This window comes from Pezoporus wallicus, unplaced genomic scaffold (genome assembly GCF_028554395.1).
Source record: "Pezoporus wallicus isolate ANWC-B61680 ecotype Strahan unplaced genomic scaffold, APGP_CSIRO_Pwel_v1 contig_8673, whole genome shotgun sequence".
Lineage (NCBI taxonomy): Eukaryota > Metazoa > Chordata > Aves > Psittaciformes > Psittacidae > Pezoporus > Pezoporus wallicus.
The window spans coordinates 314-142,199 of NW_026637196.1; the positions used below are offsets into that span (position 1 = coordinate 314).

The 141,886-nt window shown below is 42.8% G+C and overlaps 7 protein-coding genes and 1 non-coding gene across 11 annotated transcripts; 6 read left to right on the top strand and 2 right to left on the bottom strand.

Moving 5' to 3' along the window:
* Positions 1-10,274: 10,274 nt before the first annotated feature.
* Positions 10,275-21,993, bottom strand: PSMA3 (proteasome 20S subunit alpha 3). Its single transcript, XM_057403911.1, has 11 exons — positions 21,892-21,993; positions 20,708-20,790; positions 19,560-19,683; positions 18,641-18,742; positions 18,449-18,522; positions 17,788-17,860; positions 16,837-16,902; positions 13,601-13,647; positions 11,201-11,268; positions 10,996-11,060; positions 10,275-10,459 (listed from the first exon to the last, which is right to left on the bottom strand). Exons 1-11 carry the CDS (start codon positions 21,910-21,912, stop codon positions 10,415-10,417), a joined length of 768 nt encoding a protein of 255 aa, XP_057259894.1. The 5' UTR covers positions 21,913-21,993; the 3' UTR covers positions 10,275-10,414.
* Positions 21,994-22,110: 117 nt separating this feature from the next.
* Positions 22,111-22,183, top strand: TRNAK-CUU (transfer RNA lysine (anticodon CUU)). Its single transcript has one exon. It is a non-coding gene; the product is annotated as a tRNA-Lys (tRNA).
* Positions 22,184-25,891: 3,708 nt separating this feature from the next.
* Positions 25,892-36,626, top strand: ACTR10 (actin related protein 10). Its single transcript, XM_057403904.1, has 13 exons — positions 25,892-26,019; positions 28,637-28,709; positions 29,245-29,327; positions 29,883-29,991; positions 30,928-31,035; positions 31,393-31,460; positions 31,737-31,816; positions 32,204-32,239; positions 32,734-32,813; positions 32,904-32,977; positions 33,416-33,497; positions 34,660-34,861; positions 36,035-36,626. Exons 1-13 carry the CDS (start codon positions 25,943-25,945, stop codon positions 36,214-36,216), a joined length of 1,254 nt encoding a protein of 417 aa, XP_057259887.1. The 5' UTR covers positions 25,892-25,942; the 3' UTR covers positions 36,217-36,626.
* A 3,155-nt stretch (positions 36,627-39,781) lies between these two features.
* On the top strand, positions 39,782-54,429 carry LOC130596361 (inositol 1,4,5-trisphosphate receptor-interacting protein-like 1). The gene is given in 5 exon segments (XM_057403879.1): positions 39,782-40,033; positions 41,495-41,674; positions 52,269-52,946; positions 53,957-54,229; positions 54,232-54,429. Coding segments are annotated over 5 exon segments (1,581 nt in total).
* Positions 54,430-58,961: 4,532 nt separating this feature from the next.
* Positions 58,962-67,898, top strand: LOC130596373 (acyl-coenzyme A thioesterase 1-like). The gene is given in 7 exon segments (XM_057403902.1): positions 58,962-59,051; positions 59,054-59,555; positions 65,317-65,374; positions 65,376-65,497; positions 65,500-65,516; positions 66,993-67,213; positions 67,215-67,898. Coding segments are annotated over 7 exon segments (1,386 nt in total). The 3' UTR covers positions 67,591-67,898.
* Positions 67,899-69,150: 1,252 nt separating this feature from the next.
* LOC130596374 (acyl-coenzyme A thioesterase 5-like) lies at positions 69,151-75,086 on the top strand. The gene is made up of 3 exons (XM_057403903.1): positions 69,151-69,862; positions 72,677-72,879; positions 74,236-75,086. Exons 1-3 carry the CDS (start codon positions 69,328-69,330, stop codon positions 74,809-74,811), a joined length of 1,314 nt encoding a protein of 437 aa, XP_057259886.1. The 5' UTR covers positions 69,151-69,327; the 3' UTR covers positions 74,812-75,086.
* Positions 75,087-77,589: 2,503 nt separating this feature from the next.
* On the top strand, positions 77,590-93,937 carry DNAL1 (dynein axonemal light chain 1). Of its 4 annotated transcripts, none has more exons than XM_057403914.1 (9): positions 77,593-77,712; positions 79,643-79,681; positions 81,764-81,873; positions 82,558-82,613; positions 85,259-85,314; positions 86,556-86,682; positions 87,034-87,177; positions 89,054-89,117; positions 93,338-93,937. In XM_057403914.1, exons 1-8 carry the CDS (start codon positions 77,710-77,712, stop codon positions 89,098-89,100), a joined length of 582 nt encoding a protein of 193 aa, XP_057259897.1. In that variant the 5' UTR covers positions 77,593-77,709; the 3' UTR covers positions 89,101-89,117; positions 93,338-93,937. The 4 variants fall into 4 exon arrangements, with proteins under 4 accessions (XP_057259898.1, XP_057259897.1, XP_057259896.1 ...); XM_057403913.1 differs by lacking the exon at positions 93,338-93,937 and adding an exon at positions 92,612-93,237; XM_057403915.1 differs by lacking the exon at positions 93,338-93,937 and having other exon boundaries at positions 77,590-77,712; positions 87,037-87,177; positions 89,054-89,193.
* Positions 93,938-98,573: 4,636 nt separating this feature from the next.
* On the bottom strand, positions 98,574-121,939 carry MIDEAS (mitotic deacetylase associated SANT domain protein). Its single transcript, XM_057403897.1, has 12 exons — positions 120,298-121,939; positions 114,586-114,903; positions 113,512-113,857; positions 112,992-113,058; positions 108,358-108,500; positions 107,341-107,444; positions 105,886-105,961; positions 104,676-104,764; positions 103,395-103,544; positions 103,024-103,197; positions 102,429-102,628; positions 98,574-101,056 (listed from the first exon to the last, which is right to left on the bottom strand). Exons 1-12 carry the CDS (start codon positions 121,750-121,752, stop codon positions 100,828-100,830), a joined length of 3,351 nt encoding a protein of 1,116 aa, XP_057259880.1. The 5' UTR covers positions 121,753-121,939; the 3' UTR covers positions 98,574-100,827.
* Between the last annotated feature and the right edge of the window lie 19,947 nt (positions 121,940-141,886).

A 141,886-nucleotide genomic window follows, 5' to 3' on the forward strand; every position in this document is an offset into this window, starting at 1 on the left:
AGATCCTTTGTGGCAATTTGACAGCGATGGATTGTTAGTTTAGGTGTAGTTTCCATGTAAGTTCTGGCTTGAAGGTATATTTTTGTTTTGTATTTTGTAAATCTGATTCTTTGGAAAGCAACAAGAAAAAACGCACCTCTTGAAGGAGTTCAGTCAGCAGTGGTGTATGGTATAGTAAGCTCTAAAGGTTTAGTAAGGCATAATGTAAGCAAAGTATGTTTAGAGTTGACTGCAGGAGATGCCTAATAATGGGGGAAGGGTAGCTCCAGGCTTCTGGTGTTTGGATGTGGGTTATAAATATAAAAATGCTCAATGTCGTATATGAAGTGTATAAAGGTTTGAGGCATTTAGCTGAGGAAACTTTGGTTCTGTGCTGTAGTTACACTTTATGCAGTACATAAACTGATGAGCAAATTAATGTTAGAACATACTAAATCTACGCCAAATGTTAACAAAGCTTCAGGAATTCACTTTGTGCGCTTTGTGTCTCCCTGTGGAACGTATTGACCAAACCATGACTTTGAGCTTTAAGGCACAATTTGTATCTCTGTACTAAGTATAGTACCATTCAATAAATAACAGTTTGTGACAAAACTCATCAGTCTTGATTCTCATTTGTAGCAGAAAAGTCCTGTCCACCTGGATGTGTCTGTTGCAGCTGGCATGCTTAGGAGGTTTGTGGCACATCATTCATTTAGTAACTGTGAGCAAAAGGACTCTTTCTATATACTTGGTCAGCAGATGTGACTTTTTTATGGTTTTTAAAGCACCTAAGAATGCCTAGCTAAGTAGCTCAACAAAGAGCATAAACATTCTCACACAACTTGGGGATGATGTCTAATATAATGGAATGAAAACACCGTGCTTTTGGCAAGCAGGGTAAGGGTCTAATTTTGTTTTAACGTAACTTCTCATGAGAATATGAACTTAAGGAATAAGTTATGCCATGATACTGAGATTTTGCATCCTGAATGTATGTCAGCATTAAGTAGCCCTGACACTGCTTTGGCTATACTAGATCTCTGCAGCTATGCCCCATCCCTCAGTGTGATGCCTTATAGGGAAAACGACTGGAACAAGTGGAAGAAATGAGCAGCGGGCTTTTCTGTTGTGAGCCACTCTGTTAACTTCATAAAGTTAACATTTTGTAAGCTCTAGAATGATACAGTCATAGTCCCTTTTCTATCTGATGTCTCTAAACAGACATGCTATATGAGGTAGAAGAATTTTTAGCATCACTGTTCAAAGTAGCAGCACTTGTATTATGTTTAAGTACCATTATGTGTTAACGTACCAACTGTTGTGTAGATGCAGTACATGAGATTCACCTCGGGATATGCATCTTGGTCTTAGCTTGTGCAAATTAGCACAGTGCTTCTTCATTTAAAAACAGTTAACACAGAAGCATCAAGGCACTCTAAGCATGGCACTGGTCTTTCATCTCGTGTAATTTGAGAGTTTAGGTGATGGCTGTAAAGAAATCAGGAAAAAAATATACCTTACAATGTCTTTGGTGTATTAGTTGCACAATACACAGGATTTTTGCCCAAAGTCTTCCATATATGTGGCACTTGGTAGGAAAAGGAAGGTATAGGAATATCTGTATCTTAACAGTATTCTTCATAAGAATAGCACCCAAATAAAACTGTTCAGTGTGTCATGTGGCTTCCTTGAGAAAAGAGACAAAATAATGTGAAGAGAGATTTCTAGGCTAAGTACAATATTCTGTTCAGTAGTCACATATTGCTCTTGAAATACTGCATTTACACCTAAAATCACAGCCAAAATATTGCAGAAATATTAAAAATACTGATTCTTGTTCTAACACTTTGTATGTAAGAAAATAACTATGCCTCTGACAGACTTTGCAAATGTTTAGGAGACTTTTTGCTGCTTTTATTTTCATCTCAAATGTTTGATTGTTTTGTTTTGGGTTGTTTTCTTTTAAATGTTCTTCCCCTTGGTATTTCTCTTCTGTAAGTAAACAGGCAACATTTTTCCAGTGGTGGTTGAGCAAACATCTGCTTTGTGGTGGAACTGCTACATTTCTGTACAAATCAAGGTCAGATGTATGCTTCCCACAAAGCTTTATTATCTAAGTGATTGCAAACTGCTCCAGTAAGAGTATAGTAAGAAGTTGTGAAGTACTTAGTGAGCATGTATAAAGCAAAAAAAAAAGTCCCTATAGAAGTGAACACAAGTTTGGTCAGTAATAGCTGGCTTGTAAAAAGGAAAAGTCAAACCTTCTTTCCTAGTCCTGGAGAAAATTGTGGTTTACTGTTAACTATCAGCAATAAGTTCCTCTATTACATTGTGTGAGAGAGAACAAAGAAAAAAAGGAAACATAAAAAAAGTACCTGCTAATGCTAAATGCTTACATACCATTTTCCCAGCTCTGGCACATTCCTGTCCCCGCGTTCAGAAAAATGGATATTTAGTTATTCAGGCATAACTGCGCATGCTGTCATTCATATCTGAGACAAAGACACAAAGTTTAGCAATCCTTATGAAGACTGAATTAGTACATTATGTCCAGTGAAGTTCAGTACTAGTTTCTTAAATCTGGCATGGGCATGTTTTCCAGCAGTATTTTTTCTAGCTACGAATAACCATGAAAATATTTGACAGGGTTTGCTGCCATAAATATTTGAGGGGGGGGGGAGGAATCTCAGAATTGGTTTTCCTGTCAGCTCTGCAGCTAACAATAGTACTCACTTTGTAGTTGCTTTTTCCAGTAACACTATGTTACGTGCTCAGCTTGTCAGAGTAGCTCATTAGCAGCTTCAGAGATGTCCATGGAGAAGCAGTCCCATTTTTACTGAATAAACTTATGTCCAGACTTTGTGCTTTGTGGCTGCAGATTGTAACTACAATCCCACACATTATAAAACGTATGTAGGAATCAGTGATGCATTAACTGGTGTGTGTTATTAGGAGCCTAGCACCAGGAGAAAAGCTTAGAATTCTCAACTGATGTAATTGGTGCTTCCATCCTAGCCTGTTAGCTGGTGTGTGTGTGTGCCTTTGCATGTGTCCTGCAATCTCTTAATTCTAAACATAAAGTGCTCCCTTTTTTTTTTTTAAGACTCATTTGGTAATTCTGTGTTTGGACAGAATAAGAGCTGTGTTGTAAGAGACCATTACATGGTATGTAATTTTCTATTGTGATAATACACAAATGTAAGTTTAAAACATTTAAACATACATATGAATCTCCAAATAGCCCGTGTTCTTCCCAACAGAGTCAAATCTTGTTTATAAATACTACTGTTTGAGAAACCTCCCATGTAAATCAAATATACAAAGTAAAACTTGATGCAAACCCATGTGTTTTTTCTGCTATCTAGTGTGGAGCAAGAGTGTGGTCACTTTCTCAGCCTCTTGTAATACCAAACTGGGAGTAAATCTGTACTGAAGAGGTGTCTAATGCTCTCCATATCTAAGATGTACTACAGCTACAGCCGACGTTAGAGAGCTGAAATAGGCTGTTGTTACACTTTGGTAAAGAGAACTAACTCTGGTTGGATTAATTTCTCAGTACCTGTGTAAGTAGATTCAGGGTCATGGCCTAGCTGAAGTAAGAAACTTCCTTGCTTATGCCACCAGTTACTACTTTGTATCTTGGAAGGCTTCCCCCACTCCAGATAAGACTTTATGCTGCCAAAGTAGCCATGTTAAGTATAAAAAGGAAATTAAAAAAAAGCCAATGTGTGTGCCACTAATAGTACACAGCCTAGCACAAAGCAGCAGGCACTACTGCAGGTCATGGTTGCTCAGTAAAAGAAAAGTTGTGAAGGCGGTGGTTATGCAGCCTTTCTTCTAGTGCTTTTGCTTGTCCAAATTTCTTTAATTAGTTAGGGTTAGCTTACTTTTCAGCTAACAAGAATGCAGTTGGTCAGGTTTGTTTGTTTGTTGTTGTTTGTTTGGTTTTTTTTAAGTATTCAAAAGATAGATGCCCTCTGTGTTTTGAATTGTGTTTCTGGCTGTAAGTAGCTGCTGATAATGTGAAACTGCAGTTTGGCCAGTGATTAAATTTTTAGCTGCCTTTTTCAAAAGATACTTTGTGTATATTGTTTGGAGCATATTATTACAGGTAGCTAATTCACAGGTGGCCAGGGAGTTAGCTGACCAATTGACACTGTGTAAATGCATGGTTAATCTGTGATTAATTATAAGACTCTATTGTTTGCTGGAGGTTTGACTCTTCAGGGATATGCTTTCCCCTGCAATGCTCCTCTGTCATCTGTCACCCCATTAGTTACACCAGTACAGTTGTAAACAGAACCATTGAAATGAGCTGTGTTGTGTGACATCCAGAATGCTGAAAGAACAAAATACACGTATTTTTTTAGATCTATAATTATTCTGGATCAATAAAAGATATTTTATTAGGGTGGGAGCAGACTCGCCCTTGCAAGCAGCACAGCAGGGAACTAGTGGAAATGAAGAAACAAGCATTTGGCTGGGGGATGCAGTTGTCTAACTTGTTAAACTGACTGACAGGAAGAATGTTAAGCTACATTTTGATTCTGCCCTTCTAAAACAGTATTTCAGATTTGTTTCTGTTCCTGATATATGAAGAAAAATGTCTGGGAAAAGCAGCCTCTCTGGTGGTGTGCTCTGTGGACTGTGGAAACACCTAGAATTAGAGCTGAAATTGAGCTTTATGTAAGCATTCTGTTAAAGTCATCTAGCACTTCCTTTGCTGCTCTTCACACGTGTTAATATAGTCTACTGAAACAGGTCTCTGTCCTTCCCCAAAATAATGAAATTAGCAGATTTCCTGCTTTTCTAAAAGCCCTGAAAATTAGAAATTTCATTTCCAAAAAACTTAGGTATCACTTGCATTGGGTTACTGGTTTTTGTGTGTTTGTATTGGAATGTATCAGCATCTGGGTGAATTTACTGTAACTGAACCCACTGTTAATTTGCTGAAATGGGAATCTTAACAAATGTGTTTTGGATATGCAGACAATACATATATTAGATAGATATCTAACTTTGTGCAGCAATAAGGCATCCCTTGTTCTTTCAAAACTCTTACTTTGCTTCTCATACCACATCACTTAAAATGGTATTTTCAGTGGGTAGTTTTTATACAGTCTTTAGGGGACACTTCAGGGGATTGCTTTTTTCCTGAATATGATTATACTCACGTGTTTAAACTGTGATGCTGCTGCCTGCTTTATTCTGTTGTCTATCTTTGGTCGGTACAGCAATTCACAAGAACTGTTTTTAAACAACCATTGCAGAGTCCTTTAATAGCAACATACTGAAGATGAAAGGGCACAGCATGGTGGCTGCTTAGTCCATATGGAAATAGGAGCGTTGGTTTGAGCTTGGATCCCATGTTCTCAAATACTAGGATGTATTTACTGGACAACCAGTCCGGCTACATATACTCTTACCTCTTCAACCTCCTGTTTTCTGTAAATCTGTATAATTAGACATAATAGGTAGCAAGACCTATGATGGAAAGTTAACAAACAGTTGGTGTCTCAGAATAGCTCTCAATTCTTAAGTAAAAGTAACTTCCTTACTGCGTGCAACTTGAAAGGGTAGAGAAAAAGCTAGTACTTTTCATACAGGCATAAGCAACTGAAGGAAGAAAATGAGGGGGAGAGAACAGTCTCTGTATTGTATGTTTGGTGCTGTTATAGTCTCAAAATTGTCATGACAACCAATATTATTTTCCTTTTTAGAATCTTGAAACTGCACTTTAAGGTCATGATTATTTTCCAGCTGATAAATGCTTAAGATGCGTTGCAGAATTCACTTTTGTGCTCCCTTCTATGGTTATGGCCTTATCTGAAGGAAGCGACTTGCAAAACAGCATAATGTAGTTATTCTGAGTCTCCTTCTTTAACAGTGACTCACTCTGTCTATCCAGATAGCATCCCGAGCAGCACTGCACCCATATGGACAGTCATACTTTCAGCATGTGGGACTTTTAACCTCAAGCTATTTTTGGTGATGAGAAGGAAGTAACAAATGACCCGACGCTTGGCATACTTCAGATCTGCCCGAGACAAATTCTGTTTGAAATGTTTCCCTTCTTAGAGTCAGCACCAAATAGAGATTAGTAGTATTTCTTTTGGAGATACTCTTATCTGCCACACAGGAAGTCTTACATATGGGTTACTTCTGTGATCTTCTAATGGCTCAATCTCACCATAACTTCATCAGAGGTACTAGTCACTTGTAATGCAGGTATTATCCAAACCAGTAATTTTATGGCCATGTAAAAGTAGTAAAACCAGGGAAAATTGATTATCCTGGCACAAATTAACCTAAACTCAAGTTTTGGACTATGCAAGTCCAGTTCCATATTCTAAAATCTGTCCTGGTGCAACCACAGAGATATGTGTAAGTAATTAAATACCAGACCCTGTATTTTTTAATCTGTCACCTGCAGTTTACCAGTCACCTTCTTAGTTCTCTTGAACAAGGTTTCTGTATGTGGACTTGCTGACTAAATAATTGTAACACGAATGTGACATATCCAGTTGCATTAAATATCAGAGTAGTGATTCACCAGGTGCTGAGTAACAGTCAGTGGATGTATGAGACTTAGGTGAAGATGAAGCGTCTTAGTACAGCCTACTCTTGTGTCATTGTTGGATCTGTATTTCTAAAATAATTCTTGGTGGGGGGGTGACTTTAAGAGATGAGTTGGTCTGTACAGTCTTAATTTCTGGTGTTCTGTTAAAGCATGTGCTCTGGGTTTTAAGCAGCAGAATATACCATTTAAGCTCAGAGTTTTAAGTGTTTCAGCATAGCAAGAATTACAGTTATGAATTCCAAGTGGGTGTTTGACTTTCTGCTCTATTATGGATTTCCATAAATGGCCAGAGTCTGGACTAAGATTTCTTGCTTGAGGCTTCCTTCACAAGTAGTGGTGTTTGGTATTGGCTAATTATGCATTTTTTTAATATCTTTAGAATGGAAACTTCCCAGTGCTTTGGGCAGAAACAATCAAAATGAGACTGTTAAGAATTGCCTCTTGCTTAATTCTCCAATTCAGAAACTTTTACCCTGCCCATTTGTTAGCCTTACAGTATATTTTCACATATCAGTGTTACACTGAAGTTACAACTCACCATTTTCAAGCCAATTATAAAAGGTAATTTTAATTTCAGGGAAGGGGATCCAAGTCTTACTTCTGTAGGAAAGCATGCTGCCACTGCTGTAGAAGGCTAGTTCTGGAAGCCTTCAGAGGTCACTGTCACAGACTGCTGCTGTTACGTCTGTAACAATGTGCTTGCATGTGTTGCAAGCAGCTCTGAATTGAGATGGCCAACTGAGCTGCCCTTGTCCCTTGGCATAAGACTCAGTGCTCTTAGAGTGAGCTTACTCCAAAGTAGTGGGATTTAAGTTAGGCACATGTGATATCCCAACAGATGATATCCACAAGGAACAGCTCTTTTAGAGCTTCAATTCTACGGGCTCAGACCATACATACTTTCTGCAGACATAGCCCTGAACTGAAGCTACAAGAGACTGAATGCAGGAAGCTATCAAATCTCTGTCTCAGCTACCTGATCAGTCGTTGTTCTCTGGGCTTAAATCAAACTCTTCACCCAGGTATCACTTAAGCCTGAAGCATAAGGGAGCATCTACAATACAGCTCAGTTCTGCAAGACATCTAGTCCTCTGATCCATCTTGAGCGCTTCTGGATCTTGGCTTTCACAAAGTGATTTGCCTCAGACAGCTCCATGGTCTTCAACATTTAATCAAAGTTTAATGATGCTGTGCTGTCCCACTGCATTTTTCAGTCTTTGTGGTCAGTGCTGCCATGGGTAGTCACTTCCTTCCTTATGGAAAATTCTTCCCCTGCTCAAATTCTACCATTTGACACAGCAACAAGTATTAATTTTCAGTAGGAAAACTCATTAAAGTTGGCATTTAGCCTATCAAGTGTGGACTAAACTGATGAAATATTATGGCTACTACATAACTGTAATTAAGCATTCTTAAGTAAGTAGCTTCAAATGAGTAAGTTACTTGTTAATGCAATGCAATGTTGCAGTCTCACTGGTTATCCCAACTGGAGCTGCAACTAGGTTGAAGCTGCAAAAGCAACTAATAGAGAGTTTGCCTTAGTTTTTCTGATGAAATGAGAGTCCTGACTAGGTACCTATTCTAATGGTCCCTGGGCCTGACTGTTAAAGGTAGCAATACTTCAGATCAAATAGAAGCCTGCTAGCTTTCTGTTTCTGAAGTTAAATTTCAATACTAAAATAACTTATCCAGCATTTTCCTCCTCTGAATAGATTCAGATATTTTTTTGCCTTCTAATGCTCACTTTTTTCCTCTTTCCCCATCTGCAGTCAATGGAGATGGAAACAGTAGTTTTCCTTACCATAGATAAAGATCAATTCTCATAACCAGGTTGAACCTGTATTCTGATAAGGGATTTTAATTTGGAAAAGAACATGACAATAATAATCACCTTGGTAACGTTTAACTAAATGTTGTCATGACAGGCAAGACTGCTGTGAACTTTATACATAAATACTCTTGAATTGCTTCTCATTGGACTTCTTTTTGCTTGTGAAAAGGTAAAGAGCATGGCTCTTTAAAGGAGCTTTTCCAGTTAGCCATGTTCTAGAATAAGCAGCTATTTGGAAATTTTGAATAAGGAAGTAGGTGGCTCTGTTGCCACCTATCTCTTCGTATATTGTGGAACATTTCCTTCTACTTTATCTTGTAAATTATGCACAACTGATCTTGTTCTTACTGAAAAGTGACTTGTGTAAGTGTTGTTATACTTCCTGTTCCTAATTCTGAATGGCTGTTACTGAAAGGAGTGGATGGATGTGTGTAGCCACACATGAGGATGGCTTTTATTTTGTACCTAAAATGTTGCTGACAAAGTCAGAGTTAAGAGAATTGAGTAGATTCTCTGCTGTCATACACAGTGAGTGGAAGATCAGCCCTGAGCTAATGCTTTAGAGTGCTGATTACAGTTTCCTGACTGGTACTTGCTAGAGAATCAAACAGCTGAATCAGCAGTAAGCTTCAGTAGTAAATTCAGTTTGGAGAAACGCAACACAGAACTAAAGGCTGACTCAGTGTAACAGCTGTAGTGTTGCCTCAGGAGGAGGCACAGAAGGAGGCTGTTGGTCATGCTCATGATTAATGCTGGCTCAGGCAGGCCTGATCAAGAGTTTCAGCAGCCTTCAAACGTTTCTCGTGGCTGGAGAAGCAAGAGTTCAGGTAGCTGGAGTCCAGCTAAGGCTTAAGCCTGAGACAGTCACTAAGTATCAAGACAGACCCATTTATCTCTACTTTTTCCTTGTCACAAAAAGAAAGTAGAACTCCTATCTTGTAACCCCGTTAAAAAGGAGACTGTAGAAGGCCAGGTTATTTTCTCAAAAGGAAAAATAACTGTATAAAAATTAACTTGTAAGGAAAAACTTTTGTTTTTAAAACAACTGGGCTGATGATCATTAGTGTGTAGTACTAAAGCTGAGGAGTTTGATTCATTAGAAAAGGATGCATTTCTATATTAAGATGACCATTAGAATTTTAACTGCATGTACAAATAAATCTTCAATTTTAACTGAGTTTTAAGGTAGTGAATGGGACAGCGTTACCTTGTCTCTCAAGACTTTGAAGTTATTAGAACAGTCTTTTTTGGTAGGAAGTGGGGAAAGAAAGGAGGAAAGCTTGTTTAACTTCTGGGAAGGTCAACAATTGATAAAGCTGATTCAGAAGTGATTTAAGAAACTATAGGTGAATGAAGCTGTTTAGAGAGAAAATTTAGTTCTTCAAACATTAATTCCAGGTACACTGCTTAATAGAGCTCACAGCTTTAGAACTTAACAAAAGCCTTCTTTTAAACTGAATTAGTATTTAATTTCTCTTACTCTTCAAATAAGCCTAGGCCCAATGCTTCAGATTAAAATTCCTTTTCCTGAACTCATTTGTTATATAGGCTGTTCAGAGCTGTCATCACCTTAACATATAACCAGCTGGTTTAGTTAGGTATGTTCTCATCACATGCTATGGCTATGAATGAACTGCAAATTGTAATATTGGTTAATCAAGGAATGACAAAGTACTAGTTTTTATATACCATATAAACACGAGACTTTTCAAATTTCTATGCAGACTGTTTTTTTGTACCTAGCCTGGCTCAGAGTGCTGTAGCAAGAAGGAACAACACAAGCTTGATAATGCCTTTCCTTCCTAATGTCTGTTTTGATGCAGAGTACAGTTGCTTCTTGATGATGTTGGCCTATACTGTTTTGAAATAAAAGCTAAGAGATAGTGAAATGGAAAATTTATTAGTGCAAGTTGGTCACTCTTTCTTCCAACAAGTACATAATAAGATCCCATGCTTAATACATTATAAACAAACTTTTTGTAAGTTAAAAAAAGTTGAACTTGTCACGAAGTAGCAATCTGTTACATATTGTCATCATCTGATTCATCTTCCTCTTTCAAAGATTCCTGTTTTAAAAAAATATTAATGCAGGCTGAATTATACAACTGTTAAACAACGAATTTTGCTGTAGCCTCAAAATACTCTCAATGTGTCCAAAGCCTTGTATTCAGCAAGCTAGTTCATACCTTCAGATGGTAATACTGAGCACCATCATCACTTTTAGAACAAAATCAAAGCTGCTAAATGCTGGAAGTCTAAATTTCTCCACCTGGTTATCTATAAAAACTGTTCTAGGCCGCATGGCTTACTACCTCTCCTACACACTTACACTGCTGTTGAAGAGTTAGTAATTTACTTTTGAAGGAGAAACATGCCACCTGTGCAAGCCTGCTGAATTACAGTTTCTGAGAGTAAGAACTATCCCTGGATTACACTGTAAACTTCACTACTGCCCCTTCAGAAAACTATCAGCTAATGCTGAATTGTAACTATATGTTTTCCAGTCATCACAACAGTGGAAGCTCAGCCTTCAGTGGACTCCCTCCACTCTAGACTTGTTTGTGAAGTGAAGCACTGAGACAACAGAGAAGTCAAACCTTACCTTAGCATATTTTTCTGCTTCTTCCTTGATGTCCTTTGGAACAATTTCATGTTTTCCATTGGTTACTGCCAATAAAAAGAGTACATCTTAAGCAGAATTCACACAAAGACCCTGATGTAAAAGGATGAATTTAAGAAGCAATGTTTTAGTTATAGAATGTAATAAGTTTTCTACAGTGTTTATAGAAATTACAGAAATGCATTACTTTCTCCAACCCAGCTGAGTTCCAGCTCAAAAGCTTTATCCTTTACTTCATCGTGAACTATGTAGATTCTGGAAGGAACAGACAAAGTACAGATTAGAACAGACTGATCAATAGGCTAAGTATACTTCCTTCCTTTAACAGATTTCTTCTGTTGAAGCATTTATGGTTAAGTAGCTCTCCCCGTGTTTTCTCCCCTGCCCACACATACACGAAAACCATTGGAGAATTTTCCATGCCTACACTGCTAGTATAACAATGGATTAAATAATTACAGCTAAGATGCAGGTTGAGATGTTCAAGTCACCTTAATTAGAACAAACACTGAAATTCAAATACTGCAAAACTAAGGCTATGTCATCGTCTGTCTCAGCTAGTTACTTATAATACAGCTAGGAGTGCCCTGTATTTCCCCTATAAATCTTACTTCAGTTTACACTGACTAAATCCCTACACTGTAAATACCTTGCATCTGATTGAAAGCTTGTGCCTAGATCTCTGTACAAACTGCCATGCTTATGGCAGACAGGACAGTAATCAGAATTTAAACTGCAAGTGGTATTACACCACACACATCCAGACTAGTGAAATCACTTTTTAGCCTGAGAAATAAAAATGTTAAATAATAACCATTCTATGACTACATCATAGTATTCAGTCCTCAGCAAGTGAGCATGTAATCAAATGATAATCCCAAGCTGAGACACAGACTCTAAAGAATTAGCAGAACTTACAATAACCTGTGGGTTCACTTGCTGAAAAGGTTGTATTCCTTTAGTTTGTTTCCAAAAGCCTTAGTAAGTCAAAAAATACCAGCTATTTCTAGACAACAAAGAAAGCTCAGAGCTAGTAGAGGAAAGAAGGATACCTTGAGCACCATGCTAAGTACTTCCAATTAAAGTTTGATAAAAGTATTGTGAAACAAATAGAAAGAACAAAGTTAACACTGGCATCCAGGGAAATACCACTATATGCTTATGTTATTCTACCACCTTTCTGTCACTGCTAGGCTGGGCTTATTGACTGTTGCCCCAAGATCATCTATAGGCCTTTCCTATGTGTTCAGCTGGTTATAAGCTTTTTGCAACAAAGCATACCTTTACAAGCTCTTGAAATAATTGCTTTGGACTGGTTCGTGTATTAGAGTTAAAATTATTAAATTCCTCGCTATCATACTAAATGCTACTAAGGAGCTTAATTTGAGCTGAAAACCAGAACTATGTCTAGAGCTGCTGTTAAGTTTTGAGCTGAAGGAGAATTAAAGAACAGAAGTCTTTTCATTACTTGAAAATCTGTGACACTTTAGGACTGCATTGAGGTCCTTACCAGGTTTTAATAACAGAGAACCCCCAAATTCTTTCTTCTACCTGCTGCCAGGACAATCCCAGGAACAAACTTCAAATAAACCCACATGCTGCAACACCAACGATAGAAGCATGTTTACTATTTCCTTTTAAGACCTGAAATGCTGGATATTACATTTTTCCAGGTACAGATTACTGTATTTATGACAAGCACAGAATATGTGCATTAAAATGAAGTATTGTAGATAGCTGAAATGATACTTGCATCTGTTTGAAGAGATACTAATTCACAGACTATTTTCCATACTTTTACTACTGGCCAATTCATGCTCTACCAAGCAGAAAGCCTCTCCTTTTCTTTCCCTCATTAATACACAAGTCACTGAATGGTACCTTTTTTTCCTCTGTAAGCACACTATCCTCACACAGAGTTCATGAGATAGTGTGACTACAGGCAACTGTATCACTGAAGAGTTGTCCTAAATTGCACCAATAAATAGCAAATAAAGTATATCCAGTCTTTTCACGTGGTATCAAGCTTTATCATTTAAATGAGACCAGCTATACCCTAGACACATCTTTAAACAAGGAGTTTAACTCTGCTGCTTTCCTAAGCACTCAAGTCTTTTTTTAGGCAAACGGGAAGGCTGGATCCAAGTCCTCAGCTTTACTTTTGAACCATGACTTAATACCTGAAGCATCAGTTCATTGTTCAGTCTACATAAGAAAGTGTGCAACTCAGTTCAGAATCAGGACACCAAGGAGTTTTCCCCCACCATCTGTCATCTGGTTTATGTATTTTAAAAATCAGTGACTATTCAATTTAACCTTCAATCCACTGGTTCCACCGTTAAGTAACAGATGAGATCAAAAGGTATATTTTTCACATCCTTCAGCATTTTCAATACTGAGTAGCATTTCCCCTCTCGTAAGAAAAAAATAAATATTAATAGCAGCAGATACTACAGTCAGGGTGCGCACTCATCTAGTAGAAATAAAACCTGATATCCAACTGAAAAGGAATAGCTTCAGTTTGAAACCATCGCAAGCTCACCAGCAGAGACTGCTGTAGAGTTGGAAAAACAGGTTGGAGACTTACATTTTAGCAACCTCTTTAACAACATCACGGCAGGTCATTTCCTTCATCTGCAGGCAAAAAATACACAGCTTGAGAAAATATACTATTTTCCATTTCCAAAAGGCCAGATTACACATGGCTGCCCACATGCCTAATGAGCTTACTATTCAGTAGGGATAAAAAGGGCAAGACTATAACTAAATTTATTCTCTATGGTGCATCTTCCAGCCTACTATATGCAAGTCATGCTTACAGTGAAGAATTTTACAACTGAAAGATTCTGTGGAAAAATGTTCTTGGAAACTTCCCCAGTTTAAAGCATTCATCAGCTGGAAACAGATAACCCTAGCACTGTAAAAGCCTGACTTCTTGTTTGCTGCTTTGTGATTAACTGACAAAATAACTATACATACAATATGCGGGAGGCATCCTATTTTCATACAGAATATTCATACCCTTTCTAGGTAGTATAGCAATACTTTCGGTCTTAACAACATCTTATGCAAGCAATTTTTGACTTCTGAGTAACGTCCCAAGTGGAGAATATTGTTCCAGTGTTAAAGAGCTGCATGCCTAAGCAAGGCATTGGCATCTCTTACATTTTCTCACTGTTCTGTCAGTGTCTTTCAACAGCTTCACAGTTAATCACAACAAAGCCTCATGACAATTCCCATGACATAATAAAGTTGTTTTGTAGGTCACATGTCTTATCAGTCAACTCTTCTGGACTATGAAGTAGCAATATATTCTATATTCATGTTCTGTATTTCATTAATGCAGTTTACCATCTCTTCCAATTCCCGAGTGTTTTCAAAACCATAGGGTGGAAGCTAGTTGAGACACCAGTGAAGGAATTAAGATGAAAACACTCCTTTGTGCATGTTCTGGCCAGAGAAGAAGTGCCTGTGCCTGGTCAGACAGACGTCACAGTTCCATCCCAAGAAATTTCCTAAGCAGAGACTCATTGCCCCAGCCCTTTCATTTGTGACGCTCAATCCGCAGCACAGACAGCACTGGGTGCTGTGTACAAATATAACTTGTGTCATACATTTAAATTACTACATGTATCAATACATACAAAGTTAGTAGTCAAATAGGAAAACCCAAAAGTCTCCTACTGTCACAAATATTTACAGGAGAGAAGTAAATCGATTTTTTGCTGTTACCCGTTTCCTATCCTAGGTATGTTAATTTAGCAGACAATTAAGAGTAAACACTGTTAACAGGAGTTAACTATGATTTTATATATATATATATATACACACACACACACATATGTGTCAAAAAGTTGTACATAGCATCAAGGCTGCATGAGAAGCACTGTAAAAGTAGTCTCCACAGGACCACAAGTTTTCCCACAGCTGAAGATACCAGACGTCCACATACAATGCAACAGATGTGATCAGTGCAGTGTTTTCTGCTTGCACCCTCAGCTACACATGAGGATTTGGCACACTCTGTCCCCTCCCAGATACACATCCTGCAGAGCAGTTCTGTAAGTGGATGTAAAGTTCTGACTACCTGCTTGTCTCTTACTTTTCACCTGTAGTCATCTCTTCCACAGGAAGATAGCTTACATGGACAGGCTGCTGTAGGCAGCATCACCCACAACAGCTTTTGTACTTCTTTCGCCCATTTTAGTTTTGACAAATTCATCTCATCAAAATTAATTCTGACCTGGAAACCCGCCCAGTCTAAATTAACAAAAAGCACCAGCATGCAAGAATGGACTCGCTTCACATTGCTGTGACAAGATCATACGCATTACTGAAGACATTCTGTAAATAACGCATAAGTCAGTCACTGCAATTAGGCCACATGGTACACCACTGTCCCTACATACTAGATTTTGCAGGCACTACTGTAAAATTCAAACTATGCACATACTTGTTAGCTGTACAGAAATCAGTCAGTAAAAGAGGTTTTTGAAAATCCCAGCACTGCACAGAAAATAATTTTTGGGGGTAGATTATATTTCACCCAACATACCACTATCTTTCTGCCAATCTGCACACACACAAATTCAAATTATGATTTCCCAGATGCCAAAATTCCAGTATCAAGATCAGATGATCTTGTAGGCTTCTTTCTTTTAATTTATTATTTCAGCATCTGACCAGATTCAAAACTGAATAAATCAAGTCTAGAACACTAATGTTTCCTGTAATTTTTCAGCTATGATGCTACGGCACCATAACCAGACCATTTTTAAAAGTTTACCAACCATATGAATTCTGAACCTTTCCAGAAATAGTTGTGATGGACTTTTGTAGACCAAATCTATAAATAAGATGCTATTTGATAAGTATCAAATAAGAATTACATCAGTCAGATCAGGAGTGGGATTTTGTCCCATTCCAAGGGTGTCAGACATGAAAACACAAGAGGAAGACACAAACCTGTCAGGATTCTAACATAGTTCTGAATCAGCTTAAGGCACATATGAATACCTTTCAATAGTCTTCTCTCCAGAGACTACTTTTACACAGCCAACTGTTTGCATACTCCTTCAGAAGGCTACAAAACTTCTTGTTGTGCACTCACAGAACCTCCTTGTAACCCTTGACAGGTTATAATATTGTGCAAGCTGGAAATGCTGAACAGAAACAGCTCTTTTTGGTATCGATAATGGTGTACCATACACTTATACTCTTTCTACTGTTCACAGCACTATAGTCTTTCATCAGACATATAAAGATGTTTTGAAAGGTACATTACAGTCAGCAGCAACTAGCTGACAGATCTGTTGAAAAAAAGACAGCACCTCAACACTAGCCAGCTGGGAGACACTGTCTGACCTGGCAAGGATTTTATTTTTTCCACTACATTTTCAGAGTTGTAACATCCCAGTGGCTCAGCATTCTGCAGTTCCACTCACTTTCCCAGCTTTTTGTAACTTTTTTAAACCAAAGGATCATCTAACACCTTTGGAAAAAATAGATACACCACCCTGTACAATGCTGCCCTAAGGTTTTCATACGGAATGAAAAAACTTTTATATTCACTTAATTACTTTGCTTGCTGGCATGCATGGGAGTGTATATTTAAGCATGTGTACTCCCTATAGCCTACTTACTGCCCAAGGACGAGACTTGAGGAATACTGCTATTATAGAGGCTAAGCCATGTCCTACAGCATACAAGGAAATATTCCATCTGCTCCTCCTGTATTTTATATGCTTTAGGCATCCAAAAAGGTAACATAATAAGCTTGGAGTATCTGTCTTGAAACAGCACAACAAAACTGTAACCTCATACCTGAAGTTTTTCTATCTCTGTTTTTGCAGCTTGCCTGGCTTTACCAATGGCACACCCCCAATAGCCCTATAGAAAAAAAAAAAGAAAACAGGCAAAATTGATTAAATATTAAGCCTTCTACAGTTCTTACTGTCACTTAGCATATGACAGCCCCCACCCTACTCATACAGCAAGAAGCTAATACACAGTAAACTTTCCCAAAGTGTTGAGTAGAACCCAATTAGTAGATTAAGTACTGTTGACTGAAAGGTGCTCAGTAGTTCCCACACAGAAACAATTTGTTGCAACAGGTAGTTCTACAGGATCAAGAAAACCCCAAAACAAATAACTCCTGCCTACTATGAAAATATACTGAAGTGTAAGCACGTAAAAATTAAGCACTTATATTCCCCTCAACAGCTGTGGTATTGGATATATTGAAAGAAAATTAAAAATATCAACTGAACAGTAGGAATATGTATCATCCTGTGTAAAACACAGCTGCAGAGGCAGCACTCACAACAATTTACAACAGTCATCTACTTTGATTTGACTTTTTGGTGTAGCAGCCAGTGTTGAGTAACAGCAGGCCCCTCTTGGCTGAAGCTCTCTCTTATCCAAAGTATTTGGTGAACAGGGTATTACTACAACACTTGCCCTTTTGAGGCAGTGCTTGGACTTACCAGCTACAGCCAGGGGGAATAAACTCACAAATTTGAGAGGCAAGATTCAAAACTAATTTCTCAGAGACTGTACTTGTAAGAAATACACAATGTGTGTTTAATAAGGACATGCAAATGAGCAAAAACCAGCTCTGTTCATTTTGAGCAATGATTCATCAGAGATCTGCCCAGGTAAAAAGAAAAAAAAAAAATTGTAAGCTCTTTTGGAACAAAACTTACTATTTTTCCTAACTAGGAACTTTTAAAAGGGGAACTTATGCCAAGATGGAAATATTTTTGACAAACTCACATATGAAACTCCTGATGGATCAATCATGTACAGTTGCGCACCATCATCACTATCATAGGACCCCAACATAAAACTGGAGGAGAAAAGTGAAATTAGAAACATTTCTTCTATCTCTTACAGAGACTACACCAGCTCAGGTTTCCTACATTCTTCCAGGAGCAAAACTCCAACTGACCTGCTACTTTCTATTAAGCATTTTGTCTGAACAGTTTAGTGTTACCATGACAGCCAAGCACCTGCATGTTGCCAGAAACCTTTTACTATCTGTAACTAGACAGCAGATCACAGTGTATTAGTCCCTGTGTATTAGAACTGCATAGTAGCTGTAACCTACTCTTTTACATCAGGACAAGCAGGATGATTGCAGAAGAAAATTCTGCTTTCATCACTGTCATGGGCTTAGTAGTACCAACTTTTCAACTTTAAAATTCAGGGACAAACTGGCAATCTGTACAGAAGCTTGGCAAACTACTATGCAAATCTGTATTCTTTAATTAAGGTTTTACATGCACAAAGAAAGGGAAAGGAAATCTGTTTACAAGATGAATGGCAGGTTACTAACTCCAAGTTAAAAAAAAAAAAAGGCATCAGACAACCAAAGTAGTTCCAGCAATTGCAAAATAAAAGATACTTACAAATAGCATAAGTCTGAAAGACTTACCTACAACCAAAAGGTCTGACAGCGCTGTATAGTGTGTATGCATGCACATACATAGCCACTCTGTCTGCAAGATGCTAAGCAAAAGAGGGAAAAACATTGGAAACCCTTATTTTCAGAAATAAGTGAACGTGAAGTAATGAAATTTCATTATCTGTGTCAAGACTAAGAAAGCCAAAAAAGCCAATTTCTTACCTTAAGTGGAATATCATAACCATAGTTAGATCTAAAGTTAGAAGCCTCATCTCTAGCTATGTCTGCCAAAGAACGAGCATCTGCCAAAAGTCCTGCTACTGCCTGAAATGAGAATTGGCATTAGGTAGGCCAAACAGACCTTGCAGAAACTTAATAAAATTCATGGACAAAAGTCTAATTATGCAGTTTAACCAGCATCTTTACCGAACTCTATGCAGTGCTACAAGTAAATTCACTCAAACTGTCCATCACTTAGAAGCTCAAAACGTGTCAATATTAATACAGAATCAATTTTTTTTTCTCTGGTAAAATCAATAAGCAAAATTATCTTCATGTTAAATAGCATCTTACAATTTGCCATAACTATACTAACACAAACACAACTATACTAACTCAATCACTATTCTTTCAAGTAATATATATTCAACAGATGGTTTCAGGCATTTTTGTCACACAGTAACCACTACTTGGTATCATCCTGACATCACTGTTATGGATCAGCCAGCAACCCATACACTAGACTTTAAATAATTCAATCAACTTCCACACTGTTGAGAAGAAAATCTCATACACAGCGTTTTCTCTCTGTAACACAACTTGTTAGCTGTATAGAAAAGTAGCACTTTAAAGCCTGTGTCTGTATTTACAGTCAAGGTTAAACAACTGGAATGCTGAAAAGCATTTTAAAATAATTAAAACCAGTCTCAAAATATGTGTATCTTCCATTTTAAATTTGGATTTTATACATATATGCAATCAAGAATAAATTACAGAAAATTGTAAATAAGTCCACTGGCATTTTTTACACTGTACACAGAAACATTACTTTCTTAATCTATTTACTGATACTCCACAGATTTCTACTTTTGAGGATGGTCCCTTTCAACTGATGAAAAACTAAAATTAAATAGCACCTTACCATACCAACATGTCGATCGACATTAAACAGACGTTTATTGGAACCCTCTTCATAAAGCTTGGACAGAACTAGTTTTTCTACTCCAAAGACAACACCATCTTTGCATCTTATCCCAATTGCTGTGCTGAAAGACAAAGATAAATCTAAGTTTCTCACACAGAACTGTGGTGAGGAATATATAACAGAGAATTAACAAAATACAAGCGGGGGGGGGGGGGGCTAAAGCTCACTAAACCTACAAACATTTTCTAAAACAAAGAAGGAGGGGCTGCCAGAAGTCCCTATACAAATAGTTTTGAACTATATGTGGTGGTGGCATTGTTTGGCATGACTGCATAGCTGCTGCCCCATCACTGATCTGAATGATACTGGTATGAAAACCACAGGCTGTTTAACCTCTCCTTTTAGTAAATTCACTGTATCTACAAGATGTGTCAACTCTAACTCTCAAGAAGTGCATCACTGGGCATAAATTACACCATGGCATACAAGAAATACTTCACCAACCCTTATGTGGCTACAACCAGACACCTGGATGGATCTAGCCCATGCTTTCCTGATTGCTCATTTCACTGCCACCACAGCTTAGCTGGAATTTTCACTTTATGGCATTCCTTTGCATATACTTGAGGGAAAAGAGAGACTCACAGAGAGGCGAAGATGTCCTGTTTCTTGAGGAATACATATAAACTTGTTCTAAGTTTACGAAGCCCTGAGCATGTTAGTTTTTCAGTGCAATTCACATCCATAGAATGGTTTTTATGGATCAAAAAAAAACAAACTGCTGTATCAGCTAAACACCTTACTGACAATAATAAGACCTGCAGTCAGATTTTGCCCCTAAGCATACATTTTTCATTGCCTTTAGCATACATAAGTTTACTGCCCTCCTGCACATTCTCCCCAACATACCCGTTTCTACAAAGGAAAAGTGATTCCTAGCAAGTATAAAAACTGATTTCTAGCAAGCAAAAGCGATTATACTAATTTTACACTTAATCTGAAGACTCTGAAATGAACCCAGGGACACAGTTGTTCAGAACTAATTCTAGCCACATAATTTTATCTGCAATGTCATTGTCTAGTCCAGTGGCTCCACTTTAAGTAAGGCCAGCAAACAGAGAGAGAGGCAGATATTTGTATCTTACCTACTATTCTCCACAGCTTTCATAGCATATTCAACTTGAAACACTCTGCCATCTGGAGAAAACGTGGAAGCTGACAGGTCATACTGAAGAAGAAAACACACTTCAGAAAAAAAACCAAACACATTATATCCCAGTATTTTCATAAGTCTATTTGCTAAAAAACGCAATGTCACCTGCATGACAATGGCTATGAAGCACCGGAAGCAGACTGCCCCCTTACATTAGACGTATGAACACCGAGTAAACACTCACTACAAGTCACTCCATCAATGCTGGATATACCCACGCCTCAAACCCCACTAATGCAGACGTTGCACAGGCCTGAAATCATCATAAATTAAACAGTACTTGAAACCTAAGGAAACTTTCTGTGTGCCTTTGAATATATCTTGTAATTTTTGAAGTCGTAGATGCTTGTTAACAGGAATATATTTGAAATGTTGAAAAGTCTCTTATGCACAGGAGGCTGGCTCACTCCCCGGCCAAGACCTGTGCGAGGACAGAGCTATGGGTCGGGACCAAAGGCCAGAGAATGCAGGAGGCTCCGAGAAGGAGCTGAAGGACCCGCCGCCGAACTGCAACACGCAACCCGCTTCACACACGCCACAGCCACCCACAACAGCGCTGGGTAGCGGCAGGACGCTGCGGCGCCCGCAGGTAGCAGCCAACAGCCGGCCCGAGGGCCACCAAGGCGGCTTCGTCAGGACTCCACCAGCCCACGGAGACCCCGTGCCGTAAAACCGGCCCCTCCGCGGCCGCCCCCCGCCCGCAGCACAGGCTCAGCCCCGAGAACTGCTCTAGCGGCGGCAGACCCTTCCGGGCCGGCTTCACCCTCCCACCGCCCGGACCGGGCCGCTGACGGTATAAACCCCCTACCCAGGGGCCCAGTCCGGACGCCACTCACCCCCGAGCCAGCAGCCCCGCCCCCACCTTTGGTTTCCCCCGCCTAACGAACCGCAGTGACTCAGCAGCGGCTCCGGCCCGGGCCCCTCCGCGGCTTGAGACTCCCCGCGCCCCGCCAGCCCCGCGACGGCCGCGCTGCCCGGCGGGGCCGAGCGCAGCAGACGGCTGCTCGCCCGGACCCCGCTCGCCACCAACACGAAGCGGCCCCCTCTGCCGGCGCCGGACCGAGCCGGATGGCCGCGCTGCCGTCCGCGCACGCCGAGCGAATCAGCCGCACTCACCCCGGTACCGATGGAGCTCATGGCGGCGGCGCACAGACACAACCGGACACAGCGCCCCCGCGCGCCCGGCTTCGCTCCCACGCTTCACCACCCAACAACACGTGCTCCTATTGGCTTCCACACAAACCAATTAGGCCCGCCCACAGCGGGGTAGGCGGTGGGGCGCTGACATCAGCGCGACATATCCTGGAGGGCAGGGGGAGGGTATGTACGCATAGCGCCCGGCTAGCTCAGTCGGTAGAGCATGGGACTCTTAATCCCAGGGTCGTGGGTTCGAGCCCCACGTTGGGCGTGAGGAGATTTTTGTAGCCGGCTCTCGTTTTATGGTTTTGGGCATTAAAATTCCGCCTCAGCCTCGCAACCCCCGCGATGGTGTGGAAAATTGCCCACCACTTCTCAGGGGACGGAGACCCTCCTAGAGCAGCCATCCCTGGTGCAGCTACAGCCTGGGTAACTGTGATAAACACTGTATAGCTGGAAAAAAAACACAAATGCTTTTTATAAATGGATGCAGGAACCAAAGGTGTGTTAATAAACTAGGATGAGCTGTGGACTCCTCAAGGGTGGAGAGGCCTTACTTAGAAAGATCTGGATAGACAAGAGAGCTGGGCAACACCAAACAGTGCGATTCGACAAGAGCAAGCACGGGATTCTTCACCTGGGATGGCGTAATCCTGGTTATATGCACACACTGGAGAATGAGAAGCACCAGAGCAGCCCTACAGAAAGAGATGTCTGGGTTTGGACTGATGGCAAATTGGAGTCAGCTGTGTGCACGGGCACTGCAAAGGGCCAGTTGTGCCCTGGTGTGCATGAAGTACAGCAAGGCTAGCTGGGTAAGGGAGTTGATGGTCCCACTGGACACTGCACTGGTGCAGCCCCACCTCCAGTTTCTTGTGTACAGTTTGGGCGCGTCAGTATAAGAAGGACATAAAACTACTAGCTTGTGTCCAGAGGATGGGGACCAAGGTGGTGAAGGGTCTCAATGGCAAGACATAGGCGAAGTGGCTGAGGTCACAAGTGTTGTTCAGCTTGGAGAAAAGAAGGCTGAGGGGTGCCCTCATGATGGTCCACAAGTCCCTTAATAGGGCCAGTAGAGAGGGAGGTGACCAGCAGTACAGCATGAAGAAATGAAATGAACCTGTGTCAGGGGAAGTAACTGGACATTAGGAAAAGGTTCTTCACTCAAAGGGTGTTTGATCACTGGAGCAGGATCCCCTAGGAAGTGCTCACAGCACCAAGCCTGTCAGAGTTCAGAGCATCTGGATGATGGTCTTAGTCTTATGATTTAGTTTTAAGTAGTCAAGCAAGAAAAGAGTTGGACTTGATAATACTCATAGGTCCTTCCAGTTTGAGCTATTAAATAATTTAATGACAATAATCTCAGGGCCATAAAAGGCTAGGAAGTTATTTTCCTGAGGCACCATCAGAGCCCAACAATCAGGAGGAGCAGGATGCCAGCAATCACCCAGAATTGCCAGTGCTTCAAGGCAGCAAAGAGCAGGGCTCTCCAGGCCACACAACTCTGCTAGCTTAATTAGACTGTGAATAATTATCTCCATTATGTATGTTCAATGGCTATGGCCATTGTCTACTATTTGGACTTAAGTAAAGCATTTGACACTGTCTTCCACAGCACTCCCCTGGAGAAATTGGCTGCTCATGGCCTGGATAGGTAGATTCCTTGCTGGGTTGGAAACTGCATGGATGGATGGATGGCAGAGCCCAAAGAGTGGTGGTAAATGGTATCACATCTCATTGGCGACTGGTCACTAGTGGTGTGCCTCAGGGCTCAGTTAGGGCCAGCGTTGTTCAATATCTTCACTGATGATCTGCATGATCGAGTGCACCCTCAGCAAACTTGCGGATGACACCAAGTTGGCTGGGAGTGTTGATCTGCTGAAGAAAAGAAAGGCTCTGCAGAGGGATCTGGACAGGCTGTGGCCAGTGGTATGAGGCTCAACAAGGCAAAGTGCTAGGTCCTACATTTGGGCCACAACCACCCCATGCAATTGATCTGGAGAAGTCTCCAGGAACTCACCAACACAGTTTTAAGTTGACAAGCAGGTATTCTTTATTGCGGCACCAGGAGACATGGGGGATCACTCTTCCAAGTGTGTCTCATCCAAGCATCAACCAGGCTGTGATTATATTGTCCTTAAACATACATATTCATTAGATTACATACATTACATCATACTTTTAGAGAATGCCTCCAATATGCACATAAAAATGTGATAGTGGGCTTTCGGAAGCCTGGTGGTTATTTCTTCATCACTTTGTGTTAGGATCGTTGTCATATCAGTCATATAAGTAATCACCAGGCAATTCTGGCAAAGCTTATTTTAGTAATTTCCTTTTCTCTATAGTGGCTAACAAAGCCTAACATCCCTGAGGTTATTCATTTACAACCCTATTCTTCAATCAACCCCATTCTTCACAATGCTACTGGCTTGGGGAAAAGTGGCTGGAAAGCTGCTTGGTAGAAAGGGACCTGGGGATGCTGATTGACGGCCACTGAATATAAGCCAGCTTGTGCCCAGGCAGCCAAGAAGGCCAGCGGCATCCTGGCCTGTATCAGCAATAGCATAGCCAGCAGGACCAGGGCAGTGATCACCCCCCTGTACTGGGCACTGGTGAGGCCACAGCTCAAATCCTGTGCTCAGTTCTGCGCCCCTACAAGAAAGACATTGAGATTCTGGAGTGGGTCCAGAGTAGGGCAGTGAATCTGGTGAAGGGTCTGGATAATAAGTCTTATGTGGAATGGCTGAGGGAACTGGGGTTGTTTAATCTGGAGAAGAAAACGGTCAGGGGGAACCTTATTGCTCTCTACAATTACCTGAAAGGAGGTTGTAGTTGAGGTGGGGGTAGGTTTCTTCTTCCAAAGAAGAAGTGGTAGGACAAGAGGTAATGGCCTCAAGCTGCACAAGGAGGTGTAGATGAAGCACTCAGTGACATGGTTTAGTGGAGGTCTTGGCAGTCCTGGAGTAATGGCTGGACTTGAGGATCTTAAAGGTCTTTTCCAACCTAGTTGATTCTTTGATTCTATGATTTATATTATTGTTATCTAGAATGTATCTAGAATAAACACTACATTAGGAATCTCATTCTCAAGTAATCCCAGAAGTTCATTACCCTCTAGCCATTATCTGCTATAAACTCCCTTTTCTCACCTAGGAGATAAAGTTGCAGGGCGACACAGATGACAAGCAATATTATTTAGGACACCTTTCATTGATGAAGATCTTACTATTAAGCTCTTCGGCTTATATTATGAAGCTTTGGCTTATAGAGACAGGCTGAGTAGGGTTTTTTCAGCCTGGAGAAAGCTCCAGGGAGACCTTAGAGCACCCTTCAAGTGCATAAAGGGGCTAAAAGAAGGCTGGAGAGGCTTTTGACAAGGGCATTAACGGATGGGACAAGGGGGAATGACTTTAAACTGACAGAGGGGAGACTGAGATATCGGGACAAAGTTCTCCCTGTGAGGGTGCTGAGGCGCTGGCACAGGGTTCCCAGGGAGGCTGTGGCTGCCCCATCCCTGGCAGTGTTCAAGGCCAGGTTGGATGGGGTTTGGAGCAGCCTGTTCTAGTGGAAGGTGTCCCTGCCCGTGGCAGGGGTTGGAGATGGATGAGCTTTAAGGTCCCTTCCAATCCAAACCCTTCTGCGGTTCTGTGATTCCAGCACGCGATCGCTTCAGCGTGGCTTTACGCTCGACCAGCTCCCGGCACCGAGGCGCTCGGGCAGGAGGAGCCGCAGAAACGGGGTCTCCCCAGGGGAAGAGCCGCCCTCGGCCCCAGCTCCTCTCCCCCCCGGCTGCTCCTCGGGTGGCCCCTGCCCGCCACCGGGGCGGAGGTGAGGGAAGCCGCACCGCGCCCGCTGCCGGCACGCTCTGGGCCCCCCTCGGAGCGCGGCAGAGCGAGCACCGGCGCGGCGACGAGCGTGCGGACAGGCGCCACGGGCAGCCCGTCGCGCCGGGGAGGAGGAAGGGCCCGCTGCGCCGCGCCGGAGAAAGGCCCTGCCGCGTCGCTGTTGGAGGAGTAGGGAGGTCGCGATGCCGCTGTACGAGGGCCTGGGCAGCGGCGGGGAAAAGACCGCCGTGGTGATAGACCTGGGCGAGGCCTTCACCAAGTAAGTAGTGCCGCAGCCGCTCCGCCAGCCCCTTTTCTGTCGCGACAGGCTTCGCCAGTGTCGCGGCTGCGGGGCGGGCGTGCCTTAGGGATGAATAATCGTGTGTGGCGGTTTTTCTTCTCTCCCTCTTGCTGTGGTGGTACAAAGCCGACAAAACCAGATTCATTTTCTAGTCTCGTGTTTCAGATAAAACAGAACGAGTGTAACTGAAGGTCGAAGCAGAAGTGCTCATTTATCTCGTGAGCCAGAAATGTACCCGTGCGTCTGCCCGCAGCACGTCAGAATATCCCGTTGCGTTAGAAACCCCCAGCTTCCTCCACACTCCTGTCCTAGTCCGTGCACCTCTCGTGAAAAAGGGGCCGTTTAAGCAATTCCTAAGCAATCTGACCCCACGTCCAGGGTTGAAATACTCTGGAAATGCTGCCTGGGTTTCAGTGGCCTGTTTGGAGAAGTGGCCTGCACACAACAAAAAAAATATTGTCTTGCAACAGAAGTGATTCTCCCCCTCTGTTCTGCTCTTGTGAGACCCCACAGGTAATACTGTGTCATGCTCTGGGGCCACCAACGCAAGGAGGACGTGGAGCTGTTGCAGGGAGTCCAGAGGAGGGTACAGAGGTGCTCAGAGGGCTGGAGCACCTCTGCTCTGGAGACGGTGTGAGTGTTTGGTTGTTCAGCTTGGAGAAAAGAAGGCTTTGGGGAGGCCTTAGAACACACTTCCAGTGTCCAAAGGTGCTAAAGGAAAGTCGGAGAGGGGCTTTTAACAAAGGTAGGACAAGGAGGAATGACTTTAAACTGACAGAGGGGAGATTGGGGTACCAGAAAGTTATTCCCTGTGCGGGTGGTGAGGCACTGGCACAGGTTGCCCAGAGAAGCTGTGGCTGCCCCATCTCTGCCAGTGTTCAAGGCCAGGTTGGATGGGGCTTAGAACAACCTGGTCTAGTGGAAGGTGTCCCCGCCTGTGGCGGGGAGTAGGAACTGCATGAGCATTAATGGCCTTTCTGACACAAACCATCCTATGATTCTATGTAAGCCACTTTTACTAGGCTAGGCTCATGCCTCTGCCTGTGTCTGTGTGGGTGCGTTTACCTGCTTGAAGCCCTGAGGATTCCTCTGCTTGTTGAAAGAGGCAGGAGTTGCAGGAACAGGGTTTCTTTTCCCACCTTGGTTCTGTATTGTTTTCTTTGCCTTTTTTCCCAAGTGGTGGTGTAACCGCAGTCCAGCAGGCAGGCTTTCTATGTGAAAATTATTGTGATGTGGTTATGGAGAGGATTTACCAAAGCTCTCATGGATGGAAACAAACAATTTGATGATTGGCTTTTTTGTGGATTTATGTTGTGTTGCCTGTCATGGGCTTTCTTCCAGTTTTGGGGGACTTCTGAGGTTTTATCCCGTGGGCATTATTTGTCTAATAAATGGTTTTATGGAAAAGCATTTCCCCTGAATAGTGTGGGTTTAGGTTCTGTTTCCAGCCTTCATTCTTGTAGGAGAGATAGCAACTTAATTATATGAGAGACATCTGTCCTTTTCCAGATAAGGCTGAAATCAACCAAAAGTTCAAAAGTTGTTAGGATGACAGGTGAGGACAACTGTGTATACACATATACAGGCTTTATCTGGAATTCCAAAGAAAAAAAGTTAAATTCTAAATTATATCTGGTTTAAGTTTTTTTTTACATTGACAGCAACCAAATACCAAAATAAATAATTGACCTTTAGTATTTAAAGTGCTCCAACTCCAGAGGCCTGATAGTTTTCTATTAGTAGTCGTCTTCTGAGGTTTGTACTTAATGGGTGTGGCAGCGACGAAACAAATGTCAAGTGCTGCATTTCTTCAAATCAGACATTGAATTTCTGTTCTCTTTAATTTGCTTTCTTCAGTCCATGGTTCTGTGTCTTTTAAGGTGCAGTCACTTTATGAAAACCAGATGGGTTTCTGAAAAATTTGTTTTAGGATTGCTGCTATTTTGATGATGTTGCATCAATGCTGGATGCAGAGCCCTCATGTTTTGTCAGGAAGTCTGGAGTAGTAACCAGTCATCCTGAGGCAGTAATGCCTTAAATCGCCCAGGACGCTTATGAAGGGAATGCATTTCAAAGCTGGAAATAGGGAAAAAGTGTCAGTTGCTGGTCAGCAGTGAAATAGGCCACAGGACCTGCATGATCATGATCATCATGTCTTTGTTTTTTGTTTCTTCTAAATAGGCATCTTAGAAAAATAGGGATTTAAAGAGGACAGGCTAACTTCATCTTGCCTGTGAAAACTGTGCCTGTGTGGAGGATACAGGAAGGTATTTCTTTGGAAATTTAACAGGCAATAAAGAAGGTTGCATGTGGATTATTACAAACTGTATTCAGTAAAAAGCAGGAGGCAGATCAGAATTGATTACTACAGTCCTTACAGAAGTGAAGAAAAATTGTTTTGTTTAGTGCAACTGAGGGGCAGTCAGCAAGAAGGTACAAAATCTTTCTTATGCAAAATGGCTAGGTAGAAAAGCTGTGGCAAAACACCTCTTTGCAGTCACAGAAGTATGCCTAATTGATTACTCTGTGATGGTTCTTAGGCCCACAGTGTTAAATGGTGACTTCAGATGGTGAGGTTTTCTACATTTTCTTTCAGGTGTGGTTTTGCAGGAGAAACAGGGCCAAGATGCATTATTCCTAGTGAAATAAAGAAACCTGATGTCACAAAGGTAAGCTGTTTTGTCTGAACTGTTTTACCTTCATCATGTTTGGTATGTTCCGGTATAGAACGAATTTGCAGATATGTTTTCTGTCCTTCAGAAGCTATTTTTCATTATCTTATAAGTGCTGCTATTCTAACTAGATACCACCTAAGTGTGGTACCAATGCGGATGTTATTTAGTACTCATCAGCCTGAATGTTTGAGGCATTTATTGACAAATTTCTTTGCCTAGCTATGTTTTGTTTGCTTTTTTTTTTAAATTTCATTAGAGGATGCAGCTTTGGAAAACTAATGATGTGGTAAGTTACCAGGACAGAAAATTAGCATGAATAAACTTTGGACTTTAGTAATAGGATGAGTTTATAATATGCATTGTTATGGTCATAGTGCAAATCAGGCAAGATTGATACTTGTTTATGTGTGTCAGATTATATATGTTCAGATGTAATTTATTATCTCATATAAATATTTATATCTCATGTATATGTTTATATAATCACTGCCTCATGTTTAAGATGACTGTGGATATTTTTACTTTACAGCCTATCAGAGTTGTTCAGTATAATATTAATACAGAAGAGCTCTATTCATATCTGAAGGAATTTATCCATATGCTATATTTCAGGTAAGTGATGTTTGGATGTTAGTTACTCAAGCCTCCTGCAAATCTTTTCTGAGTACACTGAGAGGTGTTAGAGATGTGATATTTATTGAAGACTGCTGTCTCGTTGAGTAAGATACCAGGTTAGATACAAGGAAGAAGTTCTTTACTGTGAGAGTGATGAGGCACTGGAACAGGTTGCCTAAAGAAGTGGTAAATGCTCCATCCCTGGCAGTGTTCAAGGCCAGGTTGGACAGAGCCTTGGGCGACATGGTCTAGGGTAAGGTGTCCATGCCCGTGTTGTGTTGTTACATTGATTTAGAAATGTGGAACGAATATTCAGAACTACAGCCTGCTGGCAGATAACTATTAACTTTTCTGTAACTCAGTTCATTAACTTTCTTTTAGGAAGGAGTTGTTTTTAAATTTGGGAAAAAGACTTTGGGATCTGCTGTTGAAAATGCTGTCTACATGCCAATGTCTGCGGTTTTTGAGGATAATGCAATATGGAAATAAGGTAGGTCTCATAATACGTGCTTAAACTTAACAGTTTTGTTTTACTTGCCGTGTTTTTTTTAGACATCTGCTGGTGAATCCCAGAGACCGTCGTGTTGTGATCATAGAATCTGTCTTGTGCCCTTCACACTTCAGAGACACGCTCACAAGAGTCCTGTTCAAGCATTTTGAGGTACGTGTTTTACCTAACTACTCCATGTGTTCAGCATAGCACTTGCCAGTAGAAGTTCTACTTGCAGTCAGTACCAGATGTGGACAAGGAGATGAAAATATTGCAAAAAGAATGAGAGAGGCATAAAGAAGATGCAACAAAAAAAAAAAGCTGATGGTTGTCTGGGGGAGTAGGGCTTGGAAATAGGACAAAAGGCATTTTTGTCTCATTCTGGCTTTTTATGAGGACACAAAACAGGAGCTATTAACAAGAATCCAAAAGGTTTCTCTTTGTACAAAAATACAGCTGACATCTCAGTGTTCCAGACAGATCCAATAATCCCGATTGAGCACTGCCTGAAGCCAGAATCTCTATTTAAACACTCATTAGTGCTCTGTCAGCAAATCTCATGCCTTCTACCAGAGTCAGTATTTTCATGTATTACATCATCTGACCTCTAGCTCTGCTCATTTAGATAAGAGTTTACCTGAAATTTATTATCTTCTCTGCTTAATCAGTCTTTTTGGAAGAAAAATCTGAACCTAATTCTTGCTTAGTTCTAATGGGAAATGTTTGGGAAGGTGATTCTATACTGCTCTTCAATTCAGACAGAACAAACGTTAAGATTCTTCTATAAAAAATGATGAAACTGGTTTGTCTGGAGTACTTCTTCACTGTGCTTCCACAACACAGTTTACCAGCTAGTCTTGAACTTCTGCATAATCCTTTTCTACTATCAATAAAATTGGGTGATGAAATTGCTGGAAGATTGGGTGGTTTCATTTTGGTGTTTGGTTTTGCTCTCTTAAATGCTGAATTAGAAATGGGCCTCAAGGTGCAGTTGTTTGTGGTTTGCTTTTAATATGACATTTAGGGAAAGCATCCGTGCTTTGAGTGTTGGGTTTTTTTTTTCTACCCCCACCTTTCCATTAATTGTCTTTTTTGGTTTCCATGTAGGTACCTTCAGTTTTGTTTGCTCCAAGTCATCTAATGTCTCTCCTGACGCTTGGGATCAATTCTGCCATGGTTCTAGATTGTGGATACACAGAAAGTTTGGTGCTGCCGGTATCCTTTAATAATACAGAAACAAAATTTTCAGCAACAAGGCTGTCATGACAAGATGATAGTTTTATAGACTTAAAGTGTCCAAAAACGTAATAGGAACGGATCAACCAATGTGGCTTTTGACTATAGGATGCCATGACCTGGGGAATCTCTTCACATCTGACAGGTGAAATCTGTGTTCCCTTGAAACTTGGGAAGGGAGTTAGTCACTTCAGCCATTAGATACTAGAAATCAGCTTTGGAGAAAAGCACTTGTAGAATTTCCAATAGCTATTGCAAGTGATTGTTGAGGGGAAAAAACATTTACTTCCAGCACACCAAAAACTCAAAACCAGAGAATTTCCTATCTTCCTGTAGATATATGAGGGAATTCCAATTCTGAGCTGCTGGGGTTCTCTTCCTCTGGGAGGAAAGGCTATACACAAGTAAGTTCACACTTACACGTTCCAGGTTACTAATGATTTATTTGTGAAAGTTCATCTTTGACTAATGAGCAAAGATTCCCATTAAACATGACTTAAATCATAACTTGCTGTGACAGCATCTGATTTTTAAATTGACCAGTGTTTGGCTTTTGTTAGTGTAGTAAAAGCTGTGTATTTTGAAGAATGTAATTGAAGGAAAAAATACTGTCCCTTAAGCATGATATAGAGAATCAGCTTGAGTTAGTAGATGTCTTTAACTTATGTGCAATGTTTTAGGGAGCTGGAGTATCAGTTGTTGGAGCAGTGCACAGTTGATACAGGATTAGCCAAAGGACAAAGCCTTCCATCTGTGATGGGTAAGGTCTGTTTGATGTAGCCTGTGTGCTGTGAACTTGCAAATAAAATGCATTTAGTATTCACTGCATCCTATGTGATCTACTTCCATGGTTTTCTTTCTCCATGTTTAATGATAAGCCACTCATAGCAGCAGGTTTGAATGAAGACTGCTAAAAGTTCAGTAGTATTCTAATTCTTCGGTCTGTTTTGAGAGAAGACAAACTTTTTATTTCTGTTCTTAATGTTCCTTAGAAGTCTTTCATAGCTGCTGTCAAAGTGAAACAGCATACTATACAGCATAAAATACTAAATTCTTACATTTGGTATTTTAGTTTAGACTTAGTTTAATTCTTTCATTCTCTTTCTACTTAAAAAGCTTTGGTTCTAAGTTACTTTTTTTATTTCAGGCTCAGTTCCAGAAGACATAGTAGAGGATATAAAAGGTAAAATTTTCTGTGTCATAAAACTCTAGTTTATTAAGTTGTGCAGTAGAGTATGATAATGGCAAGTGTGCAGTACTCTACATGTAGGAATTATTTCATCTTCTCTGCCATATTCCTTACTTACTTGCAGTGTTCTTCCTCTCTGAAAGCAAAACTAAAACCATTTTGAATTCCTCTTTCGGGTTTAGCCTATGCATTGTTAAGATGTAGCTCATAGACACATTTGATAGAGTAGCACAGAAAGAGTCTTACACTACTGTATATATCCTGTGATCGGCAGGTCAGATTAATTTAGGTAACATTTAAACTCATAGTCTACATAGCACCTGAATTCCGCCAAAGTGTAGAGACCATTTTTCTTTGCATTTATTTGATAATGTCCTGGATCAGCAAGGGCCTAAAGTGTGTATTCTTCTCTAAATTAAGCAGAATTATTGCCTATTGATGATGAAAGGACCCAACAAAGTCGCTCTTCTGCCCTTTCTTTTATTTAGTTCGCACTTGTTTTGTGAGTGATCTCCAACGTGGACTGAAAATCCAAGCAGCTAAATTCAACATTGATGGCACTGCTGAGGTGGGTGGAGGATGAAGCTTATCCTAGTCCTTTGAAGTGGATGTAGCCTTTTTGGCTTCTAAAATAATGTTCCTACATTTTTGTTTATAGCGTCCTTCACCACCTCCGGATGTGGACTATCCTTTAGATGGAGAAAAGATCCTGCATGTAGTTGGCCCTATCAGGTGAGAAATACCATAGCAGAGTGTTTATGAGAATAAACACTCCTAAAAGCACATGAATCTTCATAAAATTAATTTTAATGAAACACTTGCATATGCTTTTAATGTCTCTTAAATTAAGGCTTTATGCTGGTCACAGTGCAAACCTATATTAAGGGATGTCAGCTTCTTCAGAGAGCTCACACTTAAAGATGAGAACAAACAGACTGAGGGGATGGTGGAAGCAGAAATGGAGTGTTAATGATTAGATGGGTTCAGTGAAATGAGTGAGACGTTGTCTCCTCCCTGCTGGCACTGCTTCCTGCGTCATTTGTGTGACAGAAGTAGTGATGATGCATTGTCAGCAGGAAGTCTGTAGTTATGATTCTAGGATTTCTAGTTTGTGTTAGCTCACAGTGTAGTATTGCTTCTCATTAACACTTATTTCCTGTCTTTCCATAGAGATTCTGTTGTTGAAATATTGTTTGAACAGGACAATGAAGAGACATCTGTGGCCACTTTGATCTTGGATTCGCTTGTTCAGGTATCTTTTTATTGTAAACAATTTCTTGAATGCCTCCAGCGTAGATTCTTTCTAGAGTAACACCCTTCTGACTGCAGGTTGTGATTGGTTGAAAAAGATGAGCACAGCATGACTCCTAGGGTTCTGCCACATGATGAATTTCTGTGGGGTAGTAAGTCAGCATATGTCACACACTCTTGATCACTTCCTTACTGTTCAGTATACTGCATTGTGTCTAGGACTTCTCTAAGAAATATAGTACTTACCCCTCAGCAAAAGTAATACACTAGCTTGCGTTTATTTGGGGATGGAGCTCTCTGTGTGTAGTGATGAAAGATTAGCTAATACTTGGTGTTGTAGGAATTATTCTGCTTAAACTGAAACAGGTATTCTATTTCTTCTTTTTTCAAGGTGTTTTGCTCAGTTAGACTTTGAGTCCTGCAGGCTGCTGATTTGTCCAAGATGAAATAAAAATAATTTGGATATCTCTATTACAGGCAGTACATTAGATCTATGGAGGAGAATTTTCCTGGCATATACAAACACTTCATTTCTTATCATGTTTAGTAAAAAAATGCATTAGAAAGCCATTGTAAATGGAAATTTTCATTATGTGGTAGTGTTTGCATGTTTAATCAAAGCTGACTTCCTGTAGTTATTGATTCCATTTAAATTAGTTTGCTGTGACATAATCTATTGGAGAGCCCTAAGCTTGGATAACATGACAAACATTTCAATTAGAATTCCTTATGAAAACAAATTGTTTAACGAGAACTGTGCCTGGACCCCTCATCTCTGTACTTCGGGCATTTACGTTGCATCACTCTTTGTCCTGAGGAAGGACAAATGTTTAATTTCCAAATGTTAAATAGCATTGAGTTATTTCTTCTGGACAAGAGCCTGGCATATTTTCTCCCAGAACTTGTGGGAATTACTGTCACCAGTATCTCTGTCCTCTGTCATCTTGGCCTGTCTCAGCTGAAGAGCTTTAGAGGAACTCACAGCATGCCCATAAAAGCCTCAGCTGGGAAGTTCCTTAAGCCTGGTTTTCTTGGGAAGTGTGGATTAAAAATAATGTGGGTTATGTTTCAGCTAAGTATGAAAAAACAGCAATTGACGTGTGCAGAAACACTTGAGTGAATTTCTAACAGACCTTTTTTGGTTTTATTCCTGTTTGCATTAGTGTCCAATAGACACCAGGAAGCAGCTGGCAGAGAACTTGGTAGTTATTGGTGGCACTGCTATGTTGCCAGGATTCCTTCACAGGCTCATGGCTGAAATCAGATACCTGGTAGAGAAACCAAAATACAAAGAAGCACTTGCCACTAAAACCTTCAGAATTCACACTCCACCTGCCAAACCCAACTGTGTGGCCTGGCTGGGAGGTAAGGATAAAAACAACTATTAAGGAAAGGTACAAAGTGAAGACCAAACCTTCTAAGTGGGATTTGTAATGAATAAATAGCAGTAAAAGGTAGGTGATCTACTGAAATAGAGTTGCAGTGGAGCTCTGTGGAATCGTTATGCCCTTCTGGAAGAAAGGCTTCATCTGGAGGGCAGAAAGAGACACTGAGTTATGGGAGCCTTAACCAGGTGACAGCAGTGATGAACAATTTGAAAGGGAGGTGTGGAAGAGGTGGTGTTGATTCAAGTGCAGTGATTCAAGTGCAGTACAGGGCTACCGTCATAGGGTGGCACCAGTAAATTGGGCAGAGCAGAGACCTGCAGTGTGTGGAAGGTCTGCTTATTGAAAGAGCAAGTTTAATTACTGACCGACAAGCTGTGAGCTATAGAGGCCAGAGGTTGCTAACTCCCCATGCTGTCCACAAGTAATAAATACAACTTGTGGTGGATTTTTTGGATGGTGTACTTCCAAGTTAGGGAAGAAGAAAGGCTTTCTGTTGCTAGCCACTTTTCAGGAAGGTTCTCAAGTTGGTAAGAATTCATGCTTTTCTAAGCTTTCAGTTAATAAGCTGAGCCCATCTGGTCTGTATGAAGAACTAACTTTAAAGGTAGATTTTATATCCGTATAGTTTGAAATGTAAATGTTTATAAACATTTACTTAGTTTTAAAAGCTTTTGAGTCCTACTTTTAGGATTAGCAAATAAGAGTGATTTGTATGCGCCAAGCTCTCTGATGTTTTCTTCTATGGCAGTGCTAGTCAGCTGTTGCAGCCTCAATCGTCTCACAGCTTGTGTAACTTTTTACAGGTATTGTGTGGCACCCTTTCTAGGGGAGAAGAACTTCCCTTAAACACAAGGTAGTTTGTCTGAAGTGCTTAAAACAAAAACTTCTAGGAAACTTTCTTGTAAGAAGCTGCTTTTGCTGTCAGCATGGACTAGATGGTTCTTGGTTTCAGGTCTTTTCAGAGGACATAAATGGAAGCAATTTGAGACCAGCTGGGCTACTGAAAAGGAATGGGGCTATATCCTTTAATCCCTTTAATTATGGGGACAGAGCTGAAAAAAAGCAGTTGAGATTCTTTATGGGAAGTAGAAAAAGAAATTAAGTAAATCAAATTAATGAAACATTTCCCCCTTGCCCCCCAATATTGTAGGAGCCATTTTTGGAGCACTTCAGGACATACTTGGGAGTCGGTCTGTGTCCAAAGAATATTACAACCAGACAGGCCGCATACCTGACTGGTGTTGTCTTAATAATCCTCCACTGGAAATGACGTTTGATGTTGGAAAAGCACCCCCACCATTGATGAAGAGGGCTTTTTCTACTGAGAAATAAGAACCTACATGCTACACGAGGATTCTCCTCCTCTATTTCAAGTACATGTTTTTGGGTTTTTTGTATTACGTAATTTGTGTGTAACACTGTTAAATAGGAACAATGTGGATGTTTTCAGGCAGTATACTGGTAGGTACTAACGCTACTTAAAACCATGTCCATTTTAAAAACTGAACTCTGGCAACTACTATGCTGTTTAGTCCTGTTCTGGAGAAATTCTCTAATGTCATGAGTTACAGCCTACTGAGTTGTTTGTTATTTATCTGTATAATAAATTACATTGCTGAGAGTATTTGTTTTAAGATAGTTTTATTGTAAATATGCTTAGCAGAAAGAAGGACAGCCTACTGTGGGAAACATCTATGGAACTTTTTTTAGCAAATTCTGTATTAAAATATTCCACCCTTGAATCGTGTGTTGAGGAAATGGTTTGGGTCTTTTTAGTGAAGGTGGTGGATGAGTATTTCCCCTCTGCACAGTCCTGTTTTGAGAATTTTAGCAGAGAACTCTTCTGCCTGCAATTCTGATGCAGTACTGAGCTGAAAATTCACAGTATCTTTCCTCCAAGAAAGATATCAGCCGTGTAAGCATTATAAACAGAGGTGCAGGCAAATTCTGATTCTCTTACTGAAATGTCAGTTTTGGAAATAATTTCTTTGCCCTCCTTCCCCCCATCGGAATTATTAACTCCATTGTCCTGCAGCAATATGTAGTAAATGAAAATGCAATGAAGTAAGTCAAATACCTGAGAAAAAAACAAAAATGTACATGTAGATATTAACACTATATTTAGGAATTCTTGGCTAGTTAATAGGCTTTTAGCAATGCTGTAACTTTACAATATTGAACTAGGAGCACTTCTGTAGGAAAGCAAACACATAACACACGCTGCTGCTAGTGCTGCTGGTTTGGTTTGTCATGATTCTTTTATCCTTCTGTAATACTGCTGTGAATTAACTCTGCATGCAGAGCTGTGGCTCCTGGTGAGCACTCCAGGCAGTGTCAGTGCATGTCAGCAGTGTCATGTCTCCAGAGACGGATTTCCCATAGCCCAAAATACTTCTAAACTTGCTGCCAACATGCTGCACATGACTTGTTGACTAAATGGTGACTCTTGTGGTATCTGCTGGTTACTGAGGTTTAAATCCTGATCTGAGGAATAATTGTTTATTTCAGATTTGGGGAAATATATATGTATAAAATTATTGGGAGGGGTGTTGTCTTTTATTGGCACAAACATGCTTTTTGTGACTGCTTTTGCTGTGCTGCCTGCTAACTACCCGCTGTGGTTCCTGAAGGATGTTTCTTGGAAGTTAAACATGTATTTAAAGAAGAATTCTTACGGTGAACCTTAACAGGGGGCATATTTCTGCACAATTTTGTCTCTGTGTTTGAGATATGCTTTACCTTAACATGTGGTGTTAGTTAGCACATGGTAGGAGATACTCCCTTTTGAGATAAATGATTTTCAGATTTAAACAAGCAAAACCCAACAAAACAAAACACTGCTTAAAGTCTTAGAGTCTGTCTCAGGTGAGACAGCTAGTTGCTAGCAGTGGTCTAATAGTATTGACCTGATTGATTTCTCTCCTAGGTGCTGGCTGGTGCATTTTTAAATTGCCTTCTTCTTGCTTCAGATGAGCTGCAGGGCTGCTAGCAGGGAGCAATAAGAATAGAAAGGCATAGCAGTGAGTTGTTGTTCACATTTATTTTATAATCCTGAATTGACGTTAGTCTTTTAAGAGATCATGGAAAGGAAAAACCCTGTGCAGTGCATCTCTGTCCATGGGCATGTTTTGAGGCAGCCCATTCCCTCTGGGAGCTTTCTCCTGTGCTAAGATGCCAATAAATCTCTCATGTAACACCCAAACAAACACTGCTTCTGTGAGGGTGTGGGCTATGGAAAGGGCTCTGGGGGCTGTGCTGGATGGTCAGCTCCACAGAATCATAGATTCATAGAATAGTTACAGTTGGAAAGGACCTTAAGATAATCTAGTTCAAACCCCTCTGCCATGGGCAGGAATGCCTCACCCTAGACCATGTGGCCTAAGGCTCTGTCCAGTCTGGCCTTGAACATTGCCAGGGATGGAGCATTTACCACTACTTTGGGCAACCTGTTCCAGTGCCTCACCACCCTCACAGTAAAGCACTTCTCCCTTATATCTAACCTGAACTTCCCCTGTTTTAGTTTGAACACATTACCCCTTGTCCTGTCGCTACTGTCCTTGATGAGCAGTCTCTCTCCAGCATCCCTGTATGCCTGGACCAGCAGTGAGTGCGTGCACAGGGGGGAGGCCGGGCTGGACAAGGGCCGGGGCAGAAACGCCCCTGGAATGGGTGCTCGCCCTGCATCGAAACCCTGGCTGCAAGCACCTTGGGCAGGGCATGCTGCTGCTGGCACAGGGCCTGGGCACAAGCCTTGCTGCCTCCCAGCTACCTTGTTGCCGCTCCTGCCTGTCCCCATCTCCTTGCAGCTCTGTCAGGATCTGATTGGAGAAAACCCCAGCGCTGGATCCTGTTTCAATTCCTGATCCCAAGAGTGAAATTAAGATACAAATAAGGTCAAGTACCGTAATCAGTTGGTAAGTTTATTAAAAAAAGACAGTTATCATAAAAAAGGGAAGTTATTGTAATAAAGGGAATAGCGATAGGACAGATTGGAAAAAAGGTAGAATATGAAGCAAGGATTCGGCGGGGAGAGAGAGAGAGAGAGATAGTCACCACCATGAATCCAGCAGTGTCCTGGGGATCTGTAACTGTAGTCATCGGTGGTGGGAGTTCTTCAGGGTTTGTTGTTGGTATCGGAACAGTGTCCCCCAAGAGTCCGTAGTAGTCGTCGGAGGTAAGTGTCCTCAAGGAGGTGTACTTCTGGAGTTGTCTCCTAGAAGATACCCTTGGAGGTGTTCCGATGGAGTTGCCCTCATGGCAATGTCTCACGGAGAGTGTCCCTCGGGGGGGGACATCTGTGGAGAGTGTCCTCATGGAGGTGTCCTCCTGGAGTTGTCTTCATGGCAATGGCTCCTTTTCGTAATTACCTTTTCCCCCTTTTATAATGAGTTGGGGGGGTACCTATGTTCTTAATATCACATATTACACATTCCTGGTGGACCAGTTTCCCTGGTGTTGCAGCCAGCTCTTCAACTGCATACATCTGCAGCAATTCCTCACACCAGTCCTTGAGGTAATCAATGGAAGATTCTTAGCTCTTTCCCACACATCCCTCACGCAATGGATGGTAAAGTTCAGCTCCTCACACCCTTTTTGCGGTCAATAGATATTGGAGTCTTAAGTCCTCCCGCCCATCTCTGAGACAAAAGATAGGTGGAATTCCATCTCAGCTTCTCATACCAATCTTTGAGACAATGGACAGTGGAGTCTGATTTCAGATCAATCTGTCACAGGCTCCTGGCACCGCTCCCCCGACCACCAGCTCCCTCCCTCAATCCCAGCCCACTGAATTCCTTCCCTCTCCTGCAGGCCATGGCTGTCACAAACCTTGTCTGGGCTGAGCAAGGGCTCATCCTGAATGTGCACGTGGTCAGTCATGCACTGGATGAATCTACACATGCAGCACTGTGCCAAGCAGCTCAGCCAGAAAATGGCTCAGCTGCTGCAGGAGCTGGAGCAAAAGAACACGGAGCAGAGGAGCAAGGAACAAAACCGGGTGGTCTGGAGAGCCCTGCTCTTTGCTGCCTTGCGGCACTGGCAATACTGGGTTTTGTGGTTTATTGCTGCTACCACCAATAATAATAATGATAAGGGAAATAACAAGGGAAGAGAAGCAAGCAGCACTGGCCCAGTCCTGCCTGGGGCAGCAGTGAGTGCGCACCCAGGGGGGAGGCTGGGCTGGACAAGGGCCTGGGCAGAAACGTGGGCCCCTGGGGTGGGTGCTCACCCTGCATCAAAACCCTGGCTGCGAGCACCTTGGGCAGTGTAATGAGTAAATTCCTGTTTGTTAATCAAATCTTGCTTCCTTAAGAATTATTAGAAAATTACGCTTGCTTAAGAGTTACTGGAAAATTACGACACTTCAACATTTTGCTTATAGACCGCAGGTGTCTGGTAAAGTAAACCCTGTATCCGGGTCCCCGTCGACCAGGGCCCTGTATCTGGGTCCCCGCTAACCGGGGCCCTGTATCCCGGGTCCCCGCTATGGGTGATAAGCAACTTCTACTTTATTTGTGACACAGTTCACACGTATATAGGAGTGGTATTCAGCCACTCCTTCTTGGCATAACAGTATTGGTTAGCCCCCCACAGCTTCCTCCACATTCTCCTCCCAGGTCCGGTCTCCGGCTACCTGTGGGGGCCACCCCCTGCCTTGCTTGCACAGTCCTCCAGAACTCTATGGTTCTGCTCTTAGAGTCATTCTGCAACACCCTGTGAGTAGAGAATGGCCTACTTGTCTATAGGCGATAGTGGCTGCAGCTCTCCTAGTAGAAGCAGCACATAAAATCACCTTTGGAGGGGAACTAAAGGTACTGTTGCCACATAGTATCAGGGGTATATTACAGCAGAAAGCCAATAAATGGATAACAGATGCCCGGCTTATGAAGTATGAAGGCATTTTAATCTCCTCTCCTAAATTAGAACTTGAAGTAACAAACTTACAAAATCCAGCACAATTCTTATATGGGGAGCCAAGTGAAAGTTTGACTCATGATTGCCTGCGCAACATTGAGGAACAGACAAAGATTAGACCAGACTTAGAAGAAGAGGAGCTAGGGGAGGGAGAGAAGCTGTAGACGGATCTTCCCGGGTAGTCGAAGGGAAACGAAAATCAGGATATGCAATAGTTGATGGGAAGGAATTCAAGGTAATAGAGTCGGGACCCCTAAGCCCCAGTTGGTCTGCTCAGGCATGTGAATTATACGCAGTATTAAAGGCCTTACAGTTATTAAGAGGTAAAGTTGGAACCATATATACGGATTCAAAATATGCTTTTGGAGTAGTGCATACTTTTGGGAAAATATGGGAAGAGAGAGGACGCAATCTTTGTTGTTGGTGTGAAAAGAATACCCAGATAAGCTACATTTTGAGCCAGAAATTTTAAAATTAGTTTGTGGAAGAGGATTGGGATCAAACAATTGAAATTTGCAAAATTCGATTTGGGTGGAAACAAAGGAAAACCAGGAATAAAAATTGATTACTGAGAATCAGAAAATTGGTGGGCTCATAAGTGCCTTTAAGGACGGCTACCTATATCCAAAAGGGGAGACGATTGGAACAAGGGGAACATATACCCGAGAACCCTAAACTCTGCCCTCAAGGATACTAGGATTCAACTATGGCCGAGCCCCTGAAGACTGTGACTGCTGCCGAGAAGAAAAATGACCTCGCTGCTCCAGGCAACGGAGTAGGCGATGGAGACAGAAGTGTACTAAGGTGGGGATACAGAGGGACCATAGCCACCAAAAGTTTAGGGTGGAAAGAGGCGCAAATTAAGTGGATGGGCCAGGTGGGTAGTAAGACCCCTACCAAATTTCGAGGGAAGGATTGGAAATCTGGATTTATGAGAGGAGGTAACCCACCAATTTTCTGGATCATCTATTGGATATGGGGATGGACATTAATCCCGGTAAAAGGGTATGTCCATTGACCTTTCAAGTGGACCTTGTACAGATGGGAAGATCAACAAGTAGGCCAAAGTATAACCACATCAGGAGGGCCCACTTTTACTGCTAGCCTCTGTCAACTAGTGCCTAGAAGCCCGTGTTTAGATCGTGTGGGATTTTACTTTTGCCCAAGCTCAAATCCAGGAAAAGGATATTGCAATTACCCCGGGGAATATTATTGTGCCTACTGGGGATACGAAACAATAGCCTCAGATTGGGTCCCTGGAAATCCGGACAGGTTTTTAAGGGTACAATGGGGGCCTTATGGATGTACCCCTCCGGAACGAAATTGGAATGGAGGAATAGTATTGGCTCCCCGTGGGAGAATCGAACTGGGAAACTGTCAGCATCTTATTGATTAATGTAACAAACCCTTTCGACCAAGGGTGGATAACGGGGAAAACTTGGGGGGTACGATATAAGCAACCAGGAGCTGATAGCAGGGGCCTCATTTTAATAAAGAAGGAACCAATCCCACAAGATCCTAAACCCATAGGACCTAACAAGGTACTAGCAGAAAAACCATCAGAGGAAATTCCTAAAATAGACGAAGTGGGGATTAAAAATGACACAATAATTTCCAACAACTCAATGAATCTCGTATTGAATGACACTCAAAATCCTAAGGACAGTAATGGAGACAACTTTCCTTGGAAATTAATGGAAGCTAGTTACCAGTTGTTAAATGCCAACATTGTTGGCTGTGTTACGGGATAAAGCCTCCTTTTTATGAAGCAGTGGGAGTTACTACAAAGGCTAGGCATGTAAATGGTTCTAACCCAGCAGAATGTACATAGGGAAAAGAAAATCAAGGGATAACATTGACTCAGGTCACTGGGAAGGGCAGATGCGTAGGAAAAATTCCAAAACGTCAAAAACATCTATGTGACGTTAATACAACCAAGATTCATACCAGCTGCGTTGTGCCTCTCATTCTTTTCGTCTTTTTTCCAATCCTTCTCGTAATTTGGTCATAGTATCCTGTACCACCCCTGTGTGATGTGCGTATACACAGCACTCTTCCTTAAGTGCTGCACATACCCCTCCTTGTTGTAAATACATTAAATCTAGTCCTCTTCGGTTTTGTAAGACCACTTCTGACAGTGATCTAATGGATTTTTCTGAGGCCGTTACTGATTGTTCAGTTCTTACCAGGTCCTTGTCTACTGCTATCCTCAGTGCTTTAAATTCTTGGCTTTGTTGTATCAATGAGGTTACTCCTTTGCCTACTCCCATGCACCCCAAGATCATTAAAGTGGCTATTGTTAACGCTGTGAATGGCTCTCGTTTAGTCAGGTGGTGTCCCTGAGTAATGTATGCATCGTAAATAAAGTTCTCAGGGTGATAAAAAATTTTAGGGACTATTGTTACTTGAATACAAAAGTCTGAGGATTCATTAAAATGTTTTAACGACAGGCAAGGTGTAACTCCTATAGAGGAGCAAACCCACTTGGTGTTATCAGCTGGTACTAACCATTCTGCAGGTTTCTAAGGTCTTTTTGACCCTATTTTATCAGTATTGGCACATAACCTCTTTTTGTGTTCTGAAATATTTCCTATACACAGGCCTTTTCCCGTCACTTGGGTTAAGGTGATTCCTGGTTTTTCTGTGTCCCACATACACTGTGCCGGATTAGTACCATTTAGGCATTTAGGTTTCTTAGTTACTCCAACAGCCTCATAAAAGGGTGGTTTCACCCCATAACACAACCAACAGTGTTCCGTAAGATTTGGATTGGTTTTGTTCAACACCAAGTAACTAGCATGCATTAACTTCCAAAGGGGATTAATTTCAGGGGTTTCGTTAGGGGTTGGGTTATTCCCAAGGGTTTCATCAGGAGTTTGGGTGATTCGAATAATCTTCATTTCAGGAGTTATCGTTATATTGTCTATTTTAGGAATTCTTGTTGTACTATCCATTGTTCCTTCAGCCAAATCATCAGTTAATATCTGGTTAGGGCCTACTGGCAGTGGATCATTTGGGACCACTTCCTTTTTTATGAGAATTAAACCCCCCTTATCTGTCCCTGATTCCGTATACCTCACTCCCCACACTCTTCCAATTATCCATCCTACGTCTTCAGGGCTGGTGACAAAGAGGTATTTGCAGTTTCCACGTCCTCCCCACCCTTGTGGTGGTCTGCACCCATATGGACCCCACTGAACCTTTAGGTACCTGTCTATACCACTACCCGGTATCCAACCAGGGGCTATAGTCTCACAACCCCAATAACTGCAGTAATATTGATTAGGGTAGTTACAATATCCCTTTCCAGGATTCGAACTAGGGCACATATAGAATCCCAGGTATTCCCAGCATCGGGGTCTCAGGACAAGCTGACATAAGGTAGCATTAAAGCTTGGTTCTCCCGGTGTTATTTGGGTTGCGATAACCTGTTGGTCCTCAAATCGGAGTAAGGTCCACTTAAACAGTTGGTGGGGTTGGTAGTTCATTCCCTTAGCCCATGTTTGTGGTATACATATTATAAATAGAATAAGCAGTATGTCTAGGATGTGCCAAAAAGGGTGGAATCTTTTCCATTTTTTTGTTGTTAATAGTTTTGGATCAATTATACCAATATTATCCCTCCTATTAGAACCTTGGATATACTTTTTATAAGGGACTTTCAAGTCCCTTTGGGCATTGAGGCGGTTCTTCCAGTACTCCCGTATAGCTCTAATGACAAGAGTCAGTTCTCCACAGTATTTTACCTCTCTACCTCACTCATCGACTCGGTTGCTTCGAGCCACGAGGGATAACATCTTCTCGGTAGCAGGGGTAGTCTTCAGGAGAGGGAGTGCTATTTCGGGCGTTTGCCTCCGTTTATACAGTTCCCTTACCTGGTTCCTTTTGGAGTAATATTTTGATATATTCAATTTATATATATAACTTAATGTATTCGATTACCACCGTTCTTGGCACTCTTACAAACAACCGATTTCACACCAATCTCAAAATGTTATTATTGTTATTACATATCCCAGTCCCCTTTATGTCCATTTAAACCTTCTTGAGGGTGACTTTCAGATCTCCAGGTGGGCTCACAACTTCCCAAGACTGGTCCGAGTCTCTGATAGGTCCTTTTACACATCTCGCATGAGTTCAACCCTTTTCTGCTGTCCGAATGGCGGTTTCTGTGGTGAGTAAAACAAGATAGGGTCCTTCCCAATGAGGGATTAGTGGGGATTCCTTCCAAGTTTTAATTAGTACCTTATCCCCTGGTTTTATAGAATGAATGTGCATATTTAACGGAGGTCGTTGAGATATCATACCTCGTTTACGTAACTCCTCTCTTCATTTGGTTAGATGAATTAGGTATGGTCTCAGCATTATGTCTTCAATTATTGGATGTTCAACTGGCATTTCCATATTATAAGGCATACCATATAACATTTCAAAGGGAGAAACTCCCAAATCGGACCTGGGTTGTGTTCTGATGTTTAACAAAGCTAATGGTAGACATTTAGCCCAGGAGAGTTTTGTTTCTATCATGATTTTAGTTAATTGTTTCTTGATTTCTCCGTTCATTCTTTCCACCCGTCCTAAGCTTTGGGGATGCCAAGGAGTGTGATACTCCCATTTTATGCCCAGTTGATTCATTGTTTCCCTAATTACCTTTGAAGTAAAATGTGGGCCTTTGTCTATGGCTTCAACAATTCCATATCTTGGAATTATAAGTTCTAAAAGGATTTTTACCACAGTTCGTGTCGTTGCCTGGGAGGTGGGAAATGCCTCTACAAAATGGGTTAGATGATCTACCATCACTAAGACGTATTTGTAGTTACCACTCTTAGGCATTTCAGTAAAATCAATCTGTATTCGTGAAAAGGGTCTTACAGCTAATTCGCGACCTCCTGGAATTGTTTTTTGTTGATGTTGTTTGTTTACCCTTTGACAAGTTAAACAGGATCTTACTATTTCCTTTGCTATATCATATATTCCTATACACATATACTGCAGGGCAAATTGGTCGACAAGGGCTTGGGTTCCCCAGTGTGTTTTTTTCATGTATTCTCACCATAATTTGGCGAGCTAAAGTCTTTGGGACAACTTGTCTCCCATCTTCTAATTTCCATTTTCCTTGTTGTTCTTCTAGACCCATTTTAGTCAATTTTTCTTTTTCTACTTGAGTAAATTTATGTGCATCATTTATTTTTTCAGACTCCATAGAGGAGTTTGGCATTATTTTTACAACCCCCAGAGCTGCCCATTTTGCCTCCATATCTGCTAAATTGTTTCCTCTTATCTCAAAGGTTGTTCCTTTTTGGTGTCCTTTTATATGGACTACCGCAATGCTTTCAGGTTCTCTCAGGGCCTGGAGGATTTGAATTATTAGCTCTTCATGAATTAAGCCTTTTCCTTGGGAATTTATCAATCCTCTTTCCTCCCAAATTTTTCCAAAAGTATGTACTACACCATATGCATATTTGGAGTCGGTATATATCGTGCCCTGTCTATTCTTCAATAGTTTTAAGGCCTGTAATACTGCATACAGCTCACATGCCTGCGCGGACCAACTGGGGTTCAGGGGTCCCGACTGCACAACACTAAAGTTTTTCCCGTCTATAATGGCATATCCTGACTTCCTTTTCCCTTCACTCTTGAAGAACCATCTACAAAGAATTTTTCACCTCCTATTAATTCTTCTTCCTCCAAATCTGGGTGTATTTTTACTCGTTCCTCTATATTATGTATACAGTCATGTGATAATTCTTGAGCCGGTTCCCCATATAAAAATTGAGCGGGGTTTTGGAGGCTCGTACTTTCTAATTCCAATTTAGGAGAAGAAACTAGAATTCCTTCGTATCTGAGGAGCCTAGTATCAGTAATCCATTTGTCAGCCTTCTGCTGTAGTACTCCCAGAATGTTGTGGGGTGATAATACCTTTAATTCCCCCCCCGAATGTGATTTTTCTGGCTTCTTCTACCAGAAGCGCAGTGGCCACCACGGCTTGTAAGCAGGTTGGCCACCCTCTACTGACTGGATCTAACAATTTTGATAGATATCCTATAGGTTTTTTCCGTCCGGCCCAATCCTGCACCAAAACCCCATACCCAGTACCCTCATCTACGTTTACAAACAAATAAAAAGGTCTTTTTAGATCAGGTAAACTTAGGACAGGTGCATTAACTAAATCCTCTTTCAGTTCCTTATATTCAGGGTAATTTCATGCTTCTGAATGTCTCCCCAGCAAACGGCTGCCTTCCATTTGTTACTACCATCAGTGATATGTTCTAAGTTTATGTAAGAATGCACAAATCTAATAAGAGATGTCTACTGCCATAAAAGTATAATTAAAATAAATAGAGGGAATTCTTCTATAGAATAACCAACTCAAATACACCTTTCTTTGCTTCAAATTCATCTAGCTGTAAGTGGAACAAAACCACAGACAATGCCATTGTTTAGGTTTTAATAACTGAGAAGCTCTTTACCTTCATTTTTTTCCCTCTCTTCCCCAAATTTCTCTGCTTTTCCCTAAGTGCTGAATTTTAGCTGAAAAATGCAATTGGCTGGATGTTGGTTCTTTGTACTGCCTGTAACCCCATTAGAAACCAGAAAGCTGATCATCAGGGGTCAACTTGATAATCCAGAAAACAGCAAAGCCTGTTCATCACCCTCTTTGCCCTGAGTTCACCCAAGGCACATTTTTGATGAGTCAACTGTCTTAAGAGTTTTTAACATATTATGTTTATCACATCCTGCAAATTCCCTGCATCTTTTCATTGCAATGTGTTAAATCATAAAAATACTTCTCTCCTCTAGTTGGAGAATGGGCTTTCCCTTAATGACGAAACTGAAACTCACTTGTGGGAAATGTACATAACCTAATGGACAGCTGTAATTACATTAGAATAATAAACATATGAACAACTTAGCTCAGGAACACCATCAGAATAAGTCTGAGTCCTCTAAGCCTTCAATTATTCTTTATACTTTTTTCATACAAGGAATTTCATGGCCTATTAGCAGTGTAACAGATGACTTTATGGCCATTTCAGATAAAAACTGTGAAAGGAAATAAATTTGTCAATAGAACACACAGCTTGAACTCAGGAAACCATAATACTGAATTTGGCACAGGTGAAGGGGAGTTTTAAATGGCTTATTCCGCTATGATATAAGAAGTGAAAAATAAAGGGCTAAATTAATAGTTGCTTTAAGTAGATGTCACTGATTCTTTCCTATTAATAATGCCTCTTTTACTCAGCATTTCTTCTCCCTGCTACAGACAGGTCATATATTTGCAGTTCTTTTAAAAATTAGAAGACTAGAGACTGAATCCTCTTCATGAAATTCATTCCTGTTTCATTGCTGCTTTTGCTTATCACCTTGGACGTGGGGTTGGTTTTTTTCTGTCAAATAGCAGAGTCACTGTGATACTGTAATGAATCAGGCCAGCAAAACAGCTGTGACTGCATTAATGGTCATGTTAAGGTATTTATGGAAGCAAAAAAAAAGACACAGTAAAACCATGCATTTATTTTCCAACTAGGGCTCATTAATTGATGGCATTCTTCTAATACAGTTATTTATGATATGCAATATAATTCAAATTTAGCATAGCTGCAGTCTCAAGAAGCAATTAGGAAAGTTTGCAGTGGGGGTAAATGTGATTCTTGACAAAAAGGAGGTATTTTTTATTTTCTGTTTTAAATAAGCCTGGTCTAAGTCGAAAGACTCCAACAGACTGTTGTGGGCTCTCATACCTCTTATCCTTATTATCTAACTTCTGCTTCTATTCCTCCTGTTTTTCTTGCTTTTTTCCTTTGCCTGACAAACTTGCCCCTTTCTCACTGTTACATTATTTTTCTGCTCTGTTTCTTTTCCTCCTACAAACAAAACCAATGATATGTATCTTCTTGTGGATTAGAGCATGCCCTTATAATATACCAAACATGCAGCTCTCAAACAACTGAGTGGATTAAAAGATGACAAGCTATTCCCATGAACATTCACCTACCCATGTTGTTTGCTTTCCTCTCCATCTTTCCCACATGGACATTTAAAAAATTTGCTGCAGTTTTCATTACATTTCAGATCAGAAGGGATCATCAGATTGCCTGCTGCAACAGCCACCTTGCAAATTTAAATTGAATTAAGCATTACTGTCACTAGAATAAGACATATCAAACTGTCCCAAGCTTCTTCAATGGTACAACATGGATCACAGAGCCTGTGAGGATTATCTTCAGGTGATCCCAGTAGGAAAATCTGATCTACTGCTTTCTGCTAAATTTATCTGAAAGGCTGCTTACTCCAAAACCATGCACAATCAAATTTTAAACATGTGATCAGACAGGAACTAAGACTTTCTGATCAGTAGAAGACAACAGCCCCTTTTATTTAACATTCCTCTTCAGTTTAGAGTTATCTTTGGACTGGGAGGAAAAAGTCTTCCTAATGCTACAGGAGATCAACAGAAACCTTTGAATAACAAGATCATGCAGAAGGGTAGCGATCAGCATAAGATACAACACTGCTGTGAGCATTTGCATCTGTGTGTATAGTTTAATCCTGCAAGAGTCTGCTTGGACAGAAGAGCATACAAGCAGGTACTGAATACACCAAAACTGAAATGCTGGCAAGCTGTGTGCCAATGAAAACAGAGGTAAGGAACTTTACAGTCCATTTACAGCCATAAATTTTGTTCACAGTAAATCATTAGCAATATCCTTTGCAAGTGTCACTGCTCACCCAGTTGCTTCAATGTTCTTAAGATCTTTTCTAATCAAACTGCCAATCATCTAACTTTTCAAATTTTTTCCTAATGTCGATCCATGAACTAGCTAAAAATTGGGCCTTAATTAATGCTTGCCCAACTGGTGTGTCGGGGTCTACTCCTGAATATAGCTGGAAACTCTTTCGCAAAGGCTCCAGCCATTCTGTGGGAGTTTCATCCTTTTTCTGATGTTCGCTAAAAGCCTTATTGATATTCTGGCCTCTGGGGACCGAGTCTCTTATGCCTTGGATTATTATAGTCCTCAGATCTTGCATATGACCCCTGTGTATTCCATTTTGGTTATTCCAATTAGGTCTCTGTAGAGGCCATTTTATATCAGCTGTGGGACCCTGTTGGTGTTGTTGGTCCCATATTCTCATACCGGCTCTCCTGATCATATCCCTCTCCTCGGCTGTAAACAAAATCCCCAGTATCGCCTGCAACTCCTCCCAGGTATATATATTAGGCCCTAGGAACTGATCCACTCTCTCTGCAGCCCCCAAGGGATCTTCCAGCAAAGTCCCCATTTCTTTCTTAAATTCCCTAGCATCTGCTGAATTCAAGGGTACTGAAACATATCCCATTTCTGGGTATGCCCCTCCCACTGATATTTCCCTTAAAGGGTATAGCGGGGCTTCAGTTTGTTTCTTGCTTTTACTTTGTGTGACCGGTCCCTCGGTCTCAAAAGTATCAGGGGGTGCTTCCGGGTCCTCACACGGAGCACTTGGAACGGTAGAGGGAGTCTCGGGTGGAGGCGAAGGCTGAGGTAGAGGAGGAGGAGGTATATATGGTGGGGGCGACATGGGAACCTCCTCCTCTGGCCTAGTCTTTTTTCGTCCCCCTTTTTCTTTTCAGAGGTATAGACTGGCTCTAGTCTCTGATCGTATCCAAAATTGGGCATATTCACTTTCCTCCAAATCAAAAGGCTCTTTCGAATGGATATTCAGGGCCTGACATATCCAGTTTTCAAAAGACCCATATACTGGCCAATATAGGTGATCAGTCCTAATCTGTTTACCCCCCCATACTTCCATACAATAATGTATCATTTTTGCCCTGTCTTTCCCTTTTCTAGAGGGATAATCATTCCAATACTTAATCATTAAACCTAAAGGACTATCTGGAGGTATCTGAGGTAACTTTAATCTCTCCTTAGAACCTCCCATGGGATCAGAACCCTTACTCTCTTTCTGTCCCATCTTCCGGTGTGCCTTGTTTCACTCAGTCTTTCGTATGCCCTCTCCTCATGGCCCAGTCCCTCGCAGGAGATGGGAACCGCACTACTAAGAGGTCCACACTCGCTTCGTCCGCACTTGGACGTCTCACTCATGCACACACCGCAATCCCAACCGAACGGATCTCAGTTTCACAATATACTCATGTCCTCGTTTCTGTCCTCTTCGTTCGGGCTTCGGGCACAAAATTAAGGGGTTGCCGGCTTCATCTTTTATCTGCTATCGAATTTTGGGTTCGTCAGTGGAGAAGCTGGCAGAATGAACCACAAACAGGGGGCCACTACTGAGAGTGGGGTGCCCCCCCTAGAATGTGAGTCCCGTCAGAATTTCTCCGAGTCACGGCATCAATTTGTTATCAATATTGTAGCCAATTTCGGTTTAAAGTATAAGTTTTATTAAACTGAGTAAGCGATAGCAGCTAAAACAGCGCCGGGCGCGCTGCGGAGTCCTCCGCTCCGCCCAAGACGCGCACACGCGGTCCCTCGGAGGCGGTCCTTTATCTTTTTCGGTTCAAGGCCCCAGCCAATCCTGTCGCCCCTCCTCACTCGGATGTTGACATGGCTCTTCCCCATTGGTTCCCTTTGTTGCAGGGGTCTCATTACCGAGAAGTTTCGGGAAGTTTCCAGAAGCTCCCAGAGGCTTCCAGAAGCGTCCACTGGAGCCTCCTCACCGTCGCAGCGCCCTCCCCTCCCCTCAAGCGTTGCAACAAGACACCACTTTGAGCCACCCAGCCCCCTTTTCTCTCTCACAATCCTGTGCAACAATACAACTGACCTCCCCCCCATTACTTACAGAGTACAACAGAGTCAAAAAGGAGTATTGTTTCACATAACGACAGCCACAGAGAGCCTCCCTCCACCCAAACTTCTTCATGAACAAACCCCACACAATACACCTGGTAAGAATTGAACGATCAATAACGGCCTTAGAAAAATCCATTAGATCGCTGTCAGAAGTGGTCTTACAAAACTGAAGAGGACTAGAGGAACATTGAAAAGAATCATTTCAGGCAATATTGTTCTTCATCTTGTCTGCTCCACGAGAAGGCATCTTTCTGTTGATATACATGGATAAGCAGGAGGTCTTTTTGAGCTGTCTCTCAGCCCTGTTTTCTGCACCTGGACGTCCACACTGGCGAACGGCAGCCTTTTGCTCCTGCCAGGTTTCGTAGTGGATGTTGTCAGTGCTGGCTGACACCTGTAGGCCTGCTCTAGCATGGGTAAGGCACTCTCTCTTGGCTTGGATAAGAAGATCACATGCAGAGCAGGAGGGAGGGAGAGATGCAAGTCTTGGAGCAGCCATGCCAACCTGCTCAGCTGCCTGCATCTCTGCACCCGCATGCTGGCGGGCACAGGCTTTTCCAGCTATGCCTTGAAGACAGTGGTGATGCACCTCCTCACCACCACACCCTTGTCAGGCTGGCGCAGCACACATTTCCTGCAGCGGCTGAGTGACATCACGAGGTACCTGTGCCTCAGGAGAAGAATCGCCTCAACCACTTCTTCTTTGATTGCTGGAGTCCCCAGGAAGATGAGCCTGTGTACCGTTTGCTCGTGCCCCTGAAGCCCCCCCCCCGTGGCCACACCTTCTGCCTGGAGCCAGGCTCCGTGGCAAACGAGTCCCGCATCCGTGTGGAGCTGGAGTGCACATGCACTGCTCAGCAGACGGTGGGGCGCATGCGGTGCTTCCTTCACAAGCCCAAGGAGCAGCTCAGGAAGAAGCAGAAGCCCAGCCTCCTGCACACCCTCTGCACCAGCTCCTGTCTAGATGCGCAGAAAACTGCTCGCTGGTTCCAGGATTTGTTGAGGGAAAACAAGGCAATCTTGGGTCAGCTACGTTCACGTTACTACATTCTGACCGTGCTGCCCTCCAGACGCTCCTGCAAAGTGGCAATTGAGCATATCTCTGGGAGAACCACGCTCGTTGAGATGATCTTTGTCGTGCAGGTGGGCAACTCAGACATCTTCATGAGCAGCCAGGCAAGAGAGGGTGTCTTCAGCCCAAGCACAACGTGGACACTGACCTGCGCCTGGGCAGAGGCGAAGTTCTTGAGGCTGATGCTCGATCAGAGCCCAGACGACACCTTGCTCAGCTGCCTGCATCTCTACACCCGCATGCTGGCGGGCACAGGCTTTTCCCGCTATGCCTTTAAGACGGTGGTGATGCACCTCCTCACCACCACACCCCTGTCAGGCCTCTCCCGTGCCATGGCCCCATGTGCCCACCCCAGCAAAGGGTAGCAGCAGCCTCTCTTGGGATGCCCCCACTGCATTACACTGGCTCCCATCCCACATGAGCTTCTGCAGAACACCTTCCCCATGGGGAAGGTGGGGCCCAGGCCCTAGATGTGCTGCCTCACTGGACTTCTGTGTCAGGGGGTGCTGAAGGAGCTGGGGCCAGAGGGAAGTGGTGAGAGAGTCTGTGCCAGACCTTGCCATGCTGCCCCACCACTGTCCCCAGGCCTGCAGATGGCCCCATGTGAACCAGGTTGCAGGCTCACAGGCTGGGGACAAGTGGGAGCTTCCCTGTCCTCCAGCACAGCACTGGCTCCATGACGGTGACGCTCTGCCGCATGTGGGATCGCGTTCCCTGGGTGAGCTGTCTGGGTTGTCCAGGGGAATCACCCCATCCCAAACTGCTCCTGCTCTGATTGAGCACTTTCAGGCTGCTGGGAACAGCCACATGGGTCAGGGAAAGGAAGCTGGCAGTCCCACCCCACCAACCCCTCTCCATGACTGGCTGCCCAAGCACAGGAGCCACGACACCCAGCTTAAATACAATGGTGATACAGCTGAGTGGACCATAGGAGCAGCTGCTGCTCAGTGTGTTGCCAATTAATTTGCAGTCATTTAGCAGCTTGAAGGTAAACTGCTACCAGGTTTGGTCATGTCTTTTCCCCAAAGATGCCCCTCTGCAGTTCCTGTTGTGTATCTGCCTCTAGACTAGAGGAACATTGAAAAGAGTCATTTCAGGCAATATTGTTCTTCATCTTGTCTGCTCCACGAGAAGGCATCTTTCTGTTGATATACATGGATAAGCAGGAGGTCTTCTTGAGCTGTCTCTCAGCCCTGTTTTCTGCACCTGGACGTCCACACTGGCGAACGGCAGCCTTTTGCTCCTGCCAGGTTTCGTAGTGGATGTTGTCAGTGCTGGCTGACACCTGTAGGCCTGCCCTAGCATGGGTAAGGCACTCTCTCTTGGCTTGGATAAGAAGAGCACATGCAGAGTGGGAGGGAGGGAGAGATGCAAGTCTTGGAGCAGCCATGCCAACCTGCTCAGCTGCCTGCATCTCTGCACCCGCATGCTGGCGGGCACAGGCTTTTCCCGCTATGCCTTGAAGACAGTGGTGATGCACCTCCTCACCACCACACCCCTGTCAGGCTGGCGCAGCACACATTTCCTGCAGCGGCTGAGTGACATCACGAGGTACCTGTGCCTCAGGAGAAGAATCGCCTCAACCACTTCTTCTTTGATTGCTGGAGTCCCCAGGAAGATGAGCCTGTGTACCGTTTGCTCATGCGTATTATGAAAAGAATCCTCACAGAGATGGCGGTCAAGCAGTGGAACAAAGTCCCCAAAGGAAACGGTGATGTCCCCAAGCCTGTTGGCATTCCATTAGCAAATGGACAATGCTCTTAGATACATGAGAGGGATGGGTAGTGAACGGAGATAAATCTAGTTGGCAGCTTGTAATGTGTGGGGTTTGTTCATGAAGAAGTTTGGGGGGAGGGAGGCTCTCTGTGGCTGTCGTTATGTGAAACAATACTCCTTTTTGACTCTGTAACTGTTGTACTCTGTAAGTAATGGGGGGGAGGTCAGTTGTATTGTTGCACAGGATTGTGAGAGAGAAAAGGGGGCTGGGTGGCTCAAAGCGGTGTCTTGTTGCAACGCTGGAGGGGTGGGGAGGGCGCTGCGACGGTGAGGAGGCTCCAGTGGACGCTTCTGGAAGCCTCTGGGAGCTTCTGGAAACTTCCCGAAACTTCTCGGTAATGAGACCCCTGCAACAATGGGAACGAGCCATGTCAACATCCGAGTGAGGAGGGGCGACAGGATTGGCTGGGGCCTTGAACCGAAAAAGAAAGGACCACCTCCCAGGGACCGCGTGTGCGCGTCTTGGGCGGAGCGGAGGACTCCCCGGTGCACCCAGCGCTGTTTTAGCTGCTATCGCTTACTCAGTTTAATAAAATTTATACTTTAAACCAAAATTGGCTACAATATTGATAACAAGCTGGTTAAAAGTGGTGCTCGCCAGGGCACGGTGTTGGGGTTGTGCCCAGTTATGTTTAATATCCTTATTAATGAGCTGGATGAGGGGATCGAGTGCAGCATCGGCAAGTTTGTGTTCTCACCCTGCATCGCGGCCCTGGCTGCGAGCACCTTGGGCAGGGCACGCCGCTGCTGCCACCGGGCACGGGCACCACAGCAGACCTCCCACGCCTGGCCCCGGCCCTGAGGCGAGCGCTCACCCGCCCGCCGGCTGCCCTCCTCAACGGCCGCGCCGCGCTCCCTGCGAGGATTTTCCCCGCTGAGGGAGGGGCCGCCCCTGCTGGCTCCGCCCCCTGTGAGTCCCTGCTCGCGTCAGCTGAGCTGCCGCCTCCTGGGCAGGTCCTGTGGTGGGGTTGAGGCTCCCTCGGTGGCTCTCACCGCTCATAAGCTGACGCTCCCGGACGGTGAGCTTCATTCCACCTGCTCAGGTGTTGAAGGCGTCCTCTCTGGGGCTGCTCACCTCAGTAAATGTTGCTCACCTCGGCAACGTATGTGTGCAATCAAGTACAAAGCGGAGCGTCAAAACTAAGTTCACCCAATTCCCTTGATTTCTGAGGTGTCTTAAATGAGAGCTGTTTTTTGGAGCACACATCTTCTACGGCTTTTGATAATACTGGATCCAAAGGTACCCTTCTTGGGTACCGATGATTCTACAGTGCAGTGTGCTGATAAAGAAAAAACAGGCAATTGCTTGATTTCACAATGTTTTATAGCAGTAACAATTTCCCATTCCCACACACAGATCACAGCCTCTAATCAGAGACTTCTCCCATCAAAGAGAAGGAGGGAGGGTTGTTGACCAGCCCATGTTGCTCCACCGCAGCAGATGCACAAGCTAGAATAGCCTTGAGCCTAGTGACAATGTGTATGCTTGTCAGAGCCCTCATTAAACCTGATATCACACTTTATCACTGAGGATCTGGCACTGGAGAGGAAAACATGTTCAGACAACTGGCATTGTGATCTTTTCTATACTTCTTACATATTGAAGATCTCCTTGGGATATATTCACCAGGAAAACAGAGGAGACTCATCATTTTCACAGCTGCCCCTTGTTGTCTGCACTAGAGATGCCATGGCTTAGTGGACTGCCAGGGACATTTGGTGTTTGGGTCATATGGCAGCAAGAGCCAGATGTGCAACTGCATGTGGTAACAGCCCCTTGGCTCCAGCAACGGCAACCATCACCCCTATGTACTTAGTGCAATCAATCTCTCAGTGTACCTGAGTCCAGCTAAGAAGTTGTGCTGACATTTGCCTTGTGTGGTGTTCAGTTCAGCTTTAGTTGACTAAGTCTTCAACATGCCTCTGAAGTGTGAGAAATGGTCTCTAGATAAAACTTTTCTTCTAAAAGCTCAGGGTAGATACAGCAGTGAAACAGCTATTTATTAATGTTTTTGCAAAAACGGGTGTCCTAGCAAGTAGGCACACACATCAAAGGCAGAACTTTGATATGCATTTCCTATCCTGTCCTCAACTTCCCTCCCTTGATTCCACATTGGTTGGGTACTCCAAGGTTTACAGCCTATCCAAAGCATATAATCTACATCCTAACTGTCACCTTCTGTTTACATCTTCCCTTACTCGGTTTTGTATGCCCCTTTGTCTTAGTTATTTATCTCCTTTTATGGTTCAATTTCATGACTCTCTAGCAGACATATGGTACCCCAACTTACTGTTTAACTACAGAACCAGTTTGCACTGCCTTAGTTTCATAGGTTATACAAAGATAGCATTTTTTTTCAACCACAGAGTGTGTCGGTTGCCCAAACATGATACTGTCTTTAACTACAGAGTGTGTCTGTTTAAGTCATGGTATTTCAAACCCTTTTTTTGGTTCCCTTAGTAACGTAGCCCCAGCCCCAATATTGCAAAGCCTTAAGATTACAAAGCCTTAATATTGCAAAGATCCATCCTCAGTATGGGGAAACAACATTATTTCTCTCACATGAAGTATTCTAGAGACCTCTTTTCTTGACAGGCACTTCATTCCTGGCAGGCAGATCACTTCTGCAATGGCAAGTGTTTTGTTAATCAAACCAGAAAAATATTTGCTATCTCAAAAAAAGTCAATGCTAGACGTATTTTTTGTTTATGGAATTAATATTGATCACACCTGCACTGGTATAACCCCAATAACATGGCTTGATATACCTACAGTTTTAAGTTAAATTTGGTTCACATTTTCTGTCACTTCCCTGGTCTTTTTTGATCAGGCGTTGAGAAAAGGGACAACATTTGAATTGATCTTAATATGCAGCATGCCCATTTATCTCACTGGTGGCCTGTGAACTTTAAATATACTCTTCATATAACTGTGGTTGCCCCATGCAAATGCCATCTGCAGCTGTACTTTAAAGCAACCTCCACCATATGCATCTTTTGGTGTAGAGATTTCACCACATTTGCAATTAATGTCTTATCACAAATGAAAACATCTTTGCTGATGTGCAATATGGAGTGCAATATGGGGTGTTAGAAAAAGTAGTGGTGCTGGTATCTCTGGTTAAGAGCTCCAGGCTGCAGTGAGACAGACCTTCTCTCTGGAAGAGCTCTGTCTTTTGTGCCTTGGATTCACCTCTCCTCTGCGAAGGATGTGGTCTGCCTGGCAACTTCCACTTCTGGCCCCGATACGGTCTGGTCATCTGGGAAGCTGCTGTGAACTCTTCTCTCAAAGGATACACACCTGCTGCTTTGTGTTTGGACTGCAAAATTTCTGTAAGAGATAAGAACTGATAAGAGAATTAGTACCAAATGAAACTCCCAGGCCCTTCCCTACCTGGAGTATTTTGTAATCCATGCTCCCAACTGGGCAAGCCAAAACCCATGGGCCTGCCCTAGTATGGGTAAGGCACTCTGTCTCAGCTGAGCAAGAACAGCACATGGCAGAGCATGAGGGAGGGAGAGATGCAGGTCTTTGGAGCAGCCATGCCAACTGCTGTCATCTGCCAATAAGCACAAGACCTGAAGTCCCAGGAGATGCCAGGATAGTGGCACTGGGCTCGTGGGCTGTCTGTCCCCTGAGATACTCCTAGGCCATGGCCCTGTGAGCCCACAGTAGCACAGGGCCAACACCCGCCCCTCTTGGCATGGGTCCACTGAGTAAGGTGGGTTCCTGTCCCAGGGGGTAGGTGGCTCCTGAGCCCTAAAGGTGCTCCCTGCCTGCCTCCCTGCTCGAGCTGCAGCCCCACACCAGATGGGGAGCACAGGGTCCCCATGGGACTCCACCTTGCAGTTCCTGCTGCTGCAGGAGACCTGTGTCCACGTGCCCTGTCATGAACAGGAGCTGGAGTAGAGGAGACTGGAGAGGCGCTCTGTGCCATACCCTGCCATGCTGCCCCACTGCTATCCCAATGCAGCTGCCACAGGGGTGGCCTTTCTGCTGGCAGCAGTCCATGGGGGTGGCGGGAGCAAGCTGCTAAAATGCTCCCAGACTGTGGTGCCAATTGTCTGCAGGTCTGCATGCAGCAAAGCAATAACCTCTTCTGAAGGGATCATGCAGTTCAGCCAAGTTTGGGAGAGGAAAGGCAGAGCCTGTGAGAGAAGCTCAAGGAGGAGAGCTGCATCTGGGTCCAGACCTGCAAGGACAGTCACCAGGATGCCTGTTTAGAGACCTGCTACCACAGCAGATAAGTGCAGTGTTTGTTAACGTGCCTGGGCAGCATTACCACCCTTTGGAGATGCTTCCACAAAGTCAGAGGACTGGTGTGTCAATACCACCCTGCCATGGGCACTGACAGGGCTGCAGCCAGCGGTGGCTCCAGGCAGCCTTGATTATCTCCCATCACTGCATGGGCCCACACAGCTCCTGCCCTAATTCTGCTTCGCCTGTGTGTGTGAAGCTGCACTGGTAGGAGAAGCCTCATCTTGAATGCAGAGACAGTGAAGGCATCAACACAGGAGCCATGTGGCAGGTGACGGGCTCCCTGTGCCGGGCCGGCTCCCGTGGCTGGCAGAGGCGGCTGCCCTGGCCCAGGCCCGCACGGAGCCCTGTGATAGGCCTCCCCCTGCGATGGCCTCCCCCTGCAGCCTCTCCTCGGCGGCCCCCTCCATCCGCCTCTCGCCCGCCACCTGCAGCCTTTTCGACGAGCCGCTGGCCATCGCCGTGCAGGGCCTGGGCCCGCGGCAGCCGATCACGCTGCGGGCGTCCTTGCGGGACGAGACGGGCGAGCTCTTCCAGACCTGCGCCCGCTACCAAGCCGGCTACGACGGGGAGCTGGACCTCGCCCGCTGCCCCGCTCTGCCGGGAGGCAGCTTCTGCGGCCTGGAGCCCATGGGGCTGCTCTGGGCTTTGCAGCCCCAGAAGCCCTTCTGGCGGCTGGTGAAGCGGAACGTGCAGACCCCCTTCGTCCTGGAGCTGGACGTGTTTGATGGCCACGGGGACCCTCCCGGGCAGCTCCTGGCCCAGGCACAGCACGAGCGGGCGTGCCTGCAGGATGGGGTGCGCAGAGTCCCGGTCCGAGAGGGGAGGATTCGGGCAACGCTTTTCCTGCCTCCCGGTGAGTACTGGCCATGGCCGTCCTGTTCTCTAAACAGGGACTCTTCACCAGAGACTGTAGTAATGGGACAAGGAGGGATGGTTTCAAACTTGAACAGGGGAGATTTAGCTGGGATGTAAGGAAGAAGGTGAGGCACTGGAACAAGCTGCCCAAGGAAATTGTGAATGCTCCATCCCTAGCAGTGTTCAAGGCCAGGTTGGATGGGGCCTTGAGCAACCTGGTCTATTGGAAGGTGTTGGAGGGCTGGAACTCAATGATCTTAAGGTCTTTCCAACACTAACCATTCTATGATTCTAAGAAACCAACGTTCTGTCCAGGCAAGCTGTTCCATAACCTCTGTAGAGGAGTCCATGAAAGCCTGTCCTTTCTTCCCCTACTCCCACCTGCCTGCACCACTGACCAACCTAACATTCCCAATCCACCTGCCTGTGTGGATGCCAGGACATGACTGCAGAAAGCAGGCAGAGGAATAACCCTTCTTGCCCAGAGCTTGAAGTTTATAAACATGGAGAAAAGCACAGCAAGTCAAAGTGAGTGTGCCAGGAGGGCTGCTAGAGACTAAAAGCTAGAGAAGAGAGTGGGCGAGAGGGACTCTGTGCCTGTCCTGGGCAGTCCTCCTCAATGGGAGGGTTTTGGGGATCCTCCTTCTCCCCCAGCACAGCAGCAACTAACTATATGGTCCACTGTGTTGGGGTCCCTGTGGACATCATCAGTTTGTGAAAGGGGAAGGAGCAGGGACTCAAGAACATTTACAGGGATGAAACCTTTCCAGCAGGAAAAGACAATCATTTAATTGCTCTGGAAAAGGTGCAGAGCACCTTTCTGAAGTGTAAGCATTGCCCAAGATGCCACCAGCCTGCACCATCTTCTGGGCAGCTACATGTAGACTTCCCTGCCAGAGTACAGGGTGTGGGAGGGTTGATTCCACACCTCAGCATTTCACCCACAGCAGGGCCAGGGCTCCCTGCCTCACCTCTGCCCCATCTGCTGAATAGGAGGTGGAAGAAGCCATCTTCATACTTTTTTTTTTTTTTTTTTTGTATCCAAACTGTCCTGCTTCCCTGAAGCTGAGAGTCCCTCTGCTCCAGCAAGCCCGATGCTAGTGCATCTCCTCAGTGTCCCCCAGCACACTCCTTTTGTGTATGTTCTAAAATGATAGGCCCTCGCTGCACCACACCCTGGTGCTTTGAATTGTTTCCTATGCACAGGACAGAAAGAGTTTATTCTCATCCTGCTGCCACCACAGCCAATCTTCATCTTAGCAGGACTGTAAGCTTGGTCTGTAGGCAGTACTTCTGTTGCACAGCTGGAGAAGTGTTTTGCCACCATTCAAATTGTTCTGCACTGAGATACCCTCATTGTGAGTTTTGGTTCCTGAGAGCCCTCTCTGTGCCATACATCTCCACGTTAAGATTCAGGAGTTGGATACTCCTCAGCAAACCACCTAGGGCCACATAGAGATAGACAGCTCAAAGGATTTTTGCTATAGTACTGTCCCACCTCCCTTGAGCACTCCCATGGCCTTATTCAGCACTTTTTCTGTGCATGTTCAGTGCAAGCCCACAGTGTCCTGCTATGCTCAGCTGAACCATGGGCCACAGACAACTGCGCTTCTGGCCTCTGTACACAGCTACTGCTCTGAATGCTCAGAGTCTCTGGAGAACCAGCAGATGTGCTGTTGCCTGCATGCAAACAGCAGCTGAAGGAAGTGCACAGCACTGCTTGGGATGGTAAGTCTCTCCCTGGCCCAAGGCAGAGAGCAAGCAGGTGCTGTGTGTTCCCCTCTTCTCCATGATCCCCAGCAGCATGTCCCCACCTTCCACCTGCAGCCCTATTTGAGGATGCACAGACTACCATGGTGCAGGGCAGGACACCCCTGAACAGTTGAGAGACATGGCCACGCTCAGGCCTGTGGCTCTCCTGAAGCCAAGAGTAGGGGTGAGCTGGGTCTTACATACTCCTCAACATGGCTAGGGACACTCTTTCTGGCCTGGGGAGCTTCCTTGGGCCCTACAGCCCCAAAACCCATTGGACTATAGTAATGCAACATGCAGAGCACTCTCTTCCCTTGCACTGGGTGGTCAGGAGCAGGATTTTCACAGGATGAGAAAAAAAAGGATGCTGGGCCAAAAGTGAAAGATCCAAACAACAATTTTCCCATCACCCAGTGAGATACCCATGGCATCCTGTGCAGAATTTGATAGTGATCACAGCCAGAGACATGACCCCAAAGAGCTGGTTTGGTGGATTCCACTTAACACTTTTCAAGGGATCCCAGATGTTCAACAGCCACAATACCAACACAAATGCTTACAGTTTCTATTTGAAAATATTACATCTATTAAATCATGATACCTTGAAGATTTTTACATTGCTATATGAAGTGATCATTGGTACAAGGCTGCTTACAGGGAGAAGTTGGCTTTCACCAGTCTCTGTCTGTTGGCCCTAAGCTCAATGCAAAAATACTGCTGATTCCTGAAACAAATAAGGGTTTGGACCTTACCCAAGAGGTACTTCTGCTCCTGAGCCTTTTTTCCTCTGCAACATACTCTAAGGTTTTTTCAGCTGCTGGCATCACATACCTGAGTCACTGATTGTGTCCTTTCCCCAAAAAAGATGCTTTACTGCAGTTCCTGTTGTATACCTCGTTTTATGCCTTCTAAACCAGAAAAACTGAGAGGAGTTATTTTAGGCAATACTCTTTGTCTTGTCTGCTCCAGGAGAAGAACTCTTTCCAGGGGTCATCAACATACATGGATACACAGGAGGAGATCTTTTTGACCACAGAGCCGGCCTGCTGGCCAACCACAGCTTTGCCACATGGGCCCTGGCTTATTACCAATAAGAGGAGCTGCCCCAGGAGCCAACTGAAATCCACATGGAATATTTTGAAGAGGCACTGAATTATATGCTGCAGCACCCACAGGTAGGAGCACCCTCTATGTCCCTTGGGCTCCAGGGAGCACTTCTCCAAAGTGTCTGTCAATTTGCCTGAGTTACCTCTGGAGGAAGCTGCTGAAATACTCGCCTGGAGTGGCTGGCATCTGCCAGGAGTTTGAGTGTCTGAGTTCTAGGAAAGAAGAAAGGTCAAACAGGTACACAATGGAAGGGTGGTGGAGAGAGATCACAAAGAAATCTCCCAAGAGGCAGCTAAGACATAACAAAGCAGGAAGGCTGTGCAGGAGGGAGCCTTCATGAATTGCCACCAATCTCCTCCTACAGTTTCAAAAATGAAAAGTAAAGAGCATCTGCCAGTGTCTTAAGACTGATAACTTTTAGCTCTGTCCTACAACCTATATTCAAATCAGTAAAATCATGTTCCCCCTCTCTTGCCTGATGTCAGTGCAGCAGGGAACATTACCAAAGACAGCAGTTTGAAGAGGGTGAGGTGCTTGGTACTTGTCCAGAAGAAACACTAATCATTGCCATCACCTCCTTCATGGTGTTTTGTGCAAACTCTTATCATTATACAATGTTCTTCTCCAGGAATTAGCTGCTGTGTTTTTCAGCTCGGTACTAATGAGGATTTGTGCCTCTCTACCAGGTGAAGGCATCAGGGGTTGGCCTGCTCAGTTACTCCAAAGGAGCTGATCTGTGTCTCACCATGGCCGCCTTCCTCAAGAACATCACTGTCGTTGGTTCCCTCAATGGCTCTATGGCCATTACAATTGTTCCTCTGTGTTACAAAGATAAAACCATCCCTGTTTTGGTCATCGATGAACAACAGGTCAAGGTCATTGATTCCGATATTCTTGATTTAACTGACATCTTCATGAGCCCCTTTCAAGCCTCTGGCAACCAAAGCCTGATTCCACTAGAGAAAGCTGAGGCACAGTTACTATTCATTGTGTGACAAGATGACCAGTTTTCTAAAAGTGTCTATTGTGCTACTGAAGTCTGCAAGCTTCTGCAGGCAAGGGAAGGAAAACTTTAAGATTCAATCCTACCCTGGAACAGGGCATTGCATTGACGCTCCCTTTTTCCCTTTGTCCCCCATAGGAAACCATCCCATTCTTCACAAGCAGGCAGTCATGGGTGGGGAGCCTGGGGCTCATTCCAGAGCTCAGCTTCATGCCTGGCCACAGATCCAGGCTTTTTTTCCACAAATACTTAAATGACAACTGATGTGCAAAAAAAAAAAGAACATGCAAGCAACACACAACTTGGAACAACCAGGTCTGCTAAATTCTTTCACATTTATCAGGTCAAACCTTGTTCACAGCTGTATCAGTACAACTACAGTATCTTCCATGACTTTGCACATCCATAACTCAGAAAAGAACTGGGTTTGCTTTTTCAGTTTTCCCTGAACTTTTGTTGCTCAAGGAATGGATGATAGATTTGCATTAGCCTTGATAAAACAGATCATATGCACAGCTAAATTTCTCAGGTGATTTCTATTTTTCTAATACTGGACAGTACTTTGCATATCACTCTGGTCTCCACATACATACATACATACTTGGGTGACATGGGTTAGTGAGGTGTCCCTGCCCATGGCAGGGGGGGTGGAACTAGATGATCTCAAGGTCCTTTCCAACCCTAACTATTCTATGATTCTATACACTATCCTCAGCTCATACTTTGAAGCAACACCTCTCAAATGCTGAATTTTGGAGTAGGGATTTCACCACTCTTATGGTGACTACCTCATTGCAAATGGAAATATCTCTAATCTTTATGCTGCTGGAAGTGTGTAAGAATGGGTGCTATACCAAGATGCCAGGATATCTCTGGTTAACCCTCAGGAAGGTTAGTTTGCCCTCTATGCCTTCTTTCCATCTTCCCCTCAGAAGGAAGTGCTCTGGCCCCAAAATGTCATGTAAAAAGCCATTCTGATAAATTTACATCCATTGTGATTTTCCTCCACCCAATATGGAACTTTTTCAGCTTTGTTACTAGGGTGAGAATTGTAATAAAGAGACCAAGATTTGAAAGCCATGTTGTTATTTGCTGTGCTTTGGTTAGAAGCAGGGAAATTTGCATCTTGACCATTCTCATTCCAGGGTGGAACTTGCAGGAGCTTGGGAGCTGACACATAGCCCCCTTACCTTCACTGTCTTAGGGCACCAAGTGTGGAGGAGTGGTGTTGCTTAAGCCTTCAGGGCCCTTTCCCTGAGCATCTGCTCCAGCATAAGGTGATCAAATCAATCTGGTGATCAAATCCAGTGCTGCAAGCCAAGAAGTGTTGTTCTCAATAACAGAAGTTGCCATACATGAGGGCTGGGTACCAGACAACATACCCAAGTGGTAGATGCCAAAGTACCCCACCTGTTTAGGAGAGGCAGGGCAATCTCCACAGTGAGGGAAAGACTGTTGAAACTACCCAATACCTCTGATCACTTAGTATTTCAAAGTAGGACAATGCTGAGAATTCCCTCAGATGCTTCCACTTGTTTCACACCACTAAGTCAGACACGGGGAGCTCTGAGCAAGAGGTACCTCTACTTGCATATCCCAGGAACAGTCAGAGAGCATGAGGAAGCAGTTCTCCCTTTGCAGGTCTCTTTGGAGCAAATACCCAGCTCTGGGTACGACAGACAGAATGACTGCCTTTTAAAACCCTTGTACAATCCATTAGTGAAAGAGTCAGACGCTTCCTGACCTAAAATGTATGTGAAGGCATCCCTCCCTCATCCCTCTAGCACTCCTGACCATCCTCCCAGTTCCTATGGCTGTGCTGGTGCCAGGGCTGGGCAGAGCCTGGTGGGCAAGCCCTTCCCTGTTGTGGGTTAATGTGTGCTGTAGTCTCTTGCAGGAAATGGCCCCTTTCCAGGCATTACTGACTTGTGCAGAGTTGGAGGAGGACTCCTAGAATAGAGTATGCCTGCTGGCCAACTAGGGCTTTACTGTGCTGGCTCTGGCTTACTATGGCTATGAAGATCTTCCCAAACAGATGAAGGAACTCCACCTGGAATATTTTGAAGAAGCCGTAAACTATTTTTACAACACACCCAGGTTGGTTTGCTCATTGACACTGTCACTAGAGGGAACTCGTTAGTCAGGTCCTGTCAGACTGCAGGTGCGGCAGAGCTGCTGTACTTAAAATAGCACCTTCATTCAAGTTGGCTGTAATTAATTTGTTTTATATCTTTAACTCCCATTACAATGGTTCTCTAGTAGATTATTCCAATTCTTCCTTTTGAACTGGCCAGGTGACACAGTGACACATAGGTCACATACTGATAATTTCTGCTTCATTCAACCCAGTGTCATAACCAGGGTGGTAGTTGTCTGGAGGCTTACTGGACTTCCAGTTCTGCAACTCCTTCCAGGTAGCTGTGCATGACAGTAACTAGAATTGCACAAGGCAACACCTGGTTTCTCTGTAGGCCTTGAAATAAACACCTTCCTTGACCTCAGAAAGATGAACAGTTGTTAAAGGTCTTGGTTGCTTTTCAGTTACCCTAACCCTAAATGTTTGTGCCACCTGTCTGCCCAAAAAACTCTGAAAAATGCTTCCCACGTATCCTTTTATCCCTGAGAGCATTACCATAGCCTTCCATTAACACCTCCACTCATACCCTCACCATAATTTTAACATGTTGCAAAGTTTCAGCTATGTTTTCTAATTTCTCCCTTCCCATGTCTCAGTCAGTAGGTTTAGAGCCTATTAGGCTGGTGATAAGGTACAGAAGGTATTAAATTGTAATGCTGTCTCAGAGCCCGCTATACCCCTAAGGGTTTTTGTATATTGGAGCAGTTGTGATATTAGCTAACCTCCTTCCAGTATCCTTAGAACACTTCAGCAGCCTGTAAGATCATTCAGTCATGGAGGTAACCTATCCTAGACTGACTCCAGAGGACTGTACAATTCGCTTAGAAAAATGGGCTTAGTAGGTTATATTTTTTTTAAGATACATTTTAATTAGTAATTACCTCACATACTTCCCCTTTCACTGTGAGTTAGACACCAAGCATACTAGACAAACAGGAGAGGGCTGATGTGGAGTCTGCTATTCCATTTTAGCTTCTTAATAGGGGACTCAAAGGCAGTGGTTGAATATAAGAAATATTCATATAAATATTATCATAATGGATGACAGTATCATAGTCATTGCTGATGCTGTTTTGCACTGATAGGAAGTATTTGTAGAAGAGGCCTCCTGTGCACCTTCCCCCTTCTCCCCTGAATTGCCATATAAGAGAAGTGAATCTGGGGCTGCACATTGTATGCTTTTTACAAGCACAGCTGTACCCTCTGCATACGCTTCAGCACTGAGCCTTGTAGATTCATTGGGGTAATGCTGCAGTCTCAGCAGGGCTTATGATCATAAATCAAGCACAGAACAGTGCTCCAGGGTCCCTCAGACATAGGTGCTGCACACAGGACTTAGATGCCTGTACCTGGGGTTCCAGATTCAGGACAGACATGGCTGTGGACATGGCAACATTTTAAAGAAGTGGTTGTGGTTTCTCTTCTCTCCCTTCCAGGTTAAAGGCCCAGGGATTGGGTTGCTTGGAATTTCCAAAGGGGGCAAACTGTGTATCTCCATGGTCTCCTTCCTAAAGGGTATCACAGCCACTGCCCTTATAAACGGCTCAGTGGCAAATATGGGCGCAGTGCTCTGCTACAAGGACATCACCATTCCACCCCTCGGTTTCAGTCCAGAATGTGTCAAGATCAGCAAGTCTGGGATTGCTGATGTTGTCGAACAACCCACTAGAAGGGCCTGACCACCAAAGCTTCATCCCTTTGGAGAAGGCTGAGTGTCGCTTCTTGTTCATTGTTGGCCAGGATGATCACAACTGGAAAAGTGAATTCTTTGCAGTTGAGGGGAGCAAACGTTTGCAAGCTCACGGGAAGGAAAAGCCTGAGATAGTCTGCTATCTGGGAGCAGGACACTACATTGAACCCCCTTTTTTCCCAATGTGTGCAGCCTCAATGCACCAGCTGGTTGGCAAGCCTGTGATTTGGAGAGGAGAGCCCAAGGCACACTGTGAGGCACAGGTAGACGCTTGGCAGCAGATCCAAGCTTTCTTCTGCAAACACCTCATGGGCAAGCCATCTGGAACATCTAGTAAGCTGTGATATGACTTAGGTTACTTTAGAGAGGAAAAGTCTGGTGTTTCAAATTTGTTTTGTTATATGCCTCTGAATGAGAACAAAGAACATCAGAGAATAAGTTGTTGGGTTTCTTGGGGGATGATAGTAAGTGAAGGCACGAGGGCTGCTTTCTTTTAACACCCTCCTCTAACATCATTTAGAGGTCTTAGTGCCATGCTATGTGTAGTATGGGATTACAAACTGTAGAAAAATGATGGTGGTAAGGTTGGATCTGCTTTGAATGTTAATTTCACTGGAAGGTAACTTACTCAAGCTGAGAACTGGGATGAGAATTTGCCTTGGTTTTCTTATAAGAAACAGTATGTTTGCCATTGTCCTTACCAGAGCTCTAGTTTTTCTGGAAGCAGCTATTCTGTCTTCCGGCCTCCACTAATCTTTCTCCCTGTGCACATTGTTGCTCCTTCCTCTTCTCCCGTATCACTGAGATGCATCTGCCTTAACACTTAGTATCTAGTATTTCATTCACCAAAAGAAGCAATACTGTGCCTGCATCTTCAGAGAATACATCTCCCATTTATAGCCAACAACATTCCATAGCCTAATGTGATGTTCTGGGCACATGAACTAGAAATCAGACATTTATACAGTTTTGGAAGGTTCATAAGCATGAAGAAACAACAGAATTGGACCCATTAGCAGCTATACATGGAGCTGCTGGTGGGTATCTGTGGGGGTTGGAATGTATCAAAGCTGTGAGAGACCATGGGAAGGAGGAACTACAGCAGGCAATTAAGCGTGACCTGTCCCTGACTGGTACCTGGAAGACGCTGGAGCTGGCAAGGAACAAGGACGTCGGAACTGGAAAGAGGATGTCAATAAGAAAATCAGATGTACCTTTCACGTGATGTAACCGCAAGGCAAACACAGATGTGCTTGGATAATTGCTTGGAAGTATATAAATATGACGTAATCTGTTCAATAAACAATCCGGCTTGCACTCTACCTCTGGGTCCATGCCTCCTTCCTCACAGGTATCTCCTCAGCAAGGCTGTATATCCCTGCGCAGGTCCACAGCACTGCTGGAAGGGTCGTTTCTCCCTGCTTGTATATTCCCTTTATGCCTCCACAGCTGCCTGCTTGGAAGCGCTGATAAAAACAGCAAGTCCGTGAAGCTGGCATGGCAGCTCCACAAGGCAGCTTTGCCTTGCCATGGAGTAGCGCCATGCAGGCAGGTTTGTGGCCCTGCGTCGCGTCTCCGTCCCGCCAGGCCACACAGGCCACATTCCCTGAGGAATGGGGACCAGCCGAACGCTTCTCAACCCCTGCCTAGGGATACCCCGTAACTCCTGGCACCCGAGTGCGAGGCTGAGGCGAGAAGCACTTGACTGTCGCTCGTGGGGTGCCGGTGCGTTGCGTTGTTGGATAGAAGTCAGGTTTTAACGCGTCAGTGCCGAGGTGGGTGGATGTGGTCTGGGCTGCTGTTCGTGTTGAGGTGAATTCTGCAGGTATGTTTATGCTGTTTGCGTTCCCTGTATTTGTAACGGATTAAAACCAAACGTTAGCCAGCGGCTCGCTGCTCAGGATGGACTGGGGGAGGCTCCGGGGGGCGGGAATGGCCGCGGGTGGGGATCGACCTCTCCCGCCCCGGCTCCGGGCGGGAGGGCCGGGGGCTCTGCTATCGATTGAGGCCGTCTGGACGGGGCGGCGGCAGCGCTACCGTTTCTGCCGTTGGCGCAGGGCTGCCGCCTAGCTGCCGCCATCATGTGGAGAGCTGTCGCTGTCGCGTCGACCCCGGTGCGGGCCTTGTTCCGCGCCCCTCGGCGACCGGCCGTAAGCATGGCCGTGTCCCCCGCCGCCGCGCTGGCGGACGAGCGGGTGGAGACACGGGTTGCGGGGCTGGGCCCGGGGCAGCCGGTGACCCTGCGGGCTGTGGCAGCGGATGAGCGCGGGTGCCTCTTCCAGTCGTGCGCGCACTATCGGGCGGACGGCCGCGGCGAGCTGCACCTGGGCACGGACGCTTCGCAGGGCGGGGACTACACCGGCGTGGAGCCCATGGGGCTCTTCTGGAGCCTCGCCCCCGCCGGCATGGAGAGGCCTTACCAGCGGCTCGTTCCCCGCAGCACCGGCACCCCGATGAAGGTGGAGATGCTGGTGCACCAGGGCCATAGCCAGTCCGGCGCCTTCCCCGGGCCCGTGGTGGCCAAGGCCGAGGTGGAGAGGTGGTTTACGGCCCCCGGCGTGCGGAGGATCCGGCTGAAGGAGGGAAGAGTAAGGGGTTCTCTCTTCCTGCCGCCGGGTGAGTGCCCGGCCGGAGACCTTCATCCTGCGGCTGACGGGCCCCTGCTGTCTCTGGTCAGAGCAAGGAAAGTCTTTAAAAGAAACATATGCAAAGGGTATCACCCGGGAAATCCATATTCCGTAAGAGAGCTGAACGCCACCCTTTAGACAGGGCTTTTTTTCCTTGAAATCTGGCGGAGACGTTTCCGAAGGCTTCTCGCGACGCGTCCCGGCCCGGCTGTTGCACGGCCACACTGCCTGGTCCTCACCGGCAGCGCCGAGGAGGGCAGGCAGGGGCAGATGGCTCTTACGGGACAGAAGCTAAATGAGAATGAATAGGAGTTGTGAGTGTACAACGTAGCTGCTCTTGGTCTGTGTTTTTTCAGTAGGTTTGGTGTTTGCTCTGGATTTGCCAGAATCTGTAACACTGAAAAAATCTAATACCCTTCATTGTGTGAACCTGTGCTAAATCTCCCAAGGATTTTACCCTGAGCATGATCAAATTGAAAAGGCATTTTTCTTCCATGTGAAACACATGCCAGTAAGCAGAACAGTGGAAGAGATTCAAGAAAATACAAGTATTCCTCCTCTGTTACACCAGAGCCAAAGCTAAGTTAATAGTTGAGCTACTTCAGTTGTACTATGGTATAAAGGCAAAATAGATTTCTGAGCAAGTTCTACCTGTTCTGCTTGTGGGATGGTTGTGCTTTATGAGGTGTGATATTCTGATGGACTGGCAGTGCTGCTGGAAAATGAAACTTTACACTGATGATGGTGTGTGTATGCATAAGCCATGATTTAAACTTCTTGTATTTCCCTGAGTGTCATGCTACTAGAACTGCCCTCCCTATTGCCTCTAATTTGTAGCAGCTCTGTTAAGCAAATCCTGTGAATATCACTACAGTTATTAGGGATTTAAGTATTAGGGAATTATCTCCAAACCAATAATCTTTTTATCCATTTAGATAAGGATCCAGAGTCCACTGAAGAGGGGAGGAAAAAAAAAAAAGCAACAACAGAGATTGAACTTTGAATTTTGGTTCAAATGTTTAATCGGCATGCTGGGCTTTTCATCACCGAGATGTGGTTGTTTTGATATATCCTCCCTTAGAAGATGACCTGGATTTCTGCTGAGCTCAGCGGGAATCCAGAGATCTGAAAGATGGAACTGCATTTTTCCCTTCAGAAAGTGTAGTGTTGCAATAGCATGGCAAAATCTGGAATCATTGCTTAAGTGATACTGGCGCCCTTCTTGATGGAGGATCCAGTTACAGCGTTGCTACCACACCTTTCTTTGCTCCTGGAATGGGAAAATGTTAATATTACTCAGATAGGAATGTTAAATGTGAACCAGTTTTAGTAAAAGTGAGATGACATGAGAGGGCTTACGCTGTACTTTTGATATGAAAGAGGTTTCTCAATTCAGGCATAAGAGTTACAGAAAGGTTTTCTTTGTTTTTAAGCAATAGTAAAGTTGACTAGCCCATTTATTCTTTCTTTTGATGAGCTATGCAGAAACTGTATACTTGGGCATGTGTAGGCAGTCCAAGATCCTTGTGTAAGTTAAAGGTTGTCTTCATGAGAGAGAAGTACATTCATGCTTGACTGTGTTCCGATCACATGCTTGCTAGAAAGCTTTCCAGGTAGGGATGATAAATGAATGCACACTTTTTTTTCCTAGCCATCTAGGCTGACTGTTGTTAACTAAAGGTTACTGCTGATCATGGCATTATGATAAATTTATCCAGGCATATTTTCTCTCGAGTAGAATATTGAACTTCTGTGGAAAGTTACAGAACTGAAAGAAAAGGAGCCCAAAAGCATGTTTAAGTCCTTCTCTGACTTCCTAAGGCTTTAAGTTAGAAGATTTCCACCATCTAGTATGTCTCGTCCAAAACTTCCTTTTCTTAATCACCTTGAAAAGCCAGAGGGTCTTGCCTTTGTTGCACATAGGCAGTGCCAAAGTTAATGCATTCTTACTCAAGCATGTACTTTTTCTGCCAATATAATTGTAGCAAGCTGGATCCGTGCACATTGGTGGTGACATCTGGTGGCCAGGGGTCTTTCTTAGTTCCAACAGGTAGTGTAGTATCCTTAGCCTTTTAACTCAAGATCTGCTGGCATGGCATACAGTAATATCACAACACAATCTTGGCTGCAAAACCATGTTCATTTCAAGTTGTGGTTCTGATTGTTTCTGTAGGTTTGTGGGACTGATTGTACATGTCTGCACATATTTATCTGTGTATCAGTCACGCACACATAACCATACCCATACAGCTTTCTTCACATCTGCAGTAGCAGTTCTGCTGCCAAATGTTACAGTGCTGATGTTGAGATAGAGATATTAAGCCCAGTTGATTTCCTAGAGGAACAGGTGTCTCTTTCCTGTGCTTTGCTCAATGCACTTTATTCCAGAGTTTGTGTAAGTTTTGTAGGATTTACTTCCAGGGCTTAATGCTCTTGCCTCATTAGTAATGAGCTTGCATTTTGCTAATTAAGGTATGACTTCTTTGTGGGGAAAAGAGATGATTCAGGGTCTGATTGTTCTGAGGGAGGTAGGTTAAGACCACTGGAAAACGCATTTAAAAAAAACCCCAAGTTTAACTGTTCATGTATTTCTTACAGGAAGGTAAGAACGTGTTCATAGTTTGAAAAAGGCTGAAGTGGGCTACAGCACTGGTTCTCTTATGTGTACTGTGCAAATGGAAAAGTAATGAGTATTAACAGAAAATCTCTTAAGCCATCCATATTTTGTTGTTCACTCTTCACCAGATAGTTTTCAGTGTATCGTTTGATAACTTGTCCTCTATACCCCTTCTTTTTAATATAGGGGATGGCCCCTTTCCAGGAGTGATCGACATGTATGGGGATGAAGGAGGTTTGGTTGAATTTAGATCCAGTCTCCTGGCTACCCGTGGCTTTGCTGCTCTTTCTCTGCCGTATTTTGACTTTGAAGATCTGCCTAAGGTCATGAAAGAATTCCAGCTTGAGTACTTTGAGGAGGCAGCTAGATTCCTACAGCGTCACCCCAAGGTGAGTGGAATGAGACACCTCAGTACAAGGGAGGATTCAGCAGTTACACCCAAGTGGTGGCAGTAGTGGTTTTGGAGTGTCAGTTTCTGCTGGGAAGGTTTAGGCCAAATAATGGAAAAAGTGTAGGTCCTGTGTAGGTTGATATGCATATGACTGCAGAGTGACTTCTAGCATGAGCTGGATATAAATTCATGCTGGAAACTAGATTTCTGATCATTAGAACATTCAAAAGGAGCGTGACCAGCAGGTTGAAGGAGGTGATCCTGCCCCTCTACTCTGCTCTCGTGAGACCTCACCTGGAGTATTGTGTACAGTTCTGGTGTCCTCAACATAAAAAGGACATGCAGCTGTTGGAACAAGTCCAGAGGAGGGCCACGAGGATGATCAGGGGGCTGGAGCACCTCCTGTATGAAGATAGGCTGAGGAAGTTGGGGCTTTTCCACCTGGAGAAGAGAAGGCTGCGTGGAGACCTCATAGCAGCCTTCAGTATCTGAAGGAGGCCCATAAGGATGCTGGGGAGGGACTCTTCATTAGGGACTGTAGTGACAGGACAAGGGGTAACAGGTTAAAACTTAAACAGGGGAAGTTTAGATTGGATATAAGGAGGAAGTTCTTTACTGTAAGGGTGGTGAGGCACTGGATTGGGTTGCCCAGGGAGGTTGTGAATGCTCCATCCCTGGCAGTGTTCAAGGCCAGGTTGGACAGAGCCTTGGGTGACATGGTTTGGAACTTGATGGTCTTAAGATCCTTTACAACCTTAACTATTCTGTGATTCTATGAAGTGCTGGAATAGCGTCTAAACAGGAGCAGTGGTGATAAAAGATTATTTAATTATTTTTTAAAATGAAAGCAGTTTAAGAGAAGATGGTACAAAGCTGTGCAATAGTCAGCAAAGGAATGGATTTGATGGCTTGGGATGTTGTTTTCAGGTTTACTTTCTGGGCTAGGAAAGGACAAGACTGAAAATTACTTATCCTTCAAATGTCATTTGTGAGGTTACTTTGTTTGCCTGAGACATGTGCTTGATTTTCCTGCTGCCTGTTTTAGGAAAAAGAGAAAATAGCATCAAAATAAGCAGTTAGGACTAGGTGAGGTCCAAATGATGGTATTTCTTGTGTCTGTGTTGTTTTATGGGATTTGCCAGCTCTTGTTGTCTCTGAAAAACAAGACACTAAACAGAGAGAGGAGCCAGGGTCCAGGCTGTCGCTTTCCCACAGGTCACATCAATAAGTAACCTATTTTTCAATTTTTTTTTAATAATACAACTCCAAAGGCATTTAATGGCTAAACCCATTATAATTTACACTTCCTTTATTCCTTTCTTCCCCTATTCCCCATCCCCTATCTTACCTGAAGGTGAAGGGACCAGGAGTTGGAGTGATTGGGACTGGGAAAGGGGCAGAATTAGCACTCTCCATGATCACCTTCCTGCCTGAAGTAGTGGCTGCTGTCTGTATCTCCGGCTGTAGTTCAAACACAGTTGCAGACCTCCATTATGGTGAGATGACTCTGCCTGGGCTGCGTTTCGATATGAAAAAGGTCAGTGTTTCTGACAATGGTGTATTTGACATTTTTGAAGCTCTGGATGACCCAACAAATCCTGCCAATTCTCCTTGCACGATCCCCATTGAAAAAGCAGAAGGTCACTTTCTCTTGGTGGTAGGGGAAGATGATCGTATGTGGAAGAGCTCCTTATATGCTGAGCTGGCAATTGGGCGTCTACGCCAGCATGGAAAAGAAAACTTTAAACTCCTGAGTTATCCAGGAGCTGGTCACCGAATTGATCCTCCCTCTACTCCATTTTGTCAGGTAGCTATGGATCGTGTCCTGGGCGTGCCTGTTCTGGGGGGTGGAGAGAGCAAAGCACATGCCCATGCACAGGAACACTCCTGGGGAAAGATTCAGGAGTTTTTGCGCTTGCATTTGGGATGAACACTTAACCACCTGCAAACTGTGGCAGAACTGCAGAGGACTGAGCTTGAGCCAACAAAATGACTGGTGAATTGGAGGGACTGACTGAGAAAAGCTTTGAAATGTGAAACAACCAAATGACTACTTAGCTACAAGCATAAATCCAAAAAGAAAGGGATTTCTTTGGGCTAGTTTAAGTTATTTTAACTGGGTACACAGAGATAAAGTGAAACAATGATAAATTGCACTGTAGTACAAATTTGACAGCCTGAATTGGTCATGATGTCAAGAAACAAGTACCTTTTTGCTTGCAGTATTTATGACTCGGAATTTAACAGCTAGCCTACACTCTCAGCAATTACAGACTGGATCACACCTCAGAAATGATGGCACTGAATGATAAACTTTGCCATCAAAATGATGAATGATTCGGGCTTTTGGTCTTAAGTTACCTTAGCCCAGAACTCTCACATTACAGCCGTACACACTTTGGAAATGTTCCCTATATACATGAAGCTGGGGATATCTATTTATAAGGAGGCTAGTATACCTTGATCTTAGGTAGTGGTCTTCTGGTGACACCATCTGTTTCCAACAAAAACTCTAGTGTGGGAAAATGAAGAGAACTTCTTCTGTCATCCAGGGAGAATGGCAACACTAGCACTGTCTTGGATTAGGGATGTAACCATGTGTTCCTCTTATGTCTTGGACTGGCGTTTGACACTCAGTATTCAAATGCTGTTGTATAGGTTAAAGTATGGTTAAATTAGTTATGCTGCGTGCAGGTCTTAAATCTCTCCTCATTGCTTGTTTCAAACTAATAACACCTGTCATTTAGTTAGGGATTAATTACTTGTGGGACTCATTAGTTATGGTGTCAATGGATGCTGACAGTTGTTCTTAGGAAGGAAGTGGAGTTGAGAGAAAACCTAGTTAATAGAAGATTTAAGACTGACTGTAAAAAGCTGTCACCTTATGGCAATGATTAACTTATAATACTTAAAACCACAAACCGACACACTCCTCTGTCCCCATCATCCCTCCCCCCCCCCCAAAGAAAAAAAACCCAGACAAACCCAGGATATCTTTTCCGTGACTGCCTGAGATTGCTGAAGGTGGGATTTTTAATCCTAATGAATTTTTGGCTAGTGCCTGATTTTTCCCCACCATTTAGGCAGAAGGAAGCAACTTACTCCCAGATGAGTTGATCTCTCACAGGGGTCTCTCTGGAGTGGTGCCAGCATTGAAGGCCTGTTTAAGGAGGGCCTCTGTCAGTACAATTTCTCCTTCCAAGGTCATTTTGTCAGACCAGTTTGAGAGGAATATACAAAACCTTCATCTGAGACAGGCTTTGAAATGTGAAATAACCAAATGACTACTTAGCTACAAGTGTAAATCCAAAAAGAAAGGGATTTGTAGGAATCCAGGAAGATACAAAACCTTCATCTGTGGTACTCAGTTCTGCTTTGCTCTCAGGGATCTTTTCTCTCCAGTTAACTGTCATTATGCTGCTGTTCAGGTCTCATTAACTTTCTGCAACTCTTATTACTCCTTATCATTTGATTGAAGTCACATGTTCTCCAGACACCATCGCTGCCAATTGAACAATTTATCCATCCACTTCTTCCAAGAGAAGCTCCATCCTGCTCACTCCGCACAAAATGTCTTTATGCGCAGTCTCTCCAAACTCCCTCATTGGCTGAAGAGGCGTTTGCAGAGTCCTGGCTGGTGCTTGAACCTCCACTAAAACTGGCAGCCCAGGAAGTCCAGAACCACAGCCTGCTGTGACATGCGTGTTAGCGTCACCCATGGTTAGTACCCTGCCTTTTATTCAAGCTGCAGCCATAGAGGAAAGGGTTGTCCAATGGTTTCTGTTTGGTCTGCTTCATCAGGTGCATCTTCAGTAGTTAGAGTGGTATTGTGGTAGAGCAGCACTCCCTCTAACCATGTTTTGTTACCCACCTGTGACTCCACACTACAGTCCTACCTCAGCATATCTGTTGCCATGAACAATTGTGAGCTGGAGGTTCAGGAAGTAAATGTTAAGTTGTTAATAAACCAAAAACCAGGTAGCTTGAAAGTCCTAGGACTTTGTTTCTAAAGCACAAGCCTTTAAAGTAATTCAGTGTTAGATGTTGTCAGATATATGCAATTTGAAAGAGAAGTAAAACACTATATAAAAAAAAGCAAGAATTTGATGTTATATTTTTGTTTCTGAACAGTTCATTTGTTTTGAAAGCTGAATGATATTTTTTTAAACAAAGGAGGAAAAATAAAAGACATGTAATTTTACTGTGAAGATCCTTTTGTGAACGGGTCAGGGTGCTCCTGGACAAAGTCACAGAAGGGCCTGTAGAAGGCCTTTTGCACTAGTATGTGTATTTACAGTGCTACTTGGAGACCAGAGCTACAATGCAGACACTCCATTGTTTGTGTATATGCTGAACCGCGTGCCTATTGCGTGCCTTAGCCCAAGCCACGTTATGTTGTGTTGCATTCCTCACCCGGTGCAGCTCCTATCGCATTTCCCGGAGGCAGTCGCTGGGATGCCAGGAGGAGCTGGGGGCACCGGGGTGCCCGTGAGCTCGGGACAGGGTCTGGCAGGGCTCTGGCCACCGGGGCCCGTGTTACCGGGTACTCCGAGGGCGGGAGGTGTGTCCGCCCGGCACCGCCAGGGGGCTCCTGCGCGACTACCTTTGGTACCCCCCCGACCTCCAGACATGTCCCACAATGCCTCGCGGGCCACCCCCCTTTACGGGACTTCCGGGATAGGACGCTCTGTGTGGCGGCGCAGCTCTATGGTCGCCAGGTGCGGTTGTCTCCGTGCTCGCCCCCTCCGCCTCGCGGTGTCGGCGGCGCTGCGCATGCGCGGGAGGTGGCCGCTCCATAGCAACCGTCGCGGTAACGGTAGCAGTGGCGATGGTGGGTCTTCTCGGTGCCGCGCTGACGGGGGGCGGCCGGGCCGGGGCCGGGGCCGGGGCCTGCTCCGGCATGTGGGCTGGGAATGGAGCTGCTCCCCTGGCGCGGGAGGCGGAAGGGGACGGGGGCTAGCGGCGTCCCCTCAGGGCTGCCCCTGAGCAGCTCCCGCCCCGGCTGTGGCAGAGCAGAGTCCTCCGGGGCCCCCGGCTTTGCCGAGAAGGTGTCGGGCGCCGAGCAGCGGGCACGGCATAAGCTGTCCAGGAGGTATCCAGCGCTCGGGGCGGTGGCTGAGGCGGGGAGTCTTGCGCTGTTACTGTGCATTGAAATGGGGGATTTCAGGGATAGATCAAAGTAGCGGGGAGTCTGGGGTGCCATCGTACGGAAACTGTGTAACATGACTTTAATCTAAATACCTGGAGGCGACTGATCAATGTGCAGGTAGAGAAACCCTGAAAATAGGCTTCTCGGAGGGAGGTTTCCCTCACGTAACCTCCCTTGACAGGCGGTACTATGATTTGTCTAGACATTTTAAGTATGCTTCAAAGCAAACAAAATCCCTGGTACGTTTTCTCTGCATAACCAGCTGTGCTGATCTTCATATTTCCACCAACAGGAGAGACAAGGCAGCAGAGATCAGGGAAGAAGCTGCTCCTTGTACTCACATGGATCATTAGCTATAAAATCTAGTCTGGTGTTAGACATCAGTTTGAAACAGAAGCAGGCACTGGTCTGTCTTCGACGTGAGTGACCAAGATCATGTACCTGAAGGCAGTAACGGTTGGCTACCGTAATTGTGGAAAATGCTGTGATGTGCCTGTCCAAAAACCCCGGTTTACTGGAAGCAGGCTGGGTTTGCTTGCACACTGGTACCTGTTAATCAGCACAGCTGCCTCGACTGTTTTCTTTTATTGTTGGGTCCAGAGTTCCCAGTGGTCTAGAGCTGAGTGACCAGCACTAAAGCTCCATGGCTGAGGTGATTGTCTGTAAGATTTAGGGTGGAAGTTAGTTGTTGGTTTTAACTCTTGCAGTCATTTCTTTGATCTGTGATGACCTGAAAAGCTGCTCCTATCTGCATGTGGTAGTGCTATACTTAAGAACAATAGGGATGTCCAAACTAGAGTCTTCCTGGGTTTGTAGAAGAGAGGCTGTTGATCAGTTTTTGTGAAAGATTGGTCTCTGAAACCTTTTGAATCCAAAAGACATCTTGGAATGTGTTTAATGGTTAGGTTATATCAGAGTTTCTTGATATACGACTGTTTTGGGTATCATTATGTGGTTTTAACGAGACTGGTGTGAGGTAGAAAAGTTGGAGATAGTGATAACAGGAAGTTGGTCAGTGGGTCAGTCCTTAAAAAGCTTTATACAGCAGCTGTGTCCTGAGAAATACATGTTTTCACATCACATTAATATGACTTGACATAAAATGGTTGAAGAAGAACACATATAAACAATCCAGATTGCTCTTGACTATTGGCAAGAGGTACGGTATTTTCCTCAGTGAATCTTGAGAGGCTATATCATTCTGTCTACCACAGATGTGCTTTCAGACGGGAAGTTGCTAATGCACAGCAAGTGTAGGTGTTTAAGAGCATTAGACCACATTTTTCAGTGCAGTAGTGTCTCATGCCATTGAATTGACTTTCACCATCAAAGCTAACAAGCAGCACCCCAAACCCGTGCTCCAGGCAGGGCAGAGAGTGAAATCAGAAAGATAATGTCCTTGCGTGAAACCAATTGGTTGCTTCTGAAAATGCTATCAAGTAGTCCAGAGAATAAAATTATGGGGCACTGAGGAGTTCCAGCTGGAGGAAGGTAATACAGGAAAGGGGTGGGAGGGGATAGACAAGCAGGATGGGGAGAGAAGGGAGAGGAAGTAGTGAACAAAGCAACTGAAAATTTGCAATGAATATTCATTTACTTTTTCATCTTTTAGGCGAAAGCAACAACTATCAGAGAAGCTCTAGCCAAATGGGTAAGTTGTAGAAACAGTATCGAGCTGCTTTGCAGTACTCTCTGGCATGGGGTTTGACTGTTCAGCTCATTGTTTAGTGCCCTCAGTATTTCAGGGTTTTTTCAGTTATGTTTGTATATCCCACAAACTTGACTCCTGCTCTCCTCATAAGGACTAGAATACCACAACTTGCAGACATTAACATTACTAGAGGTGTGAACTCAGTATTAAAAATGTGCTTTTCCCCCTTCACTCTTTCTGCCTTTTCAACTCCATGTTTCCTGGTAAAGATTTATTTTCCGTTTGCTCCTCTGTCACATGTCTCTTAGAGATAATAGACCCGTGTCAGTGAGTTTCCATTGCAGTTAGGCATGAAGTGCTGAATTTGCTTTTCTGATCATGTTGCTGGGGATGGGTCTAAAACCTCCTTTCTGAGGCCGTGTGAAAAATTGGATGTGGTGATGTGTTGCATTACGGATGTTTTCCTTCCCTTTGGCATAAGGGTTTAGCTATGCCCTAGAGTAAAGCTGACATTAGTTAAATCAAAGCAGCTTTAACTTTAAACCAAAGCAACTTTAACTTACCATGTTCTTAAAGAAGTGTCTGTTCTGTCTGTGGTTTCTCCATGCCTTTTTGTGGTTTTTCAGCTGACCTTTCTTCCAGAAGCACGTGACAGTTGGGATGAAGTTTCCTCCTGCTGGCCACAGTGCATTGGAAGCTCTCTCCTTTTCATGTTTTTAAGGAAAAAAAAAAGAATTAGTTGTTGGTATAAACTGAGTATAAATGCAAATAGATTCAGTGTTGTTCTTAGAAAAGAAAATGCAAGTTTCACATTTATGAAGTGACTTAATTTGAACGCATCCACCATACTGTAGCAAAATATCTGACATGCTTATTTGCTAAATGGTTAATTTTGAGTAAAAATTAACACACTAGATTTGGATAGAAACTGGAATACAAGTAAATGCCCAAGCCAATATGCTAATATCTTTTTTTTTTTATTAAGTTGCCCAAAGTATTTTGAATGCATAAGAGAGACAATAATGTTGTCGAAACCTTCTCTTGTGCTCTGAGATTCTTAAAGACTTCTGGGATGCAATGCATTTCATTGCAAAGTAGCCGTATAAACCAGGCCAGAGCTCAGCTTTGGCTTTTCAGTAGCTGCATAAAAGTGGGGGAGAAAACAAGAGCCCTTGTTTTGAAAGCGCCGGGTAGATTTCTCCTTTGTTAATGGACCTCCAGTCCTCCCACTGAACACTGGACAAAATGCTCCCTTTGTGCTGTCAGGGAGGCAGCTGTCAAAACTGGTGGCACTACCTCAGGAGATACTTGTTCCAAGTGTTGAGTCAATAATTACCATTGCTTCAGAATTTTAAAAGATTTAATAGACTATAGTTTTTAATAAACCCAAATGCTGAAGTTATGGTGGTTTTTTTCTGAAGCTCTGAACTTTATAAAGTATTTAGTCTAGAAAGTTATTAACGTAGGTTGTAAGTAGGAAATCTGCCTTTTGCTGTGTTCTCCAAAGTGTGAAATCCACTCTTTAATGGCTAAGTAGAAATATATTTTTTATTTCTGATTCTTAACTCTGTGAATCTGTTGAGGTTCTCCACCAAAACGCACTCCCCTATGTTCAGTTTGTGCTGTGAGTTAGGTCTGAGTTCTGAGTTTCTGAGTGATTTTTTTCTGTCAAAGCTTTTAAAAATCTGTGCTACAGATCAGCCCTTGCCAAGACTTCTGTGTGTCCGTCTCCATGGAAGTACCATTATTCCCAGTGTTAGATCTCCATCTATTCTTCATTTCTTTACAGCTTAGGACCCCTTAATTAAATTGCTCCAGCATAACACAGCTTTCAAAAAAAAGCATGTGTAATGTGCAAGTTCTTTTCGTATATTGAAAAGAAGCTGCCTTCCCCTTTTTATGCTATGCCAGCAGGAATCTTGATAAATGGTATTCAAAATGCTTTCTCTTTCCAGTAATATCTTTTAGTACTATATTGGCATTATTTCTATAGTGATTACTTTTACAGTAAGTTTTTAGTATAGTAATTTTTAGTAATTACATGTAGCACTGAGCCTCTTCTTTATGTTCTCTCTTCTTTAGGAAGAAAAAAATGGCCAGAAGGCTTCAGAGGCAAAGGAGGTGAAGCTGTATGGTCAGATTCCTCCTGTAGAGAAGATGGATGAATCTCTCTCCATGCTTGTTAACTGCGAGTAAGATCAGTTAATTGGAAACCAAATATTGAGTTAATTGGAAACCAAATATTCTCTTCTCTTTATATGAATTTTCTATTTTTTCTGATGTCCACTGTGCAAATACGTATTTACTGTGTTTAAGTGTAGCCTTCAAAGCAGCAGCAATCTCCTTTGTTTCCTCAGCTGAGCTTGTCTTTCCACGTACAAAAAAAGTTCCTTTTTTTTAATTCAGAGGTCCCTGTCTACAAGTTAAGGTAGATTCTGTATTGATATTTGTTTCCAGAAGCTTTACATACTGTTTATCAGCCTATAAGTATAGGTCCATGTTTGGAGTCTTATCAGCTAACTGGCACATTGATGATTCATTCCAAAATTTATGCAGAAAGAAAGGAGACTTCAGCAGGACTTCCAAAAAGAGATTAGAGCCAGTTCAGAAATACACAGCCATACATTTGATAAGGTTAGGGACACAGATAATCCAGTATGTCCTGTAAGTAACTACTTTCCCAGAACCTTGGAAATAAAGTTGTAAAAGTCTTGATGGTTTCAGGATATTTTAAATCTGTTCACATATCTAGTTAGTTCACCATCTAATGAGGTAAGAATAGACAATTATTTCTAATGCAGTGGTGTTTGGACGTGGAACTCTTTTGATACAGTGATCCCTTGTATATTGTGAGTTGATTATTCTTGCTTTTAAAGGAAACTATCGCTGTCTACAAACTGCATTGAAAGAATCGCCAACCTGAGCAACCTGAGTAAGTGACAAGCCAGTGATTAATTATGTTTGTTTTCTAATTGCTTGGATAGGACATACACCATGACTTTTATATGTGTCCAGTTTTATACCTATTCTTCTCCTATTTTGTTCCTTCCTCTTAGAAAATGACAAGTGACCTTTAAAATTACCAGTCTTGCTTGAGAATGCATGTTAAGCAGTAAAGACGTGTTAAAGCATGTATCCCTGCACTAGCCTTGGCAGTTGTTTCACTGTGCAGGTGATACAACTGGGGGAGAACCCAATAGATTCACAGAGTTAAGAATCAGAAAAAAAACCCAAAACATTTCTGATTAGCCATTAAAAAGGAGTGGATTTCACACTTCAGAGGATACAGAAAAGGCCAATTTCCTATTTACAACCTAGGTTGATAACTTTCTAGATTAAATACTTTATAAAGTTCAGACAACAAGAAGATCTGTTCAGAAAGCACCTTTGTACCCGCCAGTGGGGCCAGTTGTGATGCTTAGCATTTCATCAACTCTGAAATTGTGGTATTGGTTGGAAGGAGGTTGCAATGTTGTAAGCTTGGATGGAAGAATGTCATTCTACTTTGCAGAGGATCAGGTATACTTGGTTTGATTTTGTTCATATTTGAAAGGGGTGTGCCATCTCTTCTGTGGAACTGAACTTTTATTTCTTGGGCAGCTGGCTATGAAACCTTGAAATTTGCTGGGTTATTGAGTCAAGCAGACTAGAACCACATGGTCCATCTCTTAAAGGTATAGAATATGGCGAACTCACTGTTTCTTTTGGCTTCAGTGAAAGAGAGAGAAAGCAGCAAAGAGCCATGAAAAACAAGCCACTAGTTATTGCATAATTGCCTTTGCTTAATGCAGAGAGGAAGCTGAGGAATCTTTTTAAGTGTCTACACTGTTTTCAGCCAGAAAAGATTACTATTGCTGTGTATACCTGATATTATAATTATGCTGAGTAGATAATCACAGAATGGTTATGGTTGGAAAGGACCTTAAAATCATGTGTTTCCAACCCCCCTGCCATGGGCAGGGGCACCTCACAGAAGACCATGTCACCCAAGGCTCTGTCCAGGCTGGCCTTGAACACTGCCAGGCATGGAGCATTTACCACCACTTTGGGCAACCTGTGCCAGTGCCTCACCACCCTCACAGTAAAAACGTTCTTCCCCTGTTTAAACCCATTACCCCTTGTCCTATCCCTGATGAAGAGTCCCTTTCCAGCATCTGCACAAATTATCGCACCCGTGTATCCATACATGTGAATAATAATATTTTAGATGAAAGCAGTAAGTGTTAGTTCTGTGTTTTAGAGAGTGTAAATGTTACGTGAGGGAGATCTTTCTTCCTTTATAAAATATCTTGGAACAAGAGTAATAAAAAACAGTAACAGCAGTTAGAAACAATTTTAAGGCATGGCTTTTTAAGCAATCATTCATTTCTGTAGTTGTAAGGGTCCTTTCATTTCTTACAAATTTCAGAAGCTAGTGCAAATATATAGTTTATAAACGTGAGCTCCAGAGAGAATAGCTAGCTAGAACAAAAGGCCATCTCCCACCACCTGTGGATGGGGATCCTTAGGGATATATTCTGGAGAATATTAGCTATAGTATTCTAACTGATTAAAGTAGACTTACTGATTATGATTCTTCATTTTTTGAGCGTGGTCCTGTATTAAGCGATTGTGTTTCAAACCAAAAAGAATTATTATTGTGAATCAACTTTTTAATGACAAATAATCTTCCTGTTTTAGAATATTTGCCAGGTGTGGTTTTATCAGGTGTGGTTTCATCCCTGCTTTTCTTGAGTCAGAGCATACAACTATCTATTCTAGCTCAGCCTGGAATCTCTCTCTGTAGCAGTCTGTAGCCACTACATGTGCTGTATGGACTACCTGTTGCTACTTGGCTGAGACTTTCATCAGCTTTGTCGTGAATCATTGTACCACGCATTTTCAATCATTATGCATACAAGAGCAAAGCAAGATTATTAAGTATTTAATCCTTAATGCAGTTACAAAGAAGTGTTAAAACATTAATGAAAGGTATAAATCCAGAGTTAACCCAGCTGCATGCTGTGACTCCATTTGCTTATTTACAGCTGCAAGAATACTTGTGAGAAGGATGAACATGAGCTATACAAAAAGACTGCTATTTTGTGTTAGCTTTGAGTTAGACTAGTATTACACTAGTTTTATCTGGGTGCTAGAACAAGTTGAAAAGCCCCTCATCAGACTTCTCTAAGGTAGTTTTGTATGCTGCCTTCATTATAGAAATTGAATCTGCTGCCTTAAAATAAGATTAGAACAACTTTTGCCTGGAGAAGGAGTATGAACTGTGTAGCATCAAAAAATTAGCAGTTAGAGTTCAGGTGCAAGGTGAAATAATAATTGATATTTAGTATTTATCTGGTCTGAATTTCAACTAAGTAACCTACACATGAACAGCTTTGTATTCGTGAGCATGTTTCTGAGCTGTTCACTGCATCTGCTCCTGATGATCTGTGTAGGTTAGGAGGTTTTGTTTCTGTCATTCTTTCTTAAGACAAGCTGTTCAGAATGCAGTTTGTTTGTAAGTAAAATATGGCATCTTCTTATATTTAAAAATGCCCTCACATTTATTAACAAAACCCTTTCTTTTATCTGTTACAGAAAATTTGAGGATTCTGTCTTTGGGAAGAAATAACATAAAGAACTTGAATGGATTGGTATGCGCTTCTTAGTATCAATTCTTCAGTAACGATGGAGTGCTGTCTAGAAAGTGGGATAATTCCCCTGTGTTCAAAAATGTCTTTGCTGAATTTACATTGTTGCCTAACCATGTATTTTCTCCTTTTCTATGATCTGTTTGCCCTTTTATATCGTTGCGTCTGAATTTTCAGATGGTCTTTCTCTTTTTTTTGTTCAAACATTCCTAATCTTTGAAGGTTTTTCAGAGCTAATTTGCTACATAAAAGGATTTTAGAAAGAGAGATTTAATTGTTGTTGGTAAAGATGAGCCCAACTTTTATTGGAAAACTGCTGTTTATCTGTAAAGCCCTCTGAATCCACTGACTTTACATGAAAGTAGTTCCTGCAGGCTTTTTGCATGAGGAATTTTCTAGCTGAAGATACTCAGGCTATGCTTCTTTACTACAAGTATTGGCAGTCCTATGATCGCACAGTTGACAAAAGTCCTATTTATGTTAACTGGCACCTGGAGCAATACGGCTTTCAGGGAAAAGATGGTGGGAGGACTCTGTCTACCAGGTACGGAAAAAATTGTTGAGGAAAATACTGGATCATTTTTGTTACAACTGAATTAAGGGCAGAAGAACTTTTTTCATTTTTTTTTAATCAATGTTTTTTTTTTAATGACTACAGAAATTATTTACTTCCTCAAGAGACACCGTATGTTTCTCCCACAGAATGTTTCTCTTCAAAGCTCTTCCCACCTTCAGAGATGCCATATCTCTGAAGTGTGAAATGCAGAGTCAATGTGTAATGGCTGGTTTAAAAAAAAACCTCTCTTTTGAGAGAATTATGAAAGCAACTTGTGGCCAACAGGTACAAACATATACGCACCTGAAATGAATCACTCATATTTGTATAAAACCCCTTCTAAAGCAGTTGTCAAATGGCATTTACTTCATGTATACTTGCAGTGCACCAGCAGCCAAATTTGTCTCCTCTGCCCCTATGCCTTAAGAACAACTACTCCAGACAGCTATTCCTTGTCTTATTCTAATATTGTGATTTCTGTCCTCCTAAATCTATTTCAGATCCTTTGCTCTTAATTCCCATGAGTATTTGTCATGCATAATTAGGGACCTGCTTAAAAGGAAATGAGGAGTGATATATCTTAATATTTTCTCACATGTGGTGACCTGTGGGGGGGACAGTGAAGAGAGAATCTGAACAATAAGGAAAATATTCTTCCACTTCCCTAAGTAGTCCTGTCATTTTGCAGGAGGCAGTTAGAGAGACTTTAGAGGAGCTGTGGATCTCATACAACTTCATTGAGAAACTGAGGGGTATCCATGTAATGAAGAAGCTGAAGGTTCTTTATATGTCAAATAATTTGGTGAAAGACTGGGGTAAGCCACACCTCTGTTCTGTTACTTCTCTTGCAGTACGTTGAATGCATGAGTTCAGTCACCACGTAAGAAGTAGTTATCTATCTGTGTTGCAGGGCTTTGTCGCTCTGATAAGCCTGCAGACATGCACAGAATCCCTAAATATCCACTCATCCGAGACAGTAAAAATAGTTAGCATCTTGAATTTCACTTCTATGCCCAACGGAGTCTGATACCAGTTCTAGCCCAAGCAGTCTCTCTCCTGTTGTATCACGTTATTTATGTTTGTACTGAGCTTGAAAGGACTGTGAGGTGCAGGTGTACTTTCTGTGTTCCACAACCTGGTTGGTATTTTCACCTTTGTGGTTGCAGCAGAGTTTGTGAGACTGGCAGAGCTGCCATTACTAGAGGACCTGGTGTTTGTAGGCAATCCACTGCAACAGAAATTCTCCTCTGATCAGAACAGCTGGATTGAAGAAGCAACCAAACGGGTACCCAAGCTGAAAAAGCTGGATGGTGAGTTTGGGGCATGAGGCAATTGGTGTAAGTTAATAGCTTCATTTAAAGACAGCCACAGGGAAATGAATCATAACCTTGGAAATTCATCTGTGTGCCTATGTAATTAATATTCCTCCCTTCTCTCTTTGGAACTAATCAGAAGTTGTTACTCAGATCCTTCCTTCAGGATCTTCCGAGAATGATGGATTTTGGTGTGTTAAATCCAAGTGGTCCTGTAGTTGGGCTTTTCTCTTGAAGTTAGCCAGTCGAATAGTTTTAGCATATAGCTAAAAGGGAACTAAAAGATTTAGCAGTAAGTTAAGTTCACAAGACTTTTATCTGCCAAATTGAGTTACAGTTTTCCTAGCAAATTTGATTTAGTTTTCCCAAAAAAAAGAGTGTGACATGGGGGAATGGGGATGGACAGGGATGCACTCTGTTTTGCTTCTGGTGCAGAGGCCAGTTTTCAATACTTCATGCAAGTTTCCTAAATGCCTGAGTATAGCCCTTGTCACTGCAGTAAGCCTCTATTTGTGAGCTCCCCTTTTGAAGTCACTGATATGAAAATGTATTAAAGCATGTCCTGATTATGACTAAAAGTGATATGATTTTAGAATCAGGTTTTGAGTATGTTAATTTCTATTAATGGAGATGTTAGCACTTCACTGTTATCCCCTGTTTGCTAAAGCAGCAAAGAGGAGAGGAGGACTGGTAACACTAATACAGAGTCAGAGCAGCAGCAGGGAATGTACAAGTTTAGGGATGGCGAAAAGGGGACGGCCTCATTACAGGGAGCAATAGCTGGGAAATGGAAGTCAGATCAACTGAAGTAATAAGTATTAGGAAGTTGAAGGCTGGTGAGAAAATTGTACTGCTGTGAAGGATGGCCTGCAGTAGTCAGTTTGCTGTTGTATTAGGAAACATTCTGAAACAATGGAATAGGGCAAGTATCTGTATGTGCAAAGACTAACCTTCTTAGTGTAAGGTTAGACCCTTTGCTCCTTAAGCATTCTTGCAGCCTGGAGCAGTGGACAGCTCTGAATTAGGCACGTACATTTCCTATGCAATGTAGAAAAAGAGAGTGACGTTTCAGAATGGAAACCTCAAAAACTAGAATGTTGAGAAAGAGGTCAGAAATGCTGCAACTGGCCATAAGGTTCTTGGTGTTACACTGTCCCAGGATCCTGCTATGCCTGTGTACTATGTGTGAGATGACTAATAAAGGGACCTCAGCACCACTGAAATGGTTGAATATGTTCTGGACAAAAATAAGCACTGAAGGTCTCTTTCAACAGGAAGGCATCTCTTCTGTTAGTTCCTGTAAGATTTTTTTAAGTACCCAAGGGGTGAATATAGACTATAACACTACCGTGTAACACAGCTTTATTACGTGATATCCAAGCTATCCCTAAGAGATGTGACCCTATTGCTTCTTGGATTCACATTAATATAATTGTATTCTGTGGTCTGGACATCCTAGTCTGGTATCAGCAAGGAGGTATCCCATAATAAAACTTGATCATGTATGTTGTGGAAGTAGCAGCACAAAGTAAAGGGCCCAGCAACAGAAGGGTGATGTGCTAGTTGGTTGACAGCAGTTGAACCAACATGGTGCATCTCCCAGAGACCAAGTTAGGCTGATCTGTGCAGGTCCTGCTTTAGTACCTTTTTTATTCCCTGTTACCTGAGAAGAGTTGGAAAAACATTCAACAGGAGACCTGTTCAAGGTTTTTCTCATTAAGAGCAGTTCAGGTATGCGGAAGTTCACATCCTCTTTCTGCCAGCCTGATTTTTTCCAACAGTCTGGATAAGCTTTCAGGCATATCAGTATTAACTGTACCTTTTTATGCATAATCTACCTGTAAATCTTTGCAAATTTTCTTTTCCCTCTTAGGTGTCCTACTTATTAAAGGAGAAGAAGATGAAGAAGGAGCAAACTGATGACACTTTCTTGTTGGGTATTTAATTATTTAAGTAACTCCAGATAGCTCAGCATATAGAACTTTTTATATGAAATGTTTGTTTTGAAGAGAATCTTTGGGCAATTTTGAAAAGACCAGTTTATCTCCACAGTTTCTCACCCAAAGAGTTAGTTACCAAAATTTGGGCACACCAGTTTTGTCAAGTTTTTGACACCTTCGGTAGAGACCAGTGGAGCCGAGTTCATCTGCTGTTTGGCTAGCAGGAGACCTTTACCTAAACTAACACATAGCTGGTTTTAATCCCTGATTTAGTGATGCTTGTTGTTGTAATAGAACCATTTTAGCTTGTTAGGTGCAGCTGGCCAACATTATCATTGGAAAAACCAAGGCCAAAAGAATAATGTTGCAGTTTAGAGGCACAATACAGGCTTTGTTGTGTTTACTTTTGCCATGGGAATCCCTCAGTATTTTAAATATGCGAGTTTTACGTTTCATCCCCTTCAATGTTACACCAAACAGGCCCTGCAGTTGTGGACCTATGCACAAGAAAGTGTTGGTCTGATGATTGCGTGTTACTGGCTTTAAGATCTGAATTGGGCTTCTTGCATTGGAACTCAACTGCATTGCTTAGAAGGCCATGTATAGCTTAAATGTTTATTTATTTTAAAGAGGCAATGGGAATTCTTTGCATAGTTTCAGTGAGACTAAAATATTTGCTAGCTTGCTTTATTTTGTTGCTTACCAAGAACTTTAGGTTGGAATATGTGGCCTATTAGCCTACAGCTGGCTCGTAGGTTTGGCTTGGGTCACTGGTGGACATAATCCTTCTCAGCTCCTGAATCTTCCTATAACTAAGTAGGCTGATATAAAATACAGAAACAGAGAACAAAAGACCTGGGCTTAGGGACAGAAAATTTTGGTTTTGGGATACTCATTTGTTACGAAAGCACAGATGTAAGCAGTGAGAGAAAGTGCATGTAGTTAATGGGGAAGGTGAGATGAGATGGAAAGTGAGCATTTCTAAGTGAACGGTGTGAAGTAGAAGGCTACAAGACAATCTCAGTTTATCAATATATAGTTATTCTGTGACTGTTAGAGGAATTCTTAAGCATTCCAACTTCAATAGGCAATTGCTGATAAGGCTTGAGTTTGATTTAGATCCATTACTTTAAAAGGGTCAGGAGTGCAATGGCATTCTTCACCTAGCACAAACCCGTTCCAGGTAGCTGTTTGCTTGGCCAGAAAAGAGTTTCTTAGTTAACTTGCTCACTGGATTTATCTTGCAGACCACTTCATATTCCTATGTCATTTCTTACAGAATTATTCTCCTAGATCATTAGTAAAGGCCCCACTGAAACAACATGGGAGGGACTGTACATAGTCAATAGCCATTTTGTGTTGTCATCTTTTAAAAGCTAAGCTGTTCAGTTCACTTGCACCCAACTGCTTCTGGCAAAGTAGGTGCTTTGGCAGTACAGAGCCTGGGGCACGCTCAGCCCCTGCTGACCCCATCTGCTGTGGTGGAGCAACAGGGATTGGCCTGTGCCCTTAGCGACTGTAGTTAAAGCGTGGTTAATGTGAGTGTCCTGGGTTCAGCAGGAGCAGTCATTTTTCTCCTTCTTAGTAGCTGGTGCAGCGCTGTGTTTTTGACTTTCAGCCTGGGAACAGTGCTGATAACACCAATGCTTTTAGTTGCTGCTCCGTAATGTTTACTCTGACCAAGGACTTTGTGAGCCTCATGCTCTGCCAGGGAGGAGGGGAAGCCGGGAGGAAGCAGAGACAGGACACCTGACCCAAACTAGCCAAAGAGGTATTCCATACCACAGCACATCATGCCCAGTATATAAACTGGGGGCAGTTACCCAGAAGGGCTAGAACACTGCTCAGGTTGGGCTGGGTATTGGTCAGCGGGTGGTGAGCAGTTGTATTCTCTTCCCTTGTTATTTCCCTTATTATTGGTGGCAGCAGTAGTGATTTGTGCTATACCTTAGTTACTGGACTGTTCTTATCTCAACCCGTGGGAGTTACATTCTTTCAATTCTCCTCCCAATCCCTCTGGGAGCGGGGGGAGGAAGGGGGAGAGTGAGCAAGCAGCTTCATGTTGGGTTGCTGGCTGAGCTTAAACCACAACAGTGAGCCAGAGCTTGAGTGGAGTAAAACTTGACTTCCGAGTACTACCAACAAATGGAAACACCAAATTCATCCATGTGTTTGGAGACATTTTCAGAATAGACCGTGCAATGCTCTTGTCCTAGGGCTTGGCTACAAAGAAAAGTGTTTAAATCTCTGTAGCTGGTGTCTCCTAGAACAGTGTCTGCAGGTGTGGTACTCATGGCTAGGTTACAGAAAGGGAGGTATGAGCACAGAGTCTAATGCCTAGTAATCCTGCTGGTTGCTTTCATAATATCTAAACACAGTCTAAGTCTGTACATTTCTGAAGTAGTGTTAGATACAGCAGATGCTCTACACTGGCTATTTTGGGTGCAGAATAGCATCTGAGTGTTCTGACTGTGTGGTGGTGATTGGAGCAAAACACAGCTCCACTGGCAGGATGGGAGAGGTAAGAGCTGTTCCTGGCTCTTGGAAGTGACCAATACAGGTGATACATATGGGAATGAGGCAGTGAACCACTGCAGTTGGTGGTGGAGTGGGGTGTATTTGCATCAGCTCTTTTCACAGATTGAACAGCACAAATTCTGTAGCTCTTTCTTGGGGTTTGCATTATAAATGCCATCAAAAAAGAAAAAGCAAAATCATTACTGAAGGGACAGAGCATCCAGTCTCAGCACAACTGTAATACCAGTAAAGGAACCCTTGCAGTGTAAGATTTCCCTCACCTTTCCCCCTTCGTGTTGTGAGAAATTAGGATAAATTTAAACCCCTTCTAATAGAACCTTTATGTCAATCTCAATGAAACATACAGTAAAAAAGAATAAAACTGTAGCTCTTAGTTCCCAGGAGGTGCTTCGGTTCAAAGCTGTGTGGAAGGTTCAGCTTAATGTTGCTTTACCTGATGAATGACAATTCCTCTCAAGAAAAAAAAAAACAGAAAAATCACACACCCCCCTGAACCTTTTCTCCCCCAAAATAAATAAAGTTTTCCTAAATTTTAAAATTTGCACTTTAAAGTTCTGCACTGGATGTGGTGGAAGACAGAGGTAGTAGAATTAAAGCAGCTGATTCACGTATTAATGGTGCTACAACATGTCATGTATAAGCTAACGCAAAGCTTAGCCTGCATGCCAGTGGGGAGCGACTGAATTAAATGGTGAAAGGCTTCTCTTTCTGTATCACTCTCTGCTCTTCCCTATCACACCAGATCCAGTGAGGTAGTAAGCACATTATTCTTCATGGATGAAAAGAACACCCATGTAAAACTTGCAAGCCATGTGGAATTCTGCTTTTCCCTGTGACATTAGAGGATGAGCATCCACTTTATTCTTTAAGAGAAATACCCTAAAATTATATTAGTGATAGGAAATAGCTAGGTTTTTTTACCTGTTTGCTAGCACACTGACCTCTCTTCAAAGAGCTTACATATGCAGTGATTATATTGAGAGCTGCCGAGGAAGTATGAGACCTGAGAACCAGCAGATGACTTGGGTTACACTAGAAGTAGACCAGAAAACCCTTCAAGCAAGAGAGCACTTCTAACATCCCCTTGGGCTATCTTTTGTATACAGTAATTTTGTAGCATGATGAAGCTGTTAAACTTGCTGTTTTTAAATTATATAGGCCTATGTTTATAAATGTTATTCTGTGAAACTTGTTTAAAAATAATATAACGTTATTTTATACAAACCTGTTTGGCTGTTGCATAATTAAATGGTTCAGCTTGTGGAGAGCATTCAGAAACTGAAGTTTTTTCTCATTAAACTTTCCTAGCTGCTCAGGGAGCAATGTATTTATAGTATGAGAGTATGTAAATGCTGTTCCTATTGCCTCTATATTTTAGAATAGAAAATAACTTAAGTCTTTTAAAATGCTGATATATTGTGATTGTTGTCATTTGAGACATAAGTATTTTTCCATCTTCTAAGACGCTGTTTGTCAGACTTTGTTCTTAGGTCCTAAGAGAAAAGTGTACTACTGCTATATAGGGAAAAAATCCAAGTAAGTTAAATAAATGGCTAGACGTTCTTCAGTACAAGATTAAGTTTTGTTAACAGCAACATACTATCAGTTCCATTAAACCTGGACAAGAGAAGGCTGACTCATTAATAAACTTCTGTAATAGAAACTTTGCCGTTCCACAGGCAGTGTCGCTGAAACCTAATTTCAAATCTCCAGTATAAAGAAAAACCCCGACACTCCCTAGCAGTTGTTCTCAGTAATGCCAGGAATGGCCTCCTGCAGTGATGGTTGTAATGCCATTTAAAAACCATACAGGGAATCACTGCAGAATTCCTCACAATGCCACTAACTCAAAAGCTTACTAATCACTAAAATGCTTTATAATGTCTCAGTAGTTGAAGTAACTTCTAGAAGCTTGGGCTTATATCCACCAGTTAAAAGATGAAAAGCAAAATGTCCAGAACTTGTGACTTTTTTTGATCATCCAAAGTTTGTTTGCATGGCTTCCCACTTGTAGTACAAAGTAGTCAGCCTTCAGCACCTTTGCCAGTTGGCTTTGACAGGGAGGCAAATACATTATTTAAAGCCTTAAACAAGTCTTGGTCTGCTACCTGAGGTGAAGGCTTTGATGTTCCCTCTCCCTTTGCCCACCAAGCAAAATATCACTTACTGCTCCAAGTATTACTGCCTATCAACAGCCAAATCCACAGGAGTAAATCAAAGCAAAGGCTTCTGCAGAGTTGAAACAAAGAGCCGTTTAATGTCTTAGCCCAAGCCTTCTCCTGCCAGCTTTGCCAGGAACATGGAAAACACACCAGCATAAATTAACAACTCAAAACAAACGTGCTACCTGGGATTGTGACTGAAATCCAGCAGGAGCCCATGCACATTCCCACCACACGCTTTATGTAGTGAAGCATTTGCAGCTTTTAAAGACCTCATGCCCACAGGTGGGAGAAGCACCTGTGTAGCCTACTTCAGCAAAACCAGGTATCTACCAAAACAGAAGGAACCTTTATTTGGAGGGTGGGTGGAAGCATGTTAATATTTAAAATCTCTAGCAAGAGATCCAGCTACTGCCAGAGGAAACATGATTAGTGCTATATAAAAACCGCTTAGATTCAGGTAACAGACAAATGCCTTTAAGACAGCATTTACTGAAACACTTTTTAAATGCTAGCATTAAAAAATATGCCATACAGCTTGGAGCTGAAGGCACTGTTTTACATCCAGCAGATTCAACTGCTCAACAGCACGAAAATGTCAATTCTTTCTCCAGCAGCTCTGGATTTACTTTAATCTCTATTTTCTGTCCCTGCCAAAGCCATCCAGGAATTCAGGTGTGATACAGGCCCCTTGGGTGCCTAACTCCATGCAGCCTTTGTAGGTGTCTCGGGTAGCGTCAGAATCCAGCTGGCCTTACTTACAGCACAGTGGACCTAGCACTATACCCCAGGAATTTCGAATGCATTATCAAGGTTGTTTCTAGCATTCTGGGAACGTACTTGGCTTGGAGGGGGACACACTTACACCATCAGTTCTTCTGTAAAGCAACTGGAGCTGCATCTGCCAGTTTCTTCTTGGATACAAGACGTAAACCACGCTGCAGGGTGGTGTCCTTGGCAGAAGTTTACACTGAGAAACAGCTTCAAGGATCGCTACGGAAAACACAGGGGTGGGTATGCTGAGTGCAGACTAGCGCAGGACTCACAATTCCTTCTCGTGTCACTATCGCCCTGACCTCCTCCCCCAGCCATGAAAACACTCAGCTAGGAAACTATTTTTTAAACCTCATTTAATAAAAGGTTTTTTTCGATATATAGCGGATATTCAGTAAATAAGTTACATAGTACATTACAATCACATCAGCAAGATTTCCTTTAGTGTATTAATATCTTATAAAAAAAGCACACAAAAAATAAATTCAGTCCAGTCTATCACAACTGTACAGCAACAGGTAAATATATTTATATATGTACATTTTAAACACGTAACAGTCTTTTAAAAGGTGCCCTAGGCAGCAAACACACAAAAGGAAGTGTCTGCTTACTTGTTAAAATAAAAGTAATATACTTTATTATAAAGCATTTATACAGTAATTACAAAGGCTGACTGCTCCTGTACAGTACACCAAAGCTTGGGCTACAAATTTAAAAACAGAACATAAAAAGAATGAACACAAAAAAGTTTATATCAAATCTGAACTACAAGGGGGGGAGGGGGAAATACACGTGGAGAAGCTGCAGGAAACTGGTTTTTAAAATATACAATTACATTTCTATAAAAATATATGTAGTCTTCTAATCTGGAGAAGTTAAGGGTTTATTCAGGCTCAGCTGTCAATGGAATCCTGGGCTTGGAAAGAAAAATCCTTAAGACAGCTGGGGATTTAAAGTTTGTGTCATCCTAACATTTGACACAGGAGAGAATGAGGGCGAATAAAGCAGCTGAACCCAAGTGATGAATTTACATAGAAACTCACCCGCACAAAACTCAGACACGACCTGCAGACACTGCTCCTCCGTCTCTTTAAAGCTTTGTAACTGCTCAGACACACATCAGAGGATGAAACAGGGAGAAAGTTTGTGTGTGGGGAAATGTGGTTTACAATAAGGTTTTTGGCAGAGGTAACCATAGGACTGAAAGCGCCGATGTACGAAAGCAGACATGACTTCATGGCTGCAGTCCTCACTACTCCCATTTCTTTTAAACTAGGATGTGTTTGTATCAGAACTTTCTAGTCCACTGCCTGAAGAGAATTGTGTAATTGCTGAGAGTGAGAATTCTCACCCTCTGTGGCTTAGGAAACACTTTTTTTGCATGTCGATTTTAATCTAAGCTTGTTGCAATGATAAAAATGACCAAAAGCCTCAGTTTGATAAACTGGAGGGTATTTTTAGCTAATTTTACTTCACATTACATGTCTAGTATGGGATTAACAGATGAGTTACCTTTAAGATTTAGAATTTCCACCTTTGCCTTGCCTTTAGGCAGCTGTATTCCTACCTGGTCCTAGCTAGCAAAATGCCACAGTCCTGCACCGCCACCTGAACTGCTGTAGGCCTTCACCTTACAGAACTGAGTTGTCTCAGATACATTACCTGTATCAATAAATGGGAAAACGTCAAATAAATTAAAACACAGTTGTTCTTGCAGCCAGACTGCAAAACACCTAGAGCTATATCAGATACACAAGTGCATGCATACACCTACTCATTCTATACACCCACAGACTTACAAACCTGAGATGCTATCCAATGCAGATCATAAACCTGAAAGATTGAATCTTATCTGTAAAGCACAGATAACACAGACAGGAGGTACATGATCAGGGCAGAACGTGATCTGTCACTGCACAGTGCCCAATGGTGGCATCAGGCCTCAAACAGGTCATGTTTCTGGAATACAGCCACCTGACTACACGGTGTGTGACCACTGAAGCCTGATCTCACACTGTAAAAGGCGAATCTTTTAGTACACACATACAGAACTGCAGTCTGTAAATCTTGTATGTGTTCCCATAGGAACGACAACTAAAGCGAAGAGAGGCCTCGTTCAAACTCGGTGACTGAGCATATACTGCCTTTTTCCTACACTTAACAGCAAATTCTTACACTAAACGGGGATCAGTAAATATGCCTTTAAATGATGGAAAGTAACAAGCAGAGGCGTTTAAACTGGACAAATCAACAGAACATAGAAAATAGTACTTTTTAATTCTAACTGGAAGCATGCAGCCTTCAGTTAACACTGCTGCAGGAAAGGGCTACTCAAGCTTTTATCCCTGCTAAGAAGAGTAACAGAATTAATTCCAGATATGACAAATTCTAATTGGCTCAAATGCTTTGTCCATAACAATTGGGGTGGGTTGGGCTGGTGGATTAAAACAGTTCTCTACCAACTTTTGCTAGCAGGCAGGATCCAATTCAGGTGTAGGATCAATTCCAAACTCCTACCATAAGCCAGTGGGCAGCAGGTTTGGCTTTGCATTTTGTTTTGTTTTTTGTTTTTTTTTTTTTTTTTTTTTTTTTTACACAAGACACTCAGAGAATCATTTTTACTTATTACCATGACAGAAAAGAGACCTGCTGGTGGCTAGCAGCAATATGTAAACAAGCTCAGAAACACTTCCATTTGATGCCACTGACTTGGAACATTCACCTGATTTTTGGTCAGTGGGTGCTAACCCCCAGCCAGTAGAGGCTGCCCTCAGAAAGAGCCCTTTTCTGATTTGCTTCCAATGACAAGACCTTCCCTGCTTCACATCTTCCTGATCTCTTCTACTTCTACTGCAGCAGGGTGGGAGAAAAACCACCAGTACTGGATTCAGTGTGTCATATACACACCACTGTTGTGTAATTAAAGAAAAATCGGATTTGTTCTTATGAGCACCTCAACGATTTACCCTTGATGAGAGAAAAAACTACTCATGTCTGTTTCCTAAAATAGGGAGAATCACTGAAAGATCTGGTCTTTGGAAGACTGTAATAATGCTTGCATTCAAGCATCATCATATCTGAAAGAAGATTAAACTGGTACTTAAAGCAATCCCCCAATTTGCTCCCTAAGCCTTAGTACTGTGTTTCATCTGATCAGCTGTTTGTCACCATAATTTACTATGCCAAATCTAAAACTACTTCAAGCTTGAAAACTCCTGAGGGCCATGATTAAATGTTTGCTCATTATCACCCAGGCATGCTTCCAGATGCTAAAAATACTGGAGTAAACACAGATGACAGAGCAGATGAGCAAAAAGGCAGAGAAATGTCCCAATTTTCTGCCTGGCAGATCAGCACATTTCAGCACAAACCTCTCTGCAGATTTGTCTTAACCAAAGGCGGCACATACATTCTTCTAGTTCAGCATCCTATTTTCCAGCTGGAGCTATACCCACTAGTCCATACTGTCCTTGCTTTTCCTAAGCATCTGCTCCTGATCGCTATCAGAAACAAGACCTGGAGCTAGACTGAGCTTTGGTTTGTCCCAGTATGAAGAGTGTCTGTTTTCCTCTAAGGGATGACATACTGGTTTGATTTTACACTCTTTTAGCAAGGACTGCAAAAGCATCTTTATAAGGTTTTCTTTAACCTTATTTCAATTCTCAAGTTTAGCCAAATCTCCAGTCTAAAAGGAATCTTCATTTTTTTGCCATGTTCCTCACTGTGTGCCAGTTCCACCTCCATTTCTTTGTTATGTGTTTAGGCCTTCCCAGTCTCGGTTAAGTAACTGTACACCCCTCTACTTCTGTGACAGTGGCATTCCAGGCAAAGACAACAGTATAACAATATCTACATTATCTTAAATCCTTCTTAGATACCCTCACAAGCCCTGCTTGTTCCTGAACTGTTGCCTTGCAGTTCTCAAGATCGGCAACTTCCCAGAAACATACTTTGGAACTTTGTTTAATTGCATCATTGATTTACTGGAGTTAATCCCAGTACAGCAAGTGGACCACAGGGTCCAGCTGCTTCACCTCCCGTCCATCCTGAAGCAGTGTGCTAAAAACACCGTTCTCTCTAATAATGGTAGACAAGAGTTTTCTCCAATTTACAAAAGGAAAAACAACCAACATTGAAATTCTTAACAGGAAGACTGATTTGTTCAAGCTTCTGTTTAAAAGACCAGTAGCTTTGAGTTTTGTAGCCATTTTTGCATGATCTTAACAGTTCGTGACATGCCATCTGCTTCCACAGCTTAGTTAGTCAACAAGACCCCTGCATGCAGGGACATGGAACAGTTGTCCAAATGCTGAAAGGAAACCTAGTTTTGTTAGGAATAGAAAAACACAACCTTGGCAGAAAATTGAACACTTAAAGACAAATGTGTCAACACTGGAAAAACTGTAGTCCTTAATGGTACTCCTACTTATTTTGTAAGAGTAATAACTGTTTATGTCAGTAAGAAAAAGGATTCTATGCAAAGGCATATATATGTCAAAGCAAGCATACTATACACAGCCTCCCAGACTTAAGAGTGAAGCAACCATAGTTGTATAAAACCTGGGGGCAGGAAAAGATTGGCAGATGGCACGTTCCATAGTTAGTTAACCTGGAATTTATCTAGCAGCTTGAAGGATTATCCAGTCTGGAACACACTGTAGTTCATGTACAGCAACCCCCCTAGGATCCCTGCTTGGGAATGCAGCAGTGACCAGCTCCTTTGGCATTTGACCACTGGAGCAGCACACACACGACCTGACACAGTGCCAGCACCCAGGAGCCAGGGATCAGTGCTGCATCTAAGCACTGGCTGGGGGGAGGGAGCTGAGCAGCCAGGGTAGGAACTAGGACTGACTGTGAAGCACAAGGAAGCTATCTGATCCTTTGCATCTTTATGAAACAATGATAAATGTGGGCTATAAAGATGTACAGAACAATCCTCTCCAGATCTAACATCAGTGTCATCTGGACCACTTTACTAGTTCTTAACTCTCTTACCAGCAGGCTTTTGGTGGCTAGAATCTGTGGGCCATGAGCATGTGTTAGCTCTAAAGGAAGAGTCAGCCTTTCAGCAAAGAGCAAGGCCCACAGCAGGACAACATAGCAGGCATGGCCCTCCAGCCACCAGTGTGGAAGTGACAAGCTTCTCCTGCGTGCACCTACTGTCTGACACAAGTACTTGGGAAACTAGGGCCCCACCGCACTAGCTCTTAATGATGGCAATTTCAGGGAATACAAGAGGGCTCCTGCAAGAAAGAAAGGGATGTGTTGAGAGGTAAAAGCCATTCACAGAGGGATCACTGCTAAAGATTAGTGTCCATTCCACCCATTTCTCAGGTGCACACAAGAAAGTCTTGGTTCATTTTCACTAAACAAACTTGCTCCCATTTATGCAAAGTCAAGCCCAGCAGTTTACATTTCAAATTGCACTTGTGAAGCCCAGACTACTTTCCATTAAGTTAATCAAAGGCAGACTATTTTGTTTTCCAAGACAAGACAACCCACAAGGCCTGCGGCTATTCTAGTCCCACGTGGTATTTTTACATCCATTGCTGCATTCTTAATGGCATGAACAACGAACCACCTCTGGCTTCCTTTTGAAAAAGAAAACTTGCTCTCTCAACAGGAAGAAGCCCGTCTTGCTCACCCCACTTTTGTGAATCAGAGGCCAGAAGTGCACACCATCTTCCCACAAAACTTATTGGCTGCCTGAATAAATGCTCAGAAAGAAAGGCAGGAAGTAACAGGAAGGAGAACTTGCTGAGAAAGGAAACATCTAGAAATCACCAGTGTCACAGTAACTGGACACACTTGGCTCAGAGCAGAGCAACATTTTCTTGCTCCAGTCTGGAAACCTTTATATCCAAGAGTCCTGTTAGCATGATTCCTGACAAGCACAAAAGAAAGGTCTGACTGACCTGAGAGAACTTCCTTCCGCTGCAGGTGACATTGTTCTATTATGTACCTCAGTTATCATTATAAATAGAATAGAAATCTTATTTGTTTAAAAAAAAAAAAGAAAAAAAAATTCCAAGTTGAAACAAATCTTTTCATCCACCATTCCGGCTTGGTCAGTACTGGCAAGGTGAAGTGGAACATGTGGCATGAGGAAATGGCAGCACTAAAACTTGAGACCTGATAGTTCAGGGAAGAAAAGTGCAAGCAATAAAAGTAAAGCCACCAAGAGGGAGGTTGGGTCCAGCCTTGCTACTCCCTCCATTTCTGCTCTGCTGCTATATTTCTCCTTCTTCATCCGAGCTCCCACTGCTGCTTCCACTGCTGCTGCTCCCACTCTCGCTGCTCTCTTCCTGCTGTGCCTGGCTGTGGGCTGCTGCTGCTGCTGCCGCCGCTGCCACTGCTGCTGCTGCCTCCTTCTCCTGCTGCTTCAGTGCAGCTGCTTTCTTTTCCTGCTCTGCGTGGCTTTTCATGTGAGCACTGCGGCTCTTCACCTTGTAGAAGACCCTGAGGAAGCACACACATACATTAGCATTGGCCTCTCCTACAGCCTCCTTCATTAATTCTCCAAAAGAGCTTCTGCTGCTCTAGCCCCAAAAGTTTGTGAGCTTCAGCACAGGAACTCAGGTTGGCACTGGCACAGAACATCTACAGCAAACAGCACTTCTGATTCTGTGTGTGCCAGCACTGGGTGGAATGCCAGCAGGACATCCCGAGCACCCTCAAATTGCTCACTTCATTTCTTAATATGTCTATTTCCTCTTACTTTTTCCTTCAACTCTTAAATGTTTAGAGAGGCAGTGCTAGTAATAAACATGGAGGTGAACAACAGCCGAATGCCACTCCTGAGCCTTGTCCACGCAGCCAGAAACACTTGAGCTTTTTCCTCCTGACTTCATACTTACGATCTATCTCTCCATCTTTCCTACTAACTATTTGGGTTTTGCACCAAATGCCACAAGAAAAGTTAAGACACCATTAAGAATCCTTGCTTGCTTCTCCTTTATCAGTGGCCAGGACCAAATCCCAGCTGCCTGACTTCTCACAGCACTCCCCTCTCCAACGCCACACGCTCCCTGAGGGCACAGAGACAGGGCACCTTGTCAAGGCCAGTTAAGTCCCAGCCAGAGCAGGAATCTGTCAACAGCTCTGATGGCATAATTAGACAGAATTTGCATTTTCTTGCCATCCCCTTGCTTGGTGCCTTTTTTAAATACAGGTTTCACCACTGGTATGACAAGACCACTGTTTTAAAAGTAAGCAATTTATGTAGGGAATTCAATTTTCTTGAAGCTTGTGAGTCTGTTGGCAACAAACCTACAAACCCTACTAGCACTGTCGTGTAAGGGAAGACAAATGTATCTTTTACGGACACAAAAGATAGGTGCAAGTTTAACCAGATGAACTGTGTGCCCATGGGCCTAATACCTGCTGTCATAACAATGGTAGTGTCTTGCATTTCTATGCCACTGTTCATGAGTAAGTCTACACCATGTTCTTAATAGGTGATTTAGCAAATATATAGAAATTACTTGTTCCAAAAAAAATGGCATTACAGAAGGGCAATACAGGAGCTGTTTGAAATCGCAGCTTAACACCAAATAGTGCACACAGTTGGAATGCAGGTGGTGTCTTATTCCATCTGAGTAAAAAACAGTCAGCAGGGGGTAGTTACCCAAGTAGTGGTATCTAAATATCAATATATGTAAAAAACCCTAATCTGTGAGTATTAGGGGGGTAACGGGTCATTAAAAGTATTGCCAGTGTCTCTGGCCTAAACAGGCAGAAGGAAAGCTCATCTGAGAATAAGCTTCTACAGGAGATGCACCACTGCAGTTCTGTTACTATTGCTGTATTGCTATGATGAAGTTTCTCTTACCTGCCACATTTTTTACATGGAAATGCATTTTCTGTGCTCTGAGTTTTACTGGTAGCATCTGATTTTATCTTCTGTTTCCGCCTCCTCCTCTGCACTGGAGCACCAATAGGCTTTCGAGGCTTCACTGTTGCCTCCCTTGGCTTCCTTCCAACTCTTCCTGTGACAGTGGCCTCCTGACTCCTCAGATTGGCATCATTGGCCTTTGGAGAGAAGGGGACAGTTAATGCAAACTGCAACTTAAACCCACCATCAAAAGGAAAACAATGTCTGAGCTCCTCTGCTTCATTTATTCCAGGGTTTTATTTAATGAGAAAGCCTTCAGCATATTTTCTGGACAGTTCTCATCATAGTCCTATGTGCACCAACCACAAAGAATTATATTGGTTCCCTCCCCCACACTCATCCCTGTTCTCCCACCACAGCACACAGTCTGGTTTGCTAGGAGTACTCTAAGCTACCTCAGCCCAGCCCCCTGCTCTGGGAGAAGTCAGAGGTGGAAACTTTTTACATGCGGAACTGTTCACCTGCTGTTTTCTAAACCAGTTGCAGAGTGAAGGTGGCATGGAAAGCACAACATGCACAATGCAGCACTTACTGTTACACCATCTTGTAGTGTCTGCTCATCTTTGAGAGGAACTGTGCTGCTCTTTCTGTTATCCAACCCTTCCTCTGCCTCCTCTTCCTCCTCCTCTTCTTCCTCCACATGCCCCTGTTCTTCACTATAGATGTCCCTTCTGGGAGGAAGAACACGTGCAAACCTATGGGAACTCTTCACCAGAAGATAAAGGAACTGTTAATTTCAGTGTTTGTAAGTAAACATCCTTACGTGACACAGGACACGGGTTTGAGTCTGGACTCCTCCACACCGGCCAGACTGTTCTAGCTTTTGATTTTACCAACAAGTGAGACAACACAAATTCAGACTTCACACCACCACCCAAACATGAGAAAAATTAAGGAAACTACCTTGATGTCTACTTCAGCTTCATCTTTTATCGATTTCTCGTTAGCAGCATCAATGTCCCCAAAGATTAAGGTCCCATTCCGACCAATTTTCACCTGTTTCTTGTATGTGTAGTAGAATTCCACACACTGGGCCACCGTTTTGGTTTTTATCTGGTGTTTAAAACACATGAAAGTCCAGTCAATAACATGATTTTAAGAAGTCTCATAAATAATTACTAAAGGTCCAATAAATACACTGTATTTTTCTTTCCTCAGTAGTCTCCATTCCACCACAACAGCCATTCAAGCCTTCTTTTCTGTGTCATATTCATTTGTATGCCCCATCCATCCCACAGCCCGTCCCCCACTGTCACTGTTATTCACTGGCAACTACAGGACCAACTTTCCAAAGAAAAGATGGTCAGTGTAAAGGTGACAGAACCTGGCATTTTGTAAACTTAATGCACCTCTTCACCTCTGAAATGTTCCAATTGAGCTGTCAGGCTTGAGAGCAGCCTTTCAGTTTTACGGGGGAGCTTTATTTTCCAGCAGCGCTTCAGAGAATACCAAACCAAAAATGGCAAGGAAGCTTTGCAGCCCTTTCCCATTTTGGCCACATGCACTTCATACACATGGTGGTAGCCAACGATCAGCACAGACCTGTGATGGTCTACAAGTCCTCTGTCAGTGATCTTTCTAGAAGTTTTGGCATACATTCTTAGCTTCTGGGCTTTTGCAAGTTGAATGCCTTTTATATACAGCTCCTGCTGTGATTTGCAGTGATTTGCCCCCCACTGAAGTGTCATGCCTCATGAAAGTAGATGGGGGCAATCATTTTTACTATCATTGTCATAGTAAACTAGAAAGAGAGATCCTAAATGATTCATATATCATTCTTTGGTACCTTTCACCTGTAGCAAAGATGTGCTCCTATTTAGTTTTATAAGCAAGCTATTTAAGCTGAACCAGAACATTACCAGTGCTCTGCTCTGTAAATACACCCTGCAAAAGTGGTATCTGCAGTGTGAACTAATGGAACTAATGCAGGAAGTACAAGGATTAACTAAATAAGAACAGCAAACCAAACATTATTGTTCTAGCTTTCTAGTGAGATTTTGTGCTGTGCTGGATAGTAATATTTCTCTGTAATCTTCAATCCAGAACTTCATGCTTAATACTGAGGTTTCAGGAACTCCCTGCATTAAATGCTCAATAAACATGTAAAAATATATCAGGAATGTATTACTGCTGTCATTTAAAAAAAAAAGAAAAAACAACAAACAGGGCAGGAAAGTAACTTACAAGCTTTTGGACCAGGAAAAAGTCTTTCTTGTAGATTGCAATGCCTTTGTTGAAAAGTTTTTTTTCAGCAACTTTCCACTTGTCTGATCCTGTAGAAAGAAACAGTTGTAATGGAAGTCATTCCAGTTGATTACTCTTATACATGCTTTGCCTTCAAGACCAATACACACATGCAAAGGTGCAGTCTCTCATCACACCTAATCCAGCTTCACTGCAGACTACTGTTAACCGGTCCTCTACTGCTTCAGCCCTCCTCTCATCACTTGCCCTGTGTTAGATCTAGTACTTATCACCACAAAAATGTGTCAAGTAGATGAGCTAAGATAGTTTGCAACAAAAAAAAGCAGGGTGAATAGACACACTTCGTGGTGACCTGGTCATTAGGTTCTATACAAGGGAGATGATGGGACAGGAGACCAGAGGTTCTCTTTCAGCAGCAATCCACTGTACTTGAAGATGCATTGTATCTCAAATATTCCTGCTATCCTAGCACCCTTGCCTCTAATAATAAACACATTCTGGAATTTCCTCCTGCCATACAGGTATTACTCAAATAAGTTTTCCCAATCATTACAGTAAGGGTGTGTGATAATGAAGAAATGTAACCTCTGTGCTTTGTAGTGTCAACTATTAGACATCTACTAGATGTCACTTTATATCAGGTCTTTCAGGTGGCTGGGGTCACTCTTAGATAACTGAAGTCAGTGTCAAACACCTGACTATTTTCTAACTGGGTGCAGTATTACAAAGGCAGTTCATGGCATTTAAATTCTGCAGAAACACTGACATGCATCAATAGTTGGCTGAGCTTTCTTCAGCAAGCTTGAAAACGCTTCCCATAAAACCCCCTTTGAACTGCACTCTAGAAACCTATGCCAACAAGGCCGTGGTTCTGAGGTTACCACAGCATTTCTGTACGTACTATCTATCTTTCTCTGTGGCTTAGTGTAAGGGATCACATTCCCTTTTTCCCATAAAGGAAATCAGAACACACACATGCACATATTCTGAGAGATGCAGTGTTTCTTATGTTTTAAGTGTCATAATTTGCACAGGCAGAACTATTAGCAAGCCATCATTTGGTTTATCAGAGAGAAGAGTGATCTTTTCATCTTACTGTAACGTTCAAGAGTTCCCCAAAAGAGCATAAAAGGATAGAAAAATTGCTTTATGATAGACAGGCAGCACAGAGTTTTTCTGGCTAACAAACCTGTGTAGTGATAATCTGCCAAAGGGTGGGTAGGTGATCGTACTGGCCTCTGCAACAGCAGTTTGGTCAAAGCTCCCTAAGATAAAGACAAACAAAATAATTCACTTAAGGTCTGGAGTATTTAAATCAACGATCAGGCAACTGTTAATCCTCTCCTTTCTGGTAAGCTCACTGAAAGGAACCATAGCACAGTTTAACATTTGGGACAGTTCAACATTTGGGACAACTTTAAAAATCACATTCTTGACTATCAAGACTGAGTTTTGGGTACCACAGGCAAGTGTAAGCTCTCAGCTCCAATTCATATCTCTGTGAACTGATGCTTTCCAATGCAACCACCACAGTACTGGGAGAGAGTTAATTCCATAGACAGAGACCATGCAGCAGTTTCTTCTCATTTACCGAAGGCCTCAGTTACATACCCGCATCCCAGACTGCTGCCCTAAATGATGTCCGTCTGACACATTCAAGTCACTGTGATCTTATCTCACTTAACTAAGCAATACTTCAAAATAAAACACAGCAGTCATGTGACAAAGATTACACACAAAAAAAACCAAACCTCTCATGCTTTTTACTTTGCATTTAAACTAGAAGTGCTTTCAAAGTTAGCAGGAAGGAAGGAGTGGAGTCATGCTTCCATCAGCAGTTTAAACCAGCTAACAGTGAGCTCCTGCTCCTCCCTAATGCCAGCAACAGTATTCACAATGGTAGACTGGTTCTGGGGCCCTTACTAGCACAAACCTAACATGAACACACAGAAATTACTTTTTATTTGTCTTCTTCTCCAACACAGACCAATGCAGTCTCACAAGTGTCAGTGCTGGCACACTACAGGGGCAGAAAACAAGCAGCCAGGCAAGAACATGGGATATTGCTGATGACAGGGCTGATTTATACCAGGTCAAATCAATCATAGAGCTATAAAAGGATGACAACCCTGTGCCATATGCTATGCTCTGCTCTTTGATATTACCGCCCAGGGGTGTCAAAAGGCATTATGAAGGTGAATCATGTCTTACAACACCAATATAAAATCAGCAGCACAGCTGTTCCCTACAAGTGCAGGGAAGTTAAATGGACCTGCCAAAAGTAAGGGGAGCAAGACACTGCATTATGGCCTCGGTTTCAGCCCAGCCTCTTATTTTTCCTTCCAACATGGTCATCTTCTAAGAAGACAACATTTAAGATTCATTTAACAGTCTCGGCTCACTCACCCTGTCAGTCTATTTGTTAAAAAGCCAAACATGATGAAGTTGGAAACATGCGAGACAGTAAGTGAACATGGCATGATACATCAGGCAGAACCCACTTTAAGGACATCCAAGGGACACTAAACAGTGAGAATTAGGTGCACAGAAAGGAGTTTGCAAGGATTTCCCCTCAGGAATGACAGGTTACCTGGCCTTCATTAACATTCTGACCACATCAGGGTGAAAAGCTGGGAAGACTCACCAGAATGCTTCCCTTTGCTTCATGTAAGAAATGCAACGTCAGCTCCTGGTTGGTTCCAGCCCCAGGAAAAATGCTTGAACAGGCAGCAGCTAGCAGGTTTTCCACTGTTTCCACAGAGGTACCAAACAAATTCAGATAAGAAGATTAAAATGGAGTTTCCTACAGGATTCGCACAGTTAATTAGCTCTTTTGAAGCAGGGCTAGACATAACAGAAAATAAAGCTATTGGAGAAGTTGAATGTCCTTGCAAATTTATCTAGGTCAAATCTGGATGCCAGAACCACAAGGTCATGTGGCATTACTCTGCATTCAGCACTATTTACACATGGAGTTTCTTGCAAATCTCCTCTCTCCTACAATGCCTCCCCATCTCCCTTCACCTCAGAGACTTCCTGAATCTCCCCTTATATTTTAACTTCCTTTTCCCCATACCCTTTTTTCTCTCTCATCAGAAAGGTCTCTTCTAAGTCTGCTCACTTCCTCTTCCCTTCAGGATTTATACACGCCAAAACCTATGCGCACCAAACAGCAGAGAGCTGCCCAAGTCTGGCTACTAGGTTGCCACAACTCCTGCTTCCTCATCCTGACTTCCACCTACAACTTGATTCTTCCAAAATGCTATTATATCTAGAACACCCCTTGAAAATACAGAAGTTGAGAGGATGTGGTTTTCAAATGTTAACAAAGACAACGAAGCTTCACTGAGCAAAAGGCTGCTCTTTGCCTGACTAGTAACAAATGGTTCAGTTTTACCTTAATTAATAAGATAAATCAAATTTATCTTAATTAATGGTCCAATTTTATCTTAATCTTAATTAAAAACCCAACCCTATTAACCTCCCCACCAACACCTGCAACCTGGTAAGTTTTACTCCTAAGACTGTGCTCAAGACTACTCAAACTTGTCTGCGACTGGGAGCTTTAAGAGACTTTTAATTATGCCTGCAGTAGATATGTGGTTACCCCTACAGCTACTGTGACAATCCAGTCCGATTTACCAGCCTTCCACATTCTTACCATTCTCTTGGGTGACTTTGTTGGTTTCCAGGTCACCCCACGGCTGCCACACCAGCTCTGCTTTATGTTCATCAGCTGCTGCCAGAGATCTGTCTTGGAGCAATGGGATTTCTGCTTGAAAGCGAGTTCCTACATTTATTCGCCTGCAGAAGAGGTAAGATGTAACAGTCAGCCCCACTTTACAATATCCAGAAAGTCTCCATCTCTGCTAGAAGCACTAATTATGAAATTGAAACACAGCAGGCTCTTGCATAAAACATGAACAGCTTTCAGGTGCTGCAGGTTACATTAATAAGTATGACTCAAAAGGTGAGAGGTTTTACATCCATTACCAGTTCCCATTGTCTTATCAACAATGGTTGAAATTGTATTTAAATTGGGATCCCCTAATAACTGCTCAAAGAACAGTTACTAGCTTTCAATAATCATCACTTTTTGAGAGGCTGTCACACAGACTTCTTTTATGGCAAGTTTGCTCTTCATGCCTAAGAGAAGCCTGTTTTAGTATTAATGTTTTGCCAGCCATAACTACAGAATTATAGCACTATTTATGTTGAAAAGGACTTCTGGAGACTATCTGGTCCAACTTGCCATTCAAAGCAGGATCAATCTCAAACTTTTGTCCTTCAGGATCTTGACACAAGCTAATATCTTCTAGAAACTATTTCTAATAATGGAAACAGAAAATATAAACCAATGAAAGCGGTATTGCTCATTCTGTATCAAAACTAAACCCCATTCTTTTAGCAGCAATCTCATACTTCTAGGGTCTGAATTAGCACACAGATTTTTCACAACATGCAATCCACATGCTTTAAGAGAGCATCCACAGAGATTCTACTCTTTACTAGCAAACATGATTTTGTGCACAGAGATAGGTAAAAACCACCATTAAGACTGCTCTACCAGACTTGGAGGTCTAGAGGTCTATACCAATAGTGCAGCAAGCAGTGAGAGCACGGATATCATTTGTCATTACTCTACATCTCTTACTCTGTGGCAAAATACACTGAGACAGCAGTAGCTACACAAACTCAGAGTGAAGTAAGTCCAACGACAACTTTCTAAGTAATATAGCGTAATATAGCAGTAATATAGCAACTATGCATGCAATTCAGAGGTCCAGAAGCAAGAGTCCAAGCTAAGATAGTAAAAAGACCCTTCAGAAAACAAAAGATGCTAGAAAACCAAGATATTGGAGAACAGCTGCTGCTCAGACCACTCAGAATATAATGAAAATCTCATATTCTAAAATAAGATATCTATGCTTAATGTGCAAAAGCGTTCCTCTTTCAGGACTCAGTCAACTAGCACTATACTGGTAGCACCTGAAATAGTAAAGGACAGATAAATAAGCTCTTTTTTTGAGAGAGTAGTCAGGCAGCACCCACAAGATGATTAAACCCTGGAGTTGCTTCATTGGAAAGTCTTGGCTTGGTTCTCCCTCAGCATGAGGGAAAACACAATTACCAGAGAAAAAGCATGATCTAGCACAATAAGGAATAGTAACAAAACCAGCTGAGAAATGCCAGCCTCTTCTGATCCTCTGCTGTTCTGAAATATCACTAAAAGACTTTGGTACCAAAAGGAAGGAAGAGGGTATCATTTTCTGTTGTGGAAGGGGAATAAGGGAAAACCTTCATTCTCTTTTTTCTGCTTAACACATCACTTTGGTAATTGCCTGTAAGCATCTGCATCATGAGATCTTGTAAGTAGGAAAAGCCTGCATTCAAAACAAATGGCTGACTTCTAACACACATAAAAAGATATTTTACAAACTATTTCTTTTGCATCTGTAGCAGATCCAGATCTACTCCCTCACACTTGAGGGGAATGGCTTACAATGCATGTGAACATAAATGAAGAGATACATTAGATAACTCCCCTACACACTTGTTCTGACTTCATCCACATGTTCTGCAGCAGCCTGGCATGGACGGGTTGGGATTCCCACTTGCACAAGCAGAATCTGCTGGATGCGCAGGCTGATGCTAACTTCCTTCCAGCAGGTGACACAGGAGGTTAATGTGGAGTCTTCTGCTTACTGTGATTAGTCTCCCTTATTGTTTTGGCCTGCAGTTTCACAGGGCAGGGAAAAGGTTATGGATTTTGATCCACCCTAGAAGGGATGACTGCTGCAAACTGACACACTGATGTCAGCTGGGAACAGATAAAAAGCCTGTTACTGCATTGGGAAATTTGGGAGATTGTGTCCTAAGACACAGGACTCCTCTGGCCTCACCTGAGAGAGGGAGAGAGGCAACTGTTGGAGTGAAAGAAGTGAGCTACATCAAAAGGCTATCAGAAGCTACTTTTAATATTAGAATATGGCATTCCTAAGATAGAAAAGCCCAAGAATTTGCCCTTGTACCTGCAATGCCTAAATAAAACCAGATTCCTACTGAAGAGTTCACCTGAGTAACCTGATCTAATTTGGCCTGCTCCAAGGAGGGGCTTAAACCAGATGACCTCCAGAAGTCCATTCAAGTTACGTTATTCCATGATCCCTTCACTAATGAAGCCTAGATTTCAGTATAGCAAAAGCTCTTGCCTGTAAGCACCAACAGTGTTCCTGGGATGCCCTGGTTTACAGCTGAGTGTGGTAGCATCCAGAATTGAGGCTGTGAATTGGGAAGGCAATTCAGAGCTGAGACACCACAGCTATACTTAAGGCTGGCTGAGGGGTGACTTCAAGACTTTGAAGCAACTGAACTAAAAAATCAGCAGGACACAAGGATCTGCAACATCAGCTGCCTGTTGTACTATTTCACAAAGAGAAAAACTAAGCTTCATTATCCCATTTCCTATTGCAAATCTCTGCAATGCAATGACCTTTCGAAAAGCATTAGCAAAAGGTCTTGCAAAGTATAAGCAATTAACACAATATCAGGTAATCACAAGCTATAGTCAATGGAGTCACCACTACAGATCAAATTAAATGTTTAAAGAAAAGCTTCTGGCCGTACTTCCTTTATAGAAGGTACGTCCACATAACTGGCTGCAACAGTGCTGCACAAGCTAGCTTTAGAGCAGCAAACTGATTACTTTGACAACAAGGAATGACAGCAGTTTGTTAATGTATCTTGGTTAAAAGTTAAGGCTATCTATGTGCATAAGCATCTGCTCAGTAAAACTGGTGACAGCAAGACAACTCTTTGTACATAACACCCTTTTGGCAACAGGAAACCAGTTTGTGTCACTAAATTACTATGGTTTGAAATTTCTGAAATCTGAAAAATGTCACACAAGACTAAAACTGCAGCTAACTTTATGTCATTAACTTCAGCAATTTAAACAAGACACAGTAGGAATGACAACTGCACCAGAGACAGGTCAAACATTAAGGTGGGGGTCAGGAGAGGAACGCACCAAAAAAATCTGTTCAAGAGGAGGTTCCCCTGGATTAGCGTGAAATGAACCACCAACAAGAAGATTAATTAAGCCATTTTCAAAACAGATTTAGACAACCCCAAAAGTGCTTGTCTCCATGAATGGGCTCAGTCTGGAAGGGATCTGCATAGGTGACAAGAACAACCTGGGTTCATTCAGTTATAACATCTGCTCAGGAGAGCCTGTAGCCAAAACTCAGCTTCAAACAGGAAGGCAGAATGCAAGAAGGATGAGGGGAAAAAAAAAGCAGACAGCAAATGCTCCAGTTAAAACATAAGCCATTTTGGAAGTAAAAGCAGCCTGGTATTTATTTGGGGAGACTTTGAGTTAAATATCACAAATGTTACAGGATATGGTGCAGTTAGAGCAGAGATTCCTGACTGCAGAGTCAGCAATGCAGAGCCATGTGGATGTTTTTATGCTATATGGGTGTTTCCATGCCATGCATCTCCACATTTAGACTTCACAAGAGCTCATTAACCTAAATGTAATAATGAATCGGAACTACCTTGCTGTAGTTTTGTAGCACTGAACTTCAGCTGGTAATACTTCCAGGTGGTTTGCAAGGGCTATGCTATTCTGCTTTTTTGCTACTCTGCTCAGGTTTAGCCAGACTGGCACCACGTCTAAGCTTGTAACTCCAGCTTCAATATCCTCAAACTGTGTTCCCTATGCTGTTGAGTCCACATATGCCTGAACTTTCCCAGCACACAGCCAGCTAAAAAGACTAATGAGGCTTATTAGCTCAGGCCACAGACACTGTATGCAACTGGCTGTAGTGCTTTCAAGACTGAGCTACCCCAGCATGGAGCAAAGTCATGTTCACAGTTGCACTGCAGCTAATACCCACCACAAGGATAACCTGCAATCTGAACAATCCACGAGAGCTAACTACATTTTTCCATACTAAGTTTTGGCCTCCCTCTAAAGAATCATTATCTCCTCACTCTAAACCTGTTTTAAGCAACAAAACAGGACAGATTAATGTTTAGCTAACCAATAATTTCACCCCAGAGCAGTAACAGAAAGCAGTTAACATCATCAAAATTATGAGGTGAATTTGCCCAAACAAACGTTATTTATCATGTCGAGTAATTTTTAAATAAAGGCAATTTTCAGTCACCAATATGAATAGCTTCAGTGTTTCTAAAACACCCATCAGCTGTACAGGGAGCAGCTTGAAGGTTCAGGAAGAAGAAAGGAAGCGCATTTACTACCAGGCTAAGAATCTACTGGGAACTTACGGTTCAATGCTGACCGGCGTGGCTTCCCCCACTACCGTAAGAACAGGAGGAGTAACTTCTGAACTGTCTGCAAGGAAAAGAAAAACTGCTCAGACAGCTCATCTTCGTACCTGAGATGCCCTTTTCACACAGCTTGTAAATCTAATCAGAGCTATCCATCTCTCAAAAAAGGTACCCATATGCTAAAGGGCTTTAAGATGACCAAGAACTTACCTTCCAGTCACCATCTACATCTTAACAGTCCCCTCAGTTCAAGCCAGGGAGAATCTTACTACAGAGGAACTGTCTTTTCCATTCCTAAGAACGTCAATAGGGGGTGTTGCAGATCACTTGTGAATGCAGTTTAAGGTATGCCCCGATGAAAGCAACACTGCATTTCCTCCATCCTAGCTCCCCCAACCATCATGAAGAAGACACAGTTCCACATAACCACACTTCTTAAAGTCATGATCTTCCTCCTATTACTCCATAGTTCCTAATCACAAAATAGCCAAGAAAGGAAGGATAAAGTGGAACTTACTTGATCTAAGCAGAGTTCTGTGAGCACTTTTAGGAGTCATCGGAGGTGGAACAGAATGACCACTTGAAGAGAGGATAGCATTAAAATACAGCCCAGATCCTTCTCTGACTGGACTAAGAATTGGTGGGGGAGTGTAAGGAGGTAGCTCGAAGTTCCTATCAGAAGGATGATCTGCCAGACGGACAGGTGACCGTAAGTGGCTCTGATACGGAGTAATGTTAGAATAAACAGGTGGTGCAATGAAGGTGCCAGCTTTTGGTGGAATGAAGAGTGGCTCAGGTCGTGGCCTCTGCTTTGGTTTCCGGGCAAAGCCCTCTGCTTCATCCTTTGGAACAGCATCTTCATGCTATTAGAAAAAAATTACTTTCTTAGTTTCATTTTGAAACCTCAGGTCTTTTGCAAAACTGCAGTGAGATGACAACTTTCTTTCATGGCAACTCAAAGTCTGGCTAGGACAGTTGGAGGGTGTCTCAACAGTTAGCACAAAAGGAAAGAGGGAGGAAGATGATGGGGAATGGAATGGACACAGGAGTATTAGGTAGCAATACTAGCTCCGAGTGCTTATAAAGTTGTATTTTACAAAAACTACCTACATATCTTGTCCAACCTAGTGACCTCATGGTAGCTTTAAAAGAGGACACAAAAGTATAGTAGATCACCAGTACAGACACAGGCTAAACACAAAATGGTGATAAGAAATCTTCATTTTGGATTTTATTCAGATACAGAGATAAGTGCACTACTCACAGCTTATTATCATCTCTGTATGTAAGGAGAAAGCAGTCTTTATTCAGCCAATTTATTCTAGTGTTATTCACCATCTGGCTTTATCATTGTTTAATAGTGGTGCATGGCTAGGCTGTACTAGCATTAGCTGTAGGTAGGCCATGAAAAGCTGGTGATGTCCAAATATATGGCAATATTACAATGGCAAAAATCCACAGTCCCCAGACTATATCCATTCCAAGTTCAAGCCTTGAGATCAAACAACTTTAACAGAAAGGCTTAGGGATAAAAACTACATCGTTAAATCTACAGATCTGGGTCATCCTTGGTTTCTTACTCTATCCATACCTGATTTGAGGTTTCCATGTTAGTATTACGATTAGATCGCCTCCGAGTGACTATCACAGAAGGCTTGCGTTCACAAGGAGCTCGATCATTTGTTTGGCCTCTCTGAAGCTTTCCATCCTCAGACTTCTCTTTTCCAAGGTTCTGCAAGTCAATTTTTCTGACTGGCACAGACACGGGAATGATAAGAGGCACGAGGCTGTTATCCTCTCGGGCTCTTTTGGGAGCTGGTGAAGAACTGGCAAATTCCACCACACTTTTTGCAGCTGTAGGTCCTGGAGCTGCTATCAGCACACTCTTTTCTTCTGAAGTATCTGCTTCCTGAGAAGAAAAACAGATTCCTTAAAAGTTCTGCAGTACCTACATAATAGATCAGAGAGTATCTCACTTTCAGTGTATATCAAGTTTCTCAATGCAACCTGCAAGCTGAAATGATTTAGAAAAGAATTATTTGAGGAAAAAGAATACTTGAGGATTGCTTGAAGTCTCAACTGCTAGAATACTTGTATACATCACCCTTCAGTCTCACTTCACTACCTGTGGTTTGACATTTTATTTTCCAGATGAACTTGTGCCCTGCCAAATAACTTCCAGCAAAGTTTCTTCAGTTTTAGTAATGATCAAAAGCTGCAGGTTATTAATTTCAAATATTGGACCTCTGTTCCAGGAAAGACTGAACCATGATAATCTTAATTAAATCTCTCATACAAAAAATGGAGCTAAGTTTTTGCTGCATTTTTTTTTCTCATTTACATCACAGAAGCAACTTTCATTATTAAAACTGAAGCCTTTGAGGTTTGTTTGCGTGAGCCTGAAGGACTTTTCCTCAGCAGAATCAACAAGGCATACCTGCAAGCCAGCACTTTATGCACTGGTATTACAGCTTCCATGCTTCTGCTTTCTTTTACACTCATGGAAACCTCAGAAAACTGAGCTCCAAGGAGACGAGAATGAAGGATTAGTTACTGAATAAACACACAGTTACTGTAACACCAAATGGCTTCATGCACTGTTAGATCACTGATTTCTAGTCCTTCAAATGACTATCTACATGTTCATTCTTCATTCAAAAGCAGTTGCCAGCTCACTTAAAAGCTACATGTTAAAGTACAACTTTCCAAACGACCTGTTGTCTTCAGCCTTCTTAACCTCTGAAGAAGTGCAATCTACAAGCCATAGAAGATGCTCCTTTTGATGTTTCAGAGCTTCTCTCCAACTTAGAGCTCTGTTTGGAAAGCCTTTGGATAGAATTACTTATGCAAACTTACCAAAGCCACCATCTACTAAGGCATCTCTCTCTACCTGAACAGCTAAGTTTCATAGGTGGAAACCAAGGCACATTATCTCTCAGGTATGACAAAGAGGTCTCTTACCTGAACTTACAAAGTTTTGCAGAGATTTACTGAAGATCTCAAAAAAGAATCTATTGTGTGCCACTAAGAACATTAATCTTGATTTAAAAGCTAGCATAAGGAGGTTCTGTCAAGTATTCAGACACCACCACCACCACCCCCAGTCATTTCATTGTGGTCACAGATCATGAAAGCTGACTTCACTGATGAGAGAACATGCTCCAACTGGCCCAGGAAGAGTCAACCCATAATAGCTAGGACACTAGACTAAAGTCTGACTTTGATAGTATATTTATATTGAGGGAAGCACAACTGTGTTGTCACAAGATGTGTCAGTCAGAGCCTGGAGTTAGTGCTCTGGCTGCTCTCCAAGTAAGAGTCCTGGTATTTTCTGTTGCTTTTAAGATCAAAGAGTCCACTCTGAAGCACTAAGCCTTCAAAAAAACTAGGTGCCAAGCTTGAGCAAATAAAATCAATCATATCAAGAAGATTTAAGACTGCCTCCTTCCATAAAGTAAGACTAAGAGTACACAGAAAGGCTTATCCCATAAGTGACACTGCAGTTTATAAGTCTGACTGCTTCTTCACAAAGATTGGAGATATCTGCCCCACGCCACACAATGAAACATGCAACTGAAAAGTCACAACTGGCATCATCTGCCCCAGACTGCATTGCAGAAGGAATTAATGAGCCCTGAGAACCTCCCTTCACTCCAGGCTGCTGATACACACACCTGTACGTTCCCATGAGACTACCGATTCTGAATTTGGAAGGCATTCATCATGCTGACGGGTATGTTACTAGGGACACCGCTACTCTAGACAGTAAGGGGCTCTTGTAAATTGTTGGAGCCTCCCTCCACCACTCTTGGAAAGAGAGACTATGGATGCCTTTTTAAACATACAAACAGGCTGGAATCAGATACATACTTTCACAAGTCCTGCCCATATGTGAAGAAGCAGCTCACATACAGCTTCATGCTGCTGTATGTAGGCCTCCATTCATCAGGGAAATTTATGCTGAGGTCTGAGGTCTCCTAGCAGTGAGTTCCACAGTGTTTTGCACCACTGGTTAGACCAGTGCATTCATAGCACATTCTTTAGACCATTGCCTAGTGTAGCTGTTTCTAGTGCAAGCATTCCAACATACTTTCTGGGTGTCTGAGAGAATAACAGCAATCAAACAAGTAATGGCAATATGAATGTGTGAACAAGCACCAAGTCTGACTGATCTGCAAACTTCAGATACTTCCTGTGCGCAGGTCAAGAAACATGAACTAATTTCCTGACTACAAGCGGGAAATTCTGGCAGCAAGTCACACAAAAGATTTCTCTGGCTCTATGATCAGTTAATCATGCTCCTTTCAATTTCCAAGACTGGGAGGCAACCAGCAAAGGACTCTCTTCCTTAATGATGGGAAAGATGATCCCTTCAAGAGAAGGAGGAGAGCTAAACAGTAGCAGAGATAAGAGAGAAGGCACCACTGGGAACTTAATCTAAATAGTTGAGACATCCTTAAAGACGCTGTGGTCCACGCTAGAGCTTTTTTTGTTCATGAAAGATGGCACATACCTAATTTTACTAAGAGGGGACATGACCGATATTGGAATTAAGCTATTTGTTTCAGATCCCTAAATAGTTTTTCAACTGTTTGATTACACTCAGAGGTAAGCAGAAAGAAGTCACCAAACAAAGGATAGGACAATCCCTTGTAGAACTGCCGGGGATTTTCAGCTAGCTCAGCATCTCTCTTGCAGAAACCAAGGCAACTTGTTGCACTTCTATTTAGACTCTTGCATAAGGGATGAACTAGTGATCTGGAGTCCTCCAAGACATCCACAGAAACTCATCAGTCATTCTGGCATGGATCCTGTTTATCCCTCAAGTGGTTTCTAAACAAATTTAGAATTCACAGACAAAACCCAAATGGGACAGCTAGAAGAAGTGCTCCAAGGCCACTGCTGTGATCAGACAAGAAACCACACCAGCCTTTTCAAAACACTTGCCCACACAGCACCTTCTGACAGCATTCTGCATCACCTTGCTAACAGTAAAAGCAGCTTCTCTCTGCAGTCAAACAGAAGGGTGCCCATGAATGAAGGTGAGTCCAGAACTGGATATTCCTCCTCCTCCCCCACTCTACCCCTCCCTTTATGTGTGTGGCAGCTGATGCCCTGCCCTGTGCCAGGGGAAAGAGGCCAAAAAACCCTCTTTCTCCCTTCCATAAAGTATTTAAATCCAGACACCCTTTGAACACCATTTTAGATCTGAGAAGAGTTTTCTGCATTATCAGAGAAAAACTACACCATGTTTATACATATAACATTTTGTGTGAAATGAAGCCATAAAACCAAGAGCTGGAAATCTGCTGCAGAGACATAAGCAGCAGTAAGTTTGCACCACCTGAAAAAGGCAGGCACAGTACAATGGGCAGCTCAGGTGCAAAGCATCAGTTGTGACACTACATGTAGACATATAGTGCTGTCCAAAAGACTGTTTTTGCATAAAGTACACACACCGACACTGGAACATTCAAACAACTGGTTCAAATTATGAATGCATTGTCTGTCATTAATAATTTAACCCTATGGCTGCCTTACATGTTCTTCACAAAACCTATGCTAGAGGTGGCTTCTAGGTTGTTTGTAACAGAAAGACACTGATAAAGAGAAGCAGACCACTCTCCTCCAGTAAACGTTTTCTTTTTCTCCCTTACATGTCAGCCACCCCTCAAGCATGTAAAATCCATTAGACCTCAGGTAAGAATTTTATCATCTCTCAAAACATCTTCCTGAAAGCCTGAAGAGACTGAAACATAAAGAGCTCTTCTGCTAGTGCCATCACGGAAGCAAACAAGCTGCTTGCGTAACTGCAAAGAACAAAAGAGCATCTGTCAAAACACTTTTCTGTTTGGTCTTTACATTATGAATCAAGCTGCAAGCAGACATGCCTTCCAAAGGCCAATTTCTTGCTTCACCTCTCGGGGCCTTTTCCTAGATGCTCTATTTAGTTTCTTGCCATTCTGTGGGCAATCAGACTGCAATGTGAATTACAGGCCTTCCTGGAGTGCCCAGGAGAGTATGAGTAAATTGCTCATGCTGCTAACTACTACTAGTTTTCTATCAAATCTGCTTGCTCAACGGGAGTTAGAGAAAAAAGGATTGAAGACAGCATCAACAGTCACTTGTGCAAGAGATGGACTAGGCTATGGATATTTGCCTCATTGTTTCGTAGGTCAGTTTTTTCACTCAAAAATCACGTCCCTCTAAAGAAGGGATTGGAAAAAATGGCCACAAATGGACTAGGAAAAAAATGATGACAAGAACAAGAGAGGGAATAAAATTCCTTTCCCTTTGTTGACTGACTGGGCAGCAACTCAAGTGAAAAAACTATAGGTAAAAAGCATGCTCATGGTCTAACACCCATACTTCATCAGCCTCTGGCAACAATGCTCCCAAAGAAAAGTGTATCTTTCTCCTCCTAGGAGACACTCAATAAAAGATAAAAGAAAAACCACAACATAAAAAGAAAACATCAAAACCCCTCCACCCAAGTCAAAAAATCCACCACTTCTCTCCTCCTAATTATCAGTCTAATTAATTTTGAACTTTGTCATTTGCCACATGGAATACATACTGTACAGTTCAGACTGATGGGACACCAAAAGTATAAGAGTAGTGAATTAACTTACCAGCCAGCACTAAGCTTCTTCTCCACCTAGCCCTACAGAAGGTCTACAGGCAGCCTTTGTCCTCAGGTTACCAATCTATATTATTCGCTGCAGGTCATTCTCAAATAAGATACCATAGACAGACCTTTATCACTCCTGGTACAACTTCATCCAAGTGCGGCTTCTTCAGGCTTTTAGTATTTGCAAAATATTGAACACAAATTGCACTATGTAATTTTTAAATAGCACAGTTTAGAACCACTTCAACTGTTAAAACTGTAAAACTGGCAGGTAAACAGCAGTCTTTTAACATAAAAGGAAGAGAATGTTAATTGGTAAAAAGACACCAAGTGAACTGCACATACTCCAAAAACTTTTACTCTCAAATCCTGATCAGCTTGAGGCCTAAGCTGAAAACATTCATTTCTGAAGCTCTGGGCTAGAATCACATTCAGTATTAGTGAAATAAAACTGCCCTTAGGTGGTTTCACTGCACTAGATCTCTGTTGTCCCGCATCTACGAATTACAGTAGTTGAACTTACATACCAGCACTCCAGAGCTGCCCTTGCTGCACCACAACACTTCCTGCATCAAGATACTACCCTATCCTGCCTACACACCTAAATTGCTTTTATTTCATCTCTATTTTGTACTCTAAACCATACTATATTAGTAAGAACGCACACCTTACCTTTACATTCTGAAGAGAAGCCAGCTCAACAGCTTTTTGAGCCAAAGTTAGCAAATTGGCTTCTTGAGAAACACGCCGTCGCCGTCGCGTACTCTGGATGACACCACCTCTGACACCCTGAAAATCATTAGTTCTCTGAGTATTTTCTTCAGCTGCTGCTGCCTGTTTCTCTCCATCTCTACCATTCTGGGCTGTGGTTTGCCTGTCTGTTTCCATCTGGCACAGCTCACTATTGACCAGGACATCCTTCTGCCCCAGATCCAGTCTCTTGGGGTGCAAATAGTTGCTTTTGTTGTGGGCCAGTGATTCAGGTGGCTGCTGTAATGGGACCTCTTGCTGATGTGTTTGCCAGTGATGCAGAAATAAATTGCTAGGTTGTTCTTCTGACTGCTTGGAAGCCAACACTTCTCCTGCAGAGGTCAACAGGACACCTTCTTTGGAGAGTCGCCGTGACCTTCTTGGAAAGGGAATCTGGGTCTGAGGTAGCACAGTCTGTTGGTTCTGCTCTGTTAGAGCCTTGAATAGCTCCTGGTTCCTCTCTGTTTGCTGAAACTGGTGTGCCATCATGTGATGCTGAGGTGCTGCAGCTGCCACATGAGGCTGTGCTATGGAAGCAGTCTGCTGCAGGCTGAAGGCTTGTGCGGAAGCCTGTTGCTGCTGCTGTTGAGGATAAAAATTTTCAAACAGTTGTAGTTGGGGAAGAGCTTGCTGTTTTTGCTGAGCAGTAAATGCTGGACTGGAAGAAGCTGGGGCTTCTTGAAAGACGTGTAACAATTCAGGAAGACCTTGCTTTTGGCCTTGGTGACCAAACGCAAGTTGGAAAGGCTGTAACGGCAGACTCTGATTCTGCTGCTGCTGTTTCTGCATCTGATGAAAAGAATTCATTTGAGCTTGCTGCCTAACTAGGGCTTGCTGTTCCAGCTGAGCCTTCTGGGACATCATCTGCTGGACGGCATCTCCATACAAGTCCAGCTGTGACACAAACACGCCTTTCTCTTGATTTCTTTTAAGGGCTTCTGCATGGCCATAGAAGCCTGGGGCACCAGCATTGGAGTGGGGTCCTTTTGGGTTGCCTCCAAAAACCATACCATGGTTCCACATCGAAGGAGGAGATTGCCAGTGGCTGTCACCCCTCTCCGGCAACCGATTTCCCATTAGGGAATTCTGCCATTTAACAGCTGTTACTGCCTGGGGCATCATCATTGATTCTCCCCTATCTTGACTGTAAACGGAGTTCATCAAAGCAACATTGTTGGGGGCACTTGTTAATCCTCCTGCATGAGGAATCTCCATAGTTTGAGAGACCGGTATATTCCCTCCATGGCCATAGTACTGACCTTCCTTCAGCGGCTGCTGAGGTTCTTTTGATGACACAGCTATTTCCTGCTCATTAAAATAGGCAATTCGTTTCCCAGTCCTTTTGCTTGAAGACTTTTGCTGAGCCTGAAGATTCATGGTTCAGTCTATTCTCCCAGCTGCACACACTGTATTTACAATCCACCCATCCCTGAGGTGGGGGGAGGAAAGGCACAGAAGTCTCTCTTTTCCATTCAGTTTTAGTAATAAAGGGCAGGAAAGCAGTCCAGAGGAAAGTGCCTCACTTCCTTTTTCTTCACGTGTTTCTCTCACTTCTTTTCACTCTTATGCTTTGTGGTTCAGAGGCCAATAGGGTCCACTTAGTTACAGGTCCTGAAACAGAGAAGCAATTCCAATGAATCATCAAGACATAACCAGCATATAAACACGATAAGCTACAATGTGTCTGTCCCATTTCCCATGACAATGAAGATCAGGATGATACGTGTAAGAAATAACAGATCTGACCTACTAAATATTAAAACAAAACAACTTGGTTTTACCAAACAGATATCACACTGTATTTGTATGATGCAACTCCTAACTGCACACAGACTTCTGACTCATCACTCAAGCTCATCCTGAAGGTTTTTCTCTCACCCCCCCTCTCATTTGTCCGATTACTTCTGTGTCATTCTGTAGCCAGAATAATCTGGTTTTAATCTGAACTCAAAAACACAAACCAAAAGAACCCTCATGACCGGCCAAAAGAAAAATAACATGTCAGGCCACATTTCCCAAAGACATTTAAAATGCACACATGCACATGAATGAAGCCAAACATGCAACAAGATGCTGGATTTGGTGTTTTGAAGGAAAGGATCAGGTGGCAGACCATCATTCACCCCCCACCCCCAATCATAACAGTTGCTCTGCAATTAAGAGCTGTCTACCAAGCACCCGAGCACTGAAGATGAGGTCTGGCTCAAGCTGTTGCCCTCTCAGATGCTTCCTTCAACAGCTGAAAGCAACTGCTCCTGCTCAGGTCACACTCATGGGAAAAGTAGCTCAGGCAGATTGTTACAGCTGCTCTCAGACACCAGCAAGTATCTGCTAGTGCACAGCTACAAACGTAACAGGAGAAAGCCTTTCTGAACATGCAGTCTAGGACAATGCTACCCTCTCCTCTTCCACTGAGAACAGCTATCCACAAACTCAGGCTTTAAAAGCCTAGTTTGCAGGATTAAGGTCTAATGTATTAAAACATCCACTGGTATTCTATAAGGACACATAAAACCTTTTAAGAATCTTAGTTTTAAATTAAATTCTTAAACTACTAACACTCAAGTTAAAGCATCTCTATTGCTATCTCTTTTCAATACTCACCCTGTTCCACTTCAAATCACAATGCTAATGTATTTCAGAAAGGTTTTAATAAATTGTTAAAAACCTGTTCTTGCCTCCCTTCTGCTATAAAATCAAGTTTCTCTTGAGTGAAGCACGTAATACTAACACCCATATCTCCTCCAATAAAACCTGTGATCCATTTATCTCTCTCTATAAAATGAAAAATAATAAACCAAAAGCATACAGCACATTGCAGTCCTATAACTGAAGCTTCCTCTAAACGGATATGGCTACAGTGCAGATTTTAATACCGAGGTGGGGTTGGGAGCATGAGGAGGAGGAAAAGACAAAGCGTTTAAATGAACTTACGCAACTTCCACCTCAGAGGCCAAGCTTGGCTTCAGCGCTACTGGAACCATGGGCCTGTGTTTCAGAGTGTGACTCACTTCCTCAGGCAGTTACATAGCTGTTCCCCCTGCATTGCCTCCTCCTTTGCCCTGGCTACAAACCATGGATCTCTGCCACCCTGTATCACGGAGCCAGGGCGTTCCTACCTCCTCTAAGCACAACGTCTCAGCTCATTTTCCAATCCTCTCTGAACAGAACAAAAATAACTGTAGGAGAAATTATGGACACGTGAGATGGAAAATTCTCTCTAAACTGCAACTAGTACACAAATGAGGATTTCATAAAGTTAAGTTTTTCCTATTATCAAAACTTCGCTAGAAGAGGAAAAAACATCCTACAGTAGGAAACTAGATCCCTGGTAGCAAAAATGTAGAGGTGGAAAGGTTGCAATGTGCCTCTCAGGAGCATTAATGTTACACTCTCTCCTTGCTTTTTGCAGCACTGCCATAAATGTAAACCACAATACCTGAGGTAATACGACTTAAAAGTGGTGTCTGACAGCATCTTCCTTTTTCTGAAATCATCACAAGCTATTTTTCTCTCCAAACCAGACAACCTTGTAACATCTTCCTTCCACTGATGCTTCTGCATGCCTTTTTTATTGATCAGTCACATGATTCTGATAAAAAGAATGTAGTTTTTCTGTATATCAGAAGATACTGCTGCTACATCAAATTTAAACTTAAACTGCCCAAAAGCTGACATCCCACTTCAAGAGCCCTTGGGTTTAACCCTTCTAAAAAAACCAAGAACAGCTGATGCTGTTCTTAATAGTGGTGACTGAGATTTGCAACTACCACACACAAGTATCCACACATACAAGAATATACAGCACAGCTCTCCAAACCTCCACTTGTGTGGACTGTGGCTCTCTTTCTTCTATTACTAGATAAGAAGCCACCAGCATTGCAAAACCTAGTTCAGACCAGTTTAGAACTGCATCTACTTAGGAAAGAGACATAACAAAAGTATTAAGATGCAAAGCTTACAAAAACCCCAGTAAATTCAGAGATGACCTAAAGGAGGGAAAAACAGTATGTACTTGTGTGTTCCATAAAGAAAGTCCTAAAAAATATTACATGCATCTTAGGAAAGTTATTTTGTCACTTGAGAAGACTGTAGGGATTGAAGAACTGAAGTTGCAGCAGCACAAAAACCAAGACAGTGAAAATGAGTGAGGAAGAAAGAGATTTAAGCTGCCTTGGACAAAGGACACTTACTGAACATCCCAATTCTCCCAACTGCATGAAAAAAATAAAACTAGATCATCAAGAAAAAAAAAGATAATTTGGTGCATCCAGTACTAGATAGTAAAACAAAACATCACAACAACAGCTTTTTAGAATTTCTATCCATATAGAAAAACTGCAGGAAAGTATCTTCTAGCTCATCCTAATAACAGGAGTCCATAGTTTAAACTGAAGCAATGGATACTCAAGCTGAAGCATGACTATGCTCCAGGAAACCTCACACTTGACAGCTTCACTGACTGAGCATTGCTGGCTCTGTGACTAAGCAGGCTAACCTTCCTGAGGTTGAGGGATGAGCTCACGTTATCATCATCCTTGCCACTTACCAGCTTTGGGTTTTTCTGTTTTACTTTAAGTTCAGCACAAGAGTCAGCCTGCAGTAGCACAGTAAAACGGCAACACACTTTGTAGCAGTATGCCCTGACCACTTCTTGCCTTTGAATAAGTACAGAGCCAGTTGCGATATAATTCCCAGAAGATACTGTGTCTTGCCTCCAGATATACTGGAATGTTATGATACCTTGCATTTTACACTGCACAGAGAAAAAGCAGAACCTAGCATCAGTATATTTTGGTTTAATAACTCTAAGATTTGGCATGCAATATCATCGGTTATTTTCACTTCCAGGAACTTCTGGCATGCCAGAAGTTCTCTCAAACTTTCTTCAGATGAACAGGAATTGTATGTCACTTGCTTTAATACTGTACATATAGTCAGATTTATGAAGAATGTTTCATGTTGCAAGGCTTTCTCTCCTATACCTAAAAAGAATGTCAAATTAGATTACATATACCCAACAGGCACTTACACAGTATTTTCTGGAATGAAAAAATACATAAAGCAAAGTAACCTACAGCACCTTACTCAGAAGCTGGGGTTAGCAAAGACTTCTCCAGCATATCTGCACGAGAGCATCAAAGAAAATCATAAACACACATAGGCTAGATTTAGGCAAAACTTCCCAAAGGACTTACTTATGTATACAACAGGACTAAGGAGAAATCTCTGCCTGCATCCAGGACGCTGTGCCCAAATTAAAGTCCTTTCAAAGCAGAGGTACCTGAGGAGTGCAGGGCACAGGCACTCAGAGTCACTCGCTGGGCTGATACCAGCTCAGGACACCCATTAGCAGATTTTACTCAACCCAAAGTAGGTTCACCACTTGAATCTTAGCTTTTAAATACAATTCTTACATTTAAGTCAAACACAGCAAGATGCTCAGTGTACTTCTGAGATGGAGCGATCGAGCCTTCCTTCTCTAATTTGCTCATTATTATTGTCAAATCCCACATTTATGGTGAAGAATCACAACACACATTTTACTAATGAGGACCAGAAAACAGAGGAACTAACTCACTTCTAAGATCGCACAACAAACCTGGTCAAAAATCAAGAACAGAATATAGGATATTAGCTACCAGCTCCCCTCCAATCCTGAAAGAAAAAATGGTTTTAAATCTACATGCAAAAGACAAAAATTGGGTGGGCTATTTACATGTGTGCAGAAAAAGCAAAGAAAATTTAATTCCTCAGTGCAATAGCAGGACAGAGCTAGTTCAACAGGGTAGGTTTTGTTTCTGGGTTCTGTCATTTTGTGTTGAGGGGTTGGGTTTTTTTTAAATGACTGGATACTTGCAGGGCATCACTTGTCTCAGTTAACAGAAATTTGCCCTATTAACCAGCACCTGTTGCCAGTCTTGAGCGACAACCAAGAAAGCAGTGAAAACAGGTCAGGTTTTGTGTTTGCTAGAAGACCTGCAAAGCTTACTGCACAGCTTATCCATCTGCTATGCTTACCCTGCTGTATATGAAAACAGCTTCAGTGCCTCCCTCAAAAGCCTCTCATGCACGCTCACTTGGGTCACATTTTCTTGCAGACAACTACACCAAAATTGCTGCAGATTGTTTGCAACCTCCCACTAACCAGCTTCAGACACCTTGAACAGGAAGCATAACAGCACAGCTTTCCTACATATCGTCCTTGGGAGGGAACACGGAAGACCAGAAAACAGACCATGCTTGTAAATTCTATAGCAAAGCAGAGCAACCTATCTTCTGAAAAGACAGAGAAAAGCTAAAAGCAACTGAAAAACACAACACTGTCCAAGAAAAATTAGAGCATAAATGGAAGATGATGCTTTGATGTCCCTGTCACCTTAACCCAAATGGTACAGCATTTTCCACAGACACCTAGAAAGCTTGTCTCTACAGCAAAAGGTGTTATTTTCCAGGAGACAAGCACCACAGAAGGAACATCAGCTGAAGCCCAAAGTGAGCAAGTAAAAAGAACTGAAGAACCAACTGAACAGTCTCCAGTTAAAAGAAGCCCACTACAAAAGAATATAAACAGGTAACTACCATTTTGCCTCCCTCAACACCTCCAAATAAGAAACCAATCTAGGGAACTGTATCAAAATCCTAGAATCAGTAAAGCTTATGAAATGGAGGGAGGCTTACTTGTCTGCATAACTTTGCATAGCAAAAAAAGGGAACTCTACAGTTCTGCCCGTAACAGAGGCAGAGATCAAAGGAAAGCTGCTTCATAGACAGGGAGAGACAACAAAAAGGAAAACATAGCATCCAGGAAGCTTTACAACTTCCACTGTTGCCTGAAGATGCACGCCTGGGGCTAGCAAATGCATACCTAAGCTGTACACATCCAAGATGCTTATGGCCTACCCAAATATTCACGTGATCAGCCCATTTCTGTTGAAGAAAGACCAAAGTTAATGACTGAATTCAAGGGCACCTCTGCCCTGAGGACAGCATGGTTAAAATTACTTTGCTACCACTTTTACTTTCCCATTTTCAGAGAATGGGGACTGATAAAGCTGCATTAAAGCACTGTACTAACCAGAGATTCACAAGCAAAATCCATTAGCTCTGCGATGTGAAGCAGGAGAGACAATGGGAAGGACTGAAGGACTATGTGCCAGCAAAACCACGTAGCTTGTATTGCATCACCGGATGCGAAAAACTACTGCTCCAACCTAGACCATTCCTGACATTCAGCATCATAAAAATATTTTGGTCTGTTACTGTAAAGGATGACATAAAGGAGAGGCAGTGAAAATGTGTTCTCATTTAACTGGATAGCTTCCAGTTTAAATTCACAGTTCCTGTTAAAATTCACCTAAGCATGCATTCTATTTTGACCTAATATTTATATCTGAGGATAGGGTCTTATTTCTCTCCTATCTCCACAATTTTCCACTTTCCATCTAAACACACAGATGCATTCTAATATGCAGGATGTAAGAGAGAAAGATCTGCACCTCAAAAGGGAGTTTTGAGGTAACAGCTCTAAGAGAGGAGTTGTGTACTTTCAATGACCACTCAAAAAGTAACCTGTATTTTGGCTTGTCTTCTTCAATCAGCCTGTAAATTCAGTACAAGTATTGAAGGTTCCCTTTTCAAAACGCACCTGGGATTTTCCACCTGATTTTGTTTTAAAGGGATGAAAACTACACAAAAAGAAAATGCTCATTGGGTGCTGATCAGTCTTGCCCTTACAACCAAGGATCCAGGCAAAACCTGGCTTACACAAACAGTTCCACCAGAACAAAGTCAGCATGAATGAGGAAGAAAAACCTATTAAAAAGGCAGATTGGAATTTTAAAACTTCGAAGATTAACAAAAAAAAAAAAATCACCAAAACCCAAAAAAAACCCCACAAAACAACAACCCTGATTTATTTTTAAAGGAACTGACAGTGTTGTTTCTAACAGTTACTGAAGAGATACTACAGCAGATACAAGCTGGATCCTCAATTTAATTTATCTTCATGCAAAGTTTTGAGTAGTATTTCCAAAACAACTGAAATTTTGCCCAAACCTCATCTCATGAAAACAGAAGATTAATCGCACAAGATTAATCTTTGGTCTTGCAGAGAAACAGCATGCAGTTCTTGGAACTACAAGGAAAGGATGGCTACATGAGCTGGACTTCTGTATACAAATTCACAGGAAAGCCGATCTTCACAAATGGCTTTGCAACAGAGTGGTGGCTTACCCTTTAATAAAATAGGTATATGGCACATCTCTTAATTTAGTCACTGTTTATAAACCATACTGAGGTTAGGAATATTAGTTATTACAATCTGTCATGATAAATATCATGATCTTAAGAGGCTTGGGCAGCCTTAGAGTGAAGAGAGATCACTGCAATTAAGAAGTATGAAATGCTGCTCTCAGGCTTTGTAAAGTTACATGAACATACTATACTTTCCGACTGGAAATGAGTTAACAGTCCTTCCAAATGTAAGCACTTAGATAGCTATTTTAAGCCTTTTTGTTTGGAGCTGTCAGGGAAGGCAGTTGCTAGCAACAGAGAGACTCCAACATGCAGGAATCACAGCAGGCTCTAAAGTCAGAACAGCAATGAGAAGGCCAAAAGCTACTCCCTGCCCTCGCATTCACATAGCTGACATAACCGCAAGAACCCCTTTGCTCCAAGCGCCTCTCCCACCACAAACACACCAGCTGCAGATTTGCAAGGATCCACCCCAGAGACAGACCAAATCTCTCTGCACTTTAGCCCTGCACACCTGAATGCACTGAGCAGCAACAGAAAGACTGCTGCACGTTCATTCACTTCCACCTTGACCTCTCCAGCACTCCATCACCAAACCAGCCATATGCAGATGTCCAGTGTTTGCAACACCACAGCCTAAGTGCTTCACAGATTTCTTCAAGGCTTTGCAAGAGGTAATGGCCTACAAATAAGGAAACAAGAAAGCTCATAGAGATGATACTTTCCATTCCCAGAAATTTCTTCATGAGAGACATAAATGCATTCAATACCCAGACTATAGCTCTCAGCAGATGCCAGCAAGCAGGCATCACCACCCATCCATGTCTGGCTGGAGAATAGCTGGGACTAAAAGTACAAGCAGAGCCTGGGTCTGAGATCAATTTCCAGCTCGGCTACAGGCATGCATCTTAAGCAAGCCACCTCAGTTCATAAAATGAGAATACCTGAAACCCAATACACTGATATACATAAAGTATTAACCTTAATCATACACTCTAACAGGATAGATGGGGATTCTTCCACAGAGAGCTTAAAACTCCAATTACATGATGCAACTGGGTAGTGATAACCAAAGAGGAGGGAGGGGGCAAAAAATGTAGGAAAAAGTTCACATAATAATATAGTTGTTCTTTTGCCATATGCCTCTCTGCCTCACTCGACCCACAAATACATTTTTGGTTTCCAACAGTTATCTAAGCTGAAGCAGTGCTGTTCTTGGTTTGCTCACAGCTCAGTATGGACTCCGTATGGACTGAGCTGATCTATTCTAAATCTACTCAGCCAGGCTTTAACAGCAGGGACATGACTTTAGTTCAAATCTCTAAAATCATGTCTTTTAAGAAGTTTTGTGGTCACTTGAACATAGCAGGATCTTTTTATTGTGCTGGTCTGTGACATTTAGCTCTCCACCATGACTGGAGCATTACTGGACATTGCAACACTGCAGCTAAGCAAATCCAACTAGTTAGTCCTGGGGGTAGGAACACTGAAAAATTTGGGCAAGCATGATCGGCACATGGTGGAAATCAACAAGGTTTAAAGAATCGAGGGGCACAGAAAGCACTTGATTTCTTGATCTTTAACTAATGAGAGCACTCTCCAGGCTGCCAGATTTAGAGCTCCCTGCCAGTTACCTGGCAGTCCCCAGTCTCCTTATTTTAGCCACAGGGATTTCAATGGAGAAAAGTAAGAGCAGATGGTTGGCACCACCTGGATCAAATACAAAGCAAACCTTTTCCATTTTTGTAGTGGCTTATTCGTATCCTTACTAACATTATAAAGCACTTCCGCAACTGGGCATAAGTAACACCAGTATGTAACATACATACCCAAAGTAAAGTCAGAATCTTCCTAAAGATTCAGCTCAACCTGCCTACCTGAAACCAAACCACCCATCCTGCATTTCATAACTTTTACATCGTTCCCTCTGCAAGTCCTGGAACAATACATCCTAACTGAAGTCGTAACATTTTGGGTCAATAATCCCACATTATATTTTGCATAGCTGTATTTGCTAAAGACACAAACTACGTAATTGCTATTAACAGGAACAGTAAGTCCTTCCCAACTGTGAAAAAGCAGGTCATAAGTAATTGGAAAGTCACACAGCAACTGACCAGAAAAGCTGCTGAGAGGATCAATGCTAAACACTTGACCATCTCCAGAAGTAATTGCTAAGCATTAAAAACAAAACAAAATCCCTTACATAATAGAGTTTTCACTCTCAGAATGAAAGGCTAATGAACTAACCACCTCTTCAGGTGCATGGATTCTTCTCTCACACTGAAGAAAAAGAAATTCTGAAACTGATGCGCCTTTACAATCCATAATGCATTTAGTGGACTCTAAAGGATTTTTTCCATGCCAGCTCAATAGCACCCTCTTATTTCGAACAGTTTACCAGTTATCTTATGTTCCACAGCTTCTGATGACTGCTATTTTCAACAAATCTCCAAACAATAAGAAGGAATGTCCGGACTCCCGTCACCAGGCTGAGATTCACTACACAGTTCTCCCCCATTTGGGAGAGATCTAGGAATCAACCAAGGCAGAAAAACATCCTACTGTAGTTGCTACATTGAATCACAGAAGAGCTGGGGTTGGAAAGGACCTTAAGATCATGGAGTTCCAACCCCTCCGGCCATGGGCAGGGACACCTCACGCTAAACCATGTCACCCAAGGCTCTGTCCAACCTGGCCTTGAACACTGCCAGGGATGGAGCATTCACAACCTCCCTGGGCAACCCATTCCAGCGCCCCACCACCCTAACAGGAAAGAATTTCCACCTTATATCCAATCTAAACTTCTTCTGTTTAAGTTTTAACCCGTTACCCCTTGTCCTATCACTACAGTCTCTAATGAAGAGTCCCTCCCCAGCATCCCTATAGGCCCCCTTCAGATACTGGATGGCTGATATGAGGTCTCTCTCCTCCAGGCTGAACAGCCTCAACTTTCTCAGCCTATCTTCATACGGGAGGTGCTCCAGCACCCTGATCATGCTTGTGGCCCTCCTCTAAACTTGTTCCAACAGTTCCATGCCCTTTTTATGTTGAGGACACCAGAACTGCACACAATACTCCAAGAGAGCAGAGGGGCAGGATCACCTCCTTTGACCTGCTGGTCACAGTCCTTTTGATGCATCCCAGGATACGGTTGACTTTCTGGGCTGCAAGCACACATTGCCACCTCATGTTAAGTTTCTCATTGACCAGCACCCCCAAGTCCTTCTCAGCCTCTTGAAAAACCGAAGAAAAATTCTGTTTGGGGAAAGCAGTTGAAGGAACTTGCCCACACACTTGATGTTGTTGGAATACTTAACATTTACGTAACGCTTTGTAACAGTTAAAGCAATGTATTGACACCAATTCATCCAACCTCACAACATGTCATGTGCAACATTCTGTATTTTTAACAGTTAAATAAAGAGATACGAAAGAGCTTGTTTTGCACAAAAGAGCAAACAGGCAGCCAACAAGAGATTATTGTTCTGGAACTCCTTGATCTGTTTTGTCCTCTGTTCACCCCCTTCATATTGCGCAGATACAAACTGCATTTGCAAGATGCCAGGTAAAGCATCTTCATTTTGAACAGATACACTAAAATTCAGAAACTGGCATAGAACACTACTTCTTAAAATACCTTGTATAACTCCCCACATTAACTCCTGTAAATATTAAAGCTATTTTGAAATAAAAACCATGGTATTTTCTAAAGCACATGAAATTTCACCAACCCCTATCTGTAGAAGAGCTCTAACATTAATATGTATCTATGGCAGTGTCATACTAGAAATTTCTAACCAATACTCCATAGATGCAGCATTCTACAATGCCTTTGTATGGTCCATGAGCTCTGCCCGGAACTGCAGGCTAAGGGGAACAGCTCTTCCACTTGCATGAAGTGTACTGGTTGGGGCTTTTTTATTTGGTGGTTTGTTTTTGGTTTCAGAAAATGACAACACTAGTCAGGTGTCTTACTGCCCATGGCTTCATTTCTTGCACTGTAGTACAGAAACTGTACTAGAAACTGTACTACTGCAATGTCTATTTTACTCAGATGCATGGCCTCATAACTTTAGCATAACAGCACTACATAATCTAATGCACATACTCTGGCAACACCTCTTTAAGGGAGGGAACTTCTATTATTCCCTTTTTATTGAAGAGGACTACGTTGGAGAGAGTAACTACGAAGTGACTTGGCCTGAAGAGGTCTATGACAGAGCAGGGAACCCAACTCATTGTCAAGCTAGTGCCCTACCCTTTCAGTCAGCTTCAGTCTTGTTACTCACTTTGAAATCCCATCCTAAGGATGGCTAAGGTGCAAGTGAAACTTCCCCAAAACATTTCTCCCGACTTCAGCCTGCTCATGAGACTGTATGCCATGCATAAGAATAAACTCAAGGTAAGTATATTGCAGTCAACACAGGTTTATTGTGGAACTAAAAATACTTTTCTAGCTTTTAGAGCTGTCACCTATAAGGCATATATGCACAGTGATATACTAGCCTTAACTGCAGTAGTGTCCAGGAACACACGGCACAATTCAGTAATACTAGGCAGACCTATTCAGGTGCAAACATGACATTGCTACTCATTCTGTCTAGGGATGAGGTAGCAATGCTGAAGAACCTCACCTAATCCCTTCCCTGCATGCAATTACAAATTCAAATGAAGAAATGAATGAATATAGAATCATAGAATAGTTAGGGTTGGAAAGGACCTTAAGATCATCTAGTTCCAACCCCCCTGTCATGGGCAGGGACACCTTATGCTAAATCATATCACCCAAGGCCTCGTCCAACCTGGCCTTGAACACTGCCAGGGATGGAGCATTCACAGCCTCCTTGGGCAACCTATTGCAGTGCCTCACCACCCTAACAGGAAAGAATTTCCTCCTTATATCCAACCTAAACCTCCCCTGTTTAAGCTTTAACCCGTTACCCCTTGGCCTGCCACTACAGTCTCTAATGAAGAGTCCCTCCCCAGCATCCCTATAGGCCCCCCCTTCAGATACTGGAAGGCTGCTATGAGGTCTCCAAGCAGCCTTCTCTTCTCCAGGCTCAACAGCCCCAACTTCCTCAGCCTGTCTTCATACGGGAGGTGCTCCAGTCCCCTGATTGTCCTTGTGGCCCTTCTCTGGACTTGTTCCAACAGCTCCATGTCCTTTTTATGTTGAGGACACCAGAACTGCACACAGTGCTCCAGGTGAGGTCTCACAAGAGCAGAGCAGAGGGGCAGGATCACCTCCTTCAACCTGCTGGTCACGCTCCTTTTGATGCAGCCCAGGATACAGTTGGCTTTCTGGGATGCGAGCGCACACTGAAGCCGGCTCATGTTCATTTTCTCATTGACCAACACCCCCAAGTCCTTCTCCACAGGGCTGCTCTGAATCTCTTCTCTGCCCAACCTGTAGCTGTGCCTGGGATTGCTCTGACCCAGCTGTAGGACCTTGCACTTGTCATGGTTAAACTTCATGAGGTTGGCATCAGCCCACCTCACAAGCGTGTCAAGGTCCCTCTGGATGGCATTCCTTCCCTCCAGTGTATCAACTGAACCACACAGCTTGGTGTCATCGGCAAACTTGCTGAGGGCGCACTCAATCCCACTGTCCGTATCAGCGACGAAGATGTTGAACATCTCAACACCGATCCCTGAGGGACACCACTTGTTACTGGATTATATACTGATTTATAGCTAAAGTAGATTAGCTTTGGTACATATTTTCATCTGTTCCCACCACTTATGATCACCATAAGCATAAAAGCACACTTTGGAATCAAGAGAATAAAAAAAAAAAGAGAAGAGGAGCTCTTAAATCCTGTAAGACAGTGCTTTTAGCAAATACTGAGACATGCGTATGCCATCTATGCAACCTCCTTCCCAACAACCACTTCAAGGGAAAAGAATTTGTGCTCTTTTCCCACAACTGCAACATCTGAGGCACCACAAATAAGAAACAGCTTTCAGGCCCACAAGAAACGGATGCATCAGAATAGCACATGTTCAAAGCCCACCCGTGCAGGGACAAGCTTCTACCCCTTGATCCCCTAACTGCATCTTCTGTTTAACCCTGCCTCTGGCCAAGTTAAGAGCAAAACTTGTAGTGACATTTCAGCAGGAACATGGTAGAGACCACAGCAGCTGGTCTGCAAGAACAAAAGGACTCTTTCAGCAGATCATAGAAGGGGCTCTGCTGCTGCCATCTCTGGCTTTTCTGAAGTCCCAGAGGTGGGGTGCACCATGGTCCTCTGCCCCGGTTCTGCTCTGCAGTCACTAACATCATATTTCTGTCATTTAAGGAGGCAAGAGGGGGAAGGGAGGAGCAGAACCATCACACATTTGGTTGTGAAATATAACAAAGTGTCATGGAAAAAATAAAACAGGGGCCAGAGTTTTTTAAATGCAAGCATTAGAGATGAAATTGCAAGTCTTGTTTTCCCCCTTTCCCTAAAACACTACGTATTTATACCAGCTGCTTATAAAAACAAACAAAAAAAAGACCACAAAAAAATAAAACAAGCCTTGAGAATTATGCATGAGGAATGCCAAGTCACAGTATTACTTAGAAAGAGCAAGTACTAATTTGCACATACCTGTGATGAAATTCACCTATTACAGCAAACTAAGGCAATTCTGCTCCCAAATCTCCCACCGCTTATACTTGTGGCTTTGTTCTCTCTCTTCCTTAATAAAAAACTTGTAGACTCAGCACAAAAGGTTCCCTTGCAGACAAAATCTGCCAAATCCGTCACGGAAGTATTGTCAGAGCCACAAAAAACAAACAGAGAACACAACAGAAAATTCACTCTCATCGCTACCTGCGCATAAGACCATGAGGAAAAAGGTTCAGTGAAAGGAATGGCTTCTACTTTCACATAGTTCCTGCACATAGCAGAATAAGCTTTTATTACTGTAGCAATTTCTAAACTTATGGCTTTGCTTAAGCAAGGTTTCTGTATTCTTCAGTTATTGTCAGTTCACCTGCAAGATGCATGACCCTGGTTTTAGCATAAAGCTTCACAGTAGCATCTGCACAGACAGAGGGATTCCCCCAGGCAGCAGTTTCAGAGGCCCAGGGCTAAAGAATTTATCACTTTTGATTTTACATTGAGGTCACGTACAGTGATTGGTTTCCATTCCTGTTGCCACATGTAGGAAGCTAACCCGTGAGAAAAAGGTGAGACCATAAAAAGATTAGCAGAAAGAAGAAAATATCTCCCTTCTGAAACCACAAGTGTATCAGGCCCTGAAGATGCCTTTCCTGTTACACCTTCATACCCAGTACATTTTGTTCATTTTCTAGAGCACAATGCCCTCCAGTTAAGTATACTTAGATATCATGGCAGTACAAACTCTTTCGAAAGACATGAACCACCCATCCAAGTTAGCAACTGTAATAACTTCATAGTGTGCCCTTCTCCCTTGCCCTTTTTAGCTTCTCACAATTGGTAATTTCACTTATTAACATCTATCTTTTATTTTTATGCACAGATATTTGCATGGTGAAGAGGAAAAACACTTCTTTTTTTTGGACACGGAAACAATATTGTATAACAAATTTCTCAGTATCACTGGAGGAACTGCTTATAGTTCAAAAGATCATGAATACTCCAAAATCAATTGAAAAAAGTCCTACATATACCTCCTCCTAATATTCAGTAGATATTAGATTTAAAGGCTCATGTTTTTAATGGCAGCAATTGGAAAAAAACACACACCTGTCAGTTGCTCAACTCCCAGTATCACTTCACTAGCTCTCTGGTCAAAATCTAAAGTAGATCTGCAACTCTGATGTTAATAAAGGAAATTGCTGACCACACTCCAACTTTTCAGGCTTTTTATACCTTAAGCAAGTAAAGTGATACTTCTGGTGGTCTTTGAAATAACAATTTAAAATAAAGTCCATAGCAATAAAGATACTTTGCTTGCCTTGCTGCAGCAGTAAAAACTTCCCCAGACAAATACAGACATGTTCTTTTCCTGCTTCTCATTCTGGAAAAGTAACTCTTCAGTAACAAAATCCTCCCACTGGGTGTTTCTTGATAATCTACGTACTTACAACAGTCTCTACTATTGAGAGCAACTTCACTAAACCAGTCTAGGAATAATTTCCATGATCACTCTGGGGAGGAATGAGGGAAGATGTAAATGGTTAACACTCTCCCCCCTCTCCCTCCGAGCAAATTGCACACACAAGCAAAAAGGCAAGGGAAATAATTAACCTCTCAACTCCTGAATTTTGCCTTCAATTCCCTAAAGTAACTTCATGCACAAAATTGACATGTGGAAAGAATAATCGGTGGTGACCAACTTGCTGAGGGTTGTGGAAAACTGGCCTGAAGAGCACAGTGAGCTCTTGCCAGAGATCTGCTGCTGCACGGACCGCAGTGAACGTGCTCCACAAAAATACCATGTCCTTTCCAGGCATTCTGGAAAACCTCAGTTTAAAAGCAACCACTGACTACCTCTTCCTTCCCACGCTGAAGCTTAACTTCTTTTTTTTCTCTCCCTTCATAAGAGAAAAAGGCAGACATACAATTGCAAATGTATGCACTAACTTAAAGTCACTTTTTAGTCTTTACAGCACGCAGCTCCATCACATGGCCCTATGGCCTCTGCTGGATACTGGCACCATTTCTGGCAGGAGATACAATCCATTTATTTTTAAGATACAGAGGGTGTTATTTAAATCTACAAGTTTGCTTTCAGCTTGAAGCTGCCTTTTTAAATCAAAATCTCATGAGTAACAACTTGTTATTCATTAAAGTATCTTAGTATTTAAAGATGAAGTGATCAACAATACTTCATTAAAGCATTCATTAAAAAACTCATTCATTAAAGAAAAGAAAGTCCTGGAATAATCTTATACCAGATCCACTATTCTATCACCATAATTTCCTCCTGAAGAAGCAGCAGCTCTTGCAAGTGCTGTCTGCATATAATTTGAGCTCTGTACTTTATTATCCCGTATTTTAGAAGTGCATCTGTAATTACTACATCTCTTCCAAGTTTGCATAAATAAATCTTATTTTCCTATCCAAAATGAAATCTGTATTTTGGAGGTGGCAAGACACTGGGCTTCCCCTTGCAGGGGAAAGCTTATCCTGCCCTCCTCTCTCTGAGCATTCTGGCATATAGTATGTTAGTACCTCGGTTATCCAGGTCCACTCACACTGCTGTAGAACTGCTCTCAGACACTTTTGTTGGCATCTGGGGACCAATAAATTTTAATGTACATTGCTGTTGCAGCTCATGGCCTGCACCTCCCTAGTTCCTTTAGTTTTTCCAACTCCCTAGGATGCCTGTATCATTCCTACTAGGCAGGAATTGTGCTCTCCAGCTGCTGCTGCAAGAAGCTAGTGTAAGCACGGATTTCCATTTATAGCAACTCTTCTAAAAAGTTTTTTCTCTTGTTGAGACAAACACTAGCTTCAGTACGATTACAATCCATCTGTGCATATATCTGGTAGAAAAGTTATTTCCTCTTACACAAGGTTATACTTATTTAGCTGCTCCAGTACAGCTGCTCCAAAGCCACTCAGAGTCTAAAAACATACTTTTGTGATGTGCATTCCCCAATGAAATGCATCAGCTGCTGAGCAAGAACCCAAGTGATAGCCTGAAGAAAGAGGATCTCTCAAAGGGTTTGTGTCCACCCTGCAGCTCAGCAATACTGGTTTCAAGAGTCATGAAGCACAGCCTGCCCTCCAACCAGGCACCTGGCAGCTCCCCTGCCCTCGCAGGCAACCTGGAATGCCATGACATGTGGCTGCGGCTGCTGTGACATCCAACTCCCCCCCTTCATTAATTCAGACACACAGGCACACACCCCCGCCTAGCCAGGCACTAAACACCCCTGCAAAGACAAGCAGAGGCAATAGACATTTGTAGCACATGCACGGAGCCCTTCATCCTGTCCAGCAGTGCACATAAAGGCATCCTGGAAGACATGCATTTCATTTAGGTCTTGGATAAGGATCTTCCAATTTATTTATTCAATTTTTTTAATATACAGGCCCTTCTGCGTTTATACTACTTGTTTTGCATCCCCATGAGCAATGAATATAGTTTCTTTTCCAGCTTCTGCATTAAAAGGAAACCTAGCTCCCCATAATGATAAATTAGATTAAAAAGAGCCTAGCTACATCACAGTGTCCAGACTTTACTAACAGAGAAGGTTTTACTGTTACTGGCTTGTTTGAGTTTTTTTGATATTAAAAAGCCATAAACTGCTACCCACAACCCCCAAGAAAAAACCCAAATCAAAGTATCTTTCAACTGCTTTAATCCTCAACTTACAAGACATGTGATGCTTTCAATGACATCAAGGCCATAACGTATTTGCAGCCTGGTCAAAGGTGATGCTCTTGCTTATGCTGGCATCTGATTAAACTATGAAGGCTCCAGCAAGTTATTAATGTATTTTCAGTCATGAAGGAATTATAAAAATACTCCCTTGTTTGAATTTTGAAATAAAACCCAGTTATTCTGCTTTCAAGAAGTTCTTGTAAGAGATGCATCAAGGACTTCAGACTTTTTTCACCCCCAAAATTGCAATTTGTTTGAGAACCTTTTCAGTTATCAACAAACTATTAATCAACATGAAAATACAACTATATGCTTTTTCAAGTTTAACCAATAAGGAGTTGGTAATGGTTAAATCTGTATTTAGGGTGATCTACAAAAGAGAGAAAAATATTTTTCAGCTGGAAATATTTTCATTTTTTTAAAGTTACTGTAATGGAGGCCTTGATTCTTAAAATTTGAAGCAGCTCATCTAAAACATTAAACAAATGAGTTACAGATTAATATTACACTGATAATTAGTACTGAGGGTACCGAAAAAGAGGGTACTGTTTGAAGCCAATATCTAAAATACACTTTGGAAAAACCCCACAAATAAATTAACATCCCTGCCTTCAATTAAGATGTGAGACCCAAGACAATTTTTTTTCCAGCAATTGTTTTTAATAATAGTAAGGGACTGCTGCTGAACAGATAAGCAGACAGTTGACATTGTTCCAGACACATGAGCTTTCCAGATCTTCCTTATTTAAAAAAGGGGATAACAAGAAGTCACCTTTAAAGCAAACCGGTCTCCCTGAGTCTAGTCGTCACACCAAGTATTAACCTCTGCTTTATTTCTTCATCTGTTGGCATTTTTTAAATCTTTTTGTATAACACAAAAATCAGATCAGTGGCTCCTTTCCTTCAAAGTGACTGGGAAGTCATCTGTTCTCAACATTCAGCATTTGTAAGAAATCCTGCAATACTGGTATGAGACTGCGAGTGAACTGTGTGAATGAATGAAGGGATATGGAATGATTAAGTCATGAGCACAGTTTAACTTTTCAGTAAGACAACTGCAAGTAACACTTCCAGCAATGAAGTAGTTTTCAACTAAACTGAAAACTTAGTTGAGAATTTCTGATGGTTTAAGGGGACAGAACTTTGAAAGCCAAAAGAAAACCATGTTTCTTCCAGAATAAACTCCCTGATTACTCCATGCAACCTCATCAGCTCTCCAAACCACAAAATAGGAAGGGCCAAGTTTCTGCAAGACTTTCCAGTTGTCACTGTCAGGTTTTGATTTTGTTTGCCAGGTCTCTCTAGCCACATAGGGCAAAAGCAGTATCAGTGTCATGCAAAATACAGCTCTGATTTTGTACATAAATACCACTTCTTTCAGCTTCTTACTTCCAGGCATTCTTGCCTGTGCTCTAGAAAACTCTGTCTTTTCTATGTTGTAGCATTTTGTGCTCAGGACCAATTCTGAATCCAAGCCACAGCTATTCCCAACGAAGGGTACAACACTACAAAGGGTTAAGAAACAAGCTATCTACCACCAGATCACCTTCCCCCCACCTTTTCAAACAAGAAAATTTCATATTCTTCAAAGCTATTTTGCATTGAGAGGACAGTACTAGATTTGCATCAAAATACATTAAAATGTTCAGTGGGAAAGCAAACAGTTAAAATATCCATTATGGTTGCTGCAAAGAAATAGTAGCAAGTAACTTAATAACTTCACTAAGTTTCCTGCATTCAAAGTCATTATACTTCTCCTCTTCAGATAGGGTCACTATGTTCTGCCAATTCATGAGCTCCCAAAAATAAACTAGTTGAGTAACTAAAGATGTTAATAGATTTTCACATTCTCTCCATGCATCCAAACTGTACAGCTCAGATGGTTACTTGTAAACAGCCAGGCATCCTACATTTAAACTAGAGCACTTTCCCAAGCAAACTGTCACTCGCAGTAACTCAGTTACAGCTGTCACTAAACACAGACTATCCTTCCACCTCCACACTGTACTCTTCTCTCTTAAATCAAGTCACTCAGAAAGCACTGTCTTCTTAAAATACTTTTAAGTACACAGTGAAACAGTTGTTCTGTTCATCATCACAATAAAAAAAAAAACATTAGAGAGCAGCTGACAGACCTGCTCCAGGGCAGGTCTCCCGGGAAAATCCCTGGAAAAATGCTCTACATGGCAAAAATGCCCTGGAACCATGCTCCAAGGGAGCAAGTTGAGCCACTACTTTGGTTTCTTCCATCTTTGCCCTTTTCAATGACACTGCTGAAGTTACCCAACTGAGAAACAGAAAAGTATGAAATCACTCTGCATAAGAGCCTGTCTGAAATTACCTAAGTGCACAGAACCACAGAGATGGTAATTTTGTTCACTGATGACCTGATTTAAAGCGAATAAGTAACCTAGCTAGGGAAACTCTACTCAGTCTACTGCATACAGAAAATGGTGATTCGTTTCTGGAGTGCAACCCAGAAGCCTGTTCCATGTCTCCGATTTCTAGAAAAGAACAAGAATGAACTAAGCATCTTGCAAACAACTAGAAGTCGGCCTTTTAAGCAGCATGCCCAGGAAAAGACAGTCAAAAGCCCACAGAGGATGCACCACAGGCTAACACGTATCTGCATTTGAACGAATAATGCTGCTTTTCTACCTAAGGCTTAAGTGCCTTTATCTGCTGGAAGTCCACAGAGGGTGCCAGTAACTATTTCTGAACAACAAAGCCAGCTCCTTCTCAAACACAGTGTTTGTGAGAAGGTGTGACCTCCTGCACAAAGCCTGCAGCCAAAACACTCAGCCAGCCTTGGAGATGCAAATTCAGACTCACAGATCACACCCTCCCCGACCAGAGCGCCATCAGTCATCCCCACTCCTGACATTGTGCCACCACTTGTTAGATGAGAGAAGGGCTCCGCAGCCTCTTCACTGAAGGCAATTAC

Bases quoted from the DNA above. Each gene is read 5' to 3' on its own strand.
- PSMA3 (XM_057403911.1), bottom strand. From the start codon at position 21,912: ATGAGCTCCATCGGTACCGGG. The intron at 19,684-20,707 runs GTAAGATACAAA...TTTGTCTTTCAG, and splicing joins AAAGCTGTGGAGAATAGTAG to CACAGCAATTGGGATAAGAT. The intron at 11,061-11,200 runs GTAATGCATTTC...TTTTATTGGCAG, and splicing joins ACTCAGCTGGGTTGGAGAAA to TAACCAATGGAAAACATGAA.
- ACTR10 (XM_057403904.1), top strand. From the start codon at position 25,943: ATGCCGCTGTACGAGGGCCTGGGCAGCGGCGGGGAAAAGACCGCCGTG. The intron at 29,328-29,882 runs GTAAGTGATGTT...TGTTTTTTTTAG, and splicing joins ATCCATATGCTATATTTCAG to ACATCTGCTGGTGAATCCCA. The intron at 31,461-31,736 runs GTAAGTTCACAC...GCAATGTTTTAG, and splicing joins GGAGGAAAGGCTATACACAA to GGAGCTGGAGTATCAGTTGT.
- LOC130596374 (XM_057403903.1), top strand. From the start codon at position 69,328: ATGTGGAGAGCTGTCGCTGTCGCGTCGACCCCGGTGCGGGCCTTGTTC. The intron at 69,863-72,676 runs GTGAGTGCCCGG...TTTTTAATATAG, and splicing joins TTCTCTCTTCCTGCCGCCGG to GGGATGGCCCCTTTCCAGGA. The intron at 72,880-74,235 runs GTGAGTGGAATG...TCTTACCTGAAG, and splicing joins TCCTACAGCGTCACCCCAAG to GTGAAGGGACCAGGAGTTGG.
- DNAL1 (XM_057403914.1), top strand. The intron at 82,614-85,258 runs GTAAGTGACAAG...TATCTGTTACAG, and splicing joins CGCCAACCTGAGCAACCTGA to AAAATTTGAGGATTCTGTCT. The intron at 87,178-89,053 runs GTGAGTTTGGGG...TTTCCCTCTTAG, and splicing joins CAAGCTGAAAAAGCTGGATG to GTGTCCTACTTATTAAAGGA.
- MIDEAS (XM_057403897.1), bottom strand. From the start codon at position 121,752: ATGAATCTTCAGGCTCAGCAAAAGTCTTCAAGCAAAAGGACTGGGAAA. The intron at 113,059-113,511 runs GTAAGTTCCACT...TTTTCCTTGCAG, and splicing joins CAGAACTCTGCTTAGATCAA to ACAGTTCAGAAGTTACTCCT. The intron at 102,629-103,023 runs GTAAGTGCTGCA...TTCTCTCCAAAG, and splicing joins CACTACAAGATGGTGTAACA to GCCAATGATGCCAATCTGAG.